This window comes from Mesoplodon bidens (assembly GCF_964165515.1).
Source record: "Mesoplodon bidens genome assembly, contig: HAP1_SCAFFOLD_528, whole genome shotgun sequence".
NCBI lineage: Eukaryota > Metazoa > Chordata > Mammalia > Artiodactyla > Ziphiidae > Mesoplodon > Mesoplodon bidens.
This window is the reverse complement of record NW_027672313.1, coordinates 7,719-124,989: the sequence shown is the minus strand read 5'-3', so window position 1 is coordinate 124,989 and position 117,271 is coordinate 7,719. Positions and strand designations below refer to the sequence as shown.

The following is a 117,271-nucleotide window of genomic DNA, read 5'->3' as shown; positions in this document are numbered from 1 at the left end:
AATTAATCTATGATGATAGATATGTTGATAGAAGTCAAATCAATGTTTCCATTGGGTGAATGGGGAGAAGATTTTCTGCCAAGTGTCCCAAGGGCACTTTTCTGGCAGGAAGAAAATGTTTTATATCATGATTAGAGATGGTTACATGAAATTATGGAGTTGTTAAAATCTCTCAACCATACACCTAAAATGTGTACTTATTGTGTATAATTGTATATAAATTATATAAAGTTGACAGAATAATGGACTAAGAGGCTACAATGAAGGTTAATGTTGATGAAGTCAATAGAAATTATAATATAACAAATATTTTAGTAATTCATTAAGAACAGATCCATTTCAAATAGAAATAATGTGTAACATGTTCTTGGATTGTTGATGATCCAAATAATGATGAGTAATGAGTCAAATGATCAAACTGGAAAAAGTACTGAAAATTTGACATAAAATACTGACATATAAAACTCACAATCTGTATCTAAAAATGAGAAAATCTATGACAACCTAGTAGTAATGTGTTATCAATTCCAAGTACTTAGGTTCAATCATTACACCAGAAACTTTATGTGTTCTGAATTCTTACAGCTTATCTGTGAAAAAAGGCTTGATCCAAATTTTTTAAACTTGACAATCCTAAAATGTGCATATTATCAAACGAATTATTAATTTGAAATGTTCATAAACACCATAAAATTTCATCAATCTTACTAGAAAAGAGACTGAATTACATTTGTGTTCCTTGTATAGAAAATGATCTTCAACCTCATTGCTGAGATAAAAGTGTATGAAGCCCAAATATATAACTTTTATAGAGTTGTGTTTGCAGCTTAAATATTTTTTTTTCTGAATTTTTAGTATTTGTGGGGTTTGTCCATTTAAAAAATTTGTAATTTGTGCTATTCATTTCAAATAAATATTAAAGACACCCCTCAAGTTTTGTAAACTTTTTGCTCTACAACTCCTGAGCATACCTTGGGTCAATGAATCTCTGAGTATAAAAAGCAATTCACGGAAAAATGCATTCAGTCTAATTTGATAAAGCTCAAAAACACGCTAAGCTTCATATGTTTACAGATTAAAGACAAACGTGGTAATATCATAAGGAAAGACCCACAGCGGGCTCCAAAGCAGGATGAAATTATGGCTTCAGTGGCCCTAGGCACTTTTTGCCTTCAGGGGCACTCTCCTCCTTAAAAATACCAAAATTTATATTTTATGACTGTATTGGTATAAAGACAAATAAATGGTAAATATTAAAAGATTTTCTTCAACGTAATATTCCACTTGTTTTTCTGATTTTATAAGAAGTTAAAACATTTCTGTGTGTCCCTAGCCCAAGCTACCCTATAAAATGGAGGAGCCCCTCTGTTCAGGATTCACGGTAATATTCCGTTTCTTACACTGTGGTGAGTAGCTTAGCATTTTATAAATATCCTTTCATGGCTACTTTAATAAAAACGTATGTAATACATTCTTCAAGGATACACATTAAAATGGTTATCTCAGGGAAATAGAGATTCCGGTGATTTTTTTTTCCATCTTCTCTTTCAGAAAAAGTTTTTTTTTTAATAGCCAGCCAGATCCCTATTTTACAAAAGTATTAATATTATTTTAAAAAGGATACCTACGCAATTTATAGTGCAATATAGTTCCGCACAGTTTTGTAACTTTCGTATTTGAACACTGGATTTGAATTTGGCCAACAGTCTGCCTGACAGAGAAAAATCTAGAAACGAGAATAACAGTCTTTGCCTCCCGCTGGGATTGTTAAATTTCCATAACAGGCATCGGGGCTTTCCGATAAGCCACGCCCTCTTTCTGGAATGTTCTTCAGCAGGACCCTGCCCACTTCTTCCCTGGCTCACCCCTTCTCATTCTTTGGTTAGGGATTTCTGCTCAGTAAGATCGTCGCTGGCTGACCGGTCTGGATCGGGCCTAACTCAGCCTCTGCTTTCCTTTAGAGCCTTGATCAGAACTAGTAATTATTTGTTTTTCTGTCTCCTCTATTAGAGTATAAGCTAGTGGTGACGCCTCATCGTCGAAGTCAGCAGTAAGCGTTAAAAGAAAAAAAAAAATGGGTAGGCTTCCCAGGGGGTTTTACTGTTATATTCTGTACTGTTTTTCCTCTTTCCAATACTTAATGTATCCCTTTTCTATGATACAAAGTATATACTTCCCCCAAAGTACGTGTTGATTACATATTATATTTTAGGTCTTTAAAGGAAATCGAAAGAGAAAAACAATTCCTTCGCAACCCGTAACACCCCTGCTGAAACTCCTGAGGCGTCTAAAAGGGAAGAAAAAGGACTGGGCGGAAAAGACAGCAGGGTAAGCGTCCAGGTCGCCCGGGGTGGGCGCATCGGTGGGCGGCCGCTACCCGGAGAAATCCGGGTCAAGGCCGCGGTGGAACCTCGGCCTCAATCTTTCCCCCAGACCCCGCCCCTCACGGACGCTCCTGATTGGGCGGCCCTGGGAGCCCGGAAGTGACGCCGCGCCGGGCTTCCCGGCCTCCAGGCGGAGCCCGGGCGTGTCTCTTCCCACGCCCCGCCCCTCGGGGCACCAAAACAAGAAAGCGGCGGCCGGGGCGGGGCCTGCGGACGGCCGACGCCACGCAGAGGGCGGGTCCTGCGCTCGGGGCTTCTTCGGTTGGGTGGTCGGTTACGGATGTTGGCGACTGATCGCAGGCCCGCACTTCCGTTCTCGGCCGACTGTTGAGTTGAGGCATGGAGGCGGAGGCTGGTTAGCGGCCGGGGGGAGGCCGAGACGGGTGAGGAGAGCGTTGAACTCACGGCTGCTGGCCCGGTGAGCGTGGGAGTGCGCACGGTGTAACCGTCGCAGCGTGTGAGGCCCGGGCGGGTGGGGTAGGGGCGGCGTGAGCTCGGCCGCGTCCCTCAGGACAGTTGCGGCGCCCATTGGGGCGCCCTCCGGTCCTCTCCCTTCGCGTCGTCTGCAGTGCCGTCCCGTGTGAGCTCTTCTGAGTCTGGGCGCTGCGTAGTTTCTGTGGGAGTGAGTGGGGTGTCTCACTACAGAAAGTCTCTGTCCGCTCGGCGCCCCCTGCTTTCTCCTGCTGGGGTTCGTGCCTTTGGAGAGTGTGCCCCTCCCGAGTGGCCACCTGAGCCCTCCCTGCCCCACCTGAAGGCGATGGAGCGCTGACAGCCAGCCAGAGGGCCCTTTGCCGTCCTCCCCACCTTCCAGGAGCGACGATGTGGCAAGACCTGTGTGGCCCAGAAGGAATCGGGCCCGAGGCTCGAAGGAAGAAGAGCCCTTGGCTGGTCAGTCAAAGCGGCAGAGATGTTAGCTACTGACGATCGTAGGGCTGAACTCACCTGCTAATTGCGGGACTTAATGACAAAGTGCCTCGCTGTCCCCAGCGTGGGGACGAGGTCCCCCGTGGAGCCACTCCCCCTGTGGAGTCAGAATGGCAGTTGCACTGTTTCTTCATTCCTTGTTAGATCCACAGGCATGTTGTCTAACCTCTGGGAGCTTGAGCCCTGTCATCAAATGGTAATATTTGGTGGTTCTTTATAAGGATTGATGTGAAGCCCAGGTGAGAGAGCGAGTCTAAAAACCACTTCCTCAGTTTTGTTTTGTTTTGCTTTTTCAGAAATGTTGGGGGCCAGAGTCTGGTTATATATGAATGCAGATCCTCACCCATTCTCAAATAAACCCAGGAATCTCGACTGAAAGGATGGCTTCACTGTAGGCCATTACCCCAGGTAATTATTTGTTGTTTTTTTTTTTTAATTTTAAATGTTTACATGTTTTATTATTTATTTGGTTGCATTGGGTCTTAGTTGCAGCAGGCGGGCTCCTTAGTTGTGGCATGCGAACTCTTAGTTGTGGCATGCATGTTGGATCTAGTTCCCAGACCCAGGGATCGAACCTGGGCCCCCTGCATTGGCAGCGCGGAGTCTTAACCAGTGTGCCACCAGGGAAGTGTCGGCAGTTATTTGTTAAATAGACACTTAAGACTTTTTTTTTCAGGCACTTATTATGTGCCAAGCACTGAGAAGTAAGACAAAAGAAAAAAAAATACAGAACGGATCCTTGCCCCCTAACACACGCAGAATTGCTGAGGATGGAGCTTGTAGGTGGGAGACAGATAAGTAAACAGCTCAGCCTAACATGGTAAATGCAGTGATAGAGACCATGTACAAAGTCCTGAGGGGATGGAGAAAAAAGTCATCAAAGACAGATTGGAAGGTAGGGAATGAGTCAGACAAGCCTCCAGGCATGATGATGCTCAGAGGTAGTTCTCAAATCTGGCTCCTCCCACCCCCGCCCCCGAAATATTTACTTATTTATTTATTTTGGCTGTGCTGGGTCTTAGTTGTGGCTTGCGAACTCTCAGTGGCGGCATGCATGTGGGATCTAGTTCCCAGTCCAGGGCTCGAACCCCGGCCCACTGCATTGGGAGTGCAGAGTCTTACCCCCTGGACCACCAGGGATGTCCCCCAAATCTGGCTTTTTATCAGACGTACTGGTGGAGTCTTTTTTAGAACGCATCTGAATTTTCTCAGTGGTATCTCACCATGTGCCTTTGCTAATTTTTTTTTGCCAAGTTCCTTTGGTGAGTCTGAGGCACATCCAGGGTTAAGAAGCAGGCAAAGGTATGAAGAGTAGGTGTCCAAGGCAGATGGAAGAGCTTCCATAAAGGCAGGTAATGCCAAACACCAGGAAGCATTTTAGGAAGTGCAAGTGAGGGGGAATGTCAAGAGATGATGCTGAAGCCAGGTCATGGAGAGCCTTGTGTGGTGAGGTCAGAAATTTTAATTTTATCGGCCAAAGGTAGAGGAGTCATTTGTGCTTTTAGAGTCTGGTTTTGGCTTTGGCCTTTGGCAGCACTTTGGAGGAAGAATTGATGGTGGATCAAACAAGAGGCAGATCATTTAGGTTTCTTCTGTAATCCAGACAAATAATGAAAATGTATTGAACTAAGGAAATGGCAGTCTCACTGAGAGTAAAGTACAGAGGTAATCAAGGTGGTAGACTCTATAGAACTTGTAGAGATGGGGGCTAAGGGAGGATAGCATAGGAGAATTCACAGGTTACTGGTTTGAAAAGTGAAGTCATGGTAATACCGTGGATACAGAGAATACAGGACAGATAACACATTGACGGGAAGGACTTTGTTCTGTTCTGGTCCTGTTTACTTTGAGGCAACTGTCAAGTGAGTATAGATTCACTGTACAGTTGGATATTGAGTACGGTCAGCCTTCCATATCTTTGGGTTTCCCATGTGTGGATATAGAGGGCCAACTGTGTTCCCTGTACTCCACTATTTTATGGAAGGGACTTGAGCATCTGCAGATTTTGGTGTGCATGGGGGGTACTCCTGGAACCAATCCCCTGCAGAAACTGAAGGGCAGCTGTATATCTTTGTGGAATTCTAGGCTAGGCTATCATTTATTGAGTAGCTGAAACACAAACATGGCATTGAGTTTTACCTACGTTCTCAGTCTTTGGGGAAGCTTCATTATAAATAGTAGTTGAAGAAATAGGTTGAATTGTCACCCACAAAGAGGATATTGAATGAAGGGTTAGAGTCCTGAGGACAAACCTTTGGAAATGTTGATATGAAGCAGGGGGAAAAGGAACAGATGATTATGGGGGCTGGGTAGAGGAAGTGAGAGAAGAATGCTGTGTTGTCGTAGCTAAGGAATACATGCTTAGCAGTTTCATATGCTTTAGAGGAGTCCATTAAAGAACCTACTGGATTTGGTATTAAAGAGATTATTAGGGACTTTTGTGAAAACATTCAGTGAAACATAAGGTAGAAGCCAGAGTGCAAAGGAGCTAAAGAAGTGAATCTAAATTATTTTTTCAAGGGGAGTTCCCTGGTGGTCCAGTGGTTAGGACTCGGCGCTTTCACAGCCGTGGCCCGGGTTCAATCCCTTGTCAGGGATCTAAACTAAGATCCCTCGAGTCGCTCAGCGTGGCCGAGGAAAAAAATAAATAAAAGCAATTGTGAAGAAGTTTAAAATAAATAAATTTTCAAAAAGTTTAGCTAGGAAGGATAGAAGAAAGTGATTGTTATTTGAAGTTTCTGTCCAGCTATTATTGATAAATGATATCCCCTGGATAAGTCAATAGAAAATTACAGTTATACCTCTGGTGAAGCATCCTATGTTATTGGCAAAAATACTGTCTCTCTGATGCACAGGAGCCGCTCTTACTTCTGTCATGCAGCTTGAGGATTCCCTGGACTCCCCCATTTGTGGTTCAGTAATGATTCCAAGCAGTAAAAACACTGATGAACTTAACAAAACTGTCCTCCAGAAGAACTGAATTGTACAAAAATTTGCAAGATTCATAGTCATCTACCAGCAGTTTTCCCTTAAAAGAAAAATTTCAGTATACCCTGTTGAGATTTTTTTGGGCTTAGCTATCAGGCCAATGATGATTTTAGTTTTAGGAACATAACCACACCCACTTATGGCCTTTGAGAGGAACTATGGAAACATGTTTCTATTGTTGATTTGCTGTAGCTTCTCCTTCTTCATTTCTAATTTTATTGATTTGAGTCCTCTCCCTCTTTTTCTTGATGAGTCTGGCTAATGGTTTATCAATTTTGTTTTTCTTCTCAAAGAACCAGCTTTTAGTTTTATTCATCTTTGCTGTTGTTTTCTTTGTTTCTATTTCAGTCATTTCTGCTCTGATCTTTATGATTTCTTTCCATCTACTAATTTTGGGTTTTGTTTGTTCTTCTTCCTCTAATTCCTTTAGATGTAAGGTGAGATTGTTTATTTGAGATGTTTGTTGTTTCTTGAGGTAGGATTGTATTGCTATAAACTTCCCTCTTAGAACTGCTTTTGCTGAATCCCATAGGTTTTGGATTGTCATGTTTTCATTTTCATTTGTCTCTAGGTATTTTTGATTTCTTCAATGATCTCTTGGTTGTTTAGTCACGCAGTGTTTAGCCTCCATGTGTTTGTGTTTTTTACGTTTTTTTCCCTGTAATTCATTTCTAATCTCATAGCATTGTGGTCACAAAAGATGCTTGATATGATTTCAATTTTCTTAAATTTACCAAGGCTTGATTTAGTTTCATTTTCTGTCCTTGCATTGTCTAGAAGGGTGAAACTTGTTGAATTAGATTACATCACTGGAAAAACACAGCTTCTGCAGACTTTTAACTTCCTGGTATTATATTACTGGTTTTTCAAGTATGAGAAGTTCTTTGAGTGAAATTTATATTCTGCAGAAACATAGTGTCTATTCTGTTACTTCATATTTCCTAGTTTGCAGCACCCTTAAAAAATGTAATTGAATTAGAATTAGTGTTAGGAAAGGGCAGGACCCTCCAGCTGAACTAGCATATTACTTTTTAAATTTTTCACACAAGGACTGTGTAACTCATGCTATTTTTCTGCTCTACTTTTCAGGAAGCTCCTAAATTAGGCCTTATTGAAATTAAATTTCTTGTACATAAGTTTTGATTTCTCTCCCTTTCTAAATTGCCTTCTAAAATGTCTTTTTCTTTATACTTTAATGTTGAAAGCTGCCCTGCATTCTTTTCAGAAGCCTGAAGAAAGTATACAGTTAATATTTAATAAATTTTAAAAATCAGTTCACAAGACAAATCCATGTTTTTGATTGTACAGAAACTATAAATACTGTCAAGATGTGATCAGTGTCCCATTAGCAGAGCTTATTATGCAGTCTGAATTTTTGGGTGGTAATGCATTCAAAAATGTAACATTGTCAAGTTTCTGTACCCAAGTATTCAATGACTTGGGTCATGTTTCTTAACCTTTTATTGTCCCTTCTCCCTCTCTGAAAGGAAACGTTTAAGACATTTCTTTCCTATGAATTTGCCATGAATTTTAATCCCACCAATATATATTATATACTTCTTTACGTAATGTCCATATACCTGTGCTTTATATGTAAAAAGAGTAGGATGTGTTCCACTAACCAGTTTTCATCTCCTTGAGGATGATGTCACTCCTGATGAGAATGCATGGATTAGGATCATCCAGTTAGGCAATGAACTTCATTGGGTTTACAGTTGGGTTTGTAACTTTTTTCCCATCAGGCTGATATACATTCATTAGATAATGAAGGTCAAGTTTTCAAGACCGGTTTTGTTGGGTAATTTCCTGGCCCAATTCCCAATAAAATGTTTCCATACGATAGAACACTTGGTTTGATTTCCCTTGGGTGTGGTTTTCTCCATTTTTGTCAAAGACTGGCTAATAGCTGTTTGGCTAATACATTGAGTTTGTCTGATGTTTCTCGCATGAATAGACTGGGGTTGTGGGTTTGGGGAAGCATACTGCAGAGTTGAAGTTCCTGCCTCATCACATTGTGTCAGGGGTTACCAACACGACTTAACCACTGGTGATGTTAACCTTGATCACTTGGTTTGAGGTTGTGTTTGCCAGGTGTCTCCACCATAAGTGTGATTTTCACTTTGCATCCTTTCTTATTTGGAAGTGTTTCACCAAGTCCAGCCCTCGCTCAAGATAGGGTGGGCTTAAGCTCCACTTCCTGGAATGGGGAGTATCTGTATATATTATTTGCAATTCTTCCATAAGGAAAGTTTGTTCCTTCCCCCACATTTGTTTATTCATTCATTTGTATCAGTATGGATTCATGTATATTTATACTGTGGGTTATAATCCAATATTACATTATTTTGTTACTCAGATTGTTTCAGCTTTGGCCGCTGGGAGCTCTTCAGGTTGGTGTCTATTATGTCCCTTTGACATGCCCCCATCCTTTTGTGTTTTGTGCACTTTGTTTCTATTCCGGGCTTCCCTGGTGGCTCAGTGGTTGAGAGTCTGCCTGCCAGTGCAGGGGACACGGGTTCGAGCCCTGGTCCTGGAAGATCCCACATGCTGTGGAGCAACTGGGCCTGTGCGCCACAACTACTGAGCCTGCGCTACAGAGCCTGCAGGCCACAACTACTGAGCCTGTGCTCTAGAGCCTGAGAGCCACAACTACTGAGACCGCATGCCACAACTACTGAGGCCCATGCACCTAGAGCCCGTACTCCACGAGAGAGGCCACCGCAATGAGAAGCCCACACGCCACAACAAAGAGTGGCCTCTGTTTGCTGCAGCTGGAGAAAGCCAGCACGCAGCAACGAAGACCCAACACAGCCAAAAATAAAAAAATTAACATTAAAAAAAGTCCCCCACTATTATTGTGTTACTGTTGATTTCCGCTTTTATAGCTGTTAGCAGTTGCCTTACATATTGAGGTGCTCCTATTTTGGGTGCATATATATTTATAATTGTTATATCTTCTTCTTGGGTTGATCCCTTGATCATTGTGTAGCATCCTTCCTTGTCTCTTGTAACATTCTTTATTTTAAAGTCTATTTTATCTGATATGAGTATTGGTGCTCCAGCTTTCTTTTGATTTCCGTTTGCCTGGAATATCTTTTTCCATCCCCTCACTTTCAGTCTGTAACTGTTCCTAGGTCTGAAGTGGGTCTCTTGTAGGCAGCATATATATGGGTCTTGTTTTCATATGCATTCAGCGAGCCTGTGTCTTTTGGTTGGAGCATTTAATCCATTCATGTTCAAGGTAATTATTGATATGTATGTTCCTATTACCATTTTCTTAATGGGTATGGGTTTGTTTTTGTAGGTCGTTTTCTTTTGTGTTTCCCACTTAGAGAAGTTTCTTTAGCATTTGTTGTAGAGCTGGTTTGGTGGTGCTGAATTCTCTTTGCTTTTGCTTGTATGTAAAGCTTTTGATTTCTCCGTTGAATGTGAATGAGCTCCTTGCCAGGTAGAGTAATCTTGGTTGTAGGTTCTTCCCTTTCATCACTTTAAATATACCGTGCCACTCCCTTCTGGCTTGTAGAGTTTCTGCTGAGAAATCAGCTGTTAACCTTATGGGACTTCCCTTGTATGTTACGTGTCGTTTTTCCCTTGTTGTTTTCAGTAATGTTTCTTTGTCTTTAATTTTTTGTCAATTTGAGTACTGTGTGTCTTGGCGTGTTTGTCCTTGGGTTTATCCTGCCTGGGATTCTCTGCGCTTCCTGGACTTGGGTGGCTATTTCCTTTCCTATGTTAGGGAAGTTTTCGTCCATCATCTCTTCAAATATTTCCTTGGGTCCTTTCTCTCTCTCTTCTCCTTCTGGGACCCCTATAATGTGAATGGTGTTGCATTTAATGTTGTCCCAGAGGTCTCTTAGGCTGTCATCATTTCTTTTCATTCTTTTTTTCTTTATTCTGTTCCACAGCAGGTGAATTCTACCGTTCTGTCTTCCAGATCACCTATCCGTTCTTCTGACTCAGTTACTCTGCTGTTGATTCCTTCTAGTGTATTTTTCATTTCAGTTATTGTATTGTTCATCTCTGTTTGTTCTTTAATTCTTCTAGGTGTTTTTTCTTTAATTCTTGTAGGGCTTTGTTAAACCTTTCTTGCATCTTCTCGATCTTTGCCTCCATTCTTTTTCCAAGGTCCTGGGTCATCTTCACTGTCATTTTCCTGAATTCTTTTTCTGGAAGGTTGCCTATCTGCACTTCATTTAGTTGTTTTTCTGGGGTTTTATTTTGTTCCTTCATCTGGTACAAAGCACTCTCTGCCTTTTCATTTTGTCTGTCTTTCTGTGAATAGGGTTTTCCTTCCCCAGGCTGCAGAATTGTAGTTCTCCTTGCTTCTGCTGTCTGCCCTCTGGTGGCTGAGGCTACCTAAGAGGCTTGTGCAGGCTTCCTCATGGGAGGGACAGGTGGTGGGTAGAGCTGGGTGTTGCTCTGGTGGGCAGAGCTCAGTCAAACTTTAATCTGCTTATCTGCTGATGGGTGGGGTTGTGTTCCCTCCCTGCTGGTTGTTTGGCCTTAGGCGACCTAGCACTGGAGCCTACCTGGCTCTTTGGTGGGGCTAATGGCGGACTCTGGAAGGGCTCCCACCGAGGAGTACTTCCCAGAACTTCTGCCACCAGCGTCCTTGTCCCCACGGTGAGCCACAGCCACCGCCCCTCCTGCCTCTGCAGGAGACCCTCCAACACTAGCAGGCAGGTCTGGTTCAGTCTCCTATGGGGTCACTGCTCCTTCCCCTGGGTCCCAGTGCTCACACTACTTTGTGTGTGCCCTGCAAGAGTGGAGTCTCTGTTTCCCCTAGTCCTGTCAAATTCCTGCAATCAAATCCTGCTAGCCTTCAAAGTCTGATTCTTCAGGAATTCTTCCTCCCGTTGCCGGACCCCCAGGTTGGGAAGCCTGACATTGGGCTCAGAACCTTCACTCTAGTGGGTGGACTTTGTGGTATAAGTGTTCTCCAGTTTGTGAGTCACCAGCCCAGCAATTATGGTATTTGATTTTATTGTGATTGCACCCCTCGTCATTGCAGCTTCTCCTTTGTCTTTGGATGTGGGGTATCTTTTTTGGTGAGTTCTAGTGTCTTCCGGTTGATGATTGTTCAGCAGTTAGTTGTGGTTCCGGTGCTCTCGCAAGAGGGAGTGAGTGCACATCCTGTACTCCGCCATCTTGAACCAATCTCTGAAATTAATTTCATTTAACCCTTTTTACTTGAGTTTGGATGGTGGAGGCTCTGATGGTAGTATAAAACCCCAAATTGGAGACAGTTGAAAACTGTAAGTTTCAAACTTAGTAGGAATAGTTTTGTAGCTATTATATTTGCAGCCATTACAGTTTATACTGCCTTGACGAGCAGTGAGTTATGGGCAGCAGTTCATACACACATGTGCAAATTCATGTGTATATATACTTCCAAACCAAGAGAAAATTCTTCTCTATATGAGTTTTTGTTATTGGTATGGACTAATATTTGGGGATTTCTAAGGTTTCCAGGGATTTCGGGAGCAGGGCCTCAGGGAATGTGAAAGGTTTCCTGAGCTTTTCACTTGACTCCAGTACATGATTAGAACACTCCAAAATCTGTACTTTGAAAACATTGATAATTCTATGTCTCTGTATATAATTTCCCATCAGTACTGTATAGTTTTGAGCCGGCTTTATAACACAGCTGTATGTTGCCTTATGATGTTTATTACTAACTGCTTTCATTTCATTATTTTTCATGTGTCACAGGTAAAGTTTTTACGAGTAAGCTCAGATTGAGTTTAGCCAGTGATTGATAAGCTGGCCAGCAGAATGTTCTGGATGTGGTCGAGGCACATTGTAAGTTGAAGACATGATCATTAGTAGGAAATGTACCCATTCTCCACCAGAATAGGCCTGAAGTGTTGTGTGTTTTTTTTTTTTTCTTTAGTCTTTCCATGTCTTCTTTTCTGGATACAGGTACAGAATGAGCACATGTTGTTGGTGTACACCAGGTGGTATTTCCACCATTGACTTCCTGCAACGCTATGCATCCAAGACCCACTCCAGTGAATTTCAAACAGCTGATGAAGACCTCTGCTACTGCTTAGAATGTGTGGCGGAATACCACAAAGCAAGGGATGAATTGCCATTCTTACATAAGGTACTTTACATTAATTGGGCAGTATTTTTCAGAGCTTGATAACTAGGAAGAGAATAAATTTAAACTCTGTTGGAAGCATTCAGGGAACTGAAAACGTGATTTAAACTGTGAATGCTAATATACGTGTAGTATGTAACTCATAGCCTGGTAGATAGTAGGTGCTGAATAAATGCTTATTGATTGATGGAATTGAATTGAAATCTAAAGCAGAATTTTATAATCCTCCACTTTTAGACATTTTGATGTGAAACAGTTTCATGAAATGAAGTGACGTATGGGGTATTTTTGGGTTCATGTTTTAATGTCGTTGTGTTTGACTTTCTTAACAGCCAGGTATCTGAATGGCTTGGGTTATTCTTTTATTGGCTAATAGTTCTCTTTTTCCCCTCTCTTCATTTTTTAATGTTAAGTGCTATAAATCAATAAAGACAAACATTTTTTTCATTCACAGGAACCAAAGTGAAACATATAATTTTAAATATGTGGCTTTGAATATTGGTTTATTATATTTATCTGGTGAGAAATGGAATACAGACCATAGAGTTACGTATAATAATATAGAAGAGAGGAGGGGATGATAAGTTATGAACATTTTGAGGAAAACTTTACGTTTACAAAGTTGCCTAGCGATGAAGCTAACCAATGCCTTTATGCTAAAGCTGATGTTTCAAGGTAATTACCTATGGCTGGAACATAGGAGGGAAGTCAGAGAAGGCCCAGCTTGTGTAAAGAAGCTCCAACTTCTCATTTCCTTTTCAATAGAGTATAGTTGACAGTGCTGTTGATAACAAAACTCTGCAAGAGCAATGTTGTAAACATCTCATGCTCTATGTACTCATGTTCATGTATCATAAAAGCCACTTTTATGTTCAGTGACTGTTTTCTTTAAATCTAATATAATTTTTTTTTTTTTTTTTTGGTACGCAGGCCTCTCACTGTTGTGGCCTCTCCCGTTGCTGAGCACAGGCTCCGGACGCGCAGGCTCAGCAGCCACGTCTCACGGGCCCAGCAGCTTTGCGGCATGTGGCATCTTCCCGGACCGGGGCACGAACCCGTGTCCCCTGCATCGGCAAGCGGACTCTCAACCGCTGTGCCACCAGGGAAGCCCTGGTACTTCTTTAAACTTCTGAATTTTTATGCTTAGGAAAAGGCTTTCTAGAAGGATCGTCACATCCAGTATATTTTGTTGCTAATAAGATATAAAGCACACTGCCCGTTTTTCTTTTCCTGTAGGTTTTATGGGAATTAGAAACCTCACGTCTCATAAATCACTTTGAAAAGGCCATGAAGGGAGAAATTGGAGACGATGACGAGTTACATATAGTAGACAACAATGGAGAGGCACAGCTGTTTGACCTTACTGGCCAAGACTTTAAAAATAAGCTTCGAGTTGCTCTTCTTGAAATACTGAAATATCCTTATTTGCTTTTACATGAGCGTGTTAGTGAGTATCTTGGGTGTTTCACAGTTGTATCATTTTTATATTTTAAGAATTGTAAGAATTTGGGTTTATCTATATTGAAAATCTGTTTCTTAAACATATACTTAGGATACTTTTTTTTCCAAACGTTTTATTTTGAGCATTTCCAAACCTAGAAAAGTGAATTACACAGTGAATACCATATACACACCACATAGATTGTACAGCTGCTGATATCTTGCTGTATTTGCTTCATCACATATTTATTCTTCTATCCATTCAATTAATTTTCATTCTTGGAATTTGTCTGTAGCAGGGTTTTTCATACTTGGAACTGTTGACATTTTGGACTGGATAAATCTTGGTGTGTGAGGGACATGCTGTTTATTGTAGGATGTTTAGCAGCATCCCTGCCCTCTCTCCACTAGATGCTGGTAGTGACTTGCTCTCCCCATTACCCTAGTTGTGACAAGCAAAATTGTCTCCAGATATTGCCAAACGTCCCTTGGGAGTTGGGGGTCAGGGCCAGTGGGGGACAAAATCGCCAGGTTGAGAACCACTGGTCTGTAGTAGTTTTCAGTAATCACAATGGCATAGCATATTATGTCTGCCTAGATTTTGGCCATTTATATTTGCATTTCTTAATATGAATCTCTTGAAGACATTTTCCTGATCTGTCAAATCTAACGAAATAACAGTACCTTTAAGGCACCCACTACTGTATCTAGTCCACATTCAGATTTTCCCAGTAGTTGCAAAATGTGTTTTTTGGATGATTTATTTAAATTAGAGTCCAATCAGGGACTGTGCATTTGGTTCCATTTGGTTCCATATTTCTTACATCTCTTTTAATCCAGAATAGTTTACTTTTACGTATGTGTGCACAGGTATAGATATAGTTAGATAAATAGATAGATGGATAGATAGATAGATAGATTTTTTTTTTTGTCATAACTTTGACTTGCTGAGACCAGATGGTTGCCCTAAAGAATAATGTGCTTCCTGGACTTTTCTGATTTCTTCCTTGTCATGTTATTTGACTTGTTTCTCTATCCTCTGTATTTTCAGTAAATTGAAAAGTATATCTAAAGATTTATTAGATAAATCAGTTCTTTCTAAATAAATTCGAACAAGTCATTTTTCAAACATTTATTAAAGAGTACCATATCCAGAAAACTATATAAGCTTGATTTTTCATAAACTAAGCATACTTGTGTAGCTGGCACCCAGGTCAGAAACAAATCATCATCAACACACCAGAAGCTCTCCTCTTACTTTTCCAGTCATTGTCCCTCCTTCCCAAAGCTAACCACTGTCACTACAATATTCTTTGAAGCTTGACAAAATAAAGTTGATTCATCTGATATGGTAAACGTATGAGTCTATTCAGTATACTTTTGAAAGAGTGATGAAGAAATTTCCATGAAGCAACAGGGATTAAGATAGTGCTGGTACAGATAGACTCATGGAGCAGTGTAGAGACTCCAGAAGTAAACCGAATATATTTGGGGAATTTACTCTTTGCTGATGATAGCATTTCAAACCACTGGAGAAAATGGATTACTCAGTAACTGAGAGTAGGACAAAATAGCCATTTGTGGGGCAAAGCTGATTTTATCCCTGGGGTACAAGATAAAGTCCTCATGGATCAAAATGTAAAATGCTAATGGAATTGGACCTATAGCCATACTTCTAAGAAGGTGCTCTCTGGAGATAATTATGCCCAGTGTGAAAAAAGATGTTTGTACTAGGAAAGTCAGAGCAATTCATAGGCACACACTATGATCAACCTACCGGTCTTTCAGCAGCTAAATATCATTCCTACATTTACAGCAATTTTATGCCTCAGTTTAAAAAAAAAAGGAGCAACTTTTCATTTACTTACAGAGCAACTGAAGGAGCCAAATTTAGGGAATCTTGATACGTTGATAAGATTTATGTCTTATGTTTACTGCCTTATTTTTTCTATTTAGATGAATTATGCGTTGAAGCACTTTGCCGGATGGAACAAGCTAACTGCTCCTTTCAGGTTTTTGACAAACATCCAGGGATCTATTTGTTTTTGGTCCATCCCAATGAAATGGTGAGTGTGAGTGTTAGGCAGTGGAAGAGGGGATATTTTATTTTTGCACCTATATTACAGATAACTATAATAGAGGTTTTTGATGTGTACTTTGTTTAAAATATTTGCCAAAGTTATTCTCTTGTTGTTGTAACATTACTGTAGTTCAGGAGGGGGTGCTGGGGGGCTCAAAGAAGAGGGTTAAAAGAGTAGGGAAACAGTTCTGACAGGTGATGCTTCAGTTTAAAAGACAAATGAGGGAATAATCTGAACTTTCAGTGTGTTGACCTGAACTAACGAAGAAGGAGAGTTCTCTCTTGCTTTTCTTGCTTGCCTGCCCCGCTCCAAGCACATGGAAATACCAGTTAAAACACTTGAAATAATTATTTTGCTAATAGATGAGATTTTTAACAGGTGATGGGGTAGAGGGGAGAACAAGGAGATTCAGTTCTTAGGTGCCAAACAGGAAGAGGAACATGAGAATCAGAACAGTAGGTAGACAGAAGCAGAGAGCAACACCAGAGGCTTGGAACCTGACTTTGAGCTGATTGCTCGAGTTTGAGGACTTAACATCATGTGGCGAGGCAGCGTGTGCAGTAGGACCTGTGCACATTGGCCTCTAGAACTGAGTTACAACGTTAAGACAATAGCCACGAAGGGTTGCTCTGCCAATAGAAGGATAGTAAAGAGGCTTTTTTTTTAAGTGGCGAAGAAAGAACACGGTAATGGGGTTTCCAGTCAGAATGGTGGTGAATTTCTGTCTCCTTTGTGCCAAACCCAAACAATGATAGAAAAGAATTCAAAAAGTGGAATTCTAAAAGGTATAGTCCCACTTTTTAAAGGGTAAATGTTTCTTTGGACCAGTAATGGAACAGAAATACAAAGTGATACATGGTGGAAACCTGTATGTCGGCCTGGGTGGCTGTAGGTAGCAGGGGACTGAGTTTGTGCATGATAATAAGAATTACAAGTCTACTCCAGGCAAGGGTAGAACCAGAGTCGAGGCCTGTGCTTAAAATAAGGGTGGGGCTTTCCTGCCTGTGAAAGAAGACTGACAGAAAGTACAGCCAGCTGCTCTCCGGGACTGGCTTTCTTAAAGCTGCAAAGCAGTAGAGGAAGCAGGTCCAGCTGAGCAACCAGGACCTGGGCCAAGAACTTGCAGACTGGGTGACTGGGTCTGCAGGGCCAGGAATGACTGTATTCTTCATTATATATGTGTTTTTGTAGGTGAGGAAACTGAGTCAGGAGACTTAACCACAGTTACACAGGCTAGTATGGTGACTGGGATTTGTATATAGGCAGCCTGATCCAGAGCCCTAATGCTTTTTTTAAAGTTTTTATTTGAAAATACTTTAAAATTTTCAGAAAATTCTCAAAAATAAAAAAAGTAGAAAACACCTGTATATTCTTTAGCTGTATTCACCAATTACTAATGTTTCACTCCATTTGTTCTATCATTTGCTTTCAGTTAACTACAAAGCTGTTTGTTTTCTGACCATTTGAGAGTAGGTTGCATGTATCATAGCCTTTTGCCCCTAAATACTTCAGTGTATATTTCCTAAGAATAAGTATATTCTCACAATATTATAAACTTCAGTGACTTTAACATTGACACAGTAAGGTCTGTTTTCCAGTTGTGTCGTGTGATCCAGTGTACTTTGTAGCATTTTCCCCCTGTACTCCAGTATCCAGACCAGGATCAGGATTTACATGTAGTTGTGTTACATTAGTCTCCCTTAATCTGTAACATTTCCGCAGCCTATCTTTGTCTTTTATGACAATTACATTTCTGAAGAATAGTCATTTCTGCCTCCCTCCCATTTACAAAAAATAGAATGCTTTTCATTTTGGGTTTGTCTGATGCTTGCGCATGGTTAGGCTTCGGTTATACGTTCCAACTGGAAAACTACATAAGTGAAGGATGTTATGTCCTTCTCAGGCTGTCAGATATACGGCATGCCATATCATCCGGCCTCTCATGGTGATGTTAATTTTGATCATCTAGTTGAGGTGTTGTCCAGTTTCTTCACTGTACAATGTCTATTTCTTAAGTACTCTAAGATCACATAAATACCTTACTCCTCACCAAAATGTTCTCCTAAATTTAGCATTACCTGATGGTTCTTCCCTGAGCCAGTTTTTCTAAGATTGCAAAATAGTTTCAACCCCAGCACTTTACACGTTTTACCAGTCAGCACTTGACATTGATTATACTATAATCAAGAGCCATTTTCCCTGCTCTTCATTTATTCATCTGTTTATCATAAGTTATAGACTCATTGATTCCTTTGTATTTTTTTTCGATAGCTTAAAATCCATTACTTAATTATGTTGGCATAGAGCCCATTCTTTTGTCCACTAGTTCTATGTTTTGCAAACTTTTCTGCCCATAACCTAAGTAAAAATATTCTTCATCGAGTTCACACACATATAGACATACGTGACCTAAACATTTCACAAAACAGTACTTACTGTTACTATGAAGGAAGCCCACTGATTTTTTAAAAAAAAATTTATTTAGTTTTTAAGGTTGGTTGTGATCACTAAATTCAGTTTGTAGTGCAGAATAAATTTAAAATCACTTCCCTATGCTATATCGCCATGTAGAGGTGACCTTTGATTTCTTCTGAGGTTTCTCTTTTCATTTTTCCTTTTTTAACTTTCTATTATGGAACATTACAAACATACAAAAATAGATTGGTGTAGTGAACCCCCATATATCCATCACTGTGCTTCATCTGTTATCAATATGTGGTCAATATTCTACTCCTGTTTAGTTACCGCAAATCTTAGACATCAGAGCATTTCATCCATAAAATACTTTAGTTCGTGTATCAAAAAGGTAAGTGCTCTTTAAAAAGAACAATTACATCGACACACTTATAATAATAATAATAATATATTTCTAGTCAGTATTTGAGTGGAAGTTACTCTCTCAAAAATGCTTTATCAGGGTTAGATCAAATCAGGATCAAGTAAGGTTCACATGTCGCATTCCAGTTGACCCTTGAGCAACAGGGGTTTGAACTGCATGGGTCCTCTTATACACAGATCCTTTTTAATAGCATGTAGTATAGTACTACACAGTTCGAGGTTAGTTGAATCCATGATGCAGAACCAGGATATGGAGGGCTGCCAACTATGTTATATTCGAATTATATTAGTGTATTCAACTACGCAGAGGGTAGGTGCCCCTAACCCTTGTGTGTTGTTCAAAGTTCAATTGTAATTAGTATCTTCCGTCTTTTTTTTTTTCTGTCATCATGGACCTTTTGGTTTATTTCCTTTAAATGTCTGAAAATCATGTATTTTTCCTAAAGTACTTTATTCTATATGATAGTTTTTTTCTTCCAGTTTTATTGAGGTATAATTGACATACAGCACTGTATAAGTTTAAGATATACGGTGCAATGATTTTTTTAAAGTATTTGATGTATCTTGTGTCCTCTGTAATCTGTAGAGAATCTTATTTTAACTGTATTCTTTCTGTAGACAATTGTGTGTTAAATGAAGTAATGAATGTGTTACACTTTTAGGTTTCACGTTGGGCTATCCTGACAGCAAGAAACTTGGGGAAAGTGAACAGAGATGATTATTATGACTTACAGGAGGTTTTGACTTGCCTTTTTAAAGTTATTGAGTTGGGGCTTTTCGAAAGTCCAGACATTGATACTTCTTCTGTCCTTGAGAAGGGTAAACTGATTCTTCTGCCTTCACACATGTATGATACTGCCAACTACAAAAACTATTGGTTAGGTGAGTATTGTTCCTACACACATATAATTAGTATTTTCCAATATTTCTTACGATTATCCTGCAAGGGAAGGGATCTCTTCTGGTAATCTGATCAAAATTGCTAAATAAAGGATTTCATAGTTCACAATTCTTGTTCTGTCATTAAATTGACTATTACAACATCTTGTCTTTAAACATTTCTTATCCTAGAAATCATCTGTGTAAGAGGTACATTTTCAAGTATGGCAAATAGATCTTTTATTTAAGGCAGTATTAGATGTTACCGTATTAGCACAGCAGCTGAACTTAATAGGGTTTTGATCTCTTGAAACAGAGGTTTAATACCTCTTTTCCCATCTGTAAAATATTTCCTGGGAGAAAGCGATACTAACTTTGGTTTTCATCAAGTTGTATATTGACTTAAAGTAGTTCTGTCCTACTTCATTGATTCAGAGTCTTACAGTCATGTGTATATTTGGCAGTGACTGGTACTTGAAATATAGTGATCTTAAAATTTAAGGGGTCTTTGATATTATGAGATGCAAATTGTGTGGTAGTCATTTTGGAAATGGTTTTCTAACCAGGTTCGTGCCATTTTCCCTTTTTATTCAGTCTAAAGTTCTGTTCTTAGGAGGAGGAGTTGTATATGAATATCTCAGACTTCAGTGTCTGAGGCACTGGATACTGTTTGGTTTCATCTTACTGTCTTGTTATTCTTTTTGCCAACTAAACTGGAGAAGACATTAGAACAGTTTTATTTAATCAATTCAAGAAAACTATACGTGATCTTACAGGTATCTGCATGTTGCTGACCATTCTTGAGGAGCAAACCATGGATTCACTGTTGTTGGGCTCAAACAAACAGAATGATTTTATGCAATCAATACTTCACGCCATGGAGAGGCAATCAGATGGTAATAAACTTTATTTGCTGACTATTGTGATGATGGTGCACTTTGAAAATACTAGTGTCACGGTAAGAACTTGGGTGTATGATGTGGAGGAAAGAAAGAATGACCATTTTATGGTTCTGGTCACAGAGTCAGAATTTTTAATTGGAAAGGACCTTCAGAGTTTAACTCAGCACGTTACTTTCACAAAAGAAGAAACTGAAGCCCAAGGAAGTTAACTTACTTTTGAAAAAATTAATTAATTAATTTTTGGCTGTGTTGTGTCTTTGTTGCTGTGCATGGGCTTTCTCTAGTTGCAGCGAGTGGGGTCTACAGATTCCTTCTTTAACATCTTTATTGGAGTATAATTTCTTTACAATGGTGTGCTAGTTTCTGCTGTATAACAAAGTGAATCAGCTACACATATACATATATCCCCATGTCCCCTCCCTCTTGCGTCTCCCTTCCACACCCCCATCCCACCCATCTAGGTGGTCACAGAGCACCAAGCGGATCTCCCTGTGCTCTGTGGCTTCTTCCCACTAGCTATTTTACATGTGGTTGTCCATGCCACTCTCTCACTTCGTCCCAGCTTACCCTTCCCTCTCCCCGTGTCCTCACGTCCATTCTCTATGTCTGCATCTTTATTCCTGTCCTGCCCCTAGGTTCTTCAGAACCTTTTTTTTTTTAGATTCCATATGTAAGTGTTAGCGTACAGTATTTGTTTTTCTCTTTCTGACTTACTTCACTCCGTACCACAGACTCTAGGTCCACCTACCTCACTACAAATAACTCGATTTCGTTTCTTTTTTATGGCTGAGTAATATTCCATTGTATGTATAGCCACATCTTTATCTATTCATCTGTCGATGGACACTTGGGTTGATTCCATGTCCTGGCTCTTGTAAATAAAGCTGCAGTGAACATTGTGGTACATGACTGTTTTTGGATTATGGTTTTCTCAGGGTATATGCCCAGGAGTGGAATTTCTGGGTCGTATGGTAGTTCTATTTTTCGTTTCTTAAGGAACCTCCATACTGCTCTCCATAGTGGCTGTATCAATTTACATTCCTACCAATAGTGCAAGAGGGCTCCCTTTTCTCCACACCGTCGCCAGCATTTGTTGTTTGTAGATTTTTTGATGATGGCCATTCTGACTGGTGTGAGGTGACACCTCATTGTAGTTTTGATTTGCACTGCTCTAATGATTAGTGGTGTTGAGCATCCTTTCATGTGTTTGTTGGCAAACTGTATATCTTCTTTGGAGAAATGTCTGTTTAGGGCTTCTGCCCATTTTTGGATGGGGTTGTTTATTTTTTTGATATTGAGCTGCATGAGCTGCTTGTAAATTTTGGAGATTAATCATTTGTCTGTTGCTTCATTTGCAAATATTTTCTCCCATTCTGAGGGTTGTCTTTTCATCTTGTTTATATTTTCCATTGCTGTGCAAAAGCTTTGAAGTTTCATTAGGTCCCATTTGTTTGTTTTTATTTCCATGTCTCTAGGCGGTGGGTCAAAAAGGGTCTTTTATGTCATAGAGTGTTCTGCCAATGTTGTGGCAGGCGGATTCTTTACCACTTCACCACCAGGGAAGTCCCCTCTTTAAGAAACATTCCATAATTGTCTTCACCTAACTAATGACTTTCTTCCTTATTTGAGAGCTTCCTAGACGTAAGATAGCTTCAGTAGAGGATAAAAAAGTATATGAGCAGTTCTACACGAACGACTATGATAAAAAAAAAAAGTAGACTCTAAGAGCCCTGAGGGAAATAAAGCAGAAAGTTCTAAGGTTGACAGTAATTGGGTGAGTTAGAGCACTTGCCTCCTAAGAATACTGCGGAAGATGACAGGTGGTGCTAACAGTGAAGCCATTCTGGTTCTCACTTGGAAAAAGCCAGCTATCTGTTTTTTTCTGTAGGTGGTGTATCTTTATGTGAGTGTCAAAAATAAATCTGGAAAGAAAGAATAGAGTAAGATCTTACAGATGCTTGACTGAGGGCTTCTAATTTCCTTAGAAGACATTAAGGAGCAAGTGAAGGTCTTTGAGCAGGGCAGTGTTTTGCCCCTGCATGTAGAGAAGAGGGGAAGGACCGGGCATAAGAGTGTGTGAGTAATGGGAATTCCTGCCAGTTGGATGGAATGGAGATAACAACAAAGCCTTGTTGAGAATGGATGGATAAAGAGTATGTATCTCTGCTTATCCAGTGGATGAGGGGTTCAGTCCTTTATTCCAACCGAATGACACACACAATTCAGGATTTCTCATATCATGGACTTTGTTTAGATCTGAAAATACCAAGTTTTTCTTTCTCTCCCTTTTTTTTTTTCTACTTTACCTCTGTTATTTATTGAAGGATGGGAGTATAAAGGTCTGGAAGAAGCAGAGGAGGAACGATTCTTTCAGGTTGGCAAATAGGGTGAGAAAGTTGAGTTTATCTGGACTATCTCAGTTTGTTCCACACAACAAGATTTCTTAACAAGAGGTGTATTGCTTTAAAAAAAAAATGCAGACATTATTTAAAAGTTTGCCAGGTTTCTAAAACCTGTAGTTGACAACACTTTACTTTAAATTACTTCCTGCTTTGCTTTCAGTTTTGTTGCTACCCAGGTAAAGAATGCTTAATTCTCAATATATTTTAGTCCCTTTCTCTAATTGTGTTGTAATTTGGCAAATTACTCCATTGTGTTTCAGATGATAGTGTGGATCCTTTCTGGCCAGCGTTACACTGTTTCATGGTGATTCTGGATCGTCTTGGATCTAAGGTCTGGGGTCAACTGATTGATCCTATTGAGGCATTTCAAACCATTATCAACAATGTGAGCTACAGGAAAGAGATCCAGAACATACGGAACAGCTCTGTGAGGTTCGTTCAGTTCCTGTGTCAGGATTTCCAACAATCTGTATGAGGAAGTCTACTATAATTGACTTTAACAGTAGGATTTTTCTCTTCTTTTTACCCTTCATTTCAGTAATTTCTATTTGTTCTTAATATTTAAGGACCAAGTCAGAACCGGAGTCATATTTAGATGATATGGCGACTTGCAGCCAGATGGTATACAATTATAACCCTGAAAAGACCAAAAAGGTATAAAACATTTTGAGAATTCAGATGATATTGTATTGCCTTTATATTGTATAGTCAGTGTTTTACGTGGTTAGTTGCATTGCTGATTTTATGATATGTAGCTATTCTGAATCAACTGTTGCATAAAACAGTTTCTGATTGAACAGTAGCTCATGAGGAAAAATGGTCTGTAATGAGAGCATGCACAGTTTGAGAGATTAATTTTTAAGTACATTTTGGAAGGGTAGAACATTTATGGCATGAGGGAGATAAATCACATGACTAGAAATCGAAACCAACTGAAGGAAAGAGGTCCAGAGTACATGGAGGTTTTGTAAATTTAACCTTTTCATGAAAGCTTCACCTCAAAATTGGACTGTTTTCAATTTCTTGGGGGTCCATATATGTACATCAACACAGGAAAGTTGAGCAGTGTATTTTCTTGTTGGCAACTTTTGTGTTAAACCTGTCATGAATGGTGCTTGTTTATCTGAATGTCAGTATCTCTTTCATTTTAGGATTCAGGGTGGAGATCAGCCATTTGCCCAGATTATTGTCCTAACATGTATGAAGAAATGGAAACATTAGCTAATGTGCTTCAGTCAGATATCGGTCAAGACATGCGTGTTCATAACAGCACGTTTCTGTGGTTCATCCCCTTTGTGCAGTCCCTCATGGATCTTAAGGATCTGGGTGTGGCTTATATAGTGGAGGTTATTCATCATCTGCATTCTGAAGTCAAAGACGTCCTCAACCAGACGGACGCCGTGTGTGACACAGTCACTGAGTTTTTCCTTCTGATTTTGGTGTCAGTGATTGAACTGCATAGAAATAAAAAGTGTTTGCATTTGCTGTGGGTTAGTTCCCAGCAGTGGGTGGAAGCCATCGTAAAATGTGCCAAGCTTCCCACCACCGCGTTTGCTCGGAGTTCTGAGAAGTCATCTGGAAACTGCTCCAAAGGCACAACAATGATATCTCTGTCACTGCATTCAGTGCCATCTAACTCTGTACAACTTGCTTGTGTGCAGCTGATCAGAAGTCTCCTTAAAGAAGGCTATCAGCTTGGGCAGCAGACTCTTTGTAAGCGATTCTGGGATAAGCTCAACTTATACCTACGAGGAAATATATCTTTAGGTTGGCAGTTGACTAGTCAGGAAACCCATGAGTTACAAACTTGTTTAAAGCAAATTATTAGAAACATAAAATTCAAAGTGCCTCAGTGTAGCACTTCTGTGGATCTGACTCCTCCATGTAAAACACCTCCTGCATCTTACAATAAAGAAGAAAGTGAACAAACAGGGAAGAAGTCTAAAAAACAAAGGCACTGTCTGGAAAACTCCAGCCCAACATTCTCTAAAGAACCGATGAAAGCTGATGCATGTGAAGTGAAAGAGAGTATTTTCAGCAAGGCACATAATGCCATAGAAGAGGATAATGAGCAAACTTATCTAAAAGATTTGAAACTCAAAGACCATCTCTCAGCTGAGTTGTGCTTGAAGCCGAGTAGTAAAAGGCTTGTGAATGAAAGAGCTCGAGGCCAAGTTAAAATAAGTACAGGGAAGCATATGTCTGTAAAAGAGAATTCCTCATATACCCCACAGAATTGTACTTCAAGAAATGGTCCAGAAAAGGTATTTGACAGAGGAATAATCACATCAACAGGTTTGTTGACTGATTCTAGCAATGACTCTCTGGAAAAAGTGTCCACATCAGATGAGGATTTATCTTTAAAGGATGATGCTCTTGGCAAAACCTCAAAAGCAAAAACTAAGGCACATAAAGATGAAATCTGTGCTAAGTTATTGCATGTAATGAAAAAGCAAGACAGGAAAAGTACCACTTTAGAGGAAAACCTGACTGTATCTAGCATTGAAAGTTTCTGTTCAAAGAAAGATACAGGAGCTCAGAAAGGAGATGGCTTCATACACAATCTCTCTTTAGGCCCTAATGGTGTTCTGGATGATAAAAATGGACAACAAAAACCTGAAAACAGTTTACTGCTGAAAAAGAAACAAGTACAGGAAGAAGAGTTGGGCATTTTCTCCACCCCTGATATCAGTTGTCAAATACTAGAATGTCATGTTGGTAATAAAGATTTGGTCTCATTCACAGAAATGACCAATATTTTTGTGGAGAAAACACCTCCCTTTAAAGATCCTGTGACTGGACTTGAATCAAGAGATATGGGAATTAGCAAGAGTACTGTTGAGTTTTCTTCTGATTTAAGAGAACAGGTCCTTAGCATCAGTCCTAAGTCTGACCCTTTAACAGATTCTCAGATAGACAGAGACCTCCACATATTATCTTTAATAGTTCAAGCCAGTGTTATTAAGTTCCCATCAGGTTCAACCCAAAGAAGTTTATCCCAGCTACAAAGAAAAGTTAAAGATGATAGAAGATGTTTGACAGCCAACCAAAATAGTGTCAGGGAAACCTGCTCTGGACACGTCATTATTATTTCAGAATCTGATGAAGATGATGATGATGATGAAAGAATTGTGGGTTTTAAGAAACACATTAAACAGGGTAAGACATGCATTGAGAAAGGATGTCCAGAGCATCATACTTCAATAGCTAACACAAATGTGGAACAGAATGTAATAAAGGAAGAAAATACAAGGTCCCTTTTGCGGTTTGAGGAATCGGATTCTCATTTTTTTGAGTTTGAAAGTCCATGTGAAGTGTTTTCAGTTCGGCAAGATCAGAGACCAGACAACAAGAATTCAGTTCAAGAGAATGAAGAGAATTCGTGCTTGACTCATGTAGAGGATATCACAGATGATTGGGGTTATGGTCCAGCTTATGTACCTGAAGAGGTCATTAAAAAAGCAGCAGAGGCAGCTTTGAAGGAGGGAGAACCTGAATCCAACAGTGACATAGAGGAGGATAATATATTTTTAACACAATGTGATCCAGAAGATATGGATTTATGTTCACAAATGGAGAAAGAGAATGATGAACTCATTGAAGTAGTTCATGGAAAAGATACAGTCCAGGTAGAAGAAGATTCTGTGAGTCGGCCTCAGTTGGAATCTTGGAGTAGCACAAAATGTAAATACAAAGATTGTGTGGAAACACTGGAAAACCAGGGTGAATACTGTTCCAAACACTCTGAAGCTAAAGCAGCAGATGAAGATACATTTCGTAGACCTGGCTTGCCTCTCTCTTCATCTAAACCTTCGAGACCTCCCACTGCTAAGATATTTACCTCCAGTAGTACTTCACGAATTGCTGGTCTTTACAAGTCTTTGGTAAATACGTCAGCGCTCTTACCAACTCTGCAAAATAAGTCAAGTGGGGTACAATCTGCTTTGAAAGTACCACAGCCAGTCTCTGTGGTGTCTCAGAAGCCAGTGGCTGAAATGAAGGGTTTGTGCAACGTTCTCCAGTCTCATACTCCAAATAATTCCAACAGGCAAGGCTACAAAGTTCCATTTTGTGAAAACAGATCTTTTTCACCTTCCTCTCCGGTAAACGTTTTCTTGTCAGCACAGTCCATCTCTGACACCTTCGTTAAAGAGGTCTTAAAATGGAAATACGCAATGTTTGTGGACTTTGATCAGTGCGGACCCCCTTCAACTCTTTGTCAGTCCATCACAAGACCTGTGCCTGTGAGATTTCAAGATGGTAGAGATTATTTTAATGTGTTTTTCCCTTTGATGATCCTGAATACTTTTGAAACTGTAAGTATATGTTCTAATCGTATACCTTCAGACTTTGAAATTACGTTTCTTTACCATGCTGAGTACGGCTAAAATAACTGATCGCATTTTGATTTAGATGTAGCTTGTAGATTTCATGTTGAACAGACATTGTGCCCCACACTGTTCTAGATGCCGGTGATACAGAGGAAACCCTTAAACTCTGCCCTTCTGGAGCTTACAGACACAATTCAGAGTGCTAGTTTACCAAGTCCAGAGGCGGCACAGGAGGAGGAAACGTTTTTCGGTGTAAAATAAGGGAAGACTTCTCAGAGGACATAGTCTCTCATCTGCGTTTATTTTTTTGTAAAGTAGTGTAAACCTTTACTGAAGTTTTCTTGAGGAGGTAGCAAAGGGCAAGTTACACTGGTCAGCACAAAGCAGTAAATCCCAAATTTCTCATCTGTCTTCCCAACTTCTTAGGCCTCATAGCAGCCTTTAGCTGCCCCCCTACCCCAACACATCCCATTCTGGTTCTTCTCTCTTTCTTACTGCCTGACTGGGATTGCCAAGAAAAATATAGGATTCCCAGTTAAATTTGAACCTCAGAAAAACAGTAATTCTTTAGTGTAAACATCCACCTGCACTTTGAAGGATGTTTTTGGTGTTCTCACAGCAGGTCGATTTTTCCTTTTTTTCAAATTGGTTAAAAAACAAAAACCCAAAAGGTGAGTGTGCAACAAGACTCTTCAAAACCAAGAGCACTGAGGTAAATACCCACGTATTCAGTCAGCAGATCCTCGGGTGCCTGATACTTGCCCAGTATTATCACAGACCTGGCGGGGGTAAAGTGGTGAACACGACAGACAAGGCCTCTGCCTTCTGGGAATGATCATTTCAGATCGGGACAAAAGGCTCTAGAGTGCTCTAGAATGATCTAGAACAAAAGGGAGCAGGCACTTGAGACTGAAAGGTGAGACGGCCTCTGTGAGCGATGGTATTCACACCGAGACCAGAGTGAGCAGAAGGAGTTGGCCATAGGAAGTATATCGCAGGCAGAGAGACTGCAAAGATCCAGCTTAGAATTGTTAAAGGCAAAGGAGATGTACTGCACAAAGAGGCAAGTTGGTGTCAATTTATGCCCTAAATTTCAGCCATTGTCGTAAGAATTATTTTACTAGTGTTTCAGAACCATTAGAAACAACTAACTGATAAAGGCTCTTCAGTCTCTCTCCTTAAGAACAATGTGAAATAGTATTACAAGAATGATTTTCTTACCTTACAAAATCATTAGTTCAGTGAACAGTGTATACAGTTAAATAAGCTGGGGAATATACAGAGATTTTCTTCATCTTGGAGCTTATTTTTTTCTTGAACGTTTATCCTTTCCAGAAAACACTAAATTGCTTAGAGGCCATTCATAACCCTTAAATTTAGGACACATTTGTGATTTTATTTTTCCCTTAGTTCAGAAGTATTTATATGTTTATCTTTAAGATTTCTTCCTTCAGGACATTTCTGTAGCCAGAACCTTTTCAAAACAGAATGAGCACAAGTTCCGTTTGTATATACACAAAGTTTAAGATAGTCAAATACTTGTGGAAGGCCCATTATTAAAAAAAAAAAAATCAGCCACTCTCACCTCCCCAAGTAATTATTTTTGATCCTTGAGGGATCCTTTTGTTATTTACTTCCATATTTCTAAATAACATGCCACTATTTTGACTTGTTAATTTTTCAGTACTAGACATTTTCTGTAATTACCCACTACAGGAAGTACCCTCTCTTCCCAGCCCTGTGTTCACACACACCTCTCCTGTTTTCCCATCCTCACTATGGAGTAGTCTTGTAATTTTTAGGTCAGTATTTGTTATTATTTTGACGATATAAAAGGTGTCCACTGGGCTTCCCTGGTGGCGCAGTGGTTGAGAATCTGCCTGCTAATGCAGGGGTCACAGGTTCGAGCCCTGGTCTGGGAGGATCCCACGTGCCGTGGAGCAGCTATGCCCGTGAGCCACAAGTACTGAGCCTGCGTGTCTGGAGCCTGTGCTCCCCAACTAGAGAGGCTGCGATAGTGAGAGGCCCACGCACTGCGATGAAGAGTAGCCCCCGCTTGCCGCAACTAGAGAAAGCCCTCGCACAGAAACGAAGACCCAACACAGCAAAAATAAATTAATTTAAACAAAAGAGAATAAGGTCTTTGAATTAAAAACAAAAGTGTCCGCGACTAAGTCATGTGGTAGTTGTAACTACTTTTCGTTTCCGACTCTTTGCTTTCTCTGGATTTATTGTTTACTTAATTTTCTATGTACTTATTACTAATTTAGCTTCAGGCTGTCTCTTGGATGTTTAGGTCTCTCAGTATGATCAGGCACATCAGATAGTTGATAAATTTCATCTTCTTGGTTTAGGATGGTTAACCTGAAATGCTCACCATCCTCATCCTAGGGCTTGCATTTCCTTCTTTCCTGTGTTGGATCTTTGTCTCCTGTACCCAGGGTTGTCTGTTTTTGTCACCCTCTCATTTTAGTAAGGCACATCCTTCAAGCTTCCTGAGAAAAGAATGTGTAGGAGATAAATTTTGAAACTTTGCATGTCTTAAAATTTCTTTCTATTTTGCCATCTCTGTCTTTGTTGTTGTCATCGTCATTCTCCTTCCTTGGAGACTTTCTCAGCGTCCAAGTCTATTGAAAAAAATTTTGAGCATATTTTTAGTTTCACAGTACTCTTGTCCTCTCATTATTCCTTTTTAGAGGATTGTGTGCTTTCTTCATGTGCACAGTATTTTTTACTACCTGAAGTTAATTAATGATAAGTTTAAAGTTAGTTGAAAGTTTTCTTCTCTTTTCATTGTCCCTGTTTTCCCAGTTGCTTTTTTCCTATTCATTTTAGTGTCTACAGACCTTTCATGTTAACTCCTTTCTTCACATGTCTAATGATTTTTGTTGGTTTACTCACATTTAAGAACAGGATACTAACAAGCAGATGGGAGCATTGTTCATAATAGCCAAAAGTTGTAAACAGCCGAGATGTCCATCAGGAGATGAATGGGTAAACAAAACATGGTATATGCCTACAATGGAATATTAGTCTACTATTAAAAGGAATGACCCGTTCTATGTACTTTTACCTGTTCTTTGATGAGCCTGGAAAATATTATGCTAAGTGAAAGAAGCCAGGTACAGAAGGCCACACATTGTGTAATTCCATTTATATGAATTTTCCAGAATAGGCACATCCGTAGAGACAGAAAGTGGATTAGTAGTCGCCAGGGGATGGGTGAGGGAGGGGTGTGGGAATTAGGACTGACTGCTAATAGGTATAAGGCTTGTTTGGGGATGGTGGGAATGTTCTGGAATTAGATAATGGTGATGGTTACACAAAATAGTGAATGTACTAAAAACACACTGTAGTGTGCACACTTTAAAGTGGTGAATTTTATATTGTGAACTATATCTCAACTTTTTAATGCTATAAGAAAAGAGGATGCATTTAAATAATGACAGGTCAAAAGAGATGCTTAGGAAAAGAGATACTTTTACTAAAATGGTCCTTTATTATTTGCACTGTGGAAGTCAAATGTGATCTGAAGGACACCATCACATGGTGAAATCCAAATTAGTTTCATTCTTTATATTAAGATTACATGCTTAGGTATAGTTATAATCTATATTTTGTTACATGTAAGATTTTAAAACCGATTAGAAGCTCTGAGTGAAAGGGATAGGCTTGTTGACCATTTGGCATTTTATTGGGAAGCCTCATCCCCACCCTCATGTCACTGTTTTTAGTCTTTTCTTTTCCCCTCTTAGTGAGGTCAGATTTCCCCAAGAAGAATCTTCAGATCGATTGCCTGGAAAGCATAGGCTTGATGGGGAGCTGACTGTGGGGTGAGGGTGGGGGCAGAGGGAAAGGTCCAGGCATTCAGTATCTAAATATTTGCTTAATTCCCTGTTTAAAAATTATTTTATTTTATTTTTAAAATTATTTTATTTATTTTTGGCTGTGTTGGGTCTTCGTTGCTGCACGTGGGCTTTTCCCTAGTTGTGGCGAGGGCTTCAGTAGTTGTGGCTCAAAGACTCCAGAGCGCAGGCTCAGTAGTTGTAGTGCATGGGCTTAGTTGCTCCACGGCACGTGGGATCTTCCCAGACCAGGGATAGAACCCGTGGCCCCTGCATTGGCAGGCAGATGCCTAACCACTGTACCACCAGGGACGCCCCCCCCACCTTTTTTTTTTTTTTTTAAGTACAGTATCCCCTCTCTATCTGCTGCCCCACAGGCAGAGACGGTCACACTTTATAGAAGTGAAACCACTCTAGCTTTTTGCTAGGAACAGGGATGGGCAGTCTCCCTTCAGCCCTCCTCCTCCTAGAGGTGTATGTCAGACACTTCCTTCTTAGAGTTCAGCTTCTTGGACTTGCTGAGTTAGTTAACCATTCATCCATCTGCTTACCAGCTTCCCAGATTTTGATACTCTTGCCTCGTCTTCTGTTCTCTTCATCCTAATGAATTAATCCTGTTGTGAAAAATCCCTTGGGTGTTTTAGTGGGGTTTCAGGGGAATGAAAGGAAATGCCTGTGTTCAATCTGTCATCTTTACCATGAAGTTTTATCTTGTTCTTTTTTTCTTATTTTTGCAATCTTGTTCTTTTTCTTTAACCATGTAGTGAAACAGCATTGTTTTAGCATTTCTAGTTTATATAGGCCAACATTTATTAATGGTATTATTAATATACCTTGATTCCTTTTTTTTTTTCCCACTGTAACGTGTGGCTTGTGGGATCTTAGTTGCCTGACCAGGGATTGAACCTGGGCCCTCAGCAGTGAAAGCACTAACAACTGAACTGCCAGAGAATTCTCAGATACCTTGATTACTTTTAATGTTTATTCTTTCTTATAAGCCAGAGACTGTGGCATCAACCACAGTCTTGGGCCAAGGCTTCTTATCCTCATTTGGATGTAATTTGACTTCATAATATTGTTTGTTAATGGAATGCTGAAGTGTGTTTAGAGTCCTTTGACAGAAATGTGGTTGGTATCCTATTTAGGACATGAAACGCAGTGTTTGGTTATCCAGTTCTTATGTCTTATTGCAGGTGGAATGCAATGACATTGCGTAGAATTATCCCTTGCCCCAAAGGGCAAACGAGCAAATTCAACTTTTAGAAATATGAGTCTCTTGAATAAAAAAAAAATCCCACAGGACTCAGAGGCAAAAAGTATACAAGTCAATTTTCACAGCAAAGTAAAGGAGCTGTTACAGTGGAGGATTCCTGGACTGAATGTCAATATTATGACATAGTATGAGTCTGTTTCGTGTTTGGTAATTGCAATCATTGTTGCTTTTGTTGTGGTCATCCATTTGCAATGCTTGGTGTCAGTTTATTTATCTCTTGTAAAAATAAAATACAGTGTGTGGGGGGAAAAAAGAAATATGAGTCTTTTGTGCACGGATGTGACTGATAGAGGATATATTAGTTTTTAATCCTTACGTTTAACACACAAAAATATTAGATAAATGTGCACTATTTTGACAGGGACCAATTGTTTTGGTCAGTTTTGGCAAATACTCTATTTTCTTAAAGTTTTGGTTTGCTGGGTCTGTCTGCAGTCCCCTTCGGTTACCTGTGTGTGCATGCACGTGTATGCAGAGTGTAATTGGCAGCTGCTTTTTAGGTTGTGTAGACAAGGAGCAGGCAGAAAGGGGGCCCTTCTGGAGTACCAGCTGTGATTCTTAGTGCCCACACCCCTTATAGGGAGAGTGCACCATTTTTAGCTAATTTCCTGTTATAATTTGTTCTGTGAAGGAAACAAAACAGGTTGATATGATGAGCGACATTGGGAGGCTGCTTTTGAGATCGGGCTGAGAGCCAGGAGAGGAGGGTTTTGTGCAGAGGAGGGGGGAGGGTCAAGACTATAATGCTTTGAAGTAGGCCTAACTGAGCATATGTGAGCAAAGAGATTAGGCTGATGTGACTGGAGTGAGGTAACTTAGAGGTAAAGGGAAATGAAGTAAGATTGCAGAAATCAGTCAAGAGCTGGATGGTATACAACCCTGTAAGTGCAGGTTGGGGTTTCATTCTCAGTACAGTGAGAAGATGTTGGAGGATTTTTAGCTGGTTGGTGTTTAGGCTGGGGGAGTAGCAATATGTAATAGTTTACTTTTTTGTTTTAAAGAAAACATTCTTAGTTGCTCATTAGAGAATAACTGTAGAAAGGTAAGCATAGATGCAGTAGACCTGTCGGGGGCTATTATAATAGCCCAGGAGAAAGATGATGGTAGCTTGATCTAGGTGGTAGCTATGGAAATAAAGAGAAGTGAATTCATTGGGCGTAAATTTTGGAGATAGTACTCAGTACTTATCTTTTTTAAATATATATAGAAATTTATGTGATTCATTTTTGGCTGGGTTGGGTCTTGGTTGATGCACACAGGCTTTCTCTAGTTGCAGCGAGCTAGAGAACCTCTGCATAGCATCCCCCATTATCAACATCCCCTACCAATGTAGTACATTTGTACAACTGATGAACCTACATTGACACGTCATTACCACCCAGAGTCCATAGTTTTCATTAGGGTTCACTCTTGATTTGTATATTCTAAGGGTTTGGACAAACGTATAATGACATGTATCAGTCCTTTAATATCAGCGTACTTTCACTGCCCTAAAAATCCTCTCTGCTCTGCCTGTTCACCCCTCCACAGTCTCAACCCTGGCAATCACTCATCCTTTTACTGTCTCCATAGTTTGCTTTCTCCAGCATGTCAAATAGTTGGAATCACACAGTATGTAGCCTTTCCAGATTGTCTTCTTTCACTTAGTAATGTGCATTTCAGGTCCTTCTGTGTCTTTTCATGGCTTCATAGCTCATTTCTTTTTAGCACTAAATAATATTCCATTGTCTGGTTGTACCATAGTTGGTTTATCCGTTCACCCACTGAAGGGCATCTTGGTTGCTTCCAAGTTTAGGCAGTTATGAATAAAGCTGCTATAAATATCCATGTGCAGGTTTTTAACGTAAATATAAGTTTTCAGTTCATTTGGATAAATAGTGAGGGCACTATTGCTGGATCCTACAGTAAGAATATGTTTAGTTTCATAGGAAACCACCGAACAGTCTTCTAAAGTGGTGGTACCATCTTGGGAATTTCCTGGTGGTCCAGTGGTTAGGACTCTGCACTTCCACTTGCAGGGGGCACAGGTTCGATCCCCGGTCAGGGAACTAAATCCCACAAGCCACGTGGCTCAGCAAAAAAAAAGAAAAAGAAAAAAAAGGTGATGGTGCCATTACATTCCCACGAGCAATAAATGAGAGTTCCTACTGTTCCACATCCCCGTCAGCATTTGGTCCTGTCAGTGCTCCAGATTTTGGCCATTCTAATACGTGTGTAATAGTATCTTGTTGTTTTAATTTGCATTCCTTTGATGACATAAGATATGGAGCATTTTTTCATATACTAATTTACGGTCTGTATATCTACTTTTGTGAGGTGTCTGTCCAGGCCTTTTGTACATCTTTTTCATCAGGTTGTCTGTTTTCTTACTGTTGAGTTATTTTTTTCTTTTTTAAATAAATTTAGTTTATTTATTTTTGGCTGCATTGGGTCTTCATTGCTGTGCACAGGCTTCCTCTAGTTGCAGCGAGCAGGGGCTACTCTTTGCAGTGTGCGGGCTTCTCATTGCAGTGGCTTCTCTTGTTATGGAGCACGGGCTCTAGGCATGTGGGCTTCAGTGGTTGTGGCATGCGGGCTCAGTAGTTGTGGCTCATGGGCTTAGTTGCTCTGTGGCATGTGAGATCTTCCTGGACCAGGGATCGAACCTGTGTCCTCTGTGTTGGCAGGCAGATTCTTAACCACTGTGCCACCAGAGAAGCCCTTCTCCTTCACTTTTAAAGGATAATTTTTCAGCATTCCGAATTCTAGATTGGTAGGATTTTTTCTTTCAACAGTCTAAATATTTCACTACTCTCTCCTTGCTTGCATGGTTTCTGAGGAGAAGTTAGATGTAATTCTTATCCTTTCTCCTCTATAAATAAGGTGTTTATTCCCACAGGCTTCTTTCATGATTTTTTTTTCCTTTATCTTTGATATTTCATATTCCTGAAGGTTGAATATGATATGCCTAGGTGTAGTTTCTGGCATTTATTCTGCTTGGTCTTGGAGCTTCCTGGATCTGTGGTTTGGTGTCTGATGTTAATTTTGGAAAACTCTGGGTCATTATACCTCAAATACTGCTTCTTTTTCGCTCTCTCTTCTTCTCGTATCTCCATTATGTGTATGCTGCATCTTTTGTCATTATCTCACAGTCTTGGATATTCTGGGGTGTGTTTTTTTTTACCCATTTTTTTCTCCTTGCTTTTCAGCTTTGGTAGCTTCTATTGCTGTAGCCTCAAGCTCAGAGATTGTTTCCTCAGCAATGTCCAGTGTAGTAATGAGGCCATCAGAGGCATCCTTCATTTCTGTTACAGTGTTTTTGATCTCTGGCATTACCTTTTGATTCTTTCTACTTTACATCTCATTCATTACATTACCCATCTATTATTTCATGGCCTCCTTTTTTCATTAAACTCTTAGTATATTAACTATAGTTTAAAAAAAAAAATCCTGGTCTGATAATTCCAGTATTCCTGCCATATCTGACAGGTTTTAGTGCTTCTTTATTCTGTGCAAACTGTGTTTTTTGCCTTTGAGTATGCCTTGTAATTTTTTGTTGCAAGGCAGACGTAATCTACTAAATAAAAGGAACAGCAGTAAATAGGCCTTTAGTGATATAGAAATGAGGTATGGGGGAAGGAAGACCATTCCATAGTCCTATGATAAGGTGTCACTCTTTTAGTGAGCCTTTGCCTCTGGACTAAGAACTTTACACCACATGCTTCTTAGTTTCCCCCCACCTCCTTGGGTGCGACAGGATGGTTAGAATGGGCTGGAGCTGGTTTTCTTCCCTCAAGTAGTTTAAGCTCTGATAAAATCCCAGCAACTTTGACTCCGGTAAAATAGCATCTCATAGATCAGGCCTTGTTAAGAAGGTCAGGAATGCTCTGGTGTATTACACAATGGTTCCTTTACCCCAGTCCCCACCAACCCCCCACCCCCGCTGGAAGCACACAGGGAATTTTCTCCAGTGTTCACTGTGAGGGCCTGTTCGAGCTCCTAGAGGTAAGACTCACCAAAGTGTGGAGTCCCTTTTATGACTGGGTCCCCCTAGAGTTTTTAAGAGAGGTCATGCTGAGCCTCCAACAGTTTGTCGCATCCAGTTCAGGATTTCCTCCTGGCATGGAGGTTTCTACTTAAGAGTTTTCTGCGCTGGCAAGTTGTGATTTTCTGTATCCACCTTTTTGTCTCTTTTTACTTGTTAGGATGGAGTGGCGACTTCTAAGTTCCTTACATGCCAAGCTGGAAACCAGAAGTCCCAAATTAATTTTTAATGTTTGTGTCACACAGGAGTTCTAGGTTCTGGATTTTATGGTTGCTTACTTTGGAAAATTTTGCCGTTTAACATTGGCTTTTCAGATGTTTTTGCTTTCTTAAGTTGCTTTTTTTGCTTTGCGTAGGTGGCACAGGAATGGAACAGCTCTCCAAACAAAGAGAAATTCCATCAGTTGCATTTACGAAAATTTCCTGCTGATTATAAAAAATACTGGGAGTTTGTGGGTGAGTTCTTTCTTATGTAACTTGGGCTCTATCATATAATAATTGGAGATTGCTATTTGAGGGAACATAATAAGTGCTTGCATTTTCTGGGATATAGGTTTCCTGAGGTGAATTTGTAAGCTCTTACAAAGAGTATGTTTAAAGTCTTTACTTAATGAGGATAATTACTGGGACAGTTATAAAATTCATGGTTTTAACCATTGTGCTAGCAGAATACCACAGGCCAAAGTGTCCCTAGATGCTGGGCAAGGGAGAGAGAAGGTGAGTGAGGGAGTTTGATTGGCGGGGGCGGAGGGGGTGTTGACATGATCGTGCGTACAGATTCTGAGTAAATCTCTCTGCCGTCTCTGCTCTCACTTCATGAGTTGTCTGGAGCAGGTGTCACAGTTATGTCTTAGTTATAAAGAAACCAAGCATTTAGAACCCTTTAAAATAAAAAGTATAAATTCTCCGTCTGTCTCCTTCCCCCTTGCAGTCCATCCCACTCCATAGATTCACTTAAGAAAAAAAGCGTGTACATATATTTGGGGGGGAAGGTATTATATGTTCACTGTAGATTATTCAGATAATATTAGCCAATAGTAAAATAAACATCACTCACAGTTCCCATCATTCAGAGATCATCTTATGAACATAGTATTGTATATCTTACTGCTAGACTTCCTATTCATCTGAGTGAAGGGTGGGTGGGTAGGGTTATTTTACCTAAGTGACTTTTTTCATGTATTTATTCAGCAAATATTTACTGACTTTATACTACCTGATAGTGTATGATTCTAGATGCTAGGTATGTAGCTGTGATGAAAACATAAAATTCCACCTTCGTGAAGCTTACATTTGACTTATTTTCATTTAGTCTATTATAAATGTCTTTTCAGAGGTAAATAATAAGAGCATGTTCAGTGTTTGTAGTTATTCCATTGTAAGTGTATTCCATCGTTCTCTTTAACCAGTAATTTCTAGTTAGACATGTACATTACTTATGATTTTTTACTGTTACACTGAATAAATCCCTTTGCTAGATCAAACAGTGTGTGCCTTTTAAGACTTTCGGTTCATATTGCCTCTGTCTACCAAAAAGAATACCATTTTCACTTCTGACATAAGAATGTAAGAATGTATCTCTTCTCATTTGCTAGTTTAAACTTATCCCTCAGTTTTATATGGAACATGTATCTCATTTGAAGTTGTAGTTTTTGTCCTCAAATCTTTATTGGTCTTTTATATTCTTGGGGGGGGGAGCGGATAATTGTCTGTTCATGCCTTTTGTCCTTTTTTTATCTCTTAGGGAGGTTATTTTCTTACTTGTATGCATTGTTAATTTTTTTTCAATTTCATTATTTGCTGTTCAGTTTCACATGCAGTTTTTGAGGCAGACAATTTTTATCTTCACATGTTCAAAAATACCGTATTTATTTCTTTACTGTTCAGTTGGTTTTAGAAATCAGATAAATACTTCCATATTTTCTTGTAGTAGTTTTATATTTCTTTCTAATATTTAAATCACTGGTTTATCATCCATTTATCTTGATGGTATGATAGAATCACATAGCATTTACTCTTGTGTCTGACTTCTTTCACGTAACATGTCTTCGTAATTCATCAATTTTGTGTGCATCTTTGGTATTTTTTTCATTGCTGTGGTGGTATTTCAATATGTGACTGTGTCACAATTTTACTGTTGATGGACATTTTTATGATTATTATTTTAAAGAAGTTTTTTTTGTCAGTGCTATGCAGCTTGTGGGATCTTAGTTCCCCGACCAGGGATTGAACCCGGGCCACAGCAGTGAAAGCGCCGAGTCCTAACCACTGGATCGCCAGAGAACTCCCGTTAATGGACATTTTTTCAGCAGTTTAGGCCTGTGTGTCAGGGCTCTCCAAGTCCATGCCCAAGTTCAGTGATTCGCTAGGAGGACTCACAGGAATTATATTCATGCTCATGGCTGTGACTTACTATGGCAAAAGGATACAAAGCAAAATCAGCAAAGGGAAAAAGGAAACCAGGAGCAAGTTTCCAAGAGTCATTTCCCAGCGAAGTCACACAGGACACACTTAATTTTCCCAGTAGTGGGCTGCGACAACCCATGTGACACATTATCTACCAGGGAAGCTTAGAGACCCAGTGCCTAAAACACCCTCTGCCTAGCCCACATTCATGACTTTCACAAGTAAAGTGGGTGTTTGACATAAGCTGTAGAGAAAAAAATTGGCAAACAGGTAAGGTACAGTGAGCCATTGTCATCAGCAAATGATGAGAGCTGTCTGGAAAACCAAGTTCCCAGATTCCAAGGGGGCCAACCTTGTAAGCAGGCCTTTGTAATGAGAGCAGCCTCAGGCCTTCTTCTACACACAGCATTTTATGAATAATGCTACTATGGTCATTCATGTGTCTCTTCGTGTTATGCGAGGGCATTTTTGTGGAGTCTGTCTCCTGAAGTGGGTCTCAGAGTCTCAGGGTATTATGCATGAGCTTAACATGAGTAGATAATGCCAAGCTAGTCATGCAGAATGACACACCCCACCAGCGTATGGAAGTCACGTTGCTCCATGTCTCTGCCAACACATTTGTGTTGATTGTGCTGTTCATTTTAGCCATTGTAGTGTGTGTGTATTGATGGCCATTTGTGGTTTTATTTTGTAATATCCTGGCTATCAGTGAGATTGAGCACCTTCTCATATATTTAGTAGATGCTCAAGTAACCTCTCTAGGGAAGCACCTATTAAAGACTCTTGTTCATTTTCTGTTAGTTGTCTTTTCCTTACTGATTTGTAGCAAGTTCTTTATGCAATCTGGATATAAACCATCCTCCCACTTTGGCTTGCATTATGTCTCTCTTAGTGATGTCTTTAAAATTCTTATTTTATTCTTGTTTAGACTTTATTTTTTAACATAACAAATGCATCTGTGTATTTTTTATGGTTAATGGTCTGTGCCAAAGGTTTAAGAGACCTTTCCCTGCTGCAGGTCATAAATATATTATCTTAACATCTAGAACAGGTGTCAGCAAACCACAGCTTGCAGATCTACCCTGTATCCTGTTTTTATACTGCCCAAGAGTAAGGTTCTTACATTTTTTTAAGCTTTTGAAGAAAAGATGATGATGAATATGCAACAGACACCATGTGTAGCCTGCAAAGAAAAATCTGGCTCTTTACAGAAAGTTTGCCAATCCCTTTTCTAGAGGCTTCGCTGTTTTGCCGACCTGGAATGGATTTTGTACACGAGTAAGATGTAGGGGCCATGTTTCATTTTTTTTTCCCTAATGGAGATGTAATTACCCCAGTAGTGTTTATTGAAAAGATTATCCTTTCTCCATGGTCTGCAGTGTCATATTTGTTACAAATCTAATGTCCATTTAATGCACTCGCCTTTTTCTGGACTCCTTTCTTCTTTGTTGGATCATTTGCCTACCTTTCTGCCCATATCACATTGCTTAATTTTACTTAATTAAGCTTTATTATAAACATTAATGAGCAAGTCTGCTTACCTTGTTTGGCCTTAAGAGTACGTTGGCTATTCTTGTCCCTTTGCATTACCATGTAAGTTTTAGAGAAAAAAAAGATGTGGACATTTGTTAAGAATTGACATCTTTCTAATACTGATTTGAATACGATACATACTGTCAGTTATTTAGGTTTACTTTCAGTAATGTTTTACAGTTTTCTAGGGAGAGGTTTTGCAGATCATCATTGGTTAGATTTTTTTTCTTTTGGTGTCATAATTATTTAAGTGACTATCTCTAATAGAGATGGACCTAAAAATTCATAGTATTTTTGCTGATAATTCATTATTTTGTTGCTAAAGTATGAACCATGATTTCTTAATATTAGATAGCTAGACAGTGTTCAAGTTTTCCGTTTCCTCATAAAGAACAATTTATTTCAGCCTGCTTGAATTAAGATCCAAGTTAGGTCCACTCACTGACATTGTTAATATGTCTTCTTCAATTACAATTGTCTCCTTCATGGATCCCTCCCGCTTTGTAATTTATTTTTTGAAGAAATTGTGTTGTTGACCCTGTAGAATTACAGGGTCTGTGTCTGTGTCTTGCTGATAGCATCCCCCTGGTGGTGTTTAGTATGTTTTTCAGTCCTTTGTACTTTTTGTAAATTGATAGTTGGATCTAGAGGCTTGATCAGTTTCATTTGACCTAATATTTTTGGCAAAACTAGTTCATAGCTGAGGTTGGTGTGTTCCTTTATCAGGAGGTGCTTGATCTCTAATTTCTCTTTTTGTAATACTTATAACCGTTGATCCTTAATGCCTAGATTAATTATTTTACTAAAGGATACAAAATGGTGATATTTTTATTTGATCATTTCTTCATTTATTTGCTATTGTAGTTCTGTAAAGAAAAAGTGCTCCATTTTATTTGATTACTCAGTAGTATACTTTATAAAGAAGGGTAGAATAAGTATTGATACTTGACTCCTGACCAGTTTTCAAACTAATGACTTAATTCTCTGCAAGTGCTGGGTTGACCAGTGAACTTTAAAAAAATGTTTTCTCGTTATGAACACATGGACTTAAATACACTTGTTTCAAGTCTTTGTAATTGGTTTCTTCAAGTTGGCTCCTGAGCCCTTTAGACAGGCTAGTCTTTGAGAGCTTTCTTGCTACCTGATATAACCGATACCATCTATATGTTTTATCCTGTATGTGAGCTTTCAATTTTCTAAGTAGCCGTAGTATCTTTGGGTAGAAAAAGTTATTTCAAGATCAGTATTGGCATGTTATATGCTGTTTACAAGTAATACATGTAAACATAAGGATACAGAAAGGTTAGAAGAGGAAGATTGGAGAAAGCTACTCATGCAAACCCAACTAAAAGAAACTTGTTTTGCTCTGTTAATACCAGACTAAATAGACTTTACGGCAGAAGAGCATTATTTGAGATTAAAAGCGAGTATTTCACAATGATAGCAAGTTCAGTGAACAGAAGATAGGACCATTTTGAATACCTAATAACATATATAAAGAAAAAACTGATAGAACTAGAGTGTACTCTTTACATATATGTGAGACCTTTGAACCATTCATTTTTTCTTTTCTTTTAGTTTGGAAATTATACGTCAACTTGTACCTCTTTTGCCATTTAGTAGTTTAGGTGAAAACTTAGAGCGTACATGATTCAAAGTTTACAGATTTCATTGATACTTTAAGTGTCTCCATAGATAAGGCAAAATCTTAAAAAACTTTAACCCTGTTTATCTGTTCCACTTTGTATATTATTATTGTTACGTATTTTAACTCTATATTTTAAACTGTGTTATACATACAGTTGGTCCTCTGTATTTGCGGGATTTGCGTCATCGGATTCAAGCGTGGATTGAAAATATTCAGGGAAAAAAAATTCCAGAAAAACATGTTTGCTATGCACCAGCACCTATTTACATACCACTTATGTTGGATTTACAACTATGTCCATAGCGTTTGCATTGGATTAGGTATTATAAGTAATCTAGAGATGATTTAAAGTGTACTGGAGGATGTGCGTGGGTTATATGCAAATACTATGCCGTTTTACATAAGGGACATGAGCATCTGAGGATTTTGGTGCCTGCGGGAGTCCTAGAACCAATTCAAGGACTGTACTCTGTGTAGTGCCTTGTGCAGCCCTTTTTTGTTTGTTTGTTGATTCTAGTAGTTCATGTATTCTCTCCTGGTGCTTTGCTTATTTCTAATATGTTGGTCATTGTCTTTGGAAAGCTATTTAAAAAATAATCAGGGGCGTAGGATGATAGGATGTCCTCTTCCAGAGAGGATTTTTCTTTGCTTCTGCCAGGATTCTGGGAGTACTAGCAATGTGGGATCATCTTAATCCGGCTTAAAGGATTGAGCTTTCCTGAAGTACTCGGGTGAATTGAAGCTGCCTTCATTGTTGGGTGTAGTCCTTCATGGTCCCTACCTGAAGCTTGAGGGCTACCAGGATGCCTACTTTATCTATGCAGGCCCTGGACTCCAGTTTTTGTCTCTTTTTTTTGTACAAGGCTATCCCAGGTACTGCTCAAATTCCTGGCTGCCACTCCCTGAAGAGTTCAGATGTTTCTAGGGAAAATACTGGGCTGACCCTTACGGATCTCCACCTTGTTCTGGATTTCAACAGAGTGATTCTTCATTGTTGTATTTGCTCTCTGATGCCTTCAAATAGACATTTCTTACATGATGCATTTTTAAAATTCTTTTTTGACTTAGTAGTTCAGTCTACTTAATCCTAGTACTTCGTGCTTTGGTTCAGTATGTTGCTGCTGGATTTGGCAGTTGGTACTGAACTTTTTTTAATTTTAGAGCTTGCTCTGTTTTCCCAGCCCCATTTATTTTACTACTGTCCTTTCCCCCTTGTTTGAAATGCCACTAGTAGGCTCAAAATTCTTACGTGTACATGGATCTGTTTCCAGATTTTCTCTCGGGATTTTGAAAGCAGGGCACAAAAGTGAAAATTCCTTGATTAAAAACTAAGGTAAACTTCAAGGAAAAGAAATGTATTAGCTACTTTTGAATATTATGACTTCATCTATTTTGGCTTTGTAGCAGGTTTTAAGAAGACTTTTATAATGCTGTGTGATCAATATTTGTCAATGCTGACTAGCTTAGACTATCATTTTAAAGTATGTACAAAGTCCGCTAGTGCTGTATACTTGCTTGAACTTAGTACAAGCGTTTAATATCCTTTAATCTCATGTAAAATAATTCTGTTAGAATAAATGCTGGCTTCTTCTTGTGTTATAGTTTATCTTGAGGAATGTGAACTAGCTAAACAGCTTCATCCAAAGGAAAATGATTTGGTGTTTTTGGTTCCTGAAAGAGTAAATGGAGAGAAGAAGGATATAGAGAGACATCGCCTGCAAGTTCCCCGTGAACATTACTGTGGCTATGTTCATACGTTCCGCCGCACTTCAGTCAGTAAGTACCTAATGAGACATGGAAGAGAAATCTGTCAGCAGCTCATCTTTTCATCTCCCTCTAAATTAGGCTTTACTAGCCATGTATTTGCTATACATTTACCAGCCCTCTATTTGCTGTCCATTTACCAGATGTATGTTTGCTCTATGTTTACCAGACTGTATTTGCTAGGTTGATTACTTACCATTCAGAGTCCTCTTTTAGTTTTTCTAGACTCAGCTGGAAAAGGCCCAGCACGTATTGCTTTAGACTTAGGATTTTAAAGCTTTCTTTTGTAATGTCTTCTCCTTCTAGTAAATTCCTTCATCTGTCAGTGTGTTTGTTATAAAACAGACAGTTTGCAAACCATCTGTTTGTTAAATCACATTCCAGCCTTGGTTTGGGGGCTAATTATTGATGAGCAGACCAAACACAGAACTAATTGTAAGGCAACTGGAGGGGTTTACTGTTTCATCACTCCCATCCATTGTGGTGTAGGGACTTCTCTCCCTAAGGTAGCATAACAAAAATAATGTTAGCTTGAATTTAAGGACTACTGACTGTGTGCCAGCCAGTGTGCCCTGTCCTTCCTGTACACATTTATCATCTTTTCCCAGAGCCCTGCAAAGCAGAATGGTTTGTTCCCTGCTCATTGGGAAATCAGAGTTCAGGGATGTTAAGTAACATATCCAAAGGCATCCTTACTATTAAACACTTGGTCCAGAATTGAAACCTAATTTTGTTTGACTACGAAGTCCACATGCTTGATATATGCCAAGCTGCCTTTTTGACATTGCTGCTCTCTTAGTCTCTGTTACGGGAAGAGAATATGTGATCATTATTCCTTCCCCTTTTTGTATCATACCTTAAAAATAGCAACAAAGCTCTTAGAGTTTAACATCGTGCCGCATCATAACTGGTGTGCCATGTCCACTATTGTGTGGTTAGAGCTCAGTTCTTTGTGCAAGATGCGTTGAGCACCAGGGATATCTAGCTTCATCTGTGCTTTCAACTCTTACAAGTGGTTACATTTGCCAAAGTTCTGTTTCTAAGATTTAGCAATGGTTTCTGTCTCCTTCCCGGAACTCCTCATGCATCCAACTACCTGACATCTCCATTTGGAGATTATTAGACATTTCAAACCTACTCCAAAAGGAAGCACTTGATTTACTGCCTGACATCTGCTGTTGCTCCGGTTTTTCCCCACTCAGCATGTGGGACCTCCATCCCATTCTTCCAGTTGCTCAGCCCAAAACCTCAGAGTCATCCTCGAGTCCTGCTTTCCCTCGCACGCTCCATCTAATGCATCAGGAAGTCCTGTCGGATCTTCCTTGGCCATATATCCTACATCCAAGTGCCACCTCTCCTGCTGCCTCCTGGCCCACGTGACCATTCACTTTTACCTAGATTTTAGCCTCTTAAGTTGTCTTCTTGTGCTTTTTCCATTGCAGTTTATTCTTCATTCGCGATAAGTGATTCTTTTAATGTGTGACTTAGCGTGTGTCACTTACCTGCGCGGAGCTGTCCCGTGCTCTTGACCTGACTCAGAGTCATGTTCAGAGTGGTTAACTGCAGAGCCCTCTGAAGTGTAGCTGCATTTACCATCTTGGTCTTCTAGCTCGCTTCTCCCTGCTTTTCCTTCTAGCCATTCTGGCCTTCTCCCTGTTGTGAAAATAATCCAGGCACCTTGCTGCCCCATTGTCTTTGCAGTTGCTGATTCTCTGCCTGTAACCCACTTTCCCCGGTTACGGGCATGGCTCACTCACTTAATGCCATGGCTCTGCTCAAATATCATATCAGGAAAACCTCCCCTGACTCTCCTGTCTACAACAACACTCCCTCACAACCCTCATCACTTCCTCATCCCCTTCTCGGCTTTCTTCCTAGCACTTACCATCACCTGACATGTTTATTTGCTTATCTGCCCCCTTCTTCTAAAAAATAAGCCTCCAGAGGACAGGAATGTTGCCTGGTTCTTAGGAGGCAGTCAGTAGATACTTACTGAGAAAATTATTTAAATGATGTATAAAAAACATGTTACAGGGCTTCCCTGGTGGCGCAGCAGTTGAGAGTCCGCCTGCCGATGCAGGGGACGTGGGTTCGTGCCCCGGTCTGAGAAGACCCCACGTGCCACAGAGCGGCTAGGCCCGTGAGCCATGGCCGCTGAGCCTGCGTGTCCGGAGCCTGTGCTCTGCAACGGGAGAGGCCACAACATTGAGAGAGGGCTGCATACCACAAAAAAAAAAGTTACAAAACACCTTGTTCTGAATAACCTTTTTAACTGGACACTGTTATTCACTGGTAACTGAAATTGCTTTTTCTCCTTCTTGATAATAGTGCGTAATGGGAAATCTGAGTGTTCCCTTTCCATCCAGACTCAACATAATTTACCAGTCAATTTAAATGAATTCGTGAAATGTCTTGTAATCAGCTCTCTGGTGACTACACAGAGGAAGTTGAAAGCCATGTCTTTGCTGAGTGGTCGGAACCAACTGGCCAGAGCCGTTCTGAATCCAAACCCCATGGACTTCTGTACAAAAGATTTACTAACAACAGCATCTGAGAGAATTGTGAGTGACAGTCATTTGATAACAGGGAAAGTCAGAACATTTCATGTCAAGATGTTAAAGCATGTTATTTTTATCTGTCACACATTCCCTGTTGTCTACAACAAAGACATAGTCACCATGTGTGCCCAGTGACGTTTTTAGTGCTTAGTTTTCTTTAATATTGCAAAGTAGTTCTTTGTGTTAAGTTAGTCAGCTTACCTCAGGAAAAAAGGTAGAGTCCAAAAAGGAATTGAAAACATGCTTGCAGAGCAGCATTAAAATGTGAGGTGAACATCCTACTTAACTGTTTGTTAGGTAATTAAATACAGGAGTAAGAGGAGGTTTAATGGAATGACTTTTGCATTTGAATGATCAGTGGAGCATTGACTGGTACTGTTGTCAGTGTGACGACGAAGTTGTGATTTTTGTGTGAACACATATTTCTCATTGTTGTAAGAGTTGGGTGTAAGTTCCAGGAAATTAACACAGAGACAGGCGGAAGGAAAGGAATGTTATTTGAACCCCTGTCTTGTGTTAGGACTTTCATATGCATTTTCTCAGTCAGTTCCCACCCTCTAAGGAATCCCAGATTTAATGATTGTCAAAGCCTGAAGCCCAGAGAGGTTAGGAGTTTAGAGACCTAGCGTTTGAGTGAAACTGAGGTGTAGACTCAGATCTGACCCCAAATCCCTGTTGTTTTGACTGTATCACTTGTGTTAGGAAAGGAAGTCTTGGAATGTTTTTACTGTCTAAAGAGAGGATTGACTAAAATGGGAAGAACCACGGAATAAAAAGAAGAAAAGTACAAAACAGTTTATTGTGATCATCTTTATAAGAATCACAAATAAAAATATAGTTGTTGTGGTTGTAGGTGGACTGAGGCCTGTAGACTCATCAGTAGCTCTTTCCAGTAGTGAAAGTGGTTCTTAGATTAAGGGTCATTTTGGGGTTTTGCCTGATCATCACCAAAGCTTCTGTCTGACAAAGGTCAGCAGCAGTTCAAACAGATGTCTTCCACTCTCTCGCTCTCCTGTGCCATCCCAGGAAGAACCGCTCGTTCTCACTAGTGTCTTTTGTATAGATTGCCTACCTAAAAGATTTCAATGAAGACCAAAAGAAAGCGATAGAAACTGCATATGCCATGGTGAAACACTCCCCAGCAGTTGCCAAGATCTGTCTGATTCATGGACCACCCGGGACAGGAAAATCAAAAACCATTGTGGGCCTCCTGTACCGCCTACTGACAGAGGTAGAGTGTGCACGAGGGCATCTGTGCCCTTAATTGAGTATGTTGTTTTACTTTAACGTGTAAATAAGTACTAAAGTGTGTTTTTCCCTTCACTTCTGTGTATCTTTTTGATACTGTGTGGAACTATATCAGATAAAGCGGTAGCAGAGGTAGAGAAGGTTATAAGAAATAAAAGGAACAGAAAATGTTATCTTGTGTGAAACTAATTCTATGGGCTAGAATAGTGGTCTTCGGGCTTTATTATAGGTCACGGCTAATCCCAGGAGACAATCTTGAATGTATTCCTGGGTTACATTTTGGATTGAACATTGAATAAAATAAGTGGATAGTAAGGTAAGGCTCAGAGAAGTTAGATTTTATGCCAGAGTAATTTTTTTTTTTTTTTCGGGCACACCATGCGGCATGTGGGATCTTAGTTCCCCGACCAGGGATCAAACCTGGGCCCTTGGCAGTAAGAGCACTGCGTCCTAACCACTCGTTGGCCAGGGAATTCCCGGCCAGAGTAATTTTTTAACATCAGTGTAAGATGTAGGTGCTTTTATTTACTTTTAACTATTTATTAGGGGAACTTTCAAATATATGTGACAGTAGAGACGAACTATAACACTGCACAATAGAGCTTATCAGTATTGTTTGTTTTGTTTGTTTGTTTGTTTATTTGTTGCAAATTGTCGAACCGGAAGAGGGGGCATTCAGATGAGAACTCCAATGCCAAAATCAAACAAAACCGTGTCCTTGTGTGTGCACCTTCCAATACAGCTGTTGATGAACTTACGAAAAAAATTATGCTTGAATTCAACGAGAAGTGTAAAGACAAGAAGAATCCTTTAGGTATGATACTTATGTGGGCTTTTCATTTGTTTTTGTTTTCAGTGTTTAGTGTGGTAACTTTGAATGACAAAGAGCAAGCCAGTTCTGGTCATTTTTTCTACTTGAGGCTGTGGCCCATGTGTACTTACTGCTTTGTTTACTGAATATTTTGGAGCATTTATTCTGTGTCAGGCCCTGTGCCGTTTGAAACACCTTAGAGCAGCCCTTGATTCAGTTGTGTAGGGGTTAGGGAAGACTTTTAGAGGAAATGATATCTAAGATGAAACTTGGAAGAGCAATGAGGAAGTGAAGTGGGGAGAGGACTCTGGTGGAACTTACTGTACATAAAAAGGACCAGAAGCCAGAGAACCGTGGATGGTTCAGTCTAGCTAGAATATAACGAGGTCCACCAAGGCAAGGGCTTTTAAAAATGTGTTCATTGTAGTAACCCCCGTGCCTGGAACAGTGCCTGGCACTCAGTTGGGACTTAGTAGATGTTTAGTGACACAAAAGCTAGAGCAGTCATCACTTATGGTTACCGAGTGCTCACTATGTGTCAGTACTCAGAGTAATCCTCTGAGCCATGCAATAAATAACCTATCTACATTTTATAGGCGGAGAAGCTGAGGAGTTGAGATGTAAAGTATACCACAGGGACAAGTCTTTTCAGTACAGTTGACAGATTGAAGAGCATTGCCACCGAGGATTCGGAATGCTTGAGCGAATGTGTAAAGTCATTTCTGTGCCCTTAACCTTAACACCTCCTCTCACACCAGCCATCCTGAGTGGCGTGGTTATGGCTCTGGGTCGGGCTGCTCTTCTAAGCACATGTATCTCGTCTTCCCTAAGCAAATTTTATTTTCCTTGATGTTACCTGGCAGTGACCTAAATCAGTTAAGATTCAATTAGGCTTCAAATAATAGACACTCCAACTACAGTGGCTTAACTATGATAGAAGTTTATTTCCTGCTTACTCAGAAGCCCAGAGATGGGCAGCTGAGGGATGATACTGGCGTGATGACTCTACTTCCGAGTCTTCAGAGACCTAGGGTCTTTCTACCTTGTTGCTGCACTACGTGGGACCCCCCCACTCCTTAGTGCACCTCATGGTCAGAAACAGCTGCTCCAGCACCAGTAGTCCCATCTAGCAAGTGCAAGGAAAAAGGGACAGATATACTAGCTGTGCTTTAAGGAAAGTTCTGAGACGCTGCCAGTAGCACCTCTGCTTATTTCCTTTTGGCCAGAACTCAGTCCCGTGGCCACACCAGCTGCAGGAGCAGCCAGGATGTGTCGTCTGTCTTCGCAGGGATCACACATATTTCCCCTTTTATTGCACATGTATTAGCTACATCTAGAGGTCATTTGCCTTTAAAACTGAAAATGCATTGTGAACGGCAACTTTTCTACTCACCATTATGTTTGTGAGAACTATGACTTTATGTATCGCTGTATATGGATACGGTCATTCATGTTAACTGCTATAGGGTGTCTCATCTATGAGTGCACAGTTCATTCGTTATCCATTGATAGAAATGTAAGTTCTTTCCCTTTTTTTTTTTTGTTATTTCAAACTTAATTCCTGTACTTGTGCCTGTTTCTCCAGTGCAGGATGAAAACGTTTACTGCCGTGACTGAGTTGTATTGTGTTGTACTGTACAGCAGCTGAAAGGAGTACACTGGAGTACTGTGTTCTTACTCACGTCTCCTGAGTATTCATACAGGCTGCTAGGGCAGTGCTTTCACACTGTGGCTTGTGACCAGTTAGTGGATTGTGAAATCAGTTTAGGGAGATCAGAACCAGCATACTTACACAAGATAAGATAGAACAGAAGAGAACAGAAAAGATTAGAGTGTAGGTAGTGAGGGGTAAAGTATTGTTTTGTGAAACCTGTTTTATTGGTGAGGTATGAGTGTACTGGCTTTCAATGTGAAGTGTACCTCATACTATAGATCACGGTCAAAAGAGTTTATAAAAACACTGGTCTAGTGTATATATACCTAGAAATGAGAATGCTGGGTTGAAGGATTTGTGCTGATTCTAGATAGTGCCCGGTTCTGCTCCAAAGTAGTTGTATCAAATTATACAACCGAGAACAGTTCCCGTGTGGTTTTCACTTTCCTTTCCCTGAGGGAGGGTAATAAGCCCTTTTTCAGGTGTGGGCTGACAACACGAGAAGGCTGGGACGAAGGTGGCACAAGTGTAGTGTCTAGGTTGGATTTTTAATATTTTTGTTAGAGAGAAAATGACATCTCTTGTCAGTAAAGACGGCTTTTTTCTTCTTATTCAGTACTTTCATTTTTGTTTCTTTTCACTATGTCCAGTGGTCCTGGGTGTCCTTTACAGAAATACCTTGGACATCTCACCATTAAGTGTGATGTTTGTTCCTGGGGTTTGGTATATACGCTTTTATCAGGTTAAAAAAGTCCCCACCTAATTAGAGTTCTTTAATGAATGGGTGTTGAATTTTACTGCATGCAGTATTTTTTCCTTCATATACCCCTCCCCCTCACCATATGGCAGTGCAAGCACAGAGTCCTAACCAGGGAATTCTGCTTTTCTTTTCTTTCTTTCTTTCATTCTTTCTTTTCTTTCTTTTCCTTTCCTTTTTTTTTTTTTGTGTGTGGTACGCTGGCCTCTCACTGTTGTGGCCTCTCCCGTTGCGGAGCACAGGGTCTGGACGCGCAGGCTCAGTGGCCATGGCTCCCGGGCCTAGCCGCTCCACGGCATATGGGATCTTCCCGGACTGGGGCACAAACCTCTGTCCCCTGCATCGGCAGGCAGACTCTCAACCACTGCGCAACCAGGGAAGCCCCTTTTCTTTTCTTTCTTTTCTTCTTTCTTTCCATACCCCGAGGCTTAAGGGATCTGAGTTCCCCGACCAGGGTTTGAAACCAGGCCCATGGCAGTGAAAGTGCCGAGTCCTAACCACTGGACTGCCAGGGAATTCCCTACAATGCTTTACTAATTTGAAAATACCTTTGATTCCTAGAATAAGGTCTGCTTGGTTGTGTACTATTATTTTTTTACCACATTGCTGGATTGCTATTGATTTTTTTAACTGACGGCAGCCTATAATTTTTCTTTGTCATATCTTTGGTTTTAGTATTGAAGTTATACAGACTTTAAAAATGAAGTTATACAGGGCTTCCCTGGTGCCGTAGTGGTTGAGAGTCTGCCTGCCGATGCAGAGGACATGTGTTCGTGCCCTGGTCCGGGAGGATCCCACGTGCCACAGAGAGGCTGGGCCCATAAGCCATGGCGGCTGAGCCTGTGCGTCTGGAGCCTGTGCTCCACAATGGGAGAGGCCAGAGCAGTAAGAGGCCCGTGAACCACAAAAAAAAAAAAAAAAAAAAAAAGAATTTATACAGACATTTATTTGGGATGTTTCATATATGACAGGGAATTACCTGTTACTTGAAGGTTAATTTGTTTTTAGTGTTGTTTTTTGGGGGGCTTCTTGTTTGTTTGTTTTTTGTCTGTTTTTTGACAGATGGGTAAGTTTCTGTGTGCTGAATGTCTTTAATTGTTGGTTTATTCAAGTTTTCTACATTTGAGTGAGTTTTGCTAATTCATATTATTCAAGAAAAATCTCCACTTCACCTTAGGTTTTCAAATATATTGGTATAACATTGTTCACTGTATTCTCATTTTTAAAATCTCAACTGTATTTTGGTTGGGTCACCTTTGTCATTCTCTGTATTATGTGTTTAGGCTCTAAGTCCACATGTGGCATGGGCCTATAGTTGGAAAGTCCTAGAAGAGAGTTTTTTTTCCCAGCTAAGCCCAGGCCAAGATAGATTCATGTCGTTTTCATCCCTCCACCTCTTCCATGCCCTCTTGCTTTCTAGTGGACGTTAAAATCCAAGCCCCCATTATACAATTTCTATATGTTGATTGGAATGGTAGTTTTGCTGATGTAGATATTTGTCAAACTCTGTAGAACTAAGGATTTTTAAATCTCTGCATTTGATTGTATGTAAATGAAAAAACAAACACCTAAGCATCTAGAGAGTGACCAGCCCTCACCCTGTTCCCTCCAGGGAAGCCACAGCAGCTCAGGGGCTTTCACCTCTGTTTTTCACCTTTCTCTTTGTTTTTGGCCCCTAGGAATTTCTCTTACATCCTTCTGAGCTCACCCTGCAATTTAAAGGATGTCTGTTTTAATTTCTGGAGCATTTTTAGATGCTTATAGTGGCTATAAATCTCATCCACCTTTCTGGTAGAAACACAAGTTAGCAATTTTGACACCTTCAAGTAAATGTTGGTCAGAGAAGATGGCTTCAAATTTTAGAAGAATGAGCTGAACTAGGAACAAAAATATGTGTGAACAGCTGTATAATGAGTTCATTTATTCATTCAGTGTATGTTTATTGTACTTACGTGCCAGCTGCGGTTCTAGGCTGTGACCAAAACAAAACCTGGTTCTTATGGGACTTGGATTCAGTGGAAGGAGATAGCAAACAAGTATGTGATGTGTCAGATTGGGATAAGTGCTAATAAACGCTGCATGATTGCTATAGTTTAGTAGTTCAGTGAAGCAGTGGGAGACTTTTAGATTAAATAATATCTGAAATGTGCTAACCTAAACTTAAAATGTGGTTAATAAACCAGTTAAATGATGCTGACAGTTTTTGGAATTACCATATTCCAGAATTTCCAGCATCTTGTGTCCCTTAGATCCTGGAGTGGCATTGTGATGTGGAACAGTGTTTCAAAACCGTGGTTCTCAGTATTCTGCAGAAAAGCATTTGATGGTCCTGTAAGATTCTATTTGGGGAATTCAGACCTGCATTAATAGAGAAAAGTCTTCATCTTCGAAATATCCTATGGTCAAGAAATTTGTTTTATTTTCACTCGCCATTTCCCAAATACATTTTACCATGGAGTGATGTATAGAACATAGTTTGAGAAGCATTAGTGTAATAGAATCTCAACTCTGCAGTGTACTGCTTGTGCAACCTCAGTAGCTTTTATTAGGTGGAAATAAATTCTTGCCTTATAGGATTCTTATGAAGCAAATCTAAAAGAATGTGTGTGGAACCTCTAGCGCAGTTCCAGGTATTTGGTTGATTAATAGTTCATGTTAGCTCCTTTCTCTGATTGTTAATATATTTGCTTAGAAATAATTATTATGTACAGAAATTGACAGCATTCTTATTAACCTCTAAGTGTGACTTCTATCAACAGGAAACTGTGGAGATATAAATTTAGTACGTCTAGGTCCAGAAAAGTGTATTAATACTGAGGTCCTAAAATTCAGTTTGGAGAGCCAAGTTAACCACAGAATGAGTAAGTACTGAATAAAGGTATATATAAATTGATTTCTGTTTCTTTTTGTATGGTAGAAAATGGCATGGGCATTAAAGGTAATTTGGAGACCCTAGAAGTAGTCTAGTTTTGAAAGCTAGTTTTTCTTCTCATTTGTATGCATATGTGTGTATTTGTTAGAATCAACAGCTTTTTATCTTTTTTTTAAAGAAAAAGACTTACCTTCTCATATTCATGAGATTCACAGAAGAAAGGAATTTCTAGATCATCAACTAGCTGAACTTTCTCGCCAGCGTGCTTTATGCCGAGGTGGAAGGGAACTACAGGTATCTAAACATGTCTTGATCAGTGTTTTTTAAAAGCTCATAGATAAACTAGTTGGTGAGTATTTGATGCCATTCTTTCATTGTGGAATAGCATAATTTGTGTACAAAAATGTACACAGAGATGGTATGCCTTACATTAGGGGTTAAACTTTTTTTAAAAGAACAAGATAGTAAATATTTCAGACTTTGCAGGCCACGTGCAGTCTGTTTTAGCCACTGAACGCCACTGTTAATAGCATGAAGGCAGAGTAGATAACACGTAAGTGATGCCCCAAGGGTTGGCCTGCTTAAGCAGAAAGCGTACCTGCAGTACTCTGAACAGAACTGAATCATACACACTATTAAGAATTTATTGGACTTCCCTGGTGGTCCAGTGGTTAAGAATCTGCACTTACACTGAAGGGAGCTCAGGTTCGATCCCTGCTCAGGGAACCCTAGTTCCTCATGAGCATCCCTCATGCTGCACAGGGTGGCCACAAAAAATAAAAGAATTTATCAAATTAGCACCTACTGATTGAAGCATGGGGTGCTGGTTGTCGGGTTGCTGGACAATGAGCTGATGTTTAAAAACAGACCACAAGAGAAAGCGAAATAGAGAAGTTTATTTTCACAGGTCTTGAGGGAGGTATAAGGCATGTCTCGTGGGGCATGACAGGCAGGTCAAGGGAGAGTGCAGACAGAGAGAGGCAGGCCCTGGCGCACATGTCATGATCAGAGTCCATGCGTGGAGTACTTTGGGGTTCCCAGGCTAGGGCTGGATTGGCCAATTTTAACTGAAAGAGCAGGGTTTTGGTAAGTAGCTTAGAGGGTCTCTTATCTAAAGGGCATATAAGGGGAAGGCACTGGATGGCAGAGGAGACTGTTGATCACAAGAGCTTATGTTGGCTGGTGGGCCGGTGACTCCACGGGCTGCCATCTAGGGCGTGCATGTGTGTGAAGGGGCCTAGTGTTAGTTTGGGGTCTCTGCAGGCTGCTTGGCCAAACAAAATGGATGCCAGGGCATCAGTACCATGGAGTAGCTTAGCTAAACTCTGACACACAGCAATACAGAAAGACTGGTATAGAGAAAACACACTGGGTGAATCAGTTTTTCATTGGTAAAGTACTGGCTCACCCTTTTGAAATGTGAGGCAGTCCATTGGAAAGCATTTTAAAATGCTTAATTTAATTTTAATGATGGCATTCTGATTTTTTCCAGAGGCAAGAATTAGATGAAAAAATGGCCAAAGTTTCACAAGAAAGGCAGGAGCTTTCTTCTAAAATTAAAGAGGTAAGTAGTTCACGTGTAGCACTTTACTGGTATTACTTTTTCTTTTTTAAAATTATGAAATAGTTCAGACAACCTGTGGTCTTTTCTCAATTACATTTAAAAATTTGGGGGAATTCCCTGGCTGTCCAGTGGTTAGGACTCTGCTTCCATTGCAGGGGGTGTGGGTGTGATTCCTGGTCAGGGAACTAGATCCCATGTGCTGCAACTAAGAGCCCGCATGCTACAACTAAAAGATCCCTCATGCTGCAACTAAAAGATCCCACACGCTGCCGGGAAGATCCCACATGCCACAACTAAGACCCAGCGTAGCCAAATAAATAAATAAATAAGTAACTATTTGAAGATACAGGAAAAAAAAAATACACATCTGAATTCAGGTAGAGTGACAGTGGCTGGGATGTGGCCCAAGAAATATAAGCACCTTTTTTCTCAGTTTTTGGCTGAAAGCATACACTCCTTTTACTTGTTTCTGATCACAAAAAATCCTTCTATAACATGTATAACTTTTCCCAGTTTTCTTTGGATATAAAAATATCAACTAACATTTATATTGGTCAAAGCTAGAATGAGCCAGGTGTGTACCCCATCACCAGCATGCAGCCCTTAATGAAATGAATTGGCGGTCAGGGAAAGAGAGGGTAATACTCAACCGGTAATGGTATTTGTATTTTTGAGCTGTGGTTTTCCTCTTGAATGTATTATTGACCTTCTCTGTGTGGCTAAATAAATATAATTGAACTTAATGTGTATTTCCACTAGCAGTTTGTTTATTTAAATCAAAAGTTATGTGGAAAGCTTTTTATTAAAACTTTAAGCTGAGCCCAAAATTAATCTTCCCACATTTAAGGATGAAGTCCATGTTTACCTGTATTATGGTTTTTGCCGCTGATCACATTGTTCTGTGGGCCATTAAATTAATTGTCCTTGGCAGTTTTACTCATTAGATAGCTGAGAGGAGAGGTATGTGACAGTTAACATGTGAGCACCAGAAGGCCACAGTTGCCACCCTCTCTTCACATACATGCCTTGGCCTCCATGGTTGAATCTATCACATGTTCAGGGATGATTCACGACAGCTTTTTCAGGAGGGGAGATAGGCTACCTGAATCTATGATGAGAGTACTAGTTTATTAATTTGAACACTGAATGATATGCATTGTGAGGTGTCATTCATACTGTTAGTCTCCATCACAGTTTATTCCATTATAGTCTGGACCAAGGTTGTTGGATTCCACTGTGGAACTAGAATGCTTGTCAGTTTCACAGGCGTTTTTGTTGGTACTATCCCTTATAAAAGAACAATATTACATACTTAAAAACTAACAGCAAAGTGTATGTTCAGGCTTAGTTCTGATCCTGGTTTTACTCAGATAATTGCTTCACAACTCAGTAGAATTACTTAATCTTTGCTTATTCTGATACCTTCCCTCATACGTCAGGCTGTAAGAATTGTAATCCACTTCGACCAAATTAAACCTGAATAAATTTTTCTTAATGTGCTTATTATTAACTCATGTTCTGAGATTAGACTCCACTGCAAAGTGTTCTTTCTGGTGGCTTCTGATTATCTTGAATGTTTCTTCTCTTTTCTAGGCTTGAGGTTCCTACCTAACATTTACTAGACATTATTCTGCCACATAATAAGTGTAGTTAAGAATTTATATACAACTGAATGTTGATGAACTTTTATTCTCTTAGGTTCAAGGATGCCCACAAAAGACACAGAACATCATCATCTTAGAGTCCCACATCATCTGCTGCACACTGAGCACGAGTGGTGGTTTGCTGCTCGAGGCTGCTTTCCGTGGGCAAGGGGGTGTCCCCTTTAGTTGTGTCATTGTTGATGAGGTCAGTAAGCAGTCGGCCATACAGCTTTGCTAGGAGTAAGGAGTAAGTCTTAGATGAAGAGTGGCTGCCGAGATGTTGACAAAGTGGTCTTTGCATCTGATTTTGACCTGCCATTACATATGTATTCTCTTATGTTGAAATACGCTGCTAATGACCCACCACGATGAAAATTGCTTTTTCAGTATCGGGACTGTAGTCTTAGAGATTCCTGATTGTTCTTCATAAAATCCCTCCCAAGGATTATTCTAGCTCCTGCTTGGGATATCTCTGGTTACCTTTTTTTTTTTTTTTTTTGCGGTACGTGGCCCTCTCACTGTTGTGGCCTCTCCCGTTGTGGTGCACAGTCTCTGGACGCACAGGCTCAGCGGCCATGGCTCATGGGCCCAGCTGCTCCGCGGCATGTGGGATCTTCCCGGACCGGGGCACGAGCCCGTGTCCCCTGCATCGGCAGGCGGACTCTCAACCACTGCGCCACCAGGGAAGCCCTCTGGTGACCTTTTGAAGCATTTTTAATATAACTCTGGACAGCTCTGAGCCACCGTATTTTCAGCTAACATCTTTATTTCTACTTCATTCATTGAGCAAACATTTATTGGGTACCTACTGTTTGCCAGAATGTAGAGCCAGAAGACAAAAGAGATGGAAAATGAGGTACAGAGAACCCATCCAGGAGATCCAAGATCCAGTATTCACCAAAACGAAGGAATAGAAAAGGTGGAAGTGATGAAATAATTGAAGGAAATGCCATTGAATTGAAAAGAAGCTTGAGTCTTGCAACTGAAGCGGCCTACTGAGGAGCAAGGAAGAGAGAGGGGGTGGGGCACACAGACACACAGTCCCCCCAGGCATGTGCCCAGCAGGGACAAAGAAGACAAACTGGGGACATGACATGGCCCTTCTTGCTTATGGGCTGCTTCCCAGGTGGTAGTGGCACCTGAGTGGTGGCTGACTTCAAAACGTGTGTGGGTCTTTTTCCCCCGCTTCGGCATTTAGAATGTTTTTGTTGTTTTGTTTTCTAACCAAAGGAAGTTCTTATTTTTGATCTTTGGTGCAGAAGGAGAAAGTGTATGTTTCTGAATGGTTAGGACACTTGTGAATTGGATAGACTGTATATGGATAAATAAATAATAGAGATAATTCTGATTATGTCTCCATTCTGTACTCTCTTACCAAGGCCGGACAGTCTTGTGAAGTTGAAACTCTTACTCCACTCATACATCGTTGCAACAAGCTCATCCTTGTAGGAGATCCTAAGCAGCTCCCTCCCACAGTCATTTCTATGGTATGTTTTTTCACATTCGTGTTGCTTTAAAGTGGTAGGGGCTTGTTTGGGTTTTTTTTTTTTTTTTTGGGGGCGGCGGGGCGGTCTTTCTTGGATCATCATCTCTTATTTGCAAGGATAAATAGGGAATGGCTGAGAAAAGAGAACCACTGTTGAGAGCCTTCATAGTGAAAGTCTCCGGAAATGTTCCTTTGTTCATAATGTGCTTATGTGTGTGTGACAGGAGCAGTGTGAGTGTCACAGACCAGAAGTTTAGGAGGAGGATGTCCCATGTGCAGTGGGCTGTTCCTTTGGGAAAGGCAGTGTGCAGCTGTTCTAAGGGCTGTATCTGATTTATTTTAGTAACATAAACACCAAAACAATAATAAAAGAAAAACTTTAAAAGCAGGGAATAGAATCCAACCTCCTGATTTATCTTTCAATATGTGCAAATTTGAGGAAAACAGTATAAAGAGAAATTATTCTTACAGTAACGTTTTCAATTTTAGGATTCTGTATCCTATAGCACAGGAAAATGCCGGTGTCCCTCACATCCTCTGAAAGGGAAGGTGGTGAAAGGAAAGAGGTTGTGGGCTGTGCTTGTGGGAAGATGAGCACCAAAGTTGTGGTTCCCTTCACTTCGTTTCTTAAATCTCACTAAAGATGGCTCCTAGAAATGCACAGCAGAATCAGGATTCAGATGTTTTGGGTAATCTTCATAGGTCTAGATGACGGTTTTGAAGTTTAATGAAATTTGAGCATTTTACTGATACATAGATTATTTGTACAAATATAGAGTAGTGGCTGCATAAACTGTCCCAGAGAACAGACCATTTTCACAGCATTTCTGTTACGTTATGGAAAGAAAGCAGGTTTTTTTGGTTAGTATTGTTTTTGACTTTGGAATCATCAAAATGATAGTGCAGTTCTTTGACGTCTGAACACTCGTGCGTGACTGTTCAAGGGAGTAGCCTAGGAGCGCCCATGTCCCTGAGTGAAAACCTTGTCCATAGGACAGAGCTGCTGTGGGGGGTTCTGCTTGTGGAGACCTAGGAGGAGCCAGCTCTGCCCTGCATTCCTTGAATAGTTGCAGTATTTCAGAAACCTACTGATTTAACTTCCTGAAGGGCCTTAGCACGTGGTTAGTGAAAAGGGTTGTCGATAGGCCTCAACTTCACTGTCTCCTTTGGTGATTGATTAAAAACAGCAGAAATGAGAAAAATCCATTTGGGCTTTTCTTATTGTTGCAAAAATAATAGAGGCTTATTGAGAAGATTCAGAAAATAATTACAAAGTTAATTTTCTCAGCATGCCTTTCTAACCCTAGGGATAAGTACTATGAACAGTTTAGTGAGTATTTGAACAGTTTGTGGGCATGTGTGTGTTGACTTTTTTTCAGTCTGTGTTCATTGAGTGCCAGGCTAATTCAAGCACTGTTTTTAAGTTCTGGCGTCATGACAGTGACGAAAATTGACAAAAATCCCTGACCTCTGGCTTCCCTGGTGGCACAGTGGTTGAGAGTCCGCCTGCCGATGCAGGGGACACGGGTTCGTGTCCCAGTCCGGGAAGATCCCACAAGCCACGGAGCGGCTGAGCCATGACTGCTGAGGCTGCGTGTGCGGAGCCTGTGCTCCGCAGCGGGAGAGGCCACAACAGTGAGAGGCCCGCATACCACAAAGAGAAAAAAAATCCTCGCCCTCATGAAGCTGACATTCTAGTGGGTAACAGACAGTAAATAAGTTACTAGATTCAGAATGTCAGATGGCTATAGGGAATGTATAAATTTGTGTATATGTATGTAGGTTTTTTTTTTTTAATTTATGGCTGTGTTGGATCTTCGTTTCTGTGTGAGGGCTTTCTCTAGTTGTGGCAAGTGTGGGCCACTCCACATCACGGTGCGCGGGCCTTTCACTATCGCGGCCTCTCTTGTTGCGGAGCACAGGCTCCAGACGCGCAGGCTCAGTAATTGTGGCTCATGGGGCCAGCTGCTCCGTGGCATGTGGGATCTTCCCAGACCAGGGCTCGAACCCTTGGGTCCTGCATTGGCAGGCAGACTCTCAACCACTGTGCCACCAGGGAAGCCCTGTATGTAGGTTTTGACCTTGTTTAAAGGTGGAAGAATCAGTCTGTACCAAATTACCTTTTTTTCCAGTCAGTAAATAGATCAGGGATATATGTTCATGTCAAAACATAAAAATCTCCATCATTTTGTAGGATGGACTCAGTTTTTTTTTCTGGAAGTAGATGTGTTACCTCATATAAACCTCTTTCTTTTTTCACAGAGTGAAATAAATGAGGTTTTTTAGCTAACTTGAATAGATAAACTTTGGGGGGTATAGATGAAATTGCCAAATGTCTACTAAAAATATTCTCTTTAATTATACAAACCTATTTAATATCACATATGTAAATAATCACATATATAACTAATATAAATAAGAAGTAACGCCTGTTTTCTCCACTCTGATAGTTTGTGAAACAGGTTTATTAAAACTTTGCACATACATCTTCAACGCTCATATTGTCAACGTCACTCATAAAGATTGCATCATCCTAGTGGGTTTTCCAGAGCACATTTTTTGCTTCTAGATTATTTAAGACGTAATACTTTTTGAATCTTGATATGATGCTACCATTGAAAAGTATATCCCAAGGCACGACCGTGATAACATTAAGACAGTTTTCTTCGTTTGTCAATTAAGTCACTGTGTTTCAGATCACAGGTTTTGTAACCCTTTCTTGGATTTATGAAATCAACTTAGTTGCCTGTGTCCTCCACTAGAATGTAAGCTCTGTGACATTTGATCTTCACTGTAGACTGTCAGCACCCCAAATTTTAGCTGCTTGGTATATGATGGATGGATGAAGAAAGTGGTCTTTCAGAGGCTTATTTACAATGGCATTCATTATTTCTAGTTGTGATAGCATAGCCCAGAAATAATTGTTAAAATCTGGGTTACAGTTCTTTGCTGCTTTTATCATTGATTCTTTCAGGTGACCCCTGTTAGCACCTATAAAATAGCGACAGTTGTGGTCATTCACAAGATCACATCTCGTTCATAAGCAGTATGTGGGTTTTCTAAATAAGGGGAAAATACCTTAACTTTTGTAGTCAAGCTACATGGCTTTTCTAGGGCTGGAGTCGGAAATATCTTCTCTCTCTGAATCTTTGGTTGTTGGTAATACCTTGTACATTTGAGAGCTCAGTGATTGTTTTGTTTTTTTTTTTAATAGTGGGAAAAGTACACATGAATTCTTGCAGATTATTGTTTTGTTTTCCTCCTTTCAGAAGGCCCAGGAGTATGGCTATGACCAGTCGATGATGGCCCGCTTCTACAACCTTCTGGAAGAGAACGTGGAGCACAACGTGATTGGCAGGCTGCCTGTCTTACAGCTCACCATTCAGTACAGGATGCACCCAGACATATGTCTCTTCCCTTCTAATTACATTTATAACAGGAACTTGAAAACAAATAGGTGAGCTCTGTTCATTGCATGTTCACCTGTTTTATTTGTAGGTTTGGCTGCTTAGGAAGAATAGCTCTTTTGTTGTGCTTTTAGGTCTTGTTATTAAAAACACAAAGGTTTAATAATTTTAATTACAAAAGTCCTATTGATTGTAGCAAATGCAGATAAATGAAAAGAAAGGGATAAACCCAACCCCTATTGATACTACCCAGAAGTAATCACTGGTAACATTTTGTTATATCTACTTCCAGTCCTTGTACTATGCACATCTTTTTTTTTTTACTTTTTCTCCTTTTTTTGGAGGAAAAAAGCACACCATGCTCTACATAGTATACTGTAGCATGCATTTTTCACTTACTGTATTATGAGTAACTTTCCAATCATGATTGTTATATTTTAATTTACATGGGTCATTCTCCCTAGTACTAGAATAGAAATGAAATTCACCTGCTACCTCTCACTAAAATATGTTATTTACAAGTATTTAATTTTACTTAAAAAGAAGGTCCTTCTTGTCCTCTTAACTTTCCCTTGCTCTCTTCCACAGAAAGAACAAATAGTAATAATAATTCTAAAACATTTTCTCTTGTAATTTGACTTGCATTCTAAATGGTGGCTGCTCTTTTGTAGAATGACAGAGACCATTCGGTGTTCATCTGACTGGCCATTTCAACCCTACCTCGTGTTTGATGTTGAAGATGGTTCAGAAAAGCGGGATAATGAGTAAGTTCTCCTTTTTCTTCAGTCCCCACTGATGGTCCCAGAATTTTTGTATTGTTTCTGTTCATATTTAAATTCAAAATACTTTCCATATAAATCTCTCTGCCTAGTGCCAGTGCACAATCATTTTCTTTTAGCTGGGTTGATAACTTCACCTTTTCAATCATAAATTACTGATGTCTTTATATATTTCAGTCTTGATTTTTTTTTTCTTAACTGGGTAATGGGGGTTATGTTACCTAAAATGCGGTCAGCACTTCAGTAGATCCATGCTGAGATCCCAGCTGTGAGTAAAACAGACGTGGCCCCAGTGCAAGGCTGCTGTGGTCCAACAGGCGAGACAGACATTAACCAGGCCATCACCGTGGTGATTAATGGTTCCAGTTGGGTTAAGTATTGTGACGGATAAGTACAGATACAGTTGAATCAAGGTGTGAGGCAGAGGGTGGACAATACTTCCAGCATGTTGGATTGTGAATCAGGTGGTTTGTGAATGACAGCACAAAAGGAGCAGTGGTTGCTAATTAGCAAGCATCTCAGAGGAGCCGGGGCTTCTTGTGAGAGAATAAAGGAGGAGGAGCCCGGAGGCTGCATTTGTTAGCACAGATAGAAATGCCACCCCTGCATCATGACGTATGAAGAAATAGAAATTCCACCTCTGTGTCAAGAGAGAGCTGCAAAGCAAGTGGTGTCCTCCATGAGAATAAGATATTAGTTAATAGTGGTGGAAGGAGGGGCCCCTCAGTGAAGAAGTCAGAAATACGGAGCAGTTGGCTGGGGGGTTGCTATTCCAGAGGGACTGTGGAAGTTGTAGTGGGGTCTGTTGGAATGGAGCAGGGGATTGAGAGTTTACCGCATAAGTATTATGGAGATGGATGGTCACGGGAAGAGAGTTGGCCTGAGAGGTGACCAAATAAAGCTTTCAGGTATGGAAAAGAAAGCTAGCTGACTGGCTTGTCCGTATAGTAAGTCTTGAAATTAGAATAGTGAATATTTAAGGCTTTAAAGTGAGACAGATAAGGTAGCCTCGGGAATAAAGTTGCGCGTGCAGGGCATCCCCCAGTGTGCACACATGTTGCATTTGGTATGGTGATGAGGGAACGCATTGTAGTTCAGGAGATGAGTTGGGAGTGCAGGATGAGGCCAGCAAGGACAGAGGACGTGATCCTGCTGTAGGGCCCCGTGTTTGTTCATCTCTGGGAGCCGGGTCACATTTAGTCCGTGTGGCTGCCATCCTCTCGGTCATGTGGTGCATGATCTGCATGACCTGTGGTGGGGAATGCAGGAAGGTAGTACATCTGAAGCACTTTTCTCAGTGTGGGGAAGATAGTCAATCCTTAATGTTAGCTATTCATTAGTCATATCTTCATTATTATTATGAATACTTTCGTTCTCACTGTGGCTATCCCTGTTTTAATAAGTGAAGAAACTGGTGCCTTAACATCACGTAACTCGAACCACTTTTCTCTCCTACAACTTTGTGTTTCACTGGGCAGTTATTTTTATATTTATTCATATGTACAATATTAATGGTCATTATAACAGCCTCTTTGAATCACTGCTGACTGAATAAAGATGAAACCTACCTATGTACCCTTTACTGTAGTGGAAAACAAAGTGGAACTTAACTTAGCAATTGGGCTGCTATTAGTTTTGATGTGTTGTATTTTTTTGTTTTCATCTTATTTAGCTCATATGTAAATGTTCAAGAAATAAAACTGGTAATGGAAATAATTAAACTTATGAAAGACAGAAGAAGGGATGTTACTTTCCGAAACATTGGCATAATAACCCATTACAAGGCTCAGAAGACGATGATTCAGAAGGATTTGGACAAAGAGTTTGATAGAAAAGGGTGAGGCATCTCTATTTTTACAGAGATTTTGAGTTTTTCTGTTGAATTAAAAAGAAGAAAGAGGGGATAGAAGGAAAGAAGCAAAGGAAACTTAACTCTAGGGAGTGGTCTTAGACCCTGGTAGTATAGAACAAGGAGACTAGGACCCTGGCTCCATAGACTTGTGCTGGGAGGGAGTGTGGTTACACGTGTCGCCCCTGCAGATGGAGTGCCTCCTGCCAGTTCAAATGTCATCACCGTTACACTTGACAATGGAAGTGACTGAGAAATTCTTCAGGCCTTTACCTTTAGTTGGATGACTTGTTATCTGAATTCTAACTCTACTGAGAATCATGTATTCACATTTTCCCTTACAATAAATTATTTAACCCTTTTAGTGCCTTCATGTATAGGGTGAAGATCATGTTTTTGTCTCCTTTATACCTCAACAGTAAAATAAAAAAATTAAATATTAGAAATCCATTAACTCAAAAGTTTCTGCACCTAGAAGCACACAAAGTACCAAAATTGACTCTAGGAAAAGCCAGAAACTTTGGATAGACCTATTAAATGTAAAAAGAGTGAGTTAGTAATCACTTTCCAACAGAGAAAAACAGAGGATCAGGCTTCACAGGTGAATTCTGTCCAACATTAAGAATTAGCACCTGTCCTATGCAAATGCTTCCAAAAAATAGAAGGGAACACTTTCTAACTCATTTTATGGGGCCATTATTACCCTGATACCAAAGCCATGGAGACATCACCAGAAAAGAAAACTATGGACCAATATCCTTTATGAATATGGATGCAGAAGTTCTCAACAAAATAATGGCAGCTGAACTCAGCAGCATATTAAAAGGATTATTTACCACAGCCAAGTGGAATTTATCTCAGGAATGCAAGGTTGGTTCAACATATGAAAATCAGTCAGTGTGATATACCGTATTAAAGGGGGAAACCCCACATGATGGTGATCATCTGAATAAATGTGGAAAAGACATGTGACTGAATGCAGTAACCTTTCATGATAAAGATACTCAACAAACTAGGAAGAGAAGGGAACTTCCTCAACCTAATAAAGAGCATCTATGAAAAACCCACAGCTAACACATCATACTTGATGCTAAGATTGAAAGCTTTCCCCCTATGATGAGGAAGGATGCCACTCTCTACTCTCTCTACTTGCACTACTTCTGTGCAGCACTGTATTAGAAGTTCTATGCAGAGCAATTAAGCAAGAAAAGGAAATAAATGGCATCCATATTGGAAAAGAAGAAGTAAAAGTGTCTCTTAACAAATGGCATAATCTGGGACTTGCCTGGTGGTCCAGTGGTTAAGACACCATGCTTCCACCGCAGGGGGCATGGGTTTGATCCCTGGTCAGGGAACTAAGATCCTGCATGCTGTGTGGCCACAAAAAATCCAAAAACAAACAAACAAACAAAAAAACACACGCAAAAAGCTAACAACAATAACAACAAAAAACAAACGGCATACTCTTACATCTAGAAAAACCTAAAAAAATCTATGCAAACTACTGGTCCTTATAAACAAGTTCAGCAGAGTTGTAAGGTACAAGATCAGTATACAAAAATCAGTTGTATTTCTTTACACTCTAGAGAAGTCTGAAAAGGAAAATTTCTTAAAATTCCATTTACACTAGCATCATAAAGAACAAAATACTTCGGAGTAAATGTAACCAAAGAAGTGTGAGCTCATACACAGAAGGACAAAACGTTGTTGAAAGAATTTAAAGTACTAGATAAATGTAAAGACATTTCATGTCCATGGATCGGAAGACTTAATATTGTTAAGATGGCACCATTCCCCAGGTTGATCTACAGATTCATTGTTACCTCTGTCAAAATTCCAGCTACCTTCTTTTACAGAAATGGACAAGCTTATTCTAAAATTCACATGGAAGTGCAAGAGACCCTAAATAGCTTGACAGAGAACAGTGTTGGAGGGCTCACACTTCCCTCTTTCAAAATTTACTACAAAGCTATCAACACTGGTACTGTCATAAGGGTAGACATATATAGACCAATAGAATAGAAGTGAGATTCCAGAAATCAGTCCATACATTCATGGCCAGTTGATACTCAACAAGGGTGCCAAGCCTACTCATTGGGGAAATAATAGTTTTTCAACAAATGGTGCTGGAATAACTGGATATCCACCCGCAAAAGAATGAATTTAGACCCCTGTCTCACACTGTATAGAGTAATTAACTCAAAATGAATGAGTGCTCTGAGTCTAAGAGACAAAACTATAAAACTTACAAGGAAACAAAGGTAAATTTATATGACCTCAGATTAGGCAACAGATTCTTAGATATGATACCCAGGCACCAGTAACCAAAGGAGAAGTAAATTGGCCTTCATAAAAATTAAAAACTTATGTGTTTCAAAGGACACACTATCAAAAGAGTGAAAAGACAACACACAGAGTGGGAGAAAATACTTGCAAAATATTTATCTGACAAGTCATATCCAGCATATATAAAGAACTCATACAACTTAATAAAATGATAATCTAACTTTTTAAGCGGGCAACGGATGTGAAGAGCATTTCTCAAAAGAAGATAAACAGAAATCCAACAGGCACATGAAAAGCTGCTCCACATCATTTGTCATGAGGGAAATGCAGATCAAAACCACAGTGAGGAGATATCATTTCACACCCACCAAGATGACTATCATTACAAAAAAAAAAAAAAAAAACAATAACAAGTTTTGGAAGGGATGTGGAGAAATTAGAATACTTACACATTGCTGATGAGAAACTGCAGAAAACAGTTTGGCAGTTCCTCCTAAAGTTGAACATAGAATTACCACGTGACCCAGCAATTCCACTCCTAGGTACATACCTGAAAGAATTGAGAAAGGGTTCACACAAAAGCTTGTACATGAATGTTCGTAGCAGCATTATTCATGATAGTCAAAAAGTGGAAACAACCCAAATGTCCCAAAATGGTACATAGGTAAGAAGTAAATTGTGTATCTGTACAAGCGAATAGTCAGTCGTGGAAGGAATGAAGTACTGTTACCAGTCTACGACACGGATGAACCTTGAAAACATTATGCTAGGTGAAGGAAGCCCAACACAAAAGGTCCCATATTTTATGATTCCATTTATATGAAATTTCCCATGTAGAAAAGTCCATAGAGACAGACAGTAGATTAGTGGTTGCCAGGGCCTGGGGAGGGGGAGATAGAGACTGATGGCTGATAGGCACAGGGCTTCTCTCCTGGGTGATGGACATGCTATGAAATTAGATAGCGGTGATGACTGCACACTGTAGTGAATGGACTCAACACCACCAAATGGTGTGCTTTAAAATGGTGAATTCTGTGTTATGTGAATTCTACTCCAGTTTTAAAAGATAGCACTACAAAAGTAAGAAATACTACTGTATAAATATGTATATTTAATAATTATCTTTTTTCAGCAAATATGTTTCTCTCTTCGTAAATAGGCCAGCAGAAGTAGATACCGTGGATGCCTTCCAGGGTCGTGAGAAAGACTGTATTATTGTTACATGTGTCAGAGCAAATGCCATGCAAGGCTCAATTGGGTGGGTAACTGTCATCATTGATTCTTTGCTTGTTTATGATCCAGAGTTAGATCTTTTTAATCACTGTTAGAGAATACCATCATTTGCTCTATTTTCTTATATAAAAAATTGAGTAATATCATGAAGGTTTCTTTTTTAAGTTGTGAAGTTGATCCACTGTTAGGTCTGCTTCTCTTGGTACCTTGTGTATTAACCCATGTCACAGTGTGAATCTGTTGTTTCACTTGATAAGAGTGAAACAGATTATTGAATCCAGTATATTTTGCAGGGGCATGCTCCTCTCCATGGTATGTGTCATAATTGATCTACTATCATATTTTTAGGATCTTTGAAGGCTTAAAAATCATACCATTAAAATTTCCAATATCTCATCCAAGTCAAAATAGGAAATCGACAGACAGATGCATCACTTTGAAGGAAAGCACTGGGCCTCTTGTTTGTTTGCTGTCCTTAATGGGAATTGCTTCTGTGTCGGATCCTGCACCACGAGCTTAAAGCAGGAGCCCAAGAAAAGCTGTCTGAAATGCCTGTGTCTCACCTACACTGACATGCCGAGTCTTTCTGAAGAAAGAAGTAACTCTTTTTTTTTTCCTTCTATTGCTTAGGTTTCTGGCAAGTTTGCAGAGATTGAATGTCACCATCACACGAGCCAAGTACAGCCTCTTCATCCTGGGACATTTGAGGACCCTGATGGTAGGTACATTCTAGAGGACCGGGGAACTCCAGAGTTTGCTCATGATGACTGATACCGGGTTGAGGTTTTGTTTTTATTTTTCATCAAAGTGGAAATGATTTTGAGGCTACAAACAATAATGAGCCTCTTCCCACTGGTTGTTTTGTCCTCCAGCAGCTTCTTCCTGGGAGCTTTTATAATGCCTAAACCGCTCACCCTTTCTTAGCCCAAGACCCAGGTATCCGTAGTGTACTCTCAAGATGAGCTTTAAAAAAATTGTATCTACATCGTAGAATTGTTAAGAAGACATGTAAACCCATATATGTAAAGTGCTAGAAGATTGGTTAGCACTTAGTAAACACTCAGTAAATGTGGCTATTAGCCTAGCTTAATGCCAGAGAGAGGGGGAATTTGCAGGAAAGTGCTTGGATCTTCATTTCTGTCTTGGCACTTAGAGCAGCACTGCTTGCTGTTTCCCTTGAGGGGTGAGTGGCATCAGAGCTCATCCATGCGTACAGATACTCCTGTAGAAGGAGGGGCAAGTTTACATGTGTAGTCGACAAATAGTAATAGTACAGCTTAATTTGGTGAACCACAGCTAGATAAAGCATGTATTTGCCTGCCTCATTAGGTGTAATAACTCAGTTTCTCTAATTTCTGTATTTAACAGAGTCATTGTTTTATCTCAGGAGAGGTGCCAACTCAGTAGGATTTTCCCCTGTTTTGGTTAGTTCCACCAGAGGGCGCCCAAATACAGTCTTTCTCATTCAGCTCTTACCTAGATTTGTGGTCTTCAACCTTTGTTGTTTGTGTACCCCCTTGAAAGAATGTTTAAAAGCTGTGTATCCTCCGCTTTTAAGTTTATATTGAAAATGTTTCATCGTTAAGTGTTGATAAAGATTTTGTTTCTAATGTATTGTAAATATTTGACATTTTAAAAGAAAGCTATTAAAAATAAATCCATTATGCCACTCTTAAATATATCCAGTGGAATAGAGAGCAGTGCTATTCTTTCTGCTCTTTAAAATTGAATTGCCATTTATACTGTTTAGGATAAAATTCAGTGGGGGTAGTTTATATATTTTCATAATTAAAAGGCTTTCTGTTAATATGACTATTAGGCTTTTCTGCCACAAAAACTTTACATGTAAATTTGAAAATTTAAAGAATTGGTTTTCATAACGATTTGGGGAAACTGTGTGAAGGGTGTGTGGAACCTCTGGACTGTTTTGGTAACTTCCAATGAATGTATAGTTACCTCGAAGAGTTTTTTTAAAAAAATATATTTTTCCTGTGACCATAAGGATCTGAGTATTAACAAATGATATCTTGTCAGTTGAGTAACATATTAACAATTACTCTTTTCACACAGTTGAATTTTGATAATGTTCAAACCCGAAAAGTAAAATGTTTATAGAGTTGTGTCTCTTAGATGCCCTGATTGCAGGAGCCTTCATGGGCACCCCTCTGTTTACCACCCCCTCTATTTGACACCCAGGCGTGTTTACCTCCCCTAGCTGTGTGCCCTGTGGTCAGATTTGGGACAGGTGAGACTTGTGGTTGTGAAGGATGGAGTGAAAGGGCAGAAAAGCCCCAGGAGGACATAGGGAACTGGGGTTTGGAAGCTGAGGTTTGGAAATTGATTCCCAGAAAACGTGCTCACATCCCCCCGAGTAAGTCTCTGTGAGCCCCAGAGTCACCGTCACGCAGATTTGAAGACCACTGACGTCTAGCTGCAGTATAGACGTTATTATCTTCACTCTGGGAAGCCAGTGTGACAAAAAGAGACTGACAGAACAGAGTAGAAAAACTTCCAGTTTATCATTTGGACTTCGCAATCCAACTTGCGTATTTGTCCTTGGGCTTCCCCCTTCCCTAGCCTCTTTTTTTTTTTTTTTTGGTTTTTCAGCCCAGTTTCCCTTATGGAGATAGAATCAGTGATTAAGGCACTCGGTTTCCTCTGAGAAATCAAGACTAATAGCCCCTTCTCAGAACTGTTTTTGTGATCTAGGGATTGGATTAAACAGCAAGTTTAGGTGCAGTAGAATTGGCAGAAATAGCAGCAAGGCCATCTGCTTTACATCTGCTTTCCAGCCACAGGGTAGGACTCTCAAGAGCTCTCCTGAGTCAGGGAGATCTGAGCCTGGTACTGCTTACATGCACCTTCCTGATGCATGCGGTCACCGTACCGTGCACTTGATTTACGTGACTTACTTTAAAAGGCCCTGTGAGGTCTGCATTGCCACCATAGTTTATCAAATCCAAGAAGCCAATAGTTATATAATGTGCGTCATTATTTTATGCTCCACTATTGAACTGTGACACTTTATTTTCACTTAGAATTTTTGTCTTATAGTGACTGAAAGAACTCTTTTAGACTTTAGACAGATTTTTATTGGGTTGGCCAGAAGGTTCATTTGTTTCTTTTCTGTAGCATCTGAATGAACTTTTTGGCCAACCCAGTGTTATATCACTCTTGTTCATACCTAGGAAAAACAGCAAAATAGGTAGACTAAGATACCCCTGAAAGCATCTCACTCTCAGACTAACACTCTGGTCGTCCCCATTCACCATCCCATGTACCCTTGCTGACGCTCGAACCATTCCCTGTGCAGTCAGAGGCATGTCATGAGAGGGCCCCACTGTGGTCCCGGGGTTTTTTCCAACTTCTGATCTCCATTCTCCAAGTTGTAGTGCTGGTACTTTCTTGTCTTATCAGAGGATGTCTGTGGAAAGATTTTTCAGGCAAGAGCCAGGACTCATTCTTTGTAGAAGTGGTTTGTTGACTAAAAGTCAAGCGGTTGTAGTCGCCCAGCCATGAATTCCTCCAGGATTACATACATGGAAACTGCTGTCTGGCCTAGAGGCACCCTAAAGTCAGAAATGGTAAAATGTGAAAATAAAGTGCATTTTATTTATTTTATTTTATTTCAACGCACATTTTAGAGTCATTTAAATAAAATACTATTCATACCTTACAGTGAGGAAACAGGCTCAGAGAGGTCAAGTGATTTGACCAAGGTCACACAGCAGGTCAGTACTATGTATGCAGCTTCACTGCTATACCCTTACCCACCTTCATGAATAGTGCAGGAGCCCCCATGAGGGGAGCTATCCTTTCCTTCTCTTTCCTTCAGTCTCTGTCTTTTTTTCCTCCCTCATACTCTCTCTTTCTTCTGTCTAAAGAGGCCCAAGTTCTGATGGTTGTAAAGAAGCAATTTATTGCTGAGGAAACTCTAAAAGGAAGAGAGGAGAGATGCGTGAGTTGGGTTTTTGTTTTGTTTTTCCGTTTAGATGTGCTTTTCATAATTTAAGCTCTTCTAGAAAAGAGACACAAGTGAGACAACATCTTTGGAATAGTTATCTCAGCAGATTAAGATGGTTTAGCCCTTGGGAGTTTGAGAAGCCTTTGGGAATTTGATGCAAGCTGTGGTCCTCTTTCTAGAACAGTCAGCATGCACTCAAGAGTTAGAGCTTTCTGAAACCAAGCCTTCCTCTTCCAGAATGTTAGCCTTGGCCGGAGACAGGCAAGACTCTAGGGTCAGCAGTGTCAAAGGGAACTTGGTGGGATGACGGAGCCCTTCTGTGTCTGTGTTGTCCAGGATACTAACCCTAGTCACATGTGTCTGCTGAGCACTTGAAATGTGGCTGGTGCAACTGAGGAAATGAATTTTTAATTTTATTTAATTGAAGATTAAAGAGCTACATGAGGCTACCGGCAGTTGGTACAGATTTGCATGACAGCTAATTCACCACGTGGCCTGAGTATCAGTGGTAAAATGATGGAAGTACTTTCTTAGAGGTGGTTCCCAGTGTTCTGTTCTAGCAGCATGGCTTTATAGTTTTGTATTCGACCTTATTTTTCCTTTCAGCCTTGTCTGAAAAGTAATGGATTCTTGAGAATCTGTTCACGAAAGTATACTTACTATTTGTTCAGAAGTGAAAGCTGGAACCTCTGCTTCCCAAGCATATGAGTGTTTCTTTGGGATGTAATTTTCTTCCTTCTCTTTGTTTCAAGGAAAACCAGCATTGGAACCACCTGATTCAGGATGCACAGAAGCGTGGTGCCATTATTAAGACTTGCAACAAAAACTATAGACACGATGCAATGAAGATTCTGAAACGCAGGCCCGTACTGCAGAGAAGTCTGACTCACCCTCCTGCTATCACCCCAGAGGTGTCCAGACCCCAGGGCAGAGTGCCCAGCAACAAGCTAGACAGTGAATTTGCCAAGATGTCTCTTGCTTCTTCCCTGTACCCCTCACCCTCTGAGTCCAAAGAAGCCACTGTCACTGTTACTGCAAAGGACCCTGAAAGGCCACCCCTTCAGGACTGGCTTCGGGACCCACGACTGCTTAGGAGGATGGGCTTGGGCAGTGAAGCCAAAGGGAAGTGCCTCTGTGAGCTGCAGCCCTCGAGCCCCCGGTATCCTGGAGCAACGCCTCCCTCTGGAGAGCCAGGCTCCCCTGGAAGTCACCAGGATGTGACCAGTATCAGGCAGCAGGCCCCCGCCAAGGGAGCTGCTGTGAACAACCACAGACCTCATATGCAGTGTGATCCTCCAGCTGCTAGTACCAATACTTCCACGAGTGAGAGAAGATGTGCCCAGGAAGGGGAGGCACTCAGCCACAGGAGGGAGACCAGGGCCTTCACCAAGGGGGATCAGGAGAGGCGTGGCTCTCTGAGCCACCACACAAAGAGGAACTCAGGCTGGGACGAGAGGGGACTGGAGGAGGAGGACAGTAGCTTGAAGAAGAGGAAGCTTTTGTAGTGGAGCCAAATGAGACTGTCAGCCACAAGCATTACTGCACATTTCAGATGACCAGCTAGTAGGACTGTCCAGATAAGATTATTTTTTTTTCCTTAAAGGAGTTTGTGTGCTGTTGGAAAACAGAAAATGTATCCTAACACATGGGCCTCTTGGTCATCTTCAGTACATTTTGTCAGTTGCAAAAGCTTTCAGAAGGCATTTGTGTATCAGTAATAATGTCCTCGAAGTCGAAGACTTAAAATGTTGATCTCTTGTTCTTCTGTAGGAAAGGTCAGACTGGAGGATTTTAAGAGGATGCTGTAAAAGTTGGAATGTATATTTGTATAGCAAATAACAGAATCCTCTTAAAATTTAATCTGGTAGACAGCTTTTCTTTCCCCTGCTTAAAATGTTAATCATTTTCAACGGAACCAACCTTATATTTAAAAAAAAAAAAGATGGGAGCAGGGCAGTTCCTTTCAGAGATTGTTGTAGCAAACAGACGTTTTTAACAGCCCAGGTGGCCTGAGAGAAGTGAGTCAATGCGTTGGGTCAGAGTCCTGTTAAACCAACTGGAGTGTCCTGGGCAAGACCCTGGGAAGCAGAGCTCTGTTAGGTGAAGTTCCACTCCTGCACCTTTTTAGACGAGGCACCTTGGCACAGGATGTTACATTTCTGTGATGAGTTTGTCTGCCCATTGTAGTCAGCACGTAGTTCTCTAGCTAAAATTCTCATTCTTCGTGAGATAGAAGAATGTGAAATGAAAGAATAATTCTTGAAATGTCATTCAGATCCCCCCAGCATATTGTGAATTTCCTGCAACTGGTGGGTTACAAATCCAGTGGTTGCCAAGTATTGGAGCAGTGCTGGGGTGGCTTGTGGAAGCCTGGGGATCACCAAGAGAATCCAACTCATGAAAATCTGGATGTTTAACATCTTCCCAAGGGATACTGGTCACCAGGCAGCTTGAGAACCAGTTAGGGCAGACCAGATACAATATTTTAGGCAGGAGAGAAACATCCTCTAAAAAGCGAAGGATGGGAGAGGAGTGCAAATGCTTGGGAGTTGAGAACAGGGAGAGAGTTGACAGATTGCCTGTCATCTTTGGAAACCATCGTAAGTTGACACAAATACACCGCTGTGGTGGAAGATCTGGTTAGAGGGGTTGTGCTTCTGTGAAAGGAGGTGGCCATGGTGGGTGGTGATTTGAGAGACTTGATGGAGGGCAGGGCTGCCTAATGTCAAAGTCCAGTTTTCCAAGCGCACACACACTGATGTTGAGGTATCACAGACTGAGAATCTGTGTTAGTAACAGTTGACCATTGTTTGAACTAGCGGTTTGTAGTGAATGCTTTGCAGCCCTAGTTAATTTGGGGGAGAAAGCATGCATTCCTGAAGACGAATGTGCACCATTTGAAACTTTTTCAGTCATCTGCTTTTTAAGCAAAAAGGGCTTTGTGTTCATCAGGAATTCTACTGAAGCAGGTTATTAAGAGCTTTCAAAAAAAAACATTTGGTTGCCAAAGGTTTAAGCATGCTACTTCTTTGTTACCCTTGTCCCTCCCTCTGGTTTCCAGACCTCTGCTGATGGGATTGAACACTCCTGTCACTCGGGGAGCACGTGCTCTGTCCCCACAGTTAGCCCCTGCTCCCTGTTGACAGAGGCGGGCTGAGCCCCACTCTGGGTAGGGGCTTCGTAAGCTTCCTGCCTGGCCTTTGGCAAGAAAGCTCATTGTTTCTTTAAGTTTACTTTCCTGCTATCTTGGTAAAATGCTTCATTTAGCAGACACTTGCAGTGACAATGTAGAGAATCTAAAACCTGTAAGCTTAGAGAAGAGGCATGCTGGAAAGAGCTGGGGTCAGGAACTTCTCCCACTCCGCTCACACAACACGTGAAGTAAGTGCTCCCCACCGTACGTACTTTGCTGCCCCACCCAAACGATGTTATTTCCAGTTAAGTTTGGTGCCTGTTCTCACACGTTGTGTTCACTTTTGGTCCACCTTCCACCTGGTCTGGCAACGTGAGAATTAGTGCATCATCTCTGGTAATGAGCAAGCCTGTGTCCTGACAGCCTCTCCCAGCAGGAAACAGTCATACCTGACATTGCATTGGAATCGATTGGTGGTTCCTGTTGATGTATGTATTTGCATGAAGCATTTCATATGTACAGTGTGGCCTTTCCTGATGTGGCTGTCATAGCAGTGTTGTTGATTGGTGGTTAACCTTACTGCAGGTGAAAAATGCAGCTGTTAGTTTCGTCCTTGCCCTGGCGTTAAAGAAAGTGGCCTTCTTTCAGTCTTAGTTCTTTGAACATGCATATATTGTACTTAAAAATTTGTTTTGCTTCTTTGTATATAATTTGCTTTGGATTTACTATGCATAGTTTATTGAGTTTTTGTTTTCATGTATTATCAGGAGGAAATTTGATAAGTACATGTGATTAACCTCCTGTAAATGAGTTTTACAACAAAATTGTACTAAACTATTTTCTAAAGTTAGTTGTACAGATTGATAATTTTTTTGCTGTAGTTTTGATTTGTTCTATGCTCTGAATTCCTAGCTGGGATTTGGCAAGCAATAGCCCTGTTGTCTTTGTTAAAACCTGAACATTAAGGGAAAATGGCAGAATTAAAAGTGGAAACAAGAAAACTGACGTGGTTTAGGAGTTATGTGTTTTTGAATGAAGGTTCAAGGTACTTCCCAGATACTCCATTTAGTCTGCCATTAGATTTATTTTATGCCACAGTTATCTGGTGGGGATTTGTTTTATTCAGGTTTCTCATCCAGTCCACAACCCCAGCTCTCCTTGCTTCTCAGCTGTTCTTGGAATCTTACCCGTAAGGTTGCAGGGTGCACTGTGGCTAGTTGTGGTGTCAGTTACACGTTGACGTTTGGTCCAGAAACGCACGCTCACCTCCAGGCTAAGATTGGGGAGCGGGTGAGAGAGGAGGGATGGATGAACAGTGACCCACGAAAGGAGCTCCCGGGGCGCCAATGGGGGCGCAGGGAATAGATGGCCAAGTTGGGGGTCACCACTGCTGGTTACAAAAGTACAACTCGTTTTATAAAAGCAGTGGCTTCAGGGGGTGCAGTCAGATGTGCTGTGCTCCGCCAGGACATGGGCACCATCAGCTTCGCTGTGCCTCCCACTCATTCCGGATGGAGGCACCAACCACCCACGAGCGTAAAGTGACATACGTGTTCTGGGGCGAGATCAGCTTGCCAAGTGACCTGATGGGAGGTGAGCGCTCTGCGATGGCCATTTTATTTGTGGAATTTGTTACTGCAGCAGCTGGAGCAGTGATTTTTAAAGTCCCTCCTGAGCAACACGCACTGTCACCACCATCTCCTGGGGTTCACCATTTATTTTTTGAGGAATAAATAATTCAGGGAGGAAACTAAAATTTAGCTTCAGCTTAAATAGAATTCCCAATGTTCTGCAGCACCGTGAAGGCTGGTTCTGTACACAGGGGGTCCCTCCATAACTCTGAAAGGACCTGAGTTATCATCACCCTGTCCTGCTGTACAGAAGGCATTTGCCAAGTCAAATGGCATAAATGGTGTCTGCAGTTGGAAGGTGCTCGGAACCACAGGAGCTGCCTTTGTGCTCTCTTCGTTAGAGCTTGGGCCCAGCCGTGCTGGTGGACACTGTTGCCTTTGGTCTAAGGAGTATTGCTGCAAATCAAATTGTTAGTAGTTTTCAGCCTGGGAGGTGCACTTTGGAGTCACCTGGGGGAACTTCAGAAAAATTCCCACTCCCGGGCCCTACTGTAGAATTCCTGATTTCATGGGTCTGGGGGCAAGTACTTGTCGCCTTTTCCTTTTTTAAACTTAAGCTTAAACTCACTCTCAGGTGTTTCCGTCGAGTGGCCAGCCTTGCGGCCTGGCTCCTAAGGGTTCAGGAGGGAGGGGGAGCAGCCTTGGGGCCCATCGGGGTCACGTGTGCCTTCCTCAGTAATGGTCCCCCCACGGGCCCTGAGTGGGGCGAGGCCCGCCACCAAAAACCATCTGGCCATCTCTGCTTTTGTTCAGAAGGAGATTCCCAAGGGCTGCAGAGTGGGGCTGGGGAAGGAGGTCGGGGAATGTATCCAGAGAAAACCATAATTTGAAAAGATACGTGCACCCTGATGTTTATTGCAGCACTATTTACGATAGCCAAGCAACCTAAATGTCCATCCCCAGAGGAATGGATAAAGAAGATGTGGTACATATATACAATGGGATATTACTCGGCCATAAAAAAGAACAAAATAATGCCATTTGCAGCAACATGCGTGGACCTAGAGATGGTCATACTGAGTGAAGTAAGTCAGAGACAAATATCATATGATGTCACTTATATGTGGAATCTAAAAAAATGGTACCAATGAACTTATTTACAAAACAGAAATAGAGTCATAGATGTAGAAAACAAACATGGTTACCGGTGGGAAGGGGAGGAGGAGGGATAAATTGGGAGATTGGGATTGACATGTACACACTACTATGTATAAAATAGGTAACTAGTAAGGACCTACTGTATAGCACAGGGAACGCTTCTTGTTAGTCTGTAACGGCCTCTATGGGAAAAGAATCTAAAAAAGAATGGATATATGTGGATGTATAGCTGATTTGTTTTGCTGTACAGCAAAAACTAACACAACATTTAAAATCAACTATACTCCCATAAAAATTATTTAAAAAAACACAAAACAAAAACCACACTGCCACCATTCAGGTCACAGGGACATCTTATTTGGGTTCCTCTGGTCAGAGGGATGGGTTTTCTATGAGGATTTTCCCACAGTCCCCGCTCACACGGGCCTCTTTTCCTGGTCCTCCAGAAAATTACAAAACATTGCTGCTGCTTCCTTTACCAAATACCCACCCTGGTCATTGCAAGTATCTGAAATAGTTAATTCTGATCTTTTCTTTATAGTCTACTGCCATAAAAAGGCATAAGGGCATCACTGTTTTTTTTAAGTGCATTTATAAATTAAATCTTTTATTTTTTTAAATTAAACTTTTTTAAAGAAAAAATTAGAAAATTTTATTTGAGCCGAATTTGAGGATTCTAACCCAGGAAGAGCATCTCAGAAAGCTCTGAGAACTGTTCCCTAATTTTCTTTTTAAGCCCTTTAATTGCCACCTCTTCTAGTATTTAACCTGATCTAGTGAATCTAATAAACTCATAAACACGGTGAATCTCTAGTTCTTTTAAAAATACCATTTACATACGTACACTAATATGTATAAAATGGATAACTAATAAGAACCTGCTGTATAAAAAAGTAAAATAAAATTCACAATATAAAAAAAGAAACCAGAAAACCTGAGGTTTCTTTTCCTCACATCAAAAAATAATAATAATAAAACAAATAAATATCATTTAATACAATGTTCTTAAATTTTCCATTTAATCCTAAACTGAGTTATTTAGTAGGTTTCTAATTGAAATAACAAAACTAATCTGAGATGAATATGCCAAATTCTCTTCAATGTTAAAAACGAGCCATCAAATACACTTTAACACATACAATTTGATCTAAAAACATCACTATCGTTTTAATTTACTACATCATCTCAGATTTAATTTTCAGTCTTTACAAAGTTAGAAAGCAGCCACTAAGGGAAGTTTTTATCTTCCTGCGTGAATTAAGGTTGGCATCCCAAGCAAGTTAAAAAACAAATATGTGACCTGGGAATGGTGTATGTCCACAGTGATTCTCAGACCACTGATTGGCACAGACCTGGCTCTTAAAACTTTTGTGAAATAAATCATACACATCAGAGTGTATATAAGTGATGTAAAAGGAAAGACATAATAAAATAGACACTCGTGTACCCCACACCCCATCGTAAGTAACGGCACTGCTGACACCTGGAAAGGTCACTCCATGTTTCTTCCAGACACTCCGCCCCACCACCCCCTTCCACCTAGTTGTAACCCGAATTCTGAATTCTGTAGTTTGTATAAAGTTTCACTGCACACCCCCAAATTATATTTACTTAATTTTGAAGTTTATGTGTTATATACAATGGGTATTCTGGAGCTGACTTTTCTCCCCCTCATCCTTATATTTCTGAGATGACTAGCCGTTATCCACTCTTTTTGGGTGGAGGGTAGTATTCCATTTTAGGAACACACCCCAGTTAGCCCGTTCTACTCTGATGGACTTTGGGGTTGTTACTGCTTTTCCTGTCACATTCCTCTGGTACCCACGTAGAAGAGTTTTCCCAGGCAGTGCTCAGACCTTTGTCACGTAGGGACACAGGACAGGAAGGCACTCCAGAGCACCCAGACGTGGATGTTTCTGGGCTTGAGGCTGTGACATCAGAGCTCCAGACAGCAGCACGGTCAGATGCTCCCTTCCCCAGGAAGCAAGCCAGGAGGACTGCATGCCAGATGGGGACTGATTGGAGCCCCGCCCTTTGCATCATAATCCCCTTATCCCACCAGTAAACCCCTTGGTCACAGGAGCCAGACTTTGTGGGTTCCATTCTTAGTAACATAAGTGCCTTGATTGGAGTATTCCTTACCTAGCAATCTAAGGTAGTTAGGGGTCTAGAGACACATCCTGTGGTCCTAGCGATGTTGGAATTACACCCACCTCTCTGGGGCAGAGTTTCAGCGCCAGATGTAAATAGATCCCGGTAGCTGGGAACTGTCCACAATGTTATGGTTAGGTGGGGGTTATAGTTTTTTTTTTCTGTATACGTGTATATATGTGTGTGTGTGTGCGTATATTTGAACAGAGTAAAGAGGCAATGGAACAGGAAGCATAGGAATTCTATGGAATGGGAGAAAAGATTTGCCAACTACATGACAGCTAAGGGACTAATGTCCAAACATAAAAGGACACAATTAAAACAAAAGCTGAATAATCTAATTAAAAAGTTGGCTGAACACTTTAGCAGATATATTCCTCTCATAGGAGACCTATGAATGACCAACAGACACATGAAAATTTGCTCAAGTTCTGTACTAGTAAGAGAAATGCAACATAAAACCACCAAAAGATATCGACTCACACATTTTATAGTGGTCATTATGAAAAAGACAAGACATAAAAGTGTAGTCAAGCATGTAGAAAAAAAGAGAACACTTACAGACTGTTGGTGGGAATGTAACTTAGTACAACCACTATGGAAAATAATTTGGATGTTCCTCAAAATAGTAAAAACAGTACCACCATATAACCTAGCAATTCCATTTCTGAATATACATATTTGAAGGAAATGAAATTTGTTACTTTACTGAGATATTTGCACTCCCTTGTTCACTGTATTAATATTTACCTAAAATATGCAAGGCATAGTCATTAACTATGTCATTGTTTATCAATGGTTAAATGAATCCTTTTAATGTGCTGTTGCATTCTCTTTGCTAGTATTTTGTGGAGGATTTTTGCATCTATGTTCATCAGTGACATTGGCCTGTAGTTTTCTTTCTTTGTGACATCCTTGTCTGGTTTTGGTATCACGGTGATGTTGGCCTCCTAAAATGTGTTTGGGAGTGTTCCTCCCTCTGCTATATTTTGGAAGACTTTGAAAAGAATAGGTGTTAGCTCTTCACTAGTTGTTTGATAGAGTTCGCCTGTGAAGCCGTCTCGTCTTGGGCTTTGTTTGTTGGAAGATGTTTAATCACAGTTTCGATTTCAGTGCTTGTGATTGGTCTGTTCATATTTTCTATTTCTTCCTGATTCAGTCTTGGCAGGTTGTGCATTTCTAAGAAGTTTTCCATTTCTTCCAGATTGTCCAATTTATTGGCATAGAGTTGCTTGTAGCAATCTCTCATGATCTTTTGTATTTCTGCAGTGTCAGTTGTTACTTCTCCTTTTTCATTTCTAATTCTATTGATTTGAGTCTTCTCCCTTTTTTTCTTGATGAATCTGGCTAATGGTTTATCAATTTTGTTTATCTTCCCAAAGAACCAGCTTTTGGTTTTCTTGATATTTGCTGTTGTTTCCTTCATTTCTTTTTCATTTATTACTCATCTGATGTTTTTGATTTCTTTCCTTCTGCGAACCTTGGGGGATTTTTGTTCTTCTTTCTCTTATTGCTTTAGGTGCAAGGTTAGGTTGTTTATTTGAGATGTTTCCTGTTCCTTAAGGTAGGATTGTATTGCTATAAACTTCCCTCTTAGAACTGCTTTTGCTACATCCCATAGGTTTTTGGTCGTCATGTCTCCATTGTCATGTGTTGCTAGGTATTTTTTGATTTCCTCTTTGATTTCTTCAGTGATCACTTCGTTATTAAGTAGTGTAGTGTTTAGCCTCCATGCGTTTGTATTTTTTTACAGATCTTTTCCTGAAATTGCTATCTAGTCTCATAGCATTGTGGTCGGAAAAGATACTTGATAGAGTTTCAATTTTCTTAAATTTACCAAGGCTTGATTTGTGACCCAAGATATGATCTATCTTGGAGAACGTTCCATGTGCATTTGAGAAAAATGTGTATTCTGTTGTTTTTGGATGGAATGCCCTATAAATATCAATTAGGTCCACCTTTTTTAATGTATCACATAAAGCTTGTGTTTCCTTATTTATTTTCATTTTGGATGATCTGTCCATTGGTGAAAGTGGGGTGTTAAAGTCCCCTACTATGAATATGTTATTGTCGATTTCCCCTTTTATGGCTGTTAGTATTTGTTTTATGTACTGAGGTGCCCCTATGTTGGGTGCATAAATATTTACAATTGTCATATCTTCCTCTTGGATCGATCCCTTGATCATTATGTAGTGTCCTTCTTTGTCTCTTGTAATAGTCTTTATTTTAAATTCTATTTTTTTCTGATATGAGAATTTCTACCCCAGCTTTCTTTTGAATTCCATTTGCATGGAATACCATTTTCCATCCCCTCACTTTCATTCTGTATGTGTCCCTCGGTCTGAAGTGGGTCTCTTGTACACAGCATATATATGGGTCTTGGATTTGTATCCATTCAGCTCGTCTGTGTCTTTTGGTCGGAGCATTTAACCCATTTACCTTTAAAGTAATTATCAATATGTATGTTCCCCTTCCCACTTCTTAATTATTTTGTATTTGTTTTTGTAGATCTTTTTCTTCTCTTGTGTTTCTTGCCTAGAAAAGTTCCTTTAGCATTTGCTGTAAAGTTAGTTTGGTGGTGCTGAAGTCTCTCAGCTTTTGCTTGTCGTTAAAGTTTTTAATTTCCCCATCAAATGTGAATGAGATCCTTGTTGGGTAGTGTAATCTGGGTTGTAGATTTTTCTCCTTCATCACTTTAAATATGTCCTGCCACTCCCTTCTGGCTTGCAGGGTTTCTGCTGAAAGATCCACCGTTAACCTTATGGGGAATCTCTTTTGTGTTGTTTGTTTGTTTGTTTGTTTTCCCCTGCTGCTTTTAATATGTTTTCTTTGTATTTAATTTTTGATAGTTTGATTAATATGTGTCTTGGCGTGTTTCTCCTTGGATTTATCCTGCATGGGACTCTGTGCTTCCTGGATTTGATTAAATTTTTCCTTTCCCATATTACGGATATTTTGAACTATAATCTCTTCAAATATTTTCTCAGTCCCTTTCGTTTTCTCTTCTTCTTCTGGGACACATATGATTCGAATGTGGTTCATTTAATATTGTCCAAGAGGTCTGTGAGACTGTCTGCAGTTCTTTTCATTCTTTTCTCCTTATTCTGCTCTGCAGTTTTATTTCCATTATTTTACTTCCAGGTCACTTATCCATTTTTTCTGCCTCAGTTATTCTGCTGCTGATCCATTCTACAGTATTTTTAGTTTCATTTATTGTGCTGTTCATCATTACTTGTTTCTTCTTTACTTGTTCTAGGTCTTGTGAAATGTTTCTTGCATTTTCTCTATTCTATTTCACAGATTTTGGATCATCTTCACTATCATTATTCTGAATTCTTTTTCAGGTAGACTGCCTATTTGCTCTTCATTTATTAGGTCTGGTGGGTTTTTACCTTGCTCCGTCATCTGCTGTGTGTTTTTCTGTCTTCTCATTTTGCTCATCTTTCTGTGTTTGGGGTCTCCTTTTTGCAGGCTGCAGGTCCGTAGTTCCCATTGTTTTTGGTGTCTGTCTCCAGTGGCTAAAGTTCATTCAATGGGTTGTGTAGGCTTCCTGGTGGAGGGGACTCTGGTGCCTGTGTTCTGGTGGATGCAGTTGGATCTTGTCTTTCTGGTGAAAACTTCCAGGTCTAGTGTTGTGTTCTAGGGTGTCTGTGGCCTTATTATGATTTCAGGCAGCCTCTCTGCTAATGGGTGGTGTTGTGTTCCTGTCTTGCTAGTTGTTTGGCATATGGTGTCCAACACCATAGCTTGTTGGTTGTTGAGTGAAGCTGGGTCTTGACATTGAGACGGAGATCTCTGGGAGATTTTCACCATTTGATATTATGTGCAGCTGGGAGGTCTCTTGTGGGCCAGTGTCCTGAATTTGGCTTCCCCACCTCAGAGGCACAGCACTGACTCCTGGCTGGAGCACCAAGAGCCTTTCATCCACATGGCTCAGAATAAAAGGGAGAAAAAGTAGAAAGAAGGAAAGAAAGAAGGAAGGAAGGAAAGAAAGCAAGAAAAAAGAAAAGATAGATAAAATTTAAAAAGTTATTAAAACAAAAATAGAAAATAATTATTAAGGAAAGAAATATTTTATAAGTAAAAAAAAAAATTGACAGACCGAACCATAGGACAAATTGTGAAAGCAAAGCTATACAAACAAAATCTCACACAGAAGCATACACATACACACTCACAAAAAGAGGAAAAGAGGAATAAATAATATATCTTGCTCACAAAGTCCACCCGTCAATATGGGATGAACCATTGTCTATTCAGGTATTCCACTGATGCAGGGTACATGAAGTTGATTGTGGAGAATTAGTCCGCTGCTCCTGAGGCTGCTGGGAGAGATCTCCCTTTATCTTTTTTTGTTTTTGTTGTCTGTGTTTTGTTGTTTGTTTTTGTTTTTGACCCTGGTGTGAAATATCTTTTAAAAATATATTTTTGAATTAAGTGTACTTTCATTTATTTATTTATTTTTAACTGTACTGGGTTTTCATTTCTGTGTGAGGGCTTTATCTAGTTTTGGCAAGCAGTGGCCACTCTTCATTACAGTGTGCAGGCCTCTCACTGTCGTGGCCTCTCTTGTTGTGGAGCATAGGCTCCAGACGTGCAGGGTCAGTAGTTGTGGCTCACGGGCCTAGTTGCTCCACGTGGCATGTGGGATCTTCCCAGACCAGGGCTCGAACCCGTGTTACCTGCATTAGCAGGCGGATTCTCAATGATTGTGCCACCAGAGAAGCCCCCCTTTCTCTTCTTTGCTCGCACAGCTCCTGTGTTTCCGCTATGAATTTGGCCCTGCCTCTGCATGTAGCTTGCCTGAGGGTGTCTGTTCTTCGCTCAGACAGGACAGGGTTAAAGGAGCCACTGATTCAGTGGCTCTGCCTCTCTCAGGCCGTGGGGATGGAGGCATATGGATGCAGGTCTGGCCTGTGGTGTCCAAATCTGGCGTGACTTTGCAGCAGCCTGAGGTGCACAATTAATTCTCCTGGGGAAGTTGTCCCTGGATCTCGGGACCCTGACACTGGCGGGCTGCTCTGCTTCCTGTTCACGGAGGCATGAGGAGGGACCTGTGCTTCTACACAGGATTCTAGGTGGTGGCAGCAGCAGCCTTAGCATCTCATGCCCATCTCTGGGGTCACGCTGATAGCCACAACTCGCACCCTTCTCTGGAGCTCCTTTAAGTAGCGCTCTCCTCACGCACCAGGAATCAAAGAGGGAAGAAAATGTCTCTTGCCTCTCTGGAAGCTCCAGACTTCTTCCCGGACTCCCTCCCGGCTAGCCGTGCTGCACTAACCCATTCAAGCTGTGTTCACACCGCCAACTCCAGTCCTCTCCTTGCGCTCTGACCCAAGCCCGAGTCTCAGCTCCCAGCTCCTGCATGCCCCGGCCATTGAGCAGACCAGCCTCTTGGGCTGGTGAGTGCCAGTCATCACCGATACTCTGTGTGGGAACCTCTCTGCTTTGCCCTCCGCACCCGTTGCTGTGCTCTCCTATGTGGTTGCAAAGCTACACCCCTCAACCACCAGCAGTCTCCGCCCACAAAGGGGCTCCTAGTGTATGGAAGCCTTTCCTCCTTCACAGCTCCCTCCCACTGGTGCAGGTCCCATCCCTATTCTTTTGTCTCTGTTTTTCCTTTTATTTCTTTTGCCCTACACAGGTATGTGGGGAGTTTCTGGCCTCTTGAGAGGCCTGAGGCCTTCTGCCAGCGTTCAGTAGGTATTCTGTAGGAGTTGCTCCACGTGTAGATGTATTTCTGATGTATCTGTGGGGAGGAAGGTGATCTCCGTGACTTACTCTTCTGCCATCTTCCTGAACTCCCCCTCTATTTCTTTTTAAACAGAGAGGACAAAGGAAAAAATAGCAAACCAATGGTTTACCAGAACAGGTGGATTTAATCTTTTCTCATAAGCTTGGATGTGAGGCAAATTCCATGCTGGTGGGAGGGGCTGAGCCTTTCATACTATCACCTGAACCTGCAGAGCTAAAGAAAGGCTGGTCTTTCCCACAGACAACAGGGTACGGGCCTTTGACAAAAGAAGGATATGACACAATTGGATTAATAACTCTTTATTAAGAATTCCAACTCCAAACAGTAGAAAGCAGCAGCAACAACAAAAAGTCCTCAGAAGAACATAAGGCTCAGCATTTGCGACAACTATAAGAGAAATGGAAATAGATTGATTTGACTGAGAATGAGGTAGATGGGTGTAGAGGGAATAGCGAATGGTGTATCGTACATAGGGGACATCCAAATCATTGCCGCTCTAGTTGCAGCACAGCTCAAGAAACAGTGCTTGAATGTGGTGTCCCAGCTTTTGCTTTGATACTCGTTTCACTATTGCTGACATCCTGGGGTGAGGAGAAAGAGAGTCTGTGAAGTAAACAGAGAGGAAAGACTTACAGAGACAAAGTTAAGAGAACAGTGAAGATGAGTTGCATAGCTAGCTGATGTTTCCCACCCCAGGCAGGACCTGTTTCTGTTTGCACACTGACCCAACTCAAGCCTGAGTTGATCTTTGATCTTACTTGCTGTCTTGATAAAGGAGTAGAACATAGATACACCCTGGAACAGCATGATGATCTCTAACTTGTACTCTGTCTGAAGAGGGTGGAAACGAGGAGGGGCAACAGGGTCACTGGGATGGACAGTACCAGTAACCTGGGCAACCACCACCACAGGTGCAGTGAGTGAAAGGGTCTTACCTTAAAATAGTCAAGGAACTGCTTGAGGGGCATCTCTTCACCATTAGGCTGCAGCCACTGTACCTCAAAGCAATCCCACAGTGACCACTGCTGGTTGTAGTATTATGGGACAAAGCACAGAGTAAAGCACAAAGAGTAAAATGGGAGCAAGCCCTAATCATACGCTCCTCTTCATTTCACAAACATGCCAGTTCCATTCCTACTTTGCACAGGTTCAAACAATGAACAAAGATACACAAAATTAAAAAAGCCTCTCACCAGGTATGATGAAAACTAGAGCCAGTTCTACCGAAATAAGATACACACAACTTCTACGCATGCACACACACACATAGCATCAATCACTGATGGGCAACACCAAAGGATTCTATAAAAGCAAGCCCTTACCTGGTGATGGTGTGGGGCAAGGGGCTCAGAGAAACGGAAAAAAAAGGAAGGGCCAAGTTGATGAAGCTGTTCTTATAGGACTCAAGCTGTTGGTGTCCCTGAACTACCTTGTACAGCTCCAGACCTGCAAGGCCAACTATAGCTGCTATGGCTGGAATGATCTTCCCTGCAATCAGCTTGATCTGTAATACAGAAGGTGATGAGAAGACGTAGTTGTTAGAGACGTTCAAGGTCTACAGAAGACTTCAAATGTGGCAGAGTTAAACTTGGAAAATTATGCAAGGTTAGGTATAGACTATTGTAGTCTTATGCCGGTCAGCAGGGGGAATGTTATAGCTCTCTGCCCGGAGACTCGATACAGCCACAATGAAATGCATATGAAAGTTGCTGTCATCATCCTGTTGTGAGTGGAGACAGAGGAAGAACAGGAGAGACAGAGTTAAGGAGAAAAAGTTTTCCTGGATACTGGGAACTGAGGTATATTCACCTCAATTACCTGCCAGACCAGCCAAATACTAGCCCAGACCACAAAAGATACTTGGGTCATCCGATGCAGGAGAAACGGGTCCGTGCACCAGTCGGGGAAGATCCCACATGCCAGGGAGCGGCTGGGCACAGGAGCCATGTTTGCTGAGCCTTCACATCCGGCGCCTGTGCTCAGTAATGGGAGAGCCCACAAGAGAGAGAAAGCCACGTACCGAAAACAACAACAACAACAACAACATAATTACAGTCAGGCCTGTAATCCCCAAAAAACTTAGGGTGGCTCAGCCATTTCTCATACACGGTTGAGGTCCCCATCACAGCAGATCTTGAACCCAGGGAGGCTCTCTGGTTGGTCAGCATGGCTTGAGCTCCTGCAGGTGATTATCCACTGCGGAAAGGGAGGAAGTACACGTTAGTCCTTAGATACATGTTAAATCCCTGTTCACGGTCTGAGGTGCCAGCAGGAATCCAGGGTGGGGCAGAGATGTTCAGGCAGATAAAGGATTTGAAAAGGAGAGACATCATGGGAAAGAGAAAAGAAGGGGGAAAGATAGGGCAGAAAACATGTCAAACATGTGTGTGGGACATGGAGATATGTAGAGACACTGAGGGCAACAGGTAAAGCCACTAAGAAAGGATATAGACAGCAGCGTTAATCATGACAGATAAGAGGTGAAAGCACAGAAGTTGTTCACTGCTGAATGAGTGGACAGAAAAATGTGATCTATCCATCCAATGAAATATTAAGCCTTAAAATCCATTCCATTAAATAGTAAGCCTTCCAAACTGGAAGTCTACTATATTTAAAGATGGTAAATCCTTTGTGTTTCTTACCACAATTAAAAAAAAAAGGAGTCAATGAGAACATACTTCAAGAGAAAGACATAGAGAGAGATGGGGAGACATGAAGGAAGATACGAGGGAAAACAAGAGACAGAGGGATAAGAGATACAGAAAGGAACATAGGGGGAAAGTGTACAGACAGCCAAGAAGGGAGTAATATGAAATGGGAGAGACGTGAAAAAATCTGAAGAGGGAGACCAAGGAGGATAAATGTGAAGATTATGAGAACGTTCAGAGAATGGGAAAGTTCAAAACACCTGAAAGGGAGACACGTAGGGTGATAAATAAAGAAAATATACAAAGAGGAGCATGAGAGAGTAGTTATTTCGGAAGGGAAATGCGGGGGATACATCAGGAGGGGAGAGATATACAGACGAAGAAATTGAAGGATATATACAAAGAAGATGAAATGTAGAGGAAGACTTACAGAGCATGAGACAGAATAGGGTAGAGGGGGGGAAATTTGAGTTGGGGGGTAGTTAGAGATGGAGAGATGAGGAGGGCTATCTAGAGAGGGAGATGAGGAAAGATATATGGAGGTTAAAAATAGGTTAGGCCTTCCCTGGTGGCCCAGTGGTTGAAAATATGCCTGCCAGGGCAGGGGACACGGGTTCGAGCCCTGGTCTGGGAAGATCCCACATGCCACAGAGCAAGTAGGCCCGTGAGCCACAAGAAGTGAAAGCCCTCACACAGAAACGAAGACCCAACACAGCCTAAATAAATAAATAAATCAGTAAATAAATAAATAACAATAGGGTAAACAGGCATACCAAAGAAGGGGGGAGGTGGATGAGGAGATCTATAATGAAATGAATCAAGGAAGAAATCAAGGCAGAGAGCCTACTGGTAAAGATCATATCCATTTGTCCCTGCATATGGACACAAAAAGAAACAGAGAAAGAACAAAACAAAGCAAACATACACACAGAAAAGAGCTGGACAACTGGTGCACCTGAGGGAGAAACAGTGGGAAGAACAAAGTAGTAGGGCATCAGAGAACTTGCCTCAACCAACCAACCTTATTTTAAATTGGAAGAAGCAAGGACCAAAGGACAGTGTGGATTAATCTCAGGCCTGAGATCTCAGAGCAGAGCCAGTGGCAAAACACAAGTACAGGTGAGGCTTGCATAGGTAGGTGATAAGTAGGATGCTAGCTCTAGGCCAACTAGATAAACATCCTCACCAACACACGAAGTGGTCTGCAGCTCCTGGTCAGAAACATGGATCTTGACACCAGACTTTGGGGTGAACTCAAGGACCTGCACAGACTGAATGAGTATGATCACAGAAGCTCGGTCCTGAGAGCCCCTCAGCCCATAGGCCTGGGCAAACAGGTTGGCAGCAGCTATCACCTAGTCCAGATGCAGGGGCTAAGAGAAGGCAAGGTATGGAGGGGTAAGCATATCAGTACTCACCTTAGGAGCTGCAGCCTCCTTCCCATCCACGTACCCACATTTGACCCGACTGTAGGAGACCTGAGGGAGGAGACTTCATTGCTGACATCAAAGATGAGCGGCTGTGCACAGACCAGAAAGGGGCTCCTGAGCTTGTAAGCTAGGAAAACAGAAAGATGTGGGAGAGTGGGACCTGAGAGGAGAGGTCTTTCTCATAATTGTGACTCCTCATTTTCAAGCCCGGAAGTCCCAAATTAGTATATCGCTGGGCACTCCCTTTGTGCCAGACACAGAGCTATTTATGAAACTTTTATGGATTGCCAGTCGTGTAGTAACATATTTAATTTATTAACTTAGTAAATATAAATCAACCCTCATAGAACTCTCATGAAATTAGGTCACCATTATTCCAACTTCCTACATGAGGCTACTAAGGCACAGAGAGAAAATACATGATTAGTCCCAATATCAAATGCAGTTGAGACTTGAAGCCACCTAGGTCCTGTGCTCTTAACACCAAAATTTCTCTTCTACAATCTCTATAGCCCTGACAGGGAATCTGGAATGACTCATGTCATATCTAAGGGAATAGGTACCAAGTATGTTGCTTGAGAGAACAGGGCTGGGCAGGTAGAGGAGAGAGGTTGGGAGGAACAGGTCTTTGACTTCAAAAATCACTCACTTAACCATTTAATGAGATCTCTGGGACTTGGTGGTCTTGCCACAAATGGATGAACTGCAATGAACCATGTCAAAAGCGTTTAACAAACTGCTTCCAGTAAGCCTATTCTGACAAATGGAGCCCAGAAGAGTGTAATACCTGGTTCGGAGGAAAGCTGTGCAGCAGCTGTTTGATGTTGTTGGAGCACTGGTTGTGCCAGTGCTAGTAAGACCACGTCACACAGTCAGCCCATGTATGTGGCCGCTGAAGCACCAGGCTGAGCTGCACAGCCTGCAGCACCTCTAGGGTTTGGATGCCTGCCAGGTGCAGTGTTTGCTCCACAAACTTTGAATCCCTATCAAGAATTAGAGAGGACACAAACTCAGAGTTACACAGTGATCCCAGAGGGAGCTTAACAGCATGAAAAGTCAGTGCTGACTCCCAAATGTATAAGGCCCAAGGAATCATTAGATTATTTGAAAAGTAGACCAGGTCCTAAGTGTTACACTGGTTACAGAATGCTTTGACTGACAGGCAGCAGACACGGTGAGCGAGGATTTGGACAGAATTACTCACATTAGGTACTGGTTGACGTTTTCTGCTGGCTGCTTGAAGAGACCTTCAAACTCATCCACGGCAGACAGAGCAAATCAACACTACGTGGGTTATGGGAAACAAATAAGTTTCTGTAGGCCTTAGGACCACCATCAGGAAATACAGCAAATAGTAAGAGCATGGCTGTTATGGGAGAACAGAGGAAGAAAACCCTCCCAATCTGTCTGGTCAAACTTGTCAAGCCCTCACCACTTCAATGTAAAAACCTATGATCTTAATCTGGGAAGAGGTTTACACACAAGTGTACATTCATGCAGAATTTATTAAGATGTACACATTACCCTAGGTATGTCATGCATCAATTCAAGAAAAAGTTAACACCAAGAATAAAACATGAACGATCTCTATGCAGGTTCTGGGGACTGGGAAGAAAGTAAGATAGAGGTTTGACCCCTGTGAATTCGGAGGTCGATAAATAGTCACTGGTGAAGTGATCTGGAGCACCTTGATGCTCGAAATCCAGGTTCAAAGGCCAGCTGTGCCACAGTCTTGTGACAATCAGGTATATCTTTACTTGTGTTTCCTCATTTTAAAGACAAACACTGTAACAGTAAAACTACACCTCAGGGAGTTAATAAGAAATAAGCAAACATGTACACATTTAAAGCTTAGTTTGAAAGTCACAAGGGCATATTAAGTATACATGTTTTTCAGAATTCCTGTGAGAGTTACTACTGTCATTCCAATTTTACAGATAAGGAATCTGAAGCATGAAGTGGTTAAGTCCAAGGGCACATAGTATATTAGTTTTAAAATCCTTTTTATTGGCCTTTCTGCATACTGGGTAGAGAGAAACACAATAATAGAACCATAACCTAGTAGAGGATTTATATGTATAGAAATGAACACACACACAAAAACACATCTCTTTCTCCGTCTCTCTGTATCTACACACACACACACACACACACACACACACACCAACATGGGATGCATGGAAAGGGAGAAAGACACATACTGAACTGACTCCACAAGTATAAACTCTTCCCTTCTGGAAGGAAAAGTGACAGACTGAACTGTTACTGCTCATTTTCTTCCTGTTCCCATACTTCCTAAACATAGCCTCAAAGACTGGGTTAAGAATCATTTTGATAAAAGGATGGTTATTTGTGGTTTGAAAGGGGACTGTAATTAGGGCCAAGTTCTGAGGACCAGTTAATGGGGTGCTTTTACTTTGTCAATGTACATGAGAGTTATGCTCTTTTGTATGTATGTGTACTATATAAACACAACTATGCTGACAAACTATTAAACATATTTTGGGAAACAATTAGAGAATTATTCCTAAATATGGACTTAATATTAGAGATATCTAAATAACTAGCAGAGATGATATTAAGTTAATTTTGTTCAACGACAAAATAGTATCCTGTACACAAAGAAACATATCCTCACCGTTTAGATATACACTTCTCACATAAAGTATTTCACATGGTATAAATAATACTTCCCTGTATGCTTGCAAAATAAAAATTTCAAGTTAAAGAAATCATTATGAAAAGCGTTAGGCTCCTAGGTTTAAAGTGAGTGAAGGAGAGTTAAAGAGAGGGCAGATATTACATACACTGAGGCTTCATCATCGGAATAACAAGAGTTTGGCAACTGAGACACTGTCCCAGTACATATCTGTTCCACCTCTTTCTCCCTGCAAGGCTGATCACCTGCAAAGTGTGCTCGATGACATTCGGGAAGTTCTTCAGTGTGCACCTGGGGATGGACTTGTCAGGAGGGTCCTGGCTGGAGCTGTATGACTCTGTCAGGAAGGGGATAAACCCTTACACATTACCCTTGGTACCCAGTGTGCCTGACTCCAGAAGAGGCTTTCGGTACAACACACAGCAGCAGTCCATATACGTGCCTGTGAGAAAGTTGCAGCAGGTGAGGGTGGGGAAAATAACATCAGGATAGGACACGGTGACACACACTCCCTAAAACACACACATTACTCTCGCCTCGTCCTCACCCATCCCCAAAACTCACGGGCATCCACATTGTCCGAGGCATTGTCCACACCATCCAGGTTTTGGAGGAATTTATCAATCATACACATGCTCTGTGTGAGGGCCCACACAGTTCTGATGGCTCATCACACGGATGTGTGCGTTTATCTGGTTCACAGCTGCAGCATCTGTATCAGACTTCAATTTCTGGGTAGTGATGGAGAAACAGAACTGTCATTCACATAATCACCCAACAAAACTTTACAGAGCTGTTCTGAAAACTGATTTAAGTAATGATGCACAAGACCTAGGCTCTGAGGTCAGGAGGCTCTGTGGTCTATGACAAATGCCACACAGCTTGGGCTGGGACAAATGAGGAATGGCGTGAATAAAAAAGGAAAACAGTGATACAATAGGAGACAATGGGTTGAGTATCTGTTCTTTTGTCTACCGAACATCCACTGTTTTTCGTTACTAGCACCCCGAGTTGGAGTGCATTCACGCAAAGAAAACCAAGGTCCTCTGAACTTACAAAAACAAAAAGGATCCTCTGAAAATCCAAGTCAGATCACATTCCTCTCCGCAAAACCCTCTATTGATTCCCACTTTCACTAAGGGTGAAATGAGCTGGTCCCTATTCCTTTGACAACCTTCTCTCTTACCATGATCTATCTCTGTCTCTACTCCTTAAACATAGCAGTCATATTCCAAACTCAGGGTTTTGCTCACACTGTTAACTTCACCTGGCATACTCTTCCCTGAGATTTCTTCCTGTTCTCGTATACCATCTTTAATTCTCTGCGGTTATACCACCTTTCCAATGTGGATTTCCTTTACCACACTGCAAACCACCCTCTCATGGCACTTCCAGTTCTATATCTTGATTTTCATTCTTGCCCCTACACAGTATGTTTCACCTTGTTATGTTCTAACCACATACAGTGCTATTGTATTTATTATTTGCTCTAGCAGTTGTCCAAAATGAAGTTAAAACAAAGTTTGTGGTTTCTTTTTTATCTGATGCACAGCTATCAGGATTTCCTACGTTTGATATTTAATCTGAGAACATTTTAAAATATTATTACTCCATTTAAAATTGGAGGGGCTTCCCTGGTGGCACAGTGGTTTAGAATCTCCCTGCTAATGCAGAGGAAATGTTTTTGAGCCCTGGTCTTGGAAGATCCCACATGCAACGGAGCAACTAGGCCAGAGCCACAACTACTGAGCCAGCGCGTCTGGAACCTGTGCTCCACAAAAAGACAGGCTGCACTAGTGAGAGGCCCACGCACTGCGATGAAGCATGGTCCCCGCTTACCACAACTAGAGAAAGACCTCACATAGAAAGGAAGCCCCTACACAGCCAAAAATAAATAAATAAATTAATTAATTAATATGGAATAATTCCATTATATACTACAAACACTATGAAAGAAACTCCAATACAAAGCGTTAATGACAGGAGTCAATCTGTATTTACAGTTTTACAAATTTTACTTATATAATGTCTTAGAAGATAGCTGAATTTTCGTTATTTACTGACTTTAATGTATTACATGTTTTGCTTGAAAGATGTCAGGGATATCCAGCCTCACAGAAAAAAAAAATCAATAACATTTTCAGATGACTGTTGATATTTAAAATTATATATATATCAAAACTTGACAAGCGATATTTCTTTAAAGTTTAGTTGAAAGGTAAAATACTGATCCACAACAATACCCTCTGTCTTTCTTTGTATTTTGAATGGCTCTTTAGTTAATGCACAGTTCTGTATCATCATGAATTGGTCTGGTCATTTGGAAAATACTGTGTTTTTGGGTTATGGACAGCCTCCTAGAACAGAGTGGAAAATTACCCTTTCACCTGATAAAATGAGGATAAAAAGGACATAATGTCTTAGTATTCTTAAAAGAGTTGTGATCTTTTGGACTTGAGGAAAGAGTGCTGCCAACCTCCACTGCATTAGAGAATCTCTCATTTACTATGTCTTCTCACTAGACAAAAGCAGAAACCTTTCATTTGCTATCTTATATATTCTAACTACTTAAGTAGTACCTAGTATTTGCATGATAAAATGAAAGGAAAGATAAACACTGGGCAGGCAAAATAACACTGAACTTTACAGAGACGCCCCAGATAGATCCCTCTATAATCTAGCTTCCAGAGTTCCACATTAGCCGTAACCAAAAACCAAAGAAAAAAAAAGATGGCTGGGGACAGGTTTAAACTCACAAATGAAAGATGTAATAAGTTTTCAATAAATATCTCCTGGAAGAAAGAGTGAGTGGTAGAGAAAAGAAATAAGGTAAGAACTGAAGGAAAGAGACAAACAAAAAAGTCCTAAGGTGGTCTTCCCAGGTGACACAGTGCTTGAGAGTCCACCTGCCGTTTCGGGGACATGGGTTCGTTCCCTCATCCAGGAAGATCCCACATTCCGTGGAGCGTCTGTGCCCATGATCCATGGCCGCTGGTCCTGAAGGTCCAGAGCCTGCGCTCCACAATGGCAGAGGCCACAACAGTGTGAGGCCCGCATACCAAAAAAAAAAAAAAAGTCCAAAGGCAATAAGACAGATAACCAGAAAAAGACAGGAGAAAAGTGAAAAACAAAGCTGAACCACATACCATATCCATTCCACTCACCTTGATATCCCAAGGTTGGAACAGAAACTGTCGATTCAGATTGGATTTTACTATGGTGTCCATGTCTGTAATGGTGATTGCCACACCCTCCCCACAGCCTAGCCCAGTCATGGCAAAGGTCTTGAGTAGCTCACAGCCAACGGCCCCTGCACCCACCTGGGAGGTGGCCAAGAAGAGAGACACAAGATGGTTAGGGTCACTGGGTAACAAAACCACTCCTCAGTCCTCACTACCCCTGCAGATGGCAAGAGAGTGTAAGAGGATCTATGACTGCATATTTAAGTCACAGTGCCATAAAAATCCATGGTCCTCTAAAGAAAGAGGCACAAGACCAGGATATAAAGGACCTGGTGCGAAGAAAATGGAAGAGGGATGAGATGAGGGTACAAGCCAACACCATCCCTTGTACACCACGAGGAGACTCCAGAAGAGGTGGCCAGAGCCTAGGGGACCTAAAGGTAGCTTTTGACCACAAGGTTCTCTCACCAAGAAGTATCACTGCTTACCCAGCTTCTCTTGCAGGTCAGAGCCAAATACAGCCACCTGCCCATCATAATGGTTCTGGCACTGAGTCATGTGAAGGGAAGAGAGGGTTAGGGAAAAGCCACGTTAAAAAGATCCACAATAATGTCTTCTCCATGGGCCCAAATCACATACTGGAAGGCAGGTGTCCTCTGTAAAGGCCTCTTTTTCCACAGGGAGACACTCAATGGCATCAAAGTACAGCTACTGTATAACAGGCATAAACTTTCCAGAGCAGCCCTGAGGAGTCGGTTAGAAAGAGAATGTGATCGCTGGTTAATCAGAGCTGGAAAGCAAGCAGCAGGGCTGGAAAGGAACCTGGCCCAGGCCCAGCACTGTCCGTCTCCACTCACGCTGACCTTCATAAACTCCTGGGCAGCCACACAACCAGTGAAGGAGTTGATGGGTGCCAGATCCCCAGGGGCCATATAAGCCGGCTTCTGGATGAGGTCTTCATCCAGACTCTTTTGCTGCACTGGTGGCAGAGCTTGAGAATTCAAGCCTGTGCTAGGGTCACCAGTTCTGTTGCATCCCCCTGGAAGGAGTAAAAGAACAATCACACCACTGTGGGGAGAGGGAGAGGTAGAAAAACTAAGTAGATGAAAAGGCATAGAGCAGCTTTGGTTCAAGGACCTGGTTGGCTTGCCCACCCATCTACCTCATTGTGGGGCCGAGAGGGCTGACCATGCTGGGCACGGAACTGGTGCAGGACCTGGAAGCCAATTTGTAGCTGAGGAGGGCGAGAATACTTGACAAAATTTGTTATCACAAAGTCCGGCTCTGCCTGTGAAGTAGGCAAGGTTTTCTGTGAAGAACAAGATATCAGAACCAAAAAAGTAAAATCGTGGAGATGCCTGGAACCCTACAACACACCCTCCTGCTCATAGTCACAAAGCTTATCCTCTTAGTTACTTTGACTTGACTGACAATGCCTCCACAGATGTAGTCAGAGAAATTGGAGGTATCACAGATACTAAAGGTGTAGGGACCTGGGGGATGAAAAGAATGAAGGGTTATCTGTCAATTCATTCCCTCCCAAGATCAACAGCACTATCAAAACAGGAATATGAAAACCTCCCACCTTATTCCTCACCTAACACCTTCCCCCATACAGTGGGAGTTTGGAGTTAACAGATATAAGCTATTATATATAAAATGGGTAAACAACAGGGTACTACTGTAGAGCACACAGAAATCTATTCAGTATCCTGAGATAAACCATCATGGAATAGAATATGAAAAAGAATGTATATATAGATAACTGAGTTACTTTGCTGTAAAGCAAAAAGTAACTAATTTTTAAATCAACTATACTTCAATTAAGAAATAAAAATAATGTATCGTACATCATAAAACAAAATCAAAAACGAAAACACAATGCTGATTTCTTCAGACAACACAGGTATTCTATGCCTAAATGCCACTCTAGAGAAAAAGAAGTAAGGCCTGAAAGGATCAGATGGCAACTACATAATTTCTCTAGAACAGACTCAAAAATATTAAAGGAACACAAAACACAACTCCAAAACGCTAACATTCACAATTACCTTCCATCCATCAACACTTACCAGAAACTTACCAGCAACATCTGTGGCTTTAGTTTTCATTAAATTTGTAATTTTTTGGTCCATTATTTCTTCAAAAACTCTTTTGGCCCACCCCTTTCTTGGGAATTTCTTTGACATGTGAAATATAGTTATAATAGATGTTTTAATGTTCTTGACCTGTGATTTTACATAACAGATGTGATTAACAAATTAACACACAAGAAAAAATTAGGAAGTTTAACAAAGTAGAAGAAACTATGCAAAATACAAAAGGTGTGTGTGGGGGGGGAAAGTCAAACAAGTCAAGTGCCTTAATACTCATGTAAATGGAGTTCTGGAAAGAGATAATGATATGGCAGTGAGCTCCGAAAGTAATATTTTCAAAAAACATGTGGGCAGAAATTTTCCCAATTTCATAAAACTATAAACCCATATTTAATAAATATTTAATAAACTGCAGAAGAGACATGGAGAAAACTATACAAATGTATATAATGTATTATATATATATATATATATATATATATATATATATATATATATATATATATATATATATATATATATATTCCTCTGTGCTCTGTTTTTGCCGAATCCCATGTTTTGGTATGTTGTGTTTACATTTTCATTCACTTCAGAGTATATTCTAATATCTCTTGCACACTGTTTGACTCTTTTATTACTTAGGAATGCATTGTTTAATTTCCACATATTTACAAGTTTTCACAAGTTCCTCCTATTACTGATGCCCATTATTCTTTCCTTTGTGGTCAGAGAACAATTTGGTGTGATTTAAATTATTGACACTTGTTTTATGGCCTAACGTGAAGTCTATCCTGGAGAACATTCCTAGTTCAAGTGAAAGGAAATTGTATTCTTCTGTTCTTGGGAGGAATGTTGTGTACATGTCTGTTAAGTGCACTCGGTTTATATCATAGTTTTGTTTAGGTCTTCTCTTCCCTTGGTGATCATATGTTTTGTAATTCATTTGGATAGGCTGTTGAACCTATTTATCTCTCTCTCAAATTTTGTAAGTTTTTGATTCAGGTATCTGGAACTTTTTTGTTAGGTGAGCATTTGTTTATAATTCTTGTGTATTTCAACAGATTTACCCTTTTATCAATAATATATTGTTAATCTAATATAATAATACAGTAATATATACTGTCCTTTGTCTCATTTTTTTATTTAAAATCTGTTTTGTCTGTTGTTAGTATAGTCACTATAACTCTCTTTCGAGTTTTCTTGGCATGAGACTTATCTTTGCAACATTTTACTTAAAATCTATTTGTTTCACACTAAGATTTGTCTCTTTAACAACATATAGGTGGTCATGTTTTTAAAAAATCCATACTGACAATCTGCTTTTTAATTGGACATCTTCTAGTGTACCACTTTTATGGTTATTTGTTATTTCTTTTACTATATACATTTTAGAGCCATTTTATTAGTGGTTGCTCTGGAATTAGGTTGTTATAAAGTAAACTGACAGTTTCTAACAACCTAGTTCACATTAATACCAACTTAATTTCAAAATATGAATTTTTTCTTTTATCTAGTTTATCCTTTTTCTTGTGTTGTTCTTATCATAAATTACATCTTTATACACTTTTTACATCAGCACCAATTAATTTTTTTTTCCTGTGGAGTAATGCTTTAAATCAGGTAAGAGAAAAAAGTAACTGCATTTGTTTACTATTGTTGCTTTAACACATTTTCAGGAATTCAATTGTTTAAAACTTTACAAATTGTTCTCTTAAAATACTACATGTTACAAGTCCCAAATCCATTTTACTGGGCTAAAGTCAATATGTTGGCAGGATTGGGTCCATCTGGAGACTCTGCTGGGAGAATGTATTTCCTTGCCCTTTTTTTTTTTTTTTTTTTTTTTTTGCTTAGTGGTTGCTAGTATTCCTAGTCTAGTAACCCCTTCTACTACCTTCAAATACATCAGTTCATTATCTACTTCTGTCATCACATTAACTTGTCCTCTGTCACCGACATCACCTTCATTCCTCTTATAAGAAGCATTTTGATTAGATCCACCCAAGGTAACCCAAGAAAATTTCCCATCTGAAGACTCTAATATAATCATATATGCAAAGTTTTCTGCATAAAATAACATACATGTCCTGGGGATTAAAATGTGGGCATATTGGGGGACTATTATTCAGACTACAATCATACAAACAAAAAAATCGTTTAAATTATCCTCTGTATTTACCTATATAATTACTTTTACAGATGTTCTTTCTTTCTCTGGATTTGAGTTATCATCAAAGTGTCTTTCATTTTAGTTTGGACTCTCTCCAAGAATTATCTCATCTTGTAGGGCAGATAGTTAGCAATAAATCCTCTCCGTTTTGTGCTTATCTGGAATTGTCCTAATCCTGTCCTCAGTTTCAAAAGATGGTCTTGCTGCATATAAAATTCTTGGTTGACAGTTTTTGTTTTTTTTTCTTTTAGCACTATGAATGTATCGAAGTGTTTTCTGCCCTGCATGTTGTCTGATGAGTAGTCTTTTTTTTTTTTTGGCTTAATTGAGAATCTCTTACATGTCATGGGTTGCTACACAGTGCTTTCACAATTCTCTCTTGGTTTTTGGCTTTCAGTAGTTTATGATATGTGTTGCTATGGATCTCTTTGAGTTTAACCTGCTTTGAGTTTGTTTAGCTGGGCGAATCTGTATAATGATGTTTTGCATCAAATTTGGGATGTTTCTTGGCATTAATTCTTAAAACTTTCTTTCTGCCCCCATAATTATTTTGACAACTCCCCAGGTTAAAGTACATCTGCACTGGGTGACCTCCAAATTATGTCAAATATAGACAGTCTTGCAAACGCAGAATTCCAAGGAACATCTCAGTCACATCAGATAATGATAAATCTTTGGAGATGAGGTTCTGAAAGAATTCTCACTTTGTTCTTCTCCTTCTGGTGGCTACTCGGATGCAAAAGGAATGCATACTCTTTCAATATGTACTATTATTAAGCTGGAAAAAAGGAGGATGGGATTGTGACCATTTAAAGTCTCTAGAGCTTGCTGATCTTACCAAGATTCAGTCATTTTTAAACACGTAAATACTTCCCTAGTTCCTGTGAAATTTTGTCAATTTCCAGAGTTCTGAAAAAGTTGAGTCTGACAACTTTGTAGGTTTGTAATGTAAAGAATTTTTGGAGGGCCTTACACTATCATCTTCTGACATAACTCATTAGCTGTCCTTTCTGAGGAAGAAACAATGATCCTTTCGTGTTCCAGCCCGCAGTTGGCACAAGAGAAGTGTTGGACCCTTCCAGTAATTCTTTCCATGATTATCAGCTGTGTGACCTGAAGACAGGGACCTCACTTCTCTGGGCCATCTATAAAATGAGGATAATGATTGTAACTTTCCCCATTGGTAGAGTTTAAATGACTAAATATGAATAAAGGGCATAAAAAAGAGTGTGACACAGAGTACATACTACCTAATTAACATTAGTAGCTGGAATACTATTAAATTACCTGGTGTATTATGACACCTGATAAAGACTTACATTCACCACACTGTAAAGATCATGTAAGTATTTGCTGTTCTTCTTATCATCACCTTCCTACCACCAATGGATGCTGAAAAGAAATTGCCTGTGATCACACAGCAGGGAGAGAACAATGCTGGATTTTTCATTTAGAAACTTTGCAGGTAACTGACATACTGGACCAGAAGGCTTTCCCTTCCTCATATACAGAAGTATGTACTTCTTCGCTAGACACAAGGCTCACAACTCTGTAACCCGTTAGGGAAAATTATACATAGTTTATGTACATGAATGAGCAAAGGCCATACTCTTCATGATAGATGTACATCTGTCCTAAATAGATCCTCTCTAAATTGGGACTATACTTTCCCTCATGAATAACCAATGCATGTAATTTTGCATGATAATATCTGTGTCCCAGCAGCACAACTGTTCTTTCTCCATTCCTGACAAGAAGGGCGCCATATGTTCATGAATGGTAGTAAAACTATAGAAAATGAAGTCCTAATGGTACCCTGTTTCTCTCCAGATCCCAGTTGACTATCTCCAGTATCCTTTCTTAGCCTGATTTGAAGACTATCTTTACGAGAAAAGTGATTTCCGATGAATCGAATCTTATTGACACAGATCTCCAAATGCTTGGAGGACCCTATAATGGAACTTGGGTCACAAAAGTCATTCTGGCAAGATCCCAACACTTGTACTAGGACCCTTACTTAAACAATATTCCTCAAATCCTGCCTTGATTAGAAATCTCCAATTTTACCCAAATCCACCTCCCTTTGGAGAACATTGCAAATACCATGTGCTATCGAAACATGGCCACCAATGACCATCTGCCAAATATTCCTAAGCCCTGGCGCAAAATGATATGCCCCCAAAGAGACATCCAAATCCCTCCCCTCAGTCCCTAAACACCACCTGTATAGGTCCCCTCCAGAATAGACATGCCCTAAATGGCACCATGGGCCATAGATGCAAAGACATACCTCAGGGTATACCTGAAGTTTAGATCCTTTCTACAAATGACATGTAGGCTTTTAGACAACTTGAACTCCTCTTGACTCATGAAACACTCTTATTTACCATTGCAACAAAAAGAATAGGAATAAACATACCAGGGGAGAGAATAGAGTTGTATGCAGAACACTATAAGATGCTGATGAAATAAATGAAAGATGATACAGACGGAGAGATATGCCATGTCCTTGGGTTGGAAGAATCAACATTATAAAAATGACTATATTACCCAAATCAATCTACAGATTCAATGCAATGCCTATCAAACTATCAATCGCATTTTCCAGGGAATCAGAAGAAAATATTGCACAATGTGTATGGAAATAAAAAGACACCGAATAACGAAAACAAACTTGAGAAAGAAAAACGGATCTGGATGAATCAGGCTCCTGCACTTCAGACTATACTACAAAGTTACAGTCCTCAACACAGTATGGTACTGACAGAAAAACAGAAATATACATCAATGTAACAGTATAGAAAGCCCAGAGATAAACCCACTCACATATAGTCATCTTATTTTTGACAAAGCAGGCAAGCATATACAATGGAGATAAGACATCCTCTTCAACAAGTGGTGCTTGGAAAACTGGACGGATACATGTCCAAGAATGAAATTAAAACACTCACTAACACCATACACAAAAATAAACACAAATGGATTAAAGTCCTAAATGTAAAGTCAGACATGACCAAACAATTAGAGGAAAACTTAGGCAGAACACTCTATGACATAAATCACAGCAAGATTCTTTTTGACCCACCTCCTAGAGAAATGGAAGTAAAAACAAAAATAAACAAATGGGACCTAGTGAAATTTAAAAGCTTTTGCACAGCAAAGGAAACCATAAACAAGACCAAAAGACAACCCTGAGAATAGGAGAACATATTTGCAAATGAAGCAACTGAAAATGATTAATCTCCAAATTTTACCAACAGGTCATGCAGCTCCAAACCAAAAACACAAACAACAATCCAAAAATGAGCAGAAGATCTAACTATACAGTTCTCCAAGGATGATATACAGATTGCCATAAAACACATGAAAGGTTGCCCAATATCATGAATCATTAAAGAAATGTAAATCAAATCTACACTGAGGTATCACCTCACATTAGTCAGAATGACCATCAACAAAAACGGTACAAACAATAAATTCTGTAGAGGGTGTGAAGAAAAGGGAAACTTCTGGCACTGTTGTTTGGAATGTAAATTGTTACAGTCACTACGGAGAAAAGTATGGAGGTCATAAGATACTACTACTAGAAATAGCATATGACCCAGCAATCCCACTACTGTGCTTATACCCTGAGAAAACCATAATTCAAAAGGAGTCATGGAACACAAAGTTCATTACAGGTCTATTTACAATAGCCAGGACATGGAAGCAACTTAAGTGTCCATGGACAGAAGAATGGATAAAGAATGTGTGGCATATATATATAAAATGGAATATTACTCAGACGTAAATAGAAATGAATTTGAGCTCTTTGTGGTTAGTTGGATGGATTTAGAGTCTGCCATATTTCGTGAAGTAAATCAGAAAGAAAAAAGAAAAAACTGTTTGCTAAGACTTATGTACGAAATCAGAAAATAAAAAGGTTCTGATGAACGTAGGGGCAGGAGAGGAATAAAGATGCAGATGTAGAGAATCGACTTGATAACACTTGCAGGGGCAAGGATAAGCTGGCACGAAGTGAGATAGTCATATAGACGTACATACACTACCAAATGTAAAATGGATAGCTAGTGGAAAGCAGCTGCATAACACAGGGAGATAAGTTCAGGGCTTTGTGACCACCTAGCTGGGTGAGATAGGGATGGTGTGAGGAAAATGCAATAGGGAGTGGAAAAGGTAATATATGTATATCTATAGCTGATTCACTTTGATATACAGCAGAACTTAATGCAATATTGTAAAGCAATTATACTCCGATATAGGTGTTAAAAAAAAGGAATATGCTGTGTATAAGAGCCATTTTAACTTTAAGGACACACATAAGCTAAAGGTGTGGGAATACAAACTGATAGTGCAAACACTTTCCAAACAAGAGCAGGACTGGCTCTCCCAATCTCATGTAATACAGACTTTCAGTCACAGTTGTTCAGAAGTGATAAATAAGGTCAGTATAAAATAATAATGGATCAATTTATCAAGAGGTTATAATAATTGTAAATATATATGTACTGAATGTTGCATGATTAAACAAATATTTAAATCAACCATTAAGAGATCTGAGAGGAGAAACCAACAGTAAAAATAATAATACTAAGGAACTATATTATCCCACTTTCTACCTTAGAAAATTAATAAAGACACAGAAGGTACCTAATAAACTTATAGAGAACTTCCATTCATCAGAACCAGAATCCACATGCTTCTTAAGTGCTGATGGAACATTCCCCCTGATAGTCACTGCCTTGGTACATAAAGCAAGCCTTAACAAATTTAAGAAGATCAAAACCACATTGAGCATCCTGTTTTATCATAACGTTATGAAGCTAGAAATCAGTAACAAGAGAAAAAGTGAAAAATTCCTAATATGTAAAATTAAACAGCACACACTGGAAAAATCTATGGGTCAAGGAAGAAGTCAAAAGGGAAATCTGAAACTACCTTCACATAAACAAAAATGACAACATACCAAAACTTTGGGGATGTAGCATAATCAATCTAAAGAGTGAAGTTTTAGCATTCATAACTTCTTTTATTAAGAGAAAAGAATGATCTTAAATAAACGACTTATCCTTATACATGAAGGCCTAGGGAAAAGGAACAAATTAATTTCCAAGAATAAAAGGAAGAAATATGAAATTTTCAAATGGAAATGAATAAAACAATAATCATATAATTATTTAAAAACTGAATCCAAGAGCTGGTATTTGTAAAGCATAATAAAATTGACAAAGCTTTAGCTAGACTAATGAAGAGAAAAAAGAACTTAATAAATAAAACTTTAATTGAAAGAGGAGAAATTGTGACTGACACCCTAGCATACAAATAATAATAAAGAAAGCTAAAAAACAGGGTCACACAAATGCATAAATCTCCACTAACTCTAATGTACCATGTTGCAAGACCATCACGAAGAAGACAAAAAAAAAAAAGTATGTCTTGATCATACAAATGATGAATTAGAAAATTGATTCAGTATTCAAAACTCTCCAAACAAAGAGAAGTCGAGGATCAGATCATTTCATGGGTGAATTCTACTGAACATTTAATGAAGATTTATTGCCAGGCCTTCCCAACCCTACCAAATAACTAAAAAAGAGGAAACATTTCCAAACTCATTTTATAAAACCAGCATTTATCTGATTAACAAAGCCAGATAAAGATATAACAAGGGAATCACAAAACAAAACAAACAAAAAACGCAGAACTTACAGGCCAATATACTTGTACATATTGATCGAAAAATTCTCAAGAAAATTCTAGCAAACCAAATTCAATAGCACACTAAAAGGATCAACATGATAAGGTGGGATAACTCCTAAAGATGTAAGGGTAGTTAACATATTAAAATCAATACTATTTATTTTTTATTTTTTATTTTTTTAATTAGTTTCTGCTTTATAACAAAGTGAATCAGTCATACATATACATCTGTTCCCACATCCCTTCCCCCATGCATCTCCCTCCCTCCCACCCTCCCCATCCCACCCCTCCAGGCGGTCACAAAGCACCGAGCTGATCTCCCCGTGCTCTGCGGCTGCTTCCCACCTCCTATCTACCCCACGTCTGGTAGTGTATATATGTCCATGCCTCTCCTTCGCTTTGTCACAGCTTACCCTACCCCCTCCCCACATCCTCAAGTCCACTCTCAAGCAGGTCTGTGTCTTCATTCCCATTCTACCCCTAGGTTCTTCATGACATTCCTTTTTTTTTTAAATTCCGTATATATGTGTTAGCATACGGTATTTGTCTTTCTCTTTCTGACTAACTTCACTCTGTATGACAGACTCTAGGTCTATCCACCTCATTACAAATAGCTCAGTTTCGTTTCTTTTTATGGCTGAGTAATATTCCATTGTATATATGTGCCACATCTTCTTTATCCATTCATCCGATGATGGACACTTAGGTTGTTTCCAGCTCCGGGCTATTGTGAATAGAGCTGCAATGAACATTTTGGTACATGTCTCTTTTTGAATTATGGTTTTCTCAGGGTATATGCCCAGTAGTGGGATTGCTGGGTCATATGGTAGTTCTATTTGTAGTTTTTTAAGGAACCTCCATACCGTTCTCCATAGTGGCTGTACCAATTCACATTCCCACCAGCAGTGCAAGAGTGTTCCCTTTTCTCCACACCCTCTCCAGCATTTATTGTTTCTAGATTTCTTGATGATGGTCATTCTGACTGGTGTGAGATGATATCTCATTGTAGTTTTGATTTGCATTTCTCTAATGATTAATGATGTTGAGCATTCTTTCATGTGTTTGTTGGCAGTCTGTATATCTTCTTTGGAGAAATGCCTATTTAAGTCTTCTGCCCATTTTTGGATTGGGTTGTCTGTTTTTTTGCTATTGAGCTGCATGAGCTGTTTATAAATTTTGGAGATTAATCCTTTGTCAGTTGCTTCATTTGCAAATATTTTCTCCCATTCTGAGGGTTGTCTTTTGGTCTTCTTTATGGTTTCCTTTGCTGTGCAAAAGCTTTGAAGTTTCATTAGGTCCCATTTGTTTATCTTTGTTTTTATTTCCATTTCTCTAGGAGGTGGGTCCAAAAGGATCTTGCTGTGATTTATGTCATAGAGTGTTCTACCTATGTTTTCCTCTAAGAGTTTGATAGTTTCTGGCCTTACATTTAAGTCTTTAATCCATTTTGAGCTTATTTTTGTGTATGGTGCTAGGGAATGATCTAATCTCAAACTTTTACATGTCCCTGTCCAGTTTTCCCAGCACCACTTATTGAAGAGGCTGTCCTTTCTCCACTGTACATTCCTGGCTCCTTTATCAAAGATAAGTTGGCCATATGTGCGTGGGTTTATCTCTGGGCTTTCTATCCTGATCCACTGATCTATCTTTCTGTTTTTATGCCAGTACCAGACTGTCTTAATTACTGTAGCTTTGTAGTATAGTCTGAAGTCAGGGAGCCTGATTCCTCCAGCTCCGTTTTTCGTTCTCAAGATTGCTTTAGCTATTCGGGGCCTTTTGTTTTTCCAAACAAATTTTGAAATTTTTTGTTCTAGTTCTGTGAAAAATGCCAGTGGTAGTTTGATAGGGATTGCATTGAATCTGTAGATTGCTTTGGGTAGTAGAGTCATTTTCACAATATTGATTCTTCCAATCCAGGAGCATGGTATATCTCTCCATCTATTTGTATCATCTTTAATTTCTTTCATCAGTGTCTTATAGTTTTCTGCATACAGGTCTTTTGTCTCCTTAGGTAGGTTTATTCCTAGATATTTTATTCTTTTTGTTGCGATGGTAAATGGGAGTGTTTTCTTGATTTCATTTTCAGATTTTTCATCATTAGTGTACAGGAATGCCAGAGATTTCTGTACATTAATTTTATATCCTGCTACTTTACCAAATTCATTGATTAGCTCTAGTAGTTTTTCGGTAGCATCTTTAGGATTCTCTATGTATAGTATCATGTCATCTGCAAACAGTGACAGCTTTACTTCTTCTTTTCCAATTTGGATTCCTTTTATTGCTTTTCTTCTCTGATTGCTGTGGCTAAAACTTCCAAAACCATGTTGAATAAGAGTGGTGAGAGTGGGCAGCCTTGTCTTGTTCCTGATCTTAGTGGAAATGGTTTCAGTTTTTCACCATTGAGGACAATGTTGGCTGTGGGTTTGTCATATATGGCCTTTATTATGTTGAGGAAAGATCTCTCTATTCCTACTTTCTGCAGGGTTTTTATCATAAATGGGTGTTGAATTTTGTCGAAAGCTTTCTCTGCATCTATTGAGATGATCATATGGTTTTTCTCCTTCAACTTGTTAATATGGTGTATTACATTGATTGATTTGCGTATATTGAAGAATCCTTGCATTCCTGGGATAAACCCCACTTGATCATGGTGTATGATCCTTTTAATGTGCTGTTGGATTCTGTTTGCTAGTATTTTGTTGAGGATTTTTGCATCTATGTTCATCAGTGATATTGGCCTGTAGTTTTCTTTCTTTGTGACATCCTTGCCTGGTTTTGGTATCAAGGTGATGTCGGCCTCGTAGAATGAGTTTGGGAGTGTTCCTCCCTCTGCTATATTTTGGAAGAGTTTGAGAAGGATAGGTGTTAGCTCTTCTCTAAATGTTTGATAGAATTCACCTGTGAAGCCATCTGGTCCTGGGCTTTTGTTTGATGGAAGATTTTTAATCACAGTTTCAATTTCAGTGCTTGTGATTGGTCTATTCATATTTTCTATTTCTTCCTGAGTCAGTCTTGGCAGGTTGTGCATTTCTAAGAATGTGTCCATTTCTTCCAGGTTGTCCATTTTATTGGAATAGAGTTGCTTATAGTAATCTCTCATAATCTTTTGTATTTCTGCAGTGTCAGTTGTTACTTCTCCTTTTTCATTTCTAATTCTATTGATTTGAGTCTTCTCCCTTTTTTTCTTGATGAGTCTGGCTAATGGTTTGTCAATTTTGTTTATCTTCTCAAAGAACCAGCTTTTAGTTTGGTTGATCTTTGCTATCGTTTCCTTCATTTCTTTTTCATTTATTTCTGATCTGATCTTTATGATTTCTTTCCTTCTGCTAGCTTTGGGGTATTTTTGTTCTTCTTTCTCTAATTGCTTTAGGTGCAGGGTCAGGTTGTTTACTCGAAATGCTTCCTGTTTCTTAAGGTGGGATTGTATTGCTATAAACTTCCCCCTTAGAACTGCTTTTGCTGCGTCCCATAGGTTTTGGGTCGTCGTGTCTCCATTGTCATTTGTTTCTAGGTATTTTTTAATTTCCTCTTTGATTTCTTCAGTGATCACTTCGTTATTGAGTAGTGTATTGTTTAGCCTCCATGTGTTTGTATTTTTTACACATCTTTTCCTGTAATTGATGTCTAGTCTCATAGCATTGTGGTCGGAGAAGATACTTGATACAATTTCAATTTTCTTAAAATTACCGAGGCTTGATTTGTGACCCAAGATATGATCTATCCTGGAGAATGTTCCATGAGCACTTGAGAAAAATGTGTATTCTGTTGTTTTTGGATGGAATGTCCTATAAATATCAACTAAGTCCATCTCGTTTAATGTATCATTTAAAGCTTGTGTTTCCTTATTTATTTTCATTTTGGATGATCTGTCCATTGGTGAAAGTGGGGTGTTAAAGTCCCCTACTATGATTGTGTTACTGTCGATTTCCCCTTTTATGGCTGTTAGTATTTGCCTTATGTATTGAGGTGCTCCTATGTTGGGTGCATAAATATTTACAATTGTTATATCTTCTTCTTGGATCGATCCCTTTATCGTTATGTAGTGTCCTTCCTTGTCTCTTCTAATAGTCTTTATTTTAAAGTCTATTTTGTCTGATATAAGAATTGCTACTCCAGCTTTCTTTTGATTTCCATTTGCATGGAATATCTTTTTCCATCCCTTTACTTTCAATCTGTATGTGTCTCTAGGTCTGAAGTGTGTCTCTTGTAGACAGCATATATATGGGTCTTGTTTCTGTATCCATTCAGCCACTCTGTGTCTTTTGGTGGGAGCATTTAGTCCATTTACATTTAAGGTAATTATTGATATGTATGTTCCTATTCCCATTTCCTTAATTGCTTTGGGTTCGTTATTGTAGGTATATTCCTTCTGTTGTGTTTCTTGCCTAGAGAAGTTCCTTTAGCATTTGTTGTAAAGCTGGTTTGGTGGTGCTGAACTCTCTCAGCTTTTGCTTGTCTGTAAAGGTTTTAATTTCTCCATCAAATCTGAATGAGATCCTTGCTGGGTAGAGTAATCTAGGTTGCAGGTTTCTCTCCTTCATCACTTTAATTATGTCCTGCCACTCCCTTCTGGCTTGTAGGGTTTCTGCTGAGAGATCAGCTGTTAACCTGATGGGGATTCCCTTGTGTGTTATTTGTTGTTTTTGCCTTGCTGCTTTTAATATGATTTCTTTGTGTTTAATTTTTGACAGTTTGATTAATATGTGTCTTGGTGTATTTCTCCTTGGATTTATTCTGTATGGGACTCTCTGTGCCTCCTGGACTTGATTAACTATTTCCTTTCCCATATTGGGGAAGTTTTCAACTATAATCTCTTCAAATATTTTCTCAGTCCCTTTCTTTTTCTCTTCTTCTTCTGGAACCCCTATAATTCGAATGTTGGTGCATTTAATGTTGTCCCAGAGGTCTCTGAGACTGTCCTCTGTTCTTTTCATTCTTTTTTCTTTATTTTGCTCTGCATCAGTTATTTCCACTATTTTATCTTCCACCTCACTTATCCGTTCTTCTGCCTCAGTTATTCTGCTATTGATCCCATCTAGAGTATTTTTCATTTCATTTATTGTGTTTTTAATCGATGCTTGATTCATCTTTAGTTCTTCTAGGTCCTTGTTAACTGTTTCTTGCATGTTGTCTATTCTATTTCCAAGATTATGGATCTTGGAAATAGAATCTTGGATCAGCTTTACTATCATTATTCTGAATTCTTTTTCAGGTAGACTGCCTATTACCTCTTCATTTGTTAGGTCTGGTAGGTGTTTATCTTGCTCCTTCACCTGCTGTGTGTTTTTCTGCCTTCTCATTTTGCTTATGTTACTGTGTTTGGGGTCTCCTTTTTGCCGGCTGCAGATTCGTAGTTCCCGTTGTTTTTGGTGTCTGACCCCAGTGGCTAAGGTTGTTTCAGTAGGTTGTGTAGGCTTCCTGGTGGGGGGGACTAATTCCTGTGCTCTGGTGGTTGAGGCTCGATCTTGTCTTTCTGGTGGACAGGTCCACATCTGGTGGTGTGTTTTGGGGTGCCTATGGCCTTATTATGTTTTTAGGTAGCCTCTCTGCTAATGGGTGGGGTTGTGTTCCTGCCTTGCTAGTTGCTTGGCATAGGGTGACCCGCACTGTAGCTTGCTGGTCGTTGACTGAAGCTGGGTGCTGGTGTTGGGATGGAGATCTCTGGGAGATTTTCGCTGCTTGATATTATGTGGAGCTGGGAGGTCTCTTGTGGACCCGTGTCCTGAAGTTGGCTCTCCCACTTCAGAGGCACAGCACTGGCTCCTGGCTGCAGCACCAAGAGCCTTTCATCCACCCGGCTCAGAATAACAGGGAGAAAAAGTAGAAAGAAAGAATTAGTAGAAGAAAGAAAGAGAGAGGGAAAGAAAGGAAGAAGGGAAGAAAGGAAGGAAGGAAGGAAGGAAGAAAGAAAGGAGGGAGGGAGGGAGGAAGGATGGAAAGAAAGAAGGAAAGAAAGGGATGGGGGGAGGAAGGAAAGGAAGAAAGACAGGAGGGAGGGAGGAAGGAAAGAAAAAGAAAGTGGAAAGAAGAAGGGTGGGAGGGAGGAAAGAAAAAGAAAGAAGGAAAGGAGGAGCGGAGGGAGGGAGGGAGGAAGGGAGAGTAGGAAAAAAAGAAAGAGCAGGTAAAGTAAAATAGAATAAAGTATGAAATATAGTAGCGTTATTAAAATTAGAAAGTAATTATTGAAAAAAAAAAAAAGGACCGATAGAACCCTGGGACATATGGTGGAAGCAAAGCTATACAGAGAGAATCTTACACAGAAGATTACACATACACATTCACAAAAAGAGAGCAGGGGGAAAAATCAAAAATCTTGTCTCCAAGTCCACCTCCTCAATTTGGGATAATTCGTTGTAAAAAGAGGATAAGGGCGAGAAGTCTGAAATCTTGCTCTCTAAGTCCACCTCCTTAACTTGGAATAATACGTTGTAAAAAGAGGAAAAGGGGGGAAAGTCTTAAATCTTGTCCTCAAAGTCCACTTCCTCAATTTGGGATGATTCGCTGTCCATTCATACACTCCACAGACGCAGGGCACATCAAGTGGACCGTGGAGCTTTAATCCGCTGACTCCGAGGCTGCACAGAGAGATTTCCCTGCCTCTGCTCTCACAGCTCCCGGGTCTCAGCCTTGGACCTGGCCCCGCCTCTGCACGTAGGTCGCCGGAGGGCGTCCGTTCTTCGCTCAGACAGGACGGGTTTAAAGGAGCCGCTGATTCGGGGGCTCTGGCTCACTCAGGCAGAGGGGAGGGAGGGGCGTGCAGTGTGGGGCGGGCCTGCGGCGGCAGAGGCCGGCGTGACGTTGCAGCAGCCCGTGGCGCTCCGTGCGCTTTCCCGGGAAAGCCGTCCCCGGGTCTCGGGGACCGGGGCAGTGGCGGGGTGCACAGGACCCCCGGAAGGTGGGGCGGACAGTGACCCGCGCTCGCACACAGGCCCCGCGGCGGCGGCGGCGGGCCGCGGCGGGCGGCGGCGGCGGCGGGCCGCGGCGGCGGGCGGCGGCGGGCGGCGGCGGCGGCGGCCCACGCCCGTCTCCGAGGTCCGTGCCTTACCCGCGGCTCGTGCCTGTCTCCGGCGCTTCCCCAAGCAGCCCTCTTAATGCCCTCTCCTCGCGCACCAGGAAACAAAAGGGAAAAAAGTCTCTTGCCTCTTCAGCAGCTCCAGACCCTTTCCCCGGACTCCCTCCGGGCTAGCCGTGGTGCACTAACCCCTTCAGGCTCTCTTCCTGCCGCCAGCCCCAGTCCTCTCCCTGCGCTCCTAAAATCAATACTTTTAATTAACCACAGGAACAGCATGCAGAAGAAATGTTTGAAAGTATTTTTTAGACTTTCTTGATTAAAGCTCTCAACTAACTGTGTAGCGAAGAAACATTTTAAATGTAATAAAGGTCATATATTAACAAGCCCACAGCTAACATCATATTCATGGTGAAGAGCTGAAAACATTTCCTCTCAGACAGGAACAAATAAAAAATGCCCACTATCACCACTCCTATTCAACATAATATTAGAATACCTAGCCAGAAGCATTAAGCAAGAAAAAGAAAAGAAAGGGATCAAAAGTGGAAAGGAAGAAGTAAAAATGCCTCTGTTGGAAGATAAAATATGCTGTATGAAGGAAATCCTAAAGTCTCCACCAAAAACCGCATGAAATTGTTAGAACTAATAAACAAATTCAGTAATGTTGTTGGCTGTGAAACAAAAATACCAAATTAGTTGCATGTGTATACACTAACAAGAAAATAGCAGACACAAAAATAAATAAAACACTTCCATTTACGGCAGTACCAAAAACAATAAAATGTTAGGACTACATTTAAGCAAGGAGACAAAAACATCTGTACACCTAAAAATATGACATTTACAAAAACTGAAGAAGACACAAGTGAATAGAAACTTATCCCATGTTTCTGAATTGAAAGAATGAATACTGTACAAATGTTCACACTACCTAGAGCCATCTATAGTTTCATTTGAAACCCAATAAATTTTCAATGGCAATTTTCCTAGAAATAGAATAACAATCCTAAAAATTGTACAAAACAACAAAGGAACCTGAAAATAGCCAAAACAATTTTCAGCAAGATAAACAAAGCTGGTTGCAACTCACTTTCTGGTTTCAAACTATTATACAAAGTTATGGTAATCGAAATAGTGTGAAATTAGCATAAAAAAGACAATAGACCAATAGAATAGGACTGACAGCCCAGAAATAAACTCAGCCATGTCCAGTCAACTAACATTTGACAAGGACGACAAGAATAAACAATGGAGTAAAAATAGACTTTACACTGAGTGGTGTTGGAAAAACGGGATATCCACACAGAAAAGAATAAAATTGAACACCCATCTTAGACGATTCAAAAATTAACACAACATGAACAGAAATCACAACATGCCTAGAATTAAACAGAAAATTATCTCCAAGGCATTTGTCTCAGCAGTGATTCTTTTGGGTATGATACCAAAAGTAGAAGGAACAAAAGGAAAATTCAACATGTGTGACAACATCAAATTTAAAAGCCTCTGCACAAAAAGAAACTTGAACAGAGTGAAGAGGCATTGAACAGGAGGCATAAGAATTCTCCTATGGAATGGGAGAAAAGATTTGCCAACAACATGCCTGCTACGGGACTAATGTCCAAACATAAAAGGATTCAATTAAAAAAAAGCTGAATAATCTAATTAAAACGTGGGCTGAACACCTTAGCTGATATACTACCTTCATAGGAGACCTACAAATGACCAAGAGACACATGAACATTTGCTCAACATCTGTAATAGTAAGAGAAATGGAAAATAAAACCACAAAGAGATGTCAACTCACACATTTCCTAGTGGTTATTATGAAAAGGAAAAGACAGAAAAGTGTAGTCAAGCATGTAGAAAACTGGGAAAACTTACAGACTGTTGGTGGGAATATACCTTAGTACAACCACTACATAAAATAATTAGGATGTTCCTCAAAGTACTAAAAATAATACCACCATATAACCTAGCAATTCCATTTCTGAATATACATATTTGAAGGAAATGAAATCAGTTACTTTACTGAGATATTTGAACTCCCATGTTCACTGTATTAATATTTACCAAAATATGCAAGGCATAGACACTAACTGTTTATCAATGAATAAACGGATTAAGAACTGTATATATTACCACAATGGATATTATACAGCCATATAAAGAAAATCCTGCAATTTGTGACCACATGAAATCAACTTGTGGGCATTATGCTTAGTGAAACAATCAGAGACATAAAGACAAACTGTGTGGTCCCACTTATTTATTAAATCTAAACGGCAGATGTCATCAAAACAGAGAGTTGATATGTATTTAATAGGTGTGGGTTTGGGAAAAATAAGGAGATGAGAGTCAAAGAGTACAAATGTCCTGGTATAAAATATGTAGATTCTTGGGATCTAAGTTACAGCATAGTGACTTAGTTACCAACACTTTATTGCATATTTCAAGGTTACAAGGAAAGGAGATCTTAAATGTTCTTACAGCACACACAAAAAAATGGTAACTATGTGAGGTGATAGAAGTATTAACTAACATTATTATCACATTATTTCACAACATAGATGTAAGTCTAATCATCATGCTGTGTACCTTGTAATTACCAAGGTTATATGTCAATTATATCTCAATAATATTGGGGAAAATGTATTAAAGATAGGACCTAAATGTTTCAAAGCCTTTGAGTAAAGATAAGGAACAAACTTCTCAAGATTGGCCTTGGCAATAATTTCTTGACAATGACAGCAGGAGAGAAGGCAACAAAATCAAGATTTAAGTGAAGTGAAATTGACCTGAAACATTCCTACATAATAAAGGAAACAATCAACAGAATTAACAGGCAATCTATAGAATAGTATAAAATATTTACAAACACGTACCTTAGAAGTGGCTAATATCCAACATACATAAGGAAAGTGCAAAACCTCAGAAGTGGGATATCACCTCATATCTGTTAGATTGGCTATTATCAAAAAAGAGAAGACAGCAGGCATGACAAAAGGGAACCACCTTACACTCTTGTTGGGAATGCTGTTTGGTGTAGCCACTCTAGAAAAGAGTTTGGAGGTTCCTCATAAAACCAAAAATTAGAACTACCAAATCATCCAGAACAAAATCTTTGGTTATTTATAAAATGGAAGGAAAAATGCCGACTCTAAAAAACACCTGAATACCATGTACACTGCACCATCATTCTCAAATGCCATACCAGGATAACTACACACTTAGCCTGAATAGATGGATAAAGGAAAGGTGCCCCAGCAAGTTATTTTGTGTGGCAGGAAATAAAAGTGGCACAATAAAAATATATTCAGGCATACTAGAAATAAAATGGTGCCTTTTTGTAACAAAATGGGTGCACCTTAATGTCACTATGTTAAGTCAACATCTCTAATATTAAGAGATGTTGAGAAGAAGTATGATGAAAGAAGAAGTAAGAAGTACTTAAGAAGTAAATCAGACAAATAAAAACAAAAATGGTGTAATCTCACTTATAGGAAAAAAAAAAATCTTCGTTGCAGGTTTTTCTCCTTCATCACTTTAAATATATCCTGCCAGTCCCTTCTGGCTTGGAGAGTTTAACAACTGTCCTTCACAATCTCTTCCAAAATATAGCAGAGGGAAGAAGACTCCAAAACTAATTCTATGGTGCCACAATCACCCTGATACCAAAACCAGGCAAAGATATAATAAAAAAAAAGAAAACTACAGGCCAATATCACTGATGAATATAGATGCAAAAATCCTCAACAAAATGGTAGCAAACAGAAGCCAACAGCACATTAAAAGGATAATACACCATGATCAAGTGGAGTTTATTCCAGGAATACAAGGATTCTTCAATATATGCAAATCAATCAACGTGATACTTCATATTAACCAATTGAAGGAGAAAAACAATATGATCATCTCAATGGATGCAGGGAAACTTTCGAAAAAATTCAAACCCAATATATGATAAAAACCCTCCACATAGTAAGTATAGAGGGGAGTTTCCTCAACATAATAAAGGCCATATATGACAAACCCACAGCAAACATCATCCTCAATGGTGAAAAACCGAAAGTATTTTCATTAAGATCAGGAACAAGACAAGGTTGTCCACCCTCACAGCTCTTTCTCCACATAGATATGGGCGTTTCAGACACAGCAATCAGAGAAGAAAAGGAAATAGAAGGAATCCAAATCAGAAAAGAAGAAGTAAAGCTGTCACACTTTGCAGATGACTTGATACTACACATAGAGTATCCTAAGGATGCTACCAGAAGATGAATAGAGCTAACTGATAAATTTGGTAAAGTAGCACAATACAAAATTAATGCACAGAAATCTCTGGGATTCCAATAGGCTAATGATGGAAAATCTGAAAGAGAAATTAAGGAAACACTCTCATTCATCATTGCAACAAATAGAATAGAAAGAAACATACCCAGGTAGACCAAAGACCTGTATGCAGAAACCTATAAGATGCTGATGAAAGAAATGGAGGATACAAAGAGATGGAGAAATATACCATGTTCTTGGGTTTGAAGAATCAACATAGTGAAAATGACTGTATGACATAACGCAATCTACAGAGTCAATGCAATCCCTATCAAAATACCAATGGCATTTTCGAGGGAACTAGAAGAAAAAAATTCACAGTGTGTATGGAAAAAAAAACAACAACAACATGCCGAATAGCCAAAACAATCTTGAGAAAGAAAAACAGAGCTGGATGAATCG

The 117,271-nt window shown here is 40.1% G+C and overlaps 1 protein-coding gene and 1 pseudogene across 2 annotated transcripts; one reads left to right on the top strand and one right to left on the bottom strand.

Moving 5' to 3' along the window:
- The first annotated feature begins 11,912 nt into the window (after positions 1 to 11,912).
- Positions 11,913 to 73,808, top strand: LOC308610354 (putative helicase senataxin). Its single transcript, XM_081259524.1, has 21 exons — positions 11,913 to 12,402; positions 13,636 to 13,846; positions 15,796 to 15,905; positions 19,421 to 19,640; positions 20,414 to 20,533; positions 23,202 to 23,373; positions 23,508 to 23,595; positions 24,093 to 27,257; positions 36,770 to 36,869; positions 43,603 to 43,776; positions 46,093 to 46,325; positions 47,386 to 47,553; positions 55,160 to 55,228; positions 56,927 to 57,076; positions 58,251 to 58,358; positions 61,627 to 61,814; positions 62,436 to 62,528; positions 64,216 to 64,380; positions 67,838 to 67,936; positions 68,542 to 68,629; positions 72,628 to 73,808. Exons 1-21 carry the CDS (start codon positions 12,226 to 12,228, stop codon positions 73,378 to 73,380), a joined length of 6,651 nt encoding a protein of 2,216 aa, XP_081115650.1. The 5' UTR covers positions 11,913 to 12,225; the 3' UTR covers positions 73,381 to 73,808.
- An 11,342-nt stretch (positions 73,809 to 85,150) lies between these two features.
- Positions 85,151 to 97,055, bottom strand: LOC308610358 (ubiquitin-like modifier-activating enzyme 1; annotated as a pseudogene). The gene is made up of 18 exons: positions 96,958 to 97,055; positions 96,725 to 96,871; positions 96,426 to 96,601; positions 96,202 to 96,306; positions 96,031 to 96,111; positions 95,545 to 95,700; positions 92,945 to 93,111; positions 92,626 to 92,822; positions 90,926 to 90,990; positions 90,509 to 90,704; positions 89,787 to 89,848; positions 89,478 to 89,664; positions 87,462 to 87,616; positions 87,271 to 87,363; positions 86,966 to 87,147; positions 86,579 to 86,680; positions 86,402 to 86,474; positions 85,151 to 85,287 (listed from the first exon to the last, which is right to left on the bottom strand). The product of its transcript is annotated as a ubiquitin-like modifier-activating enzyme 1 (transcript).
- Positions 97,056 to 117,271: the final 20,216 nt, after the last annotated feature.

Excerpts from the sequence above, each read along its gene's own strand:
- LOC308610354 (XM_081259524.1), top strand. The coding sequence starts at position 12,226 with ATGAGCACATGTTGTTGGTGTACACCAGGTGGTATTTCCACCATTGAC. Across the intron at positions 15,906-19,420 it reads TGGTCCATCCCAATGAAATG|GTTTCACGTTGGGCTATCCT; the intron begins GTGAGTGTGAGT and ends TTACACTTTTAG. Across the intron at positions 67,937-68,541 it reads GCCATGCAAGGCTCAATTGG|GTTTCTGGCAAGTTTGCAGA; the intron begins GTGGGTAACTGT and ends TCTATTGCTTAG.